This window comes from Nerophis ophidion, linkage group LG20 (genome assembly GCF_033978795.1).
Source record: "Nerophis ophidion isolate RoL-2023_Sa linkage group LG20, RoL_Noph_v1.0, whole genome shotgun sequence".
Lineage (NCBI taxonomy): Eukaryota > Metazoa > Chordata > Actinopteri > Syngnathiformes > Syngnathidae > Nerophis > Nerophis ophidion.
Genome location: NC_084630.1, coordinates 27,475,423 through 27,619,601, shown reverse-complemented (window position 1 = coordinate 27,619,601; position 144,179 = coordinate 27,475,423). Strand labels below are relative to the sequence as shown.

The window sequence follows — 144,179 nt, the reverse complement described above, 5'->3', positions numbered from 1 at the left end:
CCAGGTAGCCCGTAAGGACCAGATGAGTAGCCCGCTGGCCTGTTCTAAAAATAGCTCAAATAGCAGCACTTACCAGTGAGCTGCCTCTATTTTTTTTATTTTTTTTATTTACTAGCAAGCTGGTCTTGCTTTGCTCGACATTTTTAATTCTAAGAGGGACAAAACTCAAATAGAATTTGAAAATCCAAGAAAATATTTTAAAGACTCGGTCTTCACTTGTTTAAATAAATTCATATATTTTTTTACTTTGCTTCTTATAACTTTCAGAAAGACCATTTTAGAGAAAAAATACAACCTTAAAATGATTTTAGGATTTTTAAACACATATACCTTTTTATCTTTTAAATTCCTTCCTCTACTTTCCTGACAATTTAAATGAATGTTCAAGTATTTTTTTTATTGTAAAGACTCACACATACATTTTATGATATACTGGCCCCCAGACATATTTTTTTCTCTAAATGTGGCCCCCGAGTCAAAATAATTGCTCAGTCCTGGATTAATCGATTGTTGAGTGTAAATAATACAAATTGATGAACTTTGGACCGCACGGTGTGCCATCCATTCATCCATTTTCTATTCCACTTATCCTCATTCGGGTCGGGGGTAAGCTGGAGCCTATCCCAGCTGACTTGGGACGAGAGGCAGGGTACAACCTAGACTGGTTTGCCAGCCAATCACACAACAACAGTCATTCAGATTCATATCTATGGACTATTGACAGTCTCCAATCAACCTAACAGGCAAACGCCACACATGTCCAAACTGAGATTCGAACCACGAATAGTCAGATCTTTTTACTGTGTGGCCTAATTTCTAGGCCGCTGTGCAGCATTTAAACACGCGGACAGAGTTTCCGCAGAGACACTTCAATAAAGCGCACATGAGAGCAATAGTATGTGGGTGGCGTAGCCTGGGTTTTTTTTTTACTATTTTTTTTTGTTGGTTAAAAGTACAATTTTATGTTGATGATGTGCATTCTTTATATAAACAAAAAAATGATGGTTATGGCAAGCAGAAACATTTAAATTTTTGTTTAAAATATACTTTCAGGCTAATAAGTGTTTTTTATCTGATTATGTGATTAATAATTGATTAATCAGTGTTCTGAAAATTACTTTAAAAGTAATTAACTATAGTTATTTTTTACTTGATCAAAAAGTAATTGAATTACAACTGAAATACTCTTTAATGAAGGTAATTAATTATTAGGGAAAGAAATTAACGCTTTACTTAAAAAAAAAAGATATCTGGTGTAAGCAGTGGAGAGACATTTCATGAGAGCAGAGTGTGTGTGTGTCTCTTTAAAAGGCAGTGCCTGTTGCCAAGGGGCTGTAACATCAGCGAGAGCGTGCTGAGAGCAGCTGTGTATGTTAGCTCAGCAGCGGCAGTCGGTTGAATAATTTAACTGAATAGTGTCAGCGCTAAGTAGCGCTTGTCAATTTTTTGACAGCTTTCTTGGTAACTTGTCCAAAAACGAGGTATTGTAGGATTGCAAGATTGTCACATCAATCATTTAATTGGTGTTCATTACTCCCTCGTGGTAGTAGAAGGAGTCTGTAAGTGTGATTACTCGTTACAAGGAAATGTAACAACACATTTATTATGCAACAGCCTTTTTTTTTTAATCAAACAAACTATCAGATAAATTACTCAGGTACTAAAATAATCAAGAGCTGCAGCCCTAGACATCTAGTCAGTAAAGATAAGAGGACATCTGTCTCCCCTTGAGGGCTTTTAAATTATTTCAACAACTTTTTGGGGATAGGCCCCAGCTTCTCTGTGACCCCGAATAGTAAAAATAGATAAGACATTTTCCATTTTAAATACCTTTAAACTATTTAGGAATGCTCTTGCTGCGTAGACCGCAATCATCTTCTGCTCTGTGTCCACGTTAGAACGTGGTTAGAAATGATGTCACCAGATTGTGTTCCACGTTTTTCAATACCCCGAATGGTACATCCATCCATCCATCCATCCATCCATTTTTCTACCGCTCATTCCCTTTGGGGTCGCGGGGGGCGCTGGCGCCTATCTCAGCTACAATCGGGCGGAAGGCGGCCGTACACCCTGGACAAGTCGAAGAGCGTTTTCATTTTGGGCTCCAGTACTCTGGAATGCCCTCCCGATAAAAGTTCGAGATGCCACCTCAGTAGAAGCATTTAAGTCTCACCTTAAAACTCATTTGTATACTCTAGCCTTTAAATCAGGGGCGCTCACACTTTTTCTGCAGGCCAGCTTTTTTTCAATTGACCAAGTCGAGGAGATCTACCTCATTCCTATTTATAATTTATATTTATTTATTTATGAAAGAGAAATTTTTGTTAACAAGTTAATGGTGTTTAATGATAATACAAGCATGCTTAATACACATAGATTCCTTTCTTTCATGAAGACAAGAATATAAGTTGGTGTATTTGATTCTGATGACTTGCATTGATTGGAATTAGACAGTGGTGCTGATAACGTCCGCATTTTCAAATGGAGGAAAAAAAAAAGTCCTTTCTGTCCAATACCACATGAAAATAGTTGGATTTGGCATCTCATTTGTCCAACTTGCATACTCGTTTTCAAACACTTTGTTATGAGAGTAGCATATGTGTGTGGCCCTTTAATGTCTGGCAGCAGGTGAGTGACGTCAGTGAGTGTGCGGGTGGGCAAGCAAGTGAGAAAGCGGTCGCTGAGGGCGGGGGAGAAATATATTGGCATCAAACTCCGTAGCTTGCTAGCTTGTGCACGCTAGCTTTCTGATGTTCTTATTTTGTTAGCACAGGCAGGATGAAACAGGTCTTTTATGGTGAAGACAGGAACTGTGCAGTCGGTCTTTAGAGTTTTGACAGTAGGTACGGAGTCTCTAGAAATAAAATGTGTTTCTCTGCGTCCGTCCTGTTAGTGATTTTTTTCTTAAATATGAGCTTGCAGCAGCCAGCGTCATCTCACAAGATCCTCGGGTGCAGAGAATGTCAAACAACTGACGAAAGTGAAGTCTTGGTATGATTGATGATTGCTCATTTTTATGTATATTTTTTAATGCCTGGCTTGAGATCGACTGACACACCCTCCGAGATCGACCAGTCGATCGCGATCGACGTAATGGGCACCCCTGCTTTAAATAGACTCCCTTTTTAGACCAGTTGATCTGCCGTTTCTTTTCTTTTTCTCCTATGTCCCACTCTCCCTTGTGGAGGGGGTCCGGTCCGATCCGGTGGCCATGTACTGCTTGCCTGTGTATCGGCTGGGGACATCTCTGCGCTGCTGATCCGCCTCCGCTAGGGATGTTTTCCTGCTGGCTCTGCTGTGAACGGGACTCTCGCTGCTGTGTTGGATCCGCTTTGGACTGGACTCTTGCGACTGTGTTGAATCCATTATGGATTGAACTTTCACAGTATCATGTTAGACCCGCTCGACATCCATTGCTTTCCTCCTCTCCAAGGTTCTCATAGTCATCATTGTCACCGACGTCCCACTGGGTGTGAGTTTTCCTTGTCCTTATGTGGGCTTACCGAGGATGTCGTAGTGGTTTGTGTTGTGGTTTGTGCAGCCCTTTGAGACACTAGTGATTTAGGGCTATATAAGTAAACATTGATTGATTGATTGATTGATAACATTTGGACTTTTTCTCAGGCAAAATGAAGGGAAGTGAAAGGAGAATAAAACGTAAATTGTCTTCACTCTTGCTCATCATTTTCAATGCATGTAATATTCCTGTGTTAACTAAAATATAGTAAATATTATTGCCACTTTTGGTTATTAAAAAGTTGATTGGTACCCCTGTCATATGATTATTAACCTTAATTTTAGATCATTTAAAACTGCTGAAAACACATGAATTTGCATGAACATTAGACTGAAAATAAGCATATATTGTTTTACCTTGACATTTTTAAACTAGAATGAACTACATTTGCTGCAATGTATTACTGTATGCCGGGGGTGTCAAAGTCATTTTAGTTCAGGGGGCGCGTGGAGCACACGCGGGCCGGACTATTAAAATCATGGCATTAAAACTAAAACATAAAGACAACTTGTGATTGTTTTTTTTGTATTACTTTGGCCAAAAATAGAATAAACACATTGTGAAAATATTACAATAAAAATATAGAAAAAAATACCGGCAGTGGTAAAGTTTACATCCATGAAGGAAAGAAGAAAGTAAATGAATGTTTATAACTGAATACCTTTACACATGCATAAACATTTGTTTTCTTTTGTATAATTTTTTTTTTGTGAATGAAGAAACGTTTATGACTGTCACAACTTGGCTTGGACTTGGATCCTTTCTTCGATGCAGATGAGGATCAGGACGAGCGAGGCGTGGACGTGAGTACATGACATTTATTTAATAAACAAACAAACAACAAATAGCGCTCACAATGGAGGAAGAAACTTGGCTAAACAGTACAAACGTGAAACAAAAACACCTGCTCGATGGCATGAAATGATGGACTTACACTAAAGGACTTTGCACAAAAACAATTGGCTATGAACTATAAACAAAGACTTACTTGGACAAAATGAACAGCGTACCAAGGCATGAAGCAGATAAACGAGGGCGTGAAGGAGGTGCAGCATGGGTAGCGTGTGTGAAGATCCCAGGACGAAGACAAGAAAAAGAGTGACTTAAATAGCTATGATCATTAGTGAAAACAGGTGTGAGGCTGAGAACAGGGACGTGACAGGTGAAAACTAATGAGTTGGCATGGAGATGAAAACAAACCAGGAAGTGCCAAGACAGAACTAAATGTCCAAAATCAAAACATGACAAAACAAAACATGATCCATAGGTGTGACAATGACAACCTTTTTCCAAAACACAAAATATAATGTGAGATGTAATATGATAATGCATATATTTATAATTTGTGTTCAAACTGGTTACAAAAAGTGGCACCCCAAAAATGTACTGTGCGACCCCATTTTTATGACTTGACGGGGTCCACATTCCTGGCGCCAACAATGATGGAGTATTGGTGCGTGCAAAAAACCAGCAGGCGGCTGTGGCTTGCGAGCCGGTTCTAATTTAAAGTTAAAGTACCAATGATTGTCACACACACACTAGGTGTGGCGAAATTATTCTCTGCATTTGACCCATCACCCTTGAACACCCCCTGGGAGGTGAGGGGAGCAGTGAGCAGCAGCGGTGGCTGTGCCCGGGAATCATTTTTGGTGATTTAACCCCCAATTCCAACCCTTGATGCTGAGTGCCAAGCAGGGAGGTAATGGGTCCCATTGTTATAGTCTTTGGTATGATTCGGCCGGGGTTTGAACTCACGACCTACCGATCTCAGGACGGACACTCTAACCATACTAATCAAATATTATCCCGGAGGCCATAGATCATTCATTCGCGGGCCGGATCTGGCCCACAGGCCTTAACTTTGACATTTTAGTACTTTTTTTTCCTTATGTTCCCTGTGGAGCAATTTGCTCAACTTTTTAATGTGTTATATAAATAAAGTTTGAATTTGAATTTGCTCAGATGGCAAAGGATTGTGGGATTAGTTCCGGGTCTGGCATGGTGTAGAATAAATTTGATAAAGGTTGATAGTCGTAATATAAGTGTGAATTGTATTTATATAGCGCTTTTCTCTAGTGACTCAAAGCACTTTTACATAGTTAAACCCAATATCTAAGTTACATTTTTATACTAGTGTGGGTGGCACTGGGAGCAGGTGTGTAAAGTGTCTTGCCCAAGGACGCAACGGCAGGGATGAGGATGGCGGAAGTGGGGATCGAACCTGGAACCCTCAAGTTGCTGGCACGGCCGCTCTACAAACCGACTTATATCACCCCTGGAAAAAACTCACGTAATGATAAATATTCTTGATGGGGAACTGCACTTTTTTTTCCTTAAAGGTAGCCAAGATGCCCTCCAATGAGGGAGGCGACTTGTCCAGGGTGTAGGCTGCCTTCCGCCCGAATGCAGCTGAGATAGGCTCCAGCAACTACAATAGGGACAAGCGGTAAAACATAGATGGATGGATGGTAGACAAGATGACACATGTCTTTCCCCTTTCTGTGCATTTTGAATAGTATTATTATTAGTCTATTTTGATTGACAGGAAACACGGGGGTCAGCAACGTGTGGCTTTCAAGCCACAGGCGGCTCTTTAGTGCAACCCGAGTGGCTCCCTGGAGCCTTTTCCAAAATGTGTGAAAATGGAATAAAGATGAGGAAAAACTATATATTTTTTTGTTTTAATATGGTTTCCGTAGGAGGACAAGATGACACAAACCATCCTAATTGTTAGAAATATTTGTTGTTATGGTGTGTGTGTATAAGGTAAGACATATCATCTGTCATTTTGTTTCACAATATTATGCAAAAGCAACTTTTCTTTCCTTCTAGTACCTGCTGATCTGTATTTGAGATCTGCATAAGTCCTGAAAATTTGTGCGCTTGCGCCTTTGTAGTCGGTGTTGACACCATAGGCGATAAGTTTCTTCTTTTTCTCTATCTTCTTGTTATGGGACATTCATCATCCGCTGTTGCCATTTTTGACATAAAGTAGAATACAGTTCTTATTTATATCCGTAAGTAAACTTGCCATGAAAGCGCTAAAACATAGCGCTGGAGTGAGTTGACATTATTCACCAAAGGAACTTCAGTTACTAGACAGCTCCGGTCTCACGGTTTTTCAAGGGACACATTGTCGTTGCACTAGTGAGCCACGGATGAGGAGATGCTGCTTTCTTATTGATTGAAGTGAGTCTGAATGTCATTAAAACAGTTAGCTCCATCTTTTGACACTTCTTCCACACTCCCGTCCTTGCACGCTACACCGCTACAACAAAGATGACGGGGAGAAGACGCTGCTGAAAGTGAGCCACGTAAATAAGACCCCTCATAATATGACCTCTTTAATGCGCCCTATAATCCGGTGCGCCTTGTGTATGAATATAGACCTGAATAGACCCGCTCATCGGCAGTGCGCCTTATAATCCGGTGCGCCCTATTGTCCGGAAAATAGGGTACACAAAAAAATGAGCTAAGAAGTAAGAAACCCTTTCTACATACCCACAAGTCTGAAAAGTTGCAAATATAGGAAGGAGCCTTTCAAGCAGGGACTGTGTCCAGCTATTGGCTTCTTGGAAGCTCGGCTCAGCTCTCTCATCCAGGCAAGCTACCACACCCCCATCATCATCGGCGGTCACTCGAAGTGAGTATGACAATCCTCCTGGTAGGGGTGTATCCCTTTATGGAGCATGCCTGTGTGTGATTTTGTTTAAGTGGGGAGCCTGGTGCACAGACAGTCACCAAACGATCCTTGATGGATCCGGGTCAGGGTCCTGTGGCGTGGAGTCCAAGACGACTAGGGACCCTTTTTTGCTGCAGCCATCATCCGACATCCCAGCCGTTGTAATGCTCCATAGGTTTAGCCATCATCCCACCACTGAGGTCTTGGGTTGTTATTTCCCTGAAACTGGGCCCACATGGATGTGGGGGTGACTTCTTCCGCCATCGCAGCCGTTGTTGTGGTTCTTATATTTACCGTCTTCCACCTGCTCCGCCTGTTCCGCCGATGAGGTCTTCATCGTATTCCTGGCTAAGGGGCAGTCAGGTACTAGGCCTTTGCCAAGGGCCACCTTGGGTAACAGTCACAAAGGGGTTAACCTCCTAGTGACGCAAGACCCCTTAGAGGAGCCTCCACTACCGGATGCACTTTAACGTCATGCCCAGGACCAAAAGTGGCTCAGAACCAAAAAAAAATGTGCGATGTCTTTGGGACCTGCACTAAAACTAAAACTGATGGCGGCAACAATCAGATGCGAAGGAAACTGGTTAAGTTGTTGGAGAAGAGACGTGAAAAAGCAAATCCCCAAATTCACTTCCTCGGGCTGCAGAAGACCACCCTCCAAACTCTTACCGCCAGATTCCGAGTAGAAATTGGAAGCAGATATGGGAAGGGGACTATTTCCTGAGGGAAATCTCAGACCAGACGTGGTGATATGTGGTTTACAGACCGAGGACCAGCTCTTATGGTCAAGCTCACCATGCCATGAGAAGAGTCTGCAGAGCTAGTCACACAGTGGAAAGAACGTGAGTGGAGTGTGAGGCTGTACTTATTGGGGGTAGGAACCTATCCTTTATACACACGTATACATGCTGGTATACACATTCATCTACACACACGTATACAAACAACGTATACACACACATATACACACACATATACACACACATATATACACGTATACACGCAGGTATACCCATATATTCACACACACGTACACAAACAAAGGTATACACACACACATACACACATGTATACACTCACGTATAAACACATATACACACTTGTACACACACACTTATACACACAGGTATACACACAGAACCTGCAGCATGCAGGCAGATAGATGCGTGAAGACGTGTTTTTCATGCATGTGAGACGTGTGTGCGCTCAGGTTTAATTGACTAGGCGTGTTGCCATGCCAACAAGGGTGTGGCGGGAGCCCGCTGACCCACTTTGCCTGTAGCGTCGTCATGGCAACAGTGCTGCTCGGCGAGCGTTACAGTCATACTAATGCACGCCTTCCTTCCTGCTCGGGCTGCCCGGCGTCTTGCATATTTTGCAGGAAAAATGACAAAACCAGAACGCGGAGGCAAGGAAGGATACGCAACCATTTTGTGCGGTTGGATTATCTCTAGCGTCTTCACGTACACGTCTCTTTGCATAAATGATGACGCTGGTAATTCTCCAGCAGATGGAGAAGATGTTGTGTTGTAAAGGTGTTTATGCTGCATGTTCATACCTGCAAAGGTCTATTGATAAGTCGTGTCAGACCATGAACACACATATATATATATATATATATATATATATATATATATATATATATATATATATATATATATAAACATATATATATATATATAAACATATATATATATATATATATATATATATATATATATATATATATATATATATATGTATGTATGTGTGGGAAAATCACAAGACTACTTCATCTCTACAGAACTGTTTCATGAGGGGTTCCCTCAATCGTCATATTGCTCTCTACCACGGTATCGAGCACTATTCTCTGGATAATCCAATTAAGATATATATATGTGTGTGTGTGTGTGTGTGTGTGTGTGTGTGTGTTGTACATTCCAATCATGTAATCCTCCCCCTACTCCCAGATTTGGCGCTGATACGCGGGCAAGAAGACCCAGTGACCTGGTAAAAACTGGGGCAAGCTAAGCACAAATGGTGATGTACTCTCCGTAAACGTGAGGGGGGGGGGGGTCTTTGTCTCTGAGGAGCTCTGGCGTTGGTATTCACACATTATTGTCAACGTTCATTCCTAAAAATATATATCAGCTTTGATGAAGCTATATATCATGTTTTTATCTTCTTCATTTCTGCCTTTTGTTCATTTTTGTGGTTGTTTTAATTGTTAATAGAGTTGAAAATATTCTACAGGGTGCCCCTCAAGTTTTTGATGTACATTTAATCCATCCATCCATGATCTACCGCTTGATAATATACATGTTTAATATATGTACTGTGTATTATGCAAAAAAAAGATACTTAAATTCATATTTAACTATTAATAAAATGTTATTACACAATTAAGTAATTAGTTAGACATATATATATTAATATAAATACAGTTCGTTTAAATTGATAAATTAAAATAAGACAATTATTCCATATTCCATCCATCCATTTTCTACTGCTTGATAATATACATGTATTATATATGTACTGTATATCATACAAAAAATACTTAAATGTTTATTTAACAATTAATAAAATATTATTACGCAATTAAGTAATTAGTTGGACGTATACAAATTAATTTAAATACAGTTAGTACAATTAATAAATTAGAAGAAGAAAATGATTCCATTTAATCTTGATTTAATTACGTTATCAATATGAAACATTTTTTAAAAGTATGCATTTTTGCCAATTTGTCCAGCCTTTATATATTGTTACTGTACATTATGCAAAAAAAATACTTAAATTTATATTTAACTATTAATAAAATATCCATCCATCCATCCATTTTCTTCCGCTCATACGAGGTTGGGTCGCGGGGGCAGCAGCCTAAGCAGGGATGCCCAGACTTCCCTCTCCCCAGCCACTGCGTCCAGCTCTTCCCGGGGGATCCCGAGGCATTCCCAGGCCAGCCGGGAGATAAAGTCCTCCTAATGTGTCCTGGGTCTTCCCCGTCGCCTCCTACAGGTCGGACGTGCCCAAAACACCTCCCTAGGGAGGCGTTCTGGTGGCATCCTGACCAGATGCCCGAGCCACCTCATCTGGCTCCTCTCGATGTGGAGGACAAGCGGCTTTACTTTGAGCTCCTCCCGGATGGCAGAGCTTCTCACCCTATCTCTAAGGGAGAGCCGCGCCACCCGGCGGAGGAAACTCATTTTGGCCGCTTGTAGCCGTGATCTTGTCCTTTTGGTCATGACCCAAAGCTCCTGACCATGTGTGAGGATGGGAACGTAGATCGACCAGTTAATTGAGATCTTTGCTTTCCGGCTCAGCTCCTTCTTCACCACAACGGATCGATACAGCCTCCGCATTACTGAAGACGCCGCACCGATCGCTTGTCGATCTCACAATCCACTCTTCCCTCACTCGTGAACAAGACTCCGAGGTACTTGAATTCCACCACTTGGGGCAGGGTCTCCTCCCCAACCCGGAAAAGGCACTCCACCCTTTTCCGGGCGAGAACCATGGACTCGGACTTGGAGGTGCTGATTCTCATCCGGGTTGCTTCACACTTGGCTGCGAACCAATCCAGTGAGAGTTGAAAATCTTGGCCAGATGAAGCCATCAGGACCACATCATCTGCAAATAGCAGAGATCTAATCCTGCAGCCACCAAACCGGATCCCCTCAACGCGCTGACTGCGCCTAGAAATTCTGTCCATAAAAGTTATGAACAGAATCAGTGACAAAGGACAGCCTTGGCGGAGTCCAACCCTCACTGGAAACGGGTTCGACTTACTGGCGGCAATGCGGACCAAGCTCTGACACTGATCGTACAGGGAGCGGACCGCCACAATAAGACAGTCCGATACCCCATACTCTCTGAGCCCTCCCCACAGGATTTCCTGAGGGATACGGTCGAATGCCTTCTCCAAGTCCACAAAGCACATGTAGACTGGTTGGGCAAACTCGCATGCACCCTCAAGGACCCTGCCGAGAGTATAGAGTCAGTTCCACGACCAGGACGAAAACCACACCTGTCCTCCTGAATCCGAGGTTCGACTATCCGGCGTAGCCTCCTCTCACCTGAATAAACCTTACCGGGGAGGCTGAGGAGTGTGATCCCACGATAGTTGGAACACACCCTCCGGTTCCCCTTCTTAAAGAGAGGAACCACCACCACGGTCTGCAAATCCAGAGGTACCGATCCCGATGTCCACACGATGTTGCAGAGTCTTGTCAACCAAGACAGCCCCACAGCATCCAGAGCCTTAAGGAACTCCGGGCGGATCTCATCCACCAGCTTTTTAACAACCTCGGCAACCTCAGCTCCAGAAATAGGAGAGCCCACCACAGATTCCCCAGGCACCACTTCCTCATAGGAAAACGTGTCGTTGGGATTGAGGAGGTCTTCGAAGTATTCCCTCCACCGATCCACAACATCCGCAGTCGAAGTCAGCAGAACACCATCCGCACCATACATGGTGTTGACAGTGCACTGCTTCCCATTCCTGAGGCGGCGGATGGTGGTCCAGAATTGCTTCGAAGACGTCCGGAAGTCATTTTCCATGGCTTCCCCGAACTCCTCCCATGTCCGAGTTTTTGCCTCCGTGACCGCTGAAGCCGCACACCACTTGGTCTGTCGGTACCTCCCCACTGCCTCCGGAGTCCTATGAGCCAAAATGACAATTTGTCCAGACATATATTTTTACTGTATATTATGCAAAAAAAAATATTTAAATTTAAATTTGACTATTGATAAAACATTATTACACAATTAAGTAAATAGTTAGATGCATACATATTAATATAAATACAGTTAGTTTAAATTAATAAATTAAAAAAAAACAATTATTCCATATTCCATTTACCCATTTTGTACCACTTGATAATATACATGTTTAATATATGTACCGTATATAATGCAAAAAAAAAAACGTAAATTCATATTTAACTGTTAATACGATATTATTACACATTTAAGTAATCAGTTATCGTATACATATTAATATAAATACAGTTAGTAAAAGTAATAAATTAAAAGAAGAAAATTATTCCATATTATCTTGATTTAATTACGTTATCGATATGAAACATTTTTAATTGATATAATGTATGCATTTTTGACGATTTGTCCAGACATATATTTTTACTGTATATTATGCAAAAAAATACTTAAATTTATATTTAACTATTAATAAAAATATTATTACACAATTAAGTAATTAGTTAGACATATACATATTAATATAAACACAGTTAGTAAAATCAATAAATTAAAAAGACAATTATTACATATTCCATCCATCCATTTCCTACCCCTTGATAATATACATGTATAATATACGTACTGTATATAATGCAAAAAAATACTTAAATTAATATATAACTATTAACACAATATTATTACACATTTAAGTAATTAGTTATCGTATACATATTAATATAAATACAGTTGGTTAAAGAAAATTATTCCATATTATCTTGATTTAATTACGTTATCGATATGAAACATTTTTAATTGATATAACATATGCATTTTTGACAATTTGTCCAGACTTATACTTTTACTGTATATTATGCAAAAAATACTTAAATTTATATTTAACTATTAATAAAATATTATTACACAATTAAGTAATTAGTTAGACATATACATATTAATATAAATACAGTTAGTAAAATTAATACATTAAAAAGACAATTATTCCATTTTCCATCCATCCATTTTCTACCGCTTGATAATATACATGTATAATATACGTACTGTATAGAATGCAAAAAAAGATACTCAAAATAATATTTACTTATGAATAAAATATTATTACACAATTAAGTAATTAGTTAGACGTACAAGTATTCATCTAAATACAGTAGGTAAAATTAATGAATTAAAAAGACAATTATTCCATATTAACTTGATTTATTTATATTGTCTATATCCATCCATCCATCCATTTTCTGCCGCTTATTGCCGTTATTTTTTAAATTATATAATATATGCATTTTTGCCAATTTGTCCAGATTTTATATATTTTTTTCTATGGTAGTAGTTTTTGTAATATAAAGTATTCTTATAATATATTCCATTATTTTAGTACCTTTAGTAAACAGATGCATTCAAACACTGCTTTTTATGTTTACCACAGTGGGTTTAAAGAGGAGGAAACTTCACAACTGTAGTGAATGCCTTGAGGCGGAAAACCCAATTGTTCTTTTATTTTTGCACACACACACACACACGCACACACACGCACATGCACACGCACGCGCACACAAAAGACACACACACTTGCCCTGCTGCCTACTGCAATGATTGTAACTGCCAGTCAGTGTTCATACATTCTCCATTCCTCCATCCATTACTCGCTGCCTGCGATACTGTGCCCCCAAAAAATCCTTCACACCCTTATTTTATTCTTTAAATCAAATGTATGTATCAAATAAACACCATTAAGACAAGACAAATACGTTTAAAATAAAACTGATGTTTTTCAATACATTTAGTAAATTTAAAGATTATTTTAGTTTAAATATTTTTTGGGATTTTTTTTGTTTATTAGTCAACTTATTATATAACTATAACAAATAGGACTATTTCTCAAAACAAAAAAAATACAGTATATAAAATACATATATTTTTTTATTTAATGTATTCAATTATAACAGATGTTTTTCAATAAATTCAGTCAAGGTAAAGATTATTTTAGTTTGATTAATATGTTCAGTTTTTTTTTTGTTTTTTAGTCAATTTATTATTTAACTATAACAAGTAGGACTATTTCTCAAAACAAAAAAACTACAATATATAAAATACATATCATTTTTATTCCAAGGTTCTATGTGGGCCTACCGAGGATGTCGTAGTGGTTTGTGTTGTGGTTTGTGCAGCCCTTTGAGACACTAGTGATTTAGGGCTATATAAGTAAACATTGATTGATTGATTGATTTAATAAATTCAACTATAACAGATGTTTTTCGAAAAATTCAGTCAAGTTAAAGATTATTTTAGTTTTATTAATATTTTTTGTTCATTTGTTTATTGTACATTTATAATATTATGACTGTAACAAGTAGGACTATTTCTCAAAACAAAAACAAACTACAATATATAAAATAGTGATTTTTTTTATTTAATGTATTAAACTTTAACATATGTTTTTCAATAAATTCAGTCAAGTTAGAGATAATTTTAGTTTGATTAATATTTTTAGTTGATTTTTTTAATGCTCAATATATAATATTATGACTGTAACAAGTAGAACTATATCTCATAACAAAACAAAATGCAATCTATATAATACACATATTTTCTGTTTAATGTATTGAACTATAACGGATGTTTTTCATTTAATTCAGTCAAGTAAAAATTATTTTAGTTTGATAAATGTTTTTAGTTTATTTGTTTATTAGTCAATTTATAATATTATGACTAAAACAAGTAGGACTATTTCTAAAAAAACAACGAAAAATTACAAAACATAAAATACACATATTTTTTATTTAATGTATTAAACTATATGTATGTATATATATGTCCCTTAGAACACAAGTAGAGTTGCTTATGGCATGACCACAGGATTTAGAGACAGAAGGTGGTGTGCAGGTATATATATATATATATATATATATATATATATATATATATATATATATATATATATATATATATATATATATATTAGGGCTGGGCAACGATTAAAAATCTTAATCTAAGTTAATCGCACTATTTTTCTGATTAATCGCGATTAACTGCATTGTATACGCAAAGCCCAATAATGAATTCAAAAGTAGTGTGTAGTGCACCTTTATTGGAATATTCCCCCACATGAACAAAAGCGCCAAAACATTTGTTGTGCAAACACAATTTAAATCAGTCCTTGTTAAACAGTAGCAGTTAAATAGCATATTTTATGAAAATCAACTAAAAAAATGTAAATACAAACATTTGAGCTTATTGCCACTGCCAGGGTATTTAAGTTATCCTGTTTGTTATGGAAAATAAATATAATCTACATACAAATCTCTGAGCCACAATCATAACATCCGAACAGGCAATTTCTGAGGTAACAGCAGAAAAAATTTTTTTATCAGGGATCTTATGTTTAAAAAACCTATATTATAGGTAGTGGGCTGTTTTAGGGAATTTTGATCAAATTATCCGTAGTAGCAATATTAATAATGTTGTGTTTATTCTGCGTAGTGCACTTAAAATAATTATGACCATATCTAGGAATTGATATGATGGGAATTTTCCGATTGTTTGCTTGGTGCTTTGATAAACTGAACGCATATACATGGTACTATATTGTGATGTTATGAGCCAGGGAATAAAATAACTACCCTACCCAGCATGCAACAGGAGTGACGAGCATGTGCGGTAGCCCGGTATAGGTTGTGTCGCCATGACGGCATCTTGTATGTTGTGATATGCACGCTCTGAAAGTAAACGTTAAGAACTCAGCCAACACTCCTCGTCTGCATTATTCATAAATAGACAGACAACACATATACTCCGCTGCTTCACAAGCCGCTGGATGTAGCCGGCAAAGTATTCCCATGCTAGCTAGCCGGTCTAGCAAGCACGCGTCATTCAGTCCAAAACGGCCCGATCTATCCACATCCAGAATTGTCTGGCGGTCGTAAGTGATCCCGGAGTGATCACGCTGTAAGCCAGCCATGAAATTTGCCGAATTGTCCGGTATTTTTGCCAAATGTTCGTTCCATCTTTACCAAGAGCCCCTCGACGCCGGGCGACGCCACCTTGTTAAGAAAAGGCGTTAACAAAATAAAAGCATGTAAACAACATACGCAAATGTGCGATAAAATAATTGTCGGCATTAATAGATTGATGAGTTAACTCATAATTAACGCACTAATTTGCCCACCCCTAATATATATATAAAAATGTAAATGATGCAAAATGTTGTCCAAACAGCCAAACGCTAACACGCTGCACACAATACTCTATTCATTATCAGATTAAGAACCCTCCGGATTTGCAATCAGGGACAAGCGGTCCTTAAAACCAGCATTTAGGGGAAGATGCAGACCAAACATGAAACACAGACGGTATATCTTTGAAAATAAAAGTGCAGACAGGAAATACATATAAAATAAATACATTACGAATCATGATACCAAACACATTTGCTGATAACGAGTTAGTTAGTTTAGTCTTTATTTGAAGGGACAATGCACAGGGACATTAAGGTCAAAAAGAGATATGTTCAGTACCAGATTATAGCTAAAAAGCTCATTTCCATCCGCAGCTCCTGGTTACTTAAATTAAAATGATACAAAAAAACATAAATTAAAATTATATTATAGCATGTAAATAAAAATAAAATGCCCTTTCATTGACACATACTTACACATTACAACAGCACCTATCCTTTACATCATAACACAGACAATACATGCCCTTGTTCACATCCGTTACTGTACATGTGTCATATCTGTAGTCCATCACAGTCCACCTCCTCAGTCGGTGAGAACACGACACTCATAAAAGTAATCAACCGATGGAAATCCATTCAAACTGTATGTACCGATATGCTTATTCAATCCCATTCAAAATCACATATTTTTCTTGAGTATTCCCTTTCCACTAAGCATCGCTCACCCGCAGCAAAGTGTGCTAAGTCAATTTATATCGACGTCTTCTTCTCTCCATTAAGTTGCTCTCCATTAGTGGTCACAATGATGAAATGGCTACAAAAGTATATACTGGACACTTACCACAAGTTATCAATAAAGCTCCACATTACTTACACAAACCGGAGTAGTTGCATCATTAATACCCACAAATGACTTCTTGTATTGACCACTAAAATGAATCTGTTCCGTGTCCTGGAGAAGTTTATCATTAGTCAATAAACTGTAATTATTGCTAATGTCTTAATCAGACAGCAGTGCCTCGGTCTTCATTAATAATTCATTCCAAAAGGTCCAATAAAAAACCGAATGTAATGATTTGTCTGTGGTGAACTCTAAGATGCAGATGGCAGGCGTGTTGCAGGAAAACATGACTTTAATGTCGAAAAGGAAATGCAGGGAAGACAGGAGACAGCAAACAATCCTCGAGCCCTGAATGGAGGGCGAGGCAGGCATAAATAGCAGCCGGCTGATTGACGCAAGGTGTGGCCAGGCTACCTGTCAGCCGCAAGGTGAGGGGAAACAGCGCTCGAGGAGACAATCGGGAAATGGAACCAAAATAAGAGCGCTGACAGGAAACAAACACCAAACCCAAGAAACAACCCAAGGTGAATGTGACGGATTGTCACACCGAATCTTGCAAAAACTGAGAACATTTTCCTTGTACGAAATAATGTAAATCCAATTAATCCATTCCCCAAACCAAAACATATGAGCAAAAACACATTTAACAAAGAATAAGTATAGTTTTACATGCAGATTACATTGCAAAATAATAATGCTGTCAAAATATTTGTTTTCCAATCAGATAAATTACACCCCACGACCCCGGAAGTAAATGGATAGCTCCATCTATCCGTCCATCTTCTTCCGCTTATCCTAGGTCTGGTCGCGGGGGCAGCAGCCTGAGCAGGGAAGCCCCGACTTTTCTCTCCCCAGCCACTTCGTCCAGCTCTTCCCGGGGGATCCCGAGGCGTTCCCAGGCCAGCCGGGAGACATAGTCTTCCCAATGTGTCCTGGGTCTTCCCCGTGGCCTCCTACCGGTCGGACGTGCCCTAAACACCTCCCTAGGGAGGCGTTCGGGTGGCATCCTGACCAGATGCTCGAACCACCTCATCTGGCTCCTCTCGATGTGAAGGAGCAGCGGCTTTACTTTGAGTTCCTCCCGGATGGCAGAGCTTCTCACCCTATCTCTAAGGGAGAGCCCCGCCACCCGGCGGAGGAAACTTATTTCGGCGGCTTGCACCCGTGATCTTGTCCTTTCGGTCATAACCCAAAGCTGATGACCATAGGTGAAGATGGGAACGCAGATCAACCGGTAAATTGAGAGCTTTGCCTTCCGGCTCAGCTCCTTCTTCAACACAACGGATCGATACAGCGTCCGCATTACTGAAGATGCCGCACCGATCCGCCTGTCCATCTCACGATCCACTCTTCCCTTACTCGTGAACAAGATTCCCAGGTACTTGAACTCCTCCACTTGGGGCAGGGTTTCCTCCCCAACCCGGAGATGGCACTCCACCCTTTTCCGGGCGAGAACCATGGACTGCGAACCGATCCAGTGAGAGCTGAAGAGCCCGGCCAGATGAAGCCATCAGGACCACATCATCTGCAAAAAGCAGAGACCTAATCCTGCAGCCACCAAACCAGATACCCTCAACGCCTTGACTGCACCCAGAAATTCTGTCCATAAAAGTTATGAACAGAATGGGTGACAAAGGGCACCCATGGCGGACTCCAACGCTCACTGGAAACGTGTCCGACTTACTGCCGGCAATGCGGACAGAGCTCTGACACTGATCATACAGGGAGCGGACCGCCACAATAAGACAGTCCGGTACCCCATACTCTCTGAGCACTCCCCACAGGACTTCCCGGGGGACACGGTCGAATGCCTTCTCCAAGTTCACAAAGCACATGTAGACTGGTTGGGCAGACTCCTATGCACCCTCAAGGACCCTGCCGAGAGTATGGAGCTGGTCCACAGTTCCACGACCAGGACAAAAACCACACTGTTCCTCCTGAATCCGAGGTTCGGCTGTCCAGCGTAGCCTCCTCTCCAGCACAAATGAATAGACCTTACGGGGAAGGCTGAGGAGTATAATAATAATGCCATACAATAGATAATATAATTATAATAAAAATAATATACATAAGTACAAACTCCGTTTCCATATGAGTTGGGAAATTGTGTTAGATGTAAATATAAACGGAATACAATGATTTGCAAATCATTTTCAACCCATATTCAGTTGAATATGCTACAAAAACAACATATTTGATGTTCAAACTGATAAACTTTTTTTTTGCAAATAATCATTAACGTTAGAATTTGATGCCAGCAACACGTGACAAAGAAGTTGGGAAAGGTGGCAATAAATACTGATAAAGTTGAGGAATACTCATCAAACACTTATTTGGAACATCCTATAGGTGTGCAGGCTAATTGGGAACAGGTGGGTGCTATCGCAAGGAATTTAGGGATTTTACCATCTACGGTCCGTAAAATCTTCAAAAAGTTCAGAGAATCTGGAGAAATCACTGCACGTAAGCGCCGATGATACGGAGCTTTGATCTCTCAGGCGGCACTGCATTAAAAAACGATATCAATGTGTAAAGGATATCACCACATGGGCTCAGGAACACTTCATAAAACCACTGTCAGTAACTACAGTTGGTCGCTACATCTGTAAATGCAAGTTAAATCTCTACTATACAAAGCAAAACCCATTTATCAACTACACCCAAAAACGCTGCCGGCTTGGCTGGGCCCGAGCTCATCTAAGATGGACTGATGCAAAGTGGAAAAGTGTTCTGTGGTCTGACGAGTCCACATTTCAAATTATATTTGGAAACTGTGGACATGGTGTCCTCTGGGACAAAGAGGAAAATAACCATCCGGATTGTTATAGGCGCAAATTTCAAAAGCCAGCATCTGTGATGGTATGGGGGTGTATTAGTGTCCAAGGCATGGGTAACTTACACATATGTGAAGGCACCATTAATGCTGAAGGGTCCATACAGGTTTTGGAGCAACATATGTTGTCATCCAAGCAACGTTATCATGGACGCCCCTGCTTATTTCAGCAAGACAATGCCAAGCCACGTGTTACAACAGCGTTGCTTCGAAATAAACAGAGTGCTGGTACTTTCCTGGCCTGCCTGCAGTCCAGACCTTTCTCCCATGGAAAATGTGTGGCGCATTATGACCGTAAAATACGACAGCGGAGACCCCGGACTGTTGAACTACTGAAGCTCTACATAAAACAAGAATGGGAAATAATTCCACTCTCAAAGCTTCAACAATTAGTTTCCTCAAATACCAAACGTTTATTGAGTGTTGTTAAAAGAAAAGGTGATGTAACACAGTGGTGAGCATGCCCTTTCCCAACTACTTTGGCAGGTGTTGCAGCCATGAAATTCTAAGTTAATTATTATTTGCAAAAGAAAAAAAAAGTTTATGAGTTTGAACATCAAATATCTTGTCTTTGTAGTGCATTCAATTGAATATGGGTTGAAAAGGATTTGTAAATCATTGTATTCTGTTTATATTTACATCTAACACAATTTCCCAACTCATATGGAAACGGGGTATATATATATATATATATATATATATATATATATATATATATATATATATATATATATATATATATATATATATATATATATATATATATATGCATATATATGTGTATATACATATCCATACACCGGTATACATAATCTGTCTCATTGCAGTTTAGACAAACTGCCTTTTCCTTGCACTGAACAAAAAGAGTCATATGTCACTGATGCTTAAAGACCCGCAGTTAACATTTACAATTTTGTCATTTTCATTTTTTTTAGACTGAGTGTGATAACGTCATGTTATTGATGGGAAAATGCATTTTTAGACAATAAGATTTGTCTGAGCGGCTAGTAGAACCCGAGAGTAACAAGCGGTAAGCAATGGCTTGATGGATGGGCTAGAAAGGTCATATTTAAAAAACAAAAACAAAAACAAAACATTGAATTATTTGTTCATGTTTTTTACTCGGAACTACCACGGGCCAGCCCCAGCCCACCAGCATCCAAAATCCGGCCCGTGGGCCATAGTTTGGGGACCCCTGTTGTAAAGTGTAGGAAAACGAATAAGGAAACCAGACAAGCAAGATGCCAGAAACCAACCACTTCAATGTGGTATTGGACATAAGGATGACTTCTTTTTCTCCTCCACAATGTAAATTCCAAAATTTAGAAGTTGTCAGTCAGCACTACTGGGAATCTCGTCTGATTCCAATAAATGCGAGTCATCAGAACCAGGTAATACACCTACTCATATTCTTGTCTGCATGAAAGAAAGGAATCTGTATGTTGTATTTTTAAACCTTCAACATGTGAACAAAAATGACAAAAAATAGTATATATATATATATAAACACATATATATATATATATATATATATATATATATATACGCACACATACACATACATACATACATATATATATGAGGTACATAACCTTGACTTGCTATATATATTATATTATATTATATATATATATATATATATACATATATATATATATATATATATATATATATATATATATATATATATATATATATGTACATATATATATATATATACACATATATATATACATATACATATATATATACATATATATATACATACATATATATATATATATATATATATTTATATATATATATATATATATATATATATATATATATATATATATATATATATATATATATATATATACTTGCTCATTTAAAAAGGAGCTCGCCTGCTGAAAAAGTGTGGGCACCCCTTTTGTACATGCACACAAAAATCATCATTTATTTTGGATTTTTGTTCTTTTTTTTCCCAGCACAGGTCTCTCAGGCGCAGGTTTTAAGAGAGGTTGACTTCTAAATTTCTGCTATTCTGAACACCCACATGCTTTTTTTCCCTCTTTGCAGCTTCCTGTTTTCACAGCAAGAAGGAGATGGGATGAAGTTGAGTCAATATGTGTGATCAGTGGATGTAAACTGCCACGTTGTCACGAGAGATTAGCACCCATAGAAGAAGAAGTAACTAATGTCTGGTAAGTAACTAGGTCGTAGAGTACTGACCAACACCAGGCTTTGGAGTTGGGGGGAAAATGGAAACGCATGTTCTGCCTCTCACAATTCCCTTGAAGATGGATAATAGAATATAAAAGAATGGACTTTATTGTCATTATATTTGCATATAACGACATTAAGGACTCCAACTTAACGTGCAGTAGTGGGAACAAATATGGGATGAAAAAAAAAATTACACAAGAGGTAATAAAGATAAAACTAAGAATTGAAATAAACAGACTACTATCCGATAAAAAATAATAAGCAATCCTGTACAATATACAAAACACTATACAAAATACTGTACAATATACAGAGCAAGAATATACAAGCATGTGTGGATTTTACAAGCTGCTGCACTTTGTACACCACCTGTAACTCACGTCTGTGATGTCACTGGCACTCCCAGGAAAAATGTCATGGTTGCTCATCCATCATATATCTTCCACAAAGATTTTACTAGAGAATGATGGTTGTGTGTGAGTGTAATATCTGTGCAGTAGGAGGCCAATTCTTCTTTAACCCATAAAAGCTTTTTCAATGTGTTAAAATGTGTCCTACACAACATTGTGTCATATGGGCAATATTTTGGAGCGACTGTCGTGTGACAGTCATGTGACTATTACACACTAAAACATGCTGGGTTAAAAAATAACCCAATTTTAACCCAACTGCTGGTTCAGAAGAAGGACGAACCCCTTATTTGAGTTATTACAACTCAACATTTTGGGTTAATTTTTCATCCCGACTTTGGCGTTGAATTATTTAACCAAAAAGTTGAATTAAAATAACTTAATGTTGGGTTACTCCCAACCAAACTATTGAGTTGAAATATTTAACCCAAAAGTTGAGTCAATGTTGGTTGATTCATAACCCAACTATTGGGTTAAATGTATTCAACACAAAACCTGAGTTATGCAATGGTAAATGGGTTATACTTGTATAGCGCTTTTCTACCTTTAAGGTACTCAAAGCGCTTTGACACTATATCCACATTCACCCATTCACACACACATTCACACACTGATGGTGGGAGCTGTCATGCAAGGCCCACACCACCACCCATCAGGAGCAAGGGTGACGTGTCTTGCTCAAGGACTCAACGGACGTGACTAGGCTGTAGAAGGTGGGGATTGAACCAGGAACTCTCAGGTTGATGGCACGGCCACTCTCTCAACCGCATCACGCCGTCCCCTATGCTCACTACAATGTTGGGTTATTCCCAACCCAACTATTGGGTTGCGCAATTTAGTGCTCTTTGACCCAGTTAAAAATTATACATTTTATCCCTGGTTTATCGTACTCCTTCCCAACTACTGATTCAAATTATTTTTATTCCATTAAAATATACTTAAAAGCAAGATATGAGGAACATTTTTGTTTACAAGAATTGCCGTGTATGGTTTTTCATTGCAAGTTTTGCGTTGAATTATTTAACCAAAAAGTTGAGTTATTCCCAACCAAACTATTGGGTTGAATTATTTAACCCATAAATTGAGTTATGCTAACTCAATGTTGGTTGAGTCATTCCCCAACCATTGGGTTTAATTTATTTCACACAAAAGCTGAGTTATCCTCACTACTATGTTGGGTTATTTCCAACCCAAATTATTGGGTTTATTTATTTAACCCAGAAGTTGAGTTATGCTCACTACTATGTTGGGTTATTCCCAACCCAACTATTGGGTTGCGCTTTTGACCCAATAGTTGGTTAAAAATTATAAATGTTACTGCTGGTTAGTTCTTCTCCTTCCCAACTACTGATCAAAATTATTTTTATTCCATAAAATATACCCAAAAGCAAGATATGAGTGACATTTTTGTTTACAAGAATTGCCGTGTATGGTTTTTCAACCCAAGTTTTGCATTGAATTATTTAACCAAAAAGTTGAGTTATCTTAACTTAAAGTTGGGTTATTCCCAACCAAACTATTGGGTTGAATTATTTAACCCAGAAGTTGAGTTATGCTAACTTAATGTTGGTTGATTCATAACCCAACTTTTGGGTTGAATATATTCAACCCAAAAGCTGAGTTATGCTCACTACTATGTTGGGTTATTTCCAACCCAACTATTGGGTTGCGCAATTTAGCGCTTTTGACCTAATAGTTGGTTAAAAATGATAAATGTTACTGCTGGTTTGTCTTACTCCTTCCCAACTACTGATCAAAATGATTTTTATTCCATTAACATATACTCAAAAGCAACATGAGTGACATTTTTTTTTTTTCACAAGAACTGTGTGTATGGTCAAATATGCTCATGTACAAAAGATGTGTGATTGTAAATAATGCTAATGAGATTAATCCTTAATAAGATTCCCTTCAGGAAAAAAAGCTATCTTTTTTTTTTTTTTTTTCATAAAGAAAGCCTTTTACCCACAAAAGTTTTACTCATTGAACAACAACCCAAAAATGCTTCATAGTTTTGAAAACCCAGAAATTGAGTTCAAATAATACCCTCCATCCATCCATTTTCTACCGCTTGTCCCTTTTGAGGTCGCTGGAGCCTATCTCAGCTGCATTCGGGCGGAAAGCGGGGTACACCCTGGACAAGTCGCCGCCTCATCGCAGTAAAATAATACCCTTATAACCCAAAAAACGGATTACTCTTCAGAAAAATTTAACCCAACACTCGCAACCCATAAATTGGGTTATCAAAATAACCCAGCATTTTTTTGTGTGTGTATTGTGATGGAGGAAAAAAAAAGTTGCAATTATTTTGGGGGCAAAAAGGCATTAAATACATATATTTTGCTTGGATTGAAATTAATGTTGTGTTGTTGTTTTTTGGTCTGGATCCTGCTTGAATTAAGTTGTGTGTTTTGTGTGTGTGTGTGTGTGTTGGGGGGTGGGGGTGGGGGGTGGTACCAAAGTGGGCGTAGTCCACGCCTGATAAATATGAAATGTTCCTCTTCTGACACCAAAATAAAGAAGCTGGAGAACAGAAGACGCAGAGTGACAAAAAATGCCAAGATCAACAACAGGGGAAAAAAACAACATGTTGACGTCCAGAAATCTCATTGGCTGCACCACAGTCCTCCCATGAACACATGAATAATTAACTAATCCACCCATATTTCCATGAAATCCTCACTAATCAACCCAATATTGCAAATATCGGTTTATTATTGTTTTTGAGGGTTTTCTTGGTCATCATCGGTGGGTTTTATATGCTTATGTTCACGTCAAGAACATGGACACGCCCATTCCCACGGACGACAACAACAAAAATAATAAATAAAAAAACAGGGGGTTATGTAAAAAAAAAAAAAAATAGAGAGATTTGGTAGATACACACATAATGAAGATGAGCCCGATGATGCAAGAGTAGAAATATTGAGAAAATGGATGATAGGAAAGGGTGCAAGGATGACAAAGTGACGGTCGGGAGCAGAATTGGACGTAAAAAAAAAAGGAAACCTGCAGTAGGTGAAGCCAGTAAATGCAGTCAGACATGAAAAACAGAGAGAGAAAATGGAGGGAGACGTGTCGCGAGCGCCAAGAAAAAGGCGCTCAGACAAGCGTGAAGCGCCAACAATGGAGGCTAACAAAGAAAAGCCCAATAGATCCATCAATCACTGCCCCACTTAACCCCCCCTTATTTCCCCCTTCTCTTTTTAGCTTTTATCCCACTGCCACTCCTACATCTCCATCCCACAATCCCATCCATCCATCCATCCATCCATCCATCCATGCATTCATTTCTCCGTCCATCCAGCCTCCCCAAAGCAAAAACAACAGCATCCCACCAGAGTCTGCCATTTCATCTCCTCCTCAATCTGCTTCATTATCCATTCATCAAGAGACACAAGGAGAACATGGCGGGAGGATCTGCAGTCAACAACAACAACAACAACACCAACAACAAAAACAAACAAACAAAAACAAAACAGTGATGACAAGCAAACAAAAAAAAAAATGAAGATTTTCATTGAATTTGTGCATGACAGCTTTTTGCAGGGCTGCAGTCTGGCCACGACACAAAGAGCGGGTCCTCCGAGGATGCGCAGCCAGAACAGAACAATGGTGCTGATGAAAGATGGAGAAATGAAGCGTGGATGAAATGAAGCTCCTACCTTTCTGGCTTTGGGAATCATCCATGTTCTCCTCCATGGTGGCAGGTTAGGGCGCCTTTGTCTGAGTTTGTGGGGAAACGGTTTAAAGCTCCTTGCTGGTGCTCAGCACAGTGTGCATGCATGCGTGTGCGCGCGTGTGTGTGTGTGTGTGTAGGAGGCTGTGTGTGTGTGTGTGAGTGTGTGTGTGTGTGTGCACACGCGTATGTCCTTTTCCCACCCTGCAGATGATGGAGGAACCAGGGAAGTCCGTCTCTCATCTTTCTGTGCAGCTATTCAAATAAACGTACTAATTTGTGTTCCCACACACTAAAAAAAAATAATGCTGGGTTATTTTGACAAGGAGAGATGTCCGATCATGGCTTTTTTTGCCGATATCTGATATAACTCTTAATTACCGGTATATATACACACTGCAAAAACTGAAATCTAAGCAAGATTAAATATGTCAAAGAAGGGTGATATTTCAAACAATCAATCAATGTTTATTTATATAGCCCTGAATCACAAATGTCTCAAAGGGCTGCAAAAACCACTACGACTACGACATCCTCCGAAGAACCCACATAAGGGCAAGGAAAACTCACACCCAGTGGGACGTCGGTGACAACGATGACTATGAGAACCTTGGAGAGGACCACAAAGGACCGAAAGCAATGGATTTCGAGCGGGTCTAACATGATACTGTGAAAGTTCAATCCATAGTGGATCCAACACAGCCGCGAGAGTTCAGTTCAAAGCGGATCCAAGACAGCAGTGAGAGTCCCGTCCACAGGAAACCATCCCAAGCGGAGTCGGATCAGCAGCGTAGAGATGTCCCCAACCGATACACAGGCGAGCGGTCCATCCTGGGTCCCGACGAGCGGTCCATCCTGGGTCCCGACTCTGGACAGCCAGTACTTCATCACAAATGTCTCAAAGAACTGCAAAAACCACTGCGAATACAACATCCTCGGAAGAACCCACATAAGGGCAAGGAAAACTCACACCCAGTGGGACGTCGGTGACAATGATGACTCTGAGAAACCTTGGAGAGGACCTCAAATGTGGGCAACCCCCTCACCCCCTCTAGGGGACCGAAAGCAATGGATGTCGAGCGGGTCTAACATGATACTGTGAAAGTTCAATCCATAGTGGATCCTACACAGCCGCGAGAGTTCAGTTCAAAGCGGATCCAAGACAGCAGCGAGAGTCCCGTCCACAGGAAACCATCCCAAGCGGAGGCGGATCACCATCGTAGAGATGTCCCCAACCGATACACAGGCGAGCGGTCGGTCCATCCTGGGTCCCGACTCTGGACGAGCCATCCTGGGTCCCGACTCTGGACAGCCAGTACTTCATCCATGGTCATTGGACCGGATCCCCTCCACAAGGGAGGGGGGGACAGAGGACAAAAAGAAAAGAAGTGGCAGATCAACTGGTCTAAAAAGGAGGTCTATTTAAAGGCTAGAGTATACAAATGAATTTTAAGGTGAGACTTAAATGCTTCTACTGAGGTAGCATCATATTTGCTTATTTTAAATAAATAAATGGGTTTTACTTGTATAGCACTTTTCTACCTTCAAGGTACTCAAAGCGCTTTGACACTACTTCCACATTTACACACACATTCACACACTGATGGAGGGAGCTGCCATGCAAGGCGCCAACCAGCACCCATCAGGAGCAAGGGTGAAGTGTCTTGCTCAGGACACAACAGACGTGACGAGGTTGGTATTAGGTGGGGATTTGAACCAGTGACCCTTGGGTTGCGCACGGCCCCTCTTCCACTGCGCCACGCCGTCCCTGTCTGATAAGTTAATTGTTCTCACTAAGCAGATTTTATGTTGAGAGTCTTTTACTTGTTTTAAGGGGTTTGGGTCCTCAATGATCTCAGTAAGATATCACAGCTTGTTGCTGAGATTTTATTACCTATTTTGAGTAAAACATGCTTGGACCTGGAATATCAACTGTTGCAAACCTGTGTCATCAACACTCACGGGTATAAAAGTACTTTTTTAAAGTAATAATTTCTTATTTCAAGCTTGGAATAAAAATCATGACTTTGACACAATTGTGTCTCATAATTAAAACAGATGAAGTAGGTAAGTATAGGTAAATAACGGTAAAAAGTAGGTAAACATTGCTAAAAGGTAAAAAAGTAGGTAAAAAAACGGTATAAGGTTGGTAAATATTGATAAAAGAAGGTAAAAAGGAGGTAAGTACAGGTAAATGGAGGTCAAAAGTAGGTAAACATTGATAAAAGGTAAAAAAGTAGGTAAACGTAGGAAAAAAAAAGGTATAAGTTTGGTAAATATTGTTAAAAGAGGGTAAAAAGTACAAACTCCGTTTCCATATGAGTTGGGAAATTGTGTTAGATGTAAATATAAACGGAATACAATGATTTGCAAATCATTTTCAACCCATGTTCAGTTGAATATGCTACAAAGACAACATATTGGATGTTCAAACTGATACACTTTTATTTTTTTTTCAAATAATCATTAACTTTAGAATTTGATGCCAGCAACACGTGACAAAGAAGTTGGGAAAGGTGGCAATAAATACTGATAGAGTTGAGGAATGCTCATCAAATACTTATTTGGAACATCCCAAAGGTGTGCAGGCTAATTGGGAACAGGTGGGTGCCATGATTGGGTATAAAAGCAGCTTCCCCAAAAATGCTCAGTCTTTCACAAGAAAGGATGGGGTGGGGTACACCCCTTTGTCCATAACTGCGTGAGCAAATAGTCAAACGTTTCTCAAAGTGCAAATGCAAGAAATCTAGGGATTTCAACATCTACGGTCCATAATATATTATGTACCTTTCAGCATTAATGGTGCCTTCACAGATGTGTAAGTTACCCATGCCTTGGGCACTAATGCACCCCCATACCATCACAGATGCTGGCTTTTGAACTTTGCGCCTGGATGGTTTGTTTCCCCTTTGGTCACAATGTCGAATATTTCCAAAAACAATTTGAAATGTGGTCTCGTCAGACCACAGAACACGTTTCCACTTTGCATCAGTCCATCTGAGATGATCTCGGGCCCAGAGAAGCTGGCGGCGTTTCTGGATGTTGTTGATAAATGGCTTTCACTTTGCATAGTAGAGCTTTAACTTGCACTTACTGTCAGGCTTGGACTTGGATTTGGTTTACTCCTTCGATGCAGAGAGGATACGGGACGAGCCAAACGAGAGTGTAAGTACATGGTTTATTTGAATACTAAATAAAAAATAATCGAACTAAGGGCACTCACAAAGAGGTAAACAACTTGGCTACAAAAATACAAACAGGAAAACAAAACACCTGCTCGATGGCATGAAAGACGATAAACTATAAACTTAAACTTGCACTGTGGCAGAACTATGAACAGCTAAAACAAAAAACCCTTACTGTGACCGAAACAAGGGGCATGGATAGCAGGGTGCGTAGCAGGTAATCGTGAAGGCATGAAGCAGAATGCAAATAGCAAAGTTCCCAGAATGATGAACAGAAAGCAAATGACTTAAATACTGGCTGTGGTAATAGAAAACAGGTGTGAGAGGCTGAGGATCGGGGCGCGACTTAAGGGGACCAGGTGGAAACTAATAGGTTGGCATGGAAACAAACAAAACCAGGAAGTGCAAAACGTGACTGAATGTCCAAAATCAAAATATAACATGACAAAACAAAACATGATCCATAGGTGTGACACTTACAGATTTACTGTATTTAGTGACAGTGGTTTTCTGAGCACATGTGGTGATATCCTTTAGAGATTGATGTGCCTTTTTGATACAGTGCCGTCTAGGGGGTCGAAGGTCACGGTCATTCAATGCTGGTTTCCGGCCATGCCGCTTTCGTGGAGTGATCTCTCCAGATTCTCTGAACTTATTTATACTGTTTGACTATTTGCTCACGCAGTTGTGGACAAAGGGGTGTACCTCACCCCATCATTTCTTGTGAAAGACTGACAATTTTTTTGGGAAGCTGTTTTTATACCCAATCATGGCACCCACCTGTTCCCAATTAGCCTGCACACCTGTGGGATATTCCAAATAAGTGTTTGATGAGCATTCCTCAACTTTATCAGTATTTATTGCCACCTTTCCCAAATTCTTTGTCACTTGTTGCTGGCATCAAATTCTAAAGTTAATGATCATTTGCCAAAAAAAAAAAAAAGTTTATCAGTTTGAACATCAAATATCTTGTTTATATTCAACTGAATATGGGTTGAAAATGATTTGCAAATCATTGTATTCCGTTTATATTTACATCTAACACAATTTCCCAACTCATATGGAAACGGGGTTTGTACATCTCATTTTTGAATTGTACTTTTAATACATTTGCAAAAATTTCTACATTTATTTTTTCTGTCTAGATGGGGAAATGGAGTGTAAATAAATTAAACTTTTTTTTTATTTCAGCAAATGGCTGCAATGAAACAAGAGTGAAAAATCTAAAGGTGTCATGATCCATTGCTTGGGTCATGTTTAGTTTAGTTTGTCTCCCTTAGTTCTGTTTTCAGTACCCCTGGGTTCGTGTTTTAGTTGCCATGGGGGCTGATTATTTTCACCTGCCTCTGATTAGTGTTCGGGACGCTCACCTGCTCCCGGACACTAATCAGAGAGCTATTAGTTTCTGGTTTTCGCCACACTCAGTCTGGCTGTCTTGTTTGCATCACGCCACAGTTACATCGTTTACCTTTTTGATTCATGTTCTAAGCTCGCCATAGCTTCCAGGCTATCAGCACGATTTCCTGCATTTTTATTTTTATTTTTAAGTGCCAATGATTGTCACACACACACACTTGGTGTGGTGAGATTATATTCTGCATTTGACCCCTCACCCTCATGCCCTGGGAACTGAGGGGAGCAGTGAGCAGTTGGTGTATTCCTCACTGATTTATGGACAATAAATCATTGTCTTACCTGCACGCTGCCTCCGGAGTTCCATCTGCATCCTGGGAAAACGATCCGCGAAATAACATGCCACCTCGCCATGACAAAAAGGGTCGGAATACTTTTACTACCCACTGTATGTAGCATGGGAATCAAAAATAGTGTATAAATTGACAATGAAATTAACGAAAGGCAGCAGAGCACATTAAAATTCATTTTACAGAAAACTAATTCCCAGCTCTCTGTCACCAAAGACAGAAATAAATTGCAAAATTGCTCAACTTTACTGTTAGTTCCTGGTCGCATAATGGTACACATATCTACCTTTTGTGTAACGCCGGTTCGGCATCGTGGTAACGGGTTCGATTCCCTCGTGGATGCGTCAAACGAAGAACACAACAAAGGTAGGATCTAACAAACTTATTAACAAAAGGTGAGCTCTGAACAAAAACACTGGAGCTAATAAAAAGGGACACAAAAGACGCTAGCGTGAAAGCTAGGAAATATAAATAACTAAGACTTGGCATGAAGGCATAAAAAGTAAAAGCAAAGATGATTAGCATGTGAGCTAAAGATGACTAGGTGGCTGAGCTAATGAGCTAGCAAGAAAAGCATACCTGACGTTACGTTGCGTGAAAACAAACTAGAGTCCCAGAAAGAATAAACAGAAGAGGTTGGCTTATAAAGGGAAGGTGATTAGCAGAGAACAGGTGTGCAGGAACCGGGAGTAACAGCTGAAACTAATAAGTAACTATGGTGAAATAAACGGATCAAACGGAGAATGAGAACAAATATGGAAAAATAAACAATAATGTGTGAAGATCGGAGTCACGGATAGCAACATTTTGTTGCTAATGGAGCAGATTCAAGTCCTGGCCACGGTTTTGCAAGGACTGTGATAAGGTGGCGACTTGTCCAGGGTGTACGGCACCTTCTGCCTCAATGCAACTGAGATAGGCTCCAGCACCCCCTGTGAATCCAAAAGTGACAAGCGGTAGAAAATGGATGGATGGATGGGTTTCGCAAGGGCTGTAAAAGTTAACGCATTAAAGCATACAATCAATCACAAAAAAATGATCGCTTTTATGGTGTCTGAATGCAGATTAATCATGCTTTTTATTTTGGCCTACCATGCTCCTTTACCTTAAAGGGGAAGTGCACTTTGTTTTGGGAATTTTGCCTATTGTTAAAGTTAAGTTAAAGTACCAATGATTGTCACACACACACTAGGTGTGGCGAAATTATTCTCTGCATTTCACCCTTGATCACCCCCTGGGATGTGAGGGGAGCAGTGAGCGGCAGCGGAGGCCACGCCCGGGAATATTTTTGGGTGATTTAACCCCCAATTCCAACCCTTGGTCCTGAGTGCCAAGCAGGGAGGTAATGGGTCCCATTTTTTATAGTCTTTGGTATGACTCGGCCGAGGTTTGAACTCACAACCTACCAATCTCAGGGCGGACACTCACAATCATGAGAGACAAAAACGTTTTATGCATTCTTATTCGTAAATAAAAGTTTGTTTGACTAGTCAAAGGGAGGTCCTCTATTCCGCCCTCTAAATAGCCATTCAGAAAGCGGCAACAATATCTACATTTATATTTTTTGACCTGAATGTTAACCAAGTATTAGCAACATTGTTATTATAAGTGCTAACGCAGACAAACAATATTTAGTGGCGCTAGATTGTGCTGCTATATTGACATCATGAGCAGTTTTTCATCACCTCGGGGTTCGTAAAAGTTTACTCTAGATCATTAATAATGCCTCTCACCTGGATACTAGAGTGATGAGGCATCCAATTTAGACCCAAAAAGGCGGGAACGACATGAAAACACGCTTGGTTCCAGCCTTCTTTTTTCTTCGTGAGGATTATGAGTCATTCTTCATCAAAACGGCAATATATCAACATCCTAACAGAGCAGACATTGTACAGTAAGTGTTGTTTTGATTGTTGGCTCTCATGAAGTCTGCAGTGAGTTGTAATCAGTGATGTTGTCGAAGGAAAAAAGCGAATGTTGTGACGCGTTTGTGAATTTATTACGCTGCTGCTTTCACGGCGCGGACTCGAACCCGTTTTTCCTGCCGGGACCTCTGCTGGCAGTGTGCTGGGACTCGCCCCTGCTGGCGCTGAGCGCAGCACGGCCAAGCAGTGACAAACCTGCAGACAATCATCAATCTGCACACCTGGGACTGATGAGGATGAGCGGTATAAGGACCAGTGGACCCTAGAATCCTTGCGGGAACTTAGTTTTCTCTCTGTGTTTCCTCTCCGTGGCTTGATTTGTCCCTCTGTCTTCTCCCTTGTGCCCGCAGTGTTTTCCTTCCCTTGCCCTGGATTTCGACTGCCTCCCTCGAACCTCGACCCCCGCCTGGACACGGGCCTTGTCGCCTCGCTCTCTGCCCCACGGACCTCCCTTGGATCACAGACCCTTTTCGCCGAGCCCCCTTTGGATTCGTCTGCTTCCTCATCCAACATTGCGGTAACACACAACAGTTAATTACACACGTAATTTAACACCATACACATTATTGGATTTTGGTCACACACTCCATTCCTTAGTTTTAGTATAGTTGGTTTGTATTCTTTATTATTATTATATATATAGACGATATATATATAACAAATCATTGAACTTTACTGCCCTCTGGTCTCTGAGCCGTCAACTCCCTCTGTTAAACCATAACAGCTGCATGCTTTAAATCATCAAATTACATAAATAGTACATGTTATTATAAACGTGTGTTTACTACATTATATAAATATACATATATATATATATATATATATATATATATATATATATATATATATACATAATACACTGTACTTTGTGTGTGTAGTCCAATCCAACCGTGTTCGCTTGACATCTCTGTTCCATAGTAAAGCTTGACTGTCATCTTTCGGGAATGTAAACAATGAAACACCGGCTGTGTTTGTGTTGTTAACACCGGCCACAATACACCGCTTCCCACCTACAGCTTTCTTTTTTGATGTATCCATTATTCATTGAACAAATTGCAAAAGATTAACAAACACAGATTCCAGAATACTGTGGAATTTCGGGATTAAAACACATGACTTAATAGCTGGGAACGATAATGGCACTAAATGTCTTCTACAATCCGTGACGTCATGCGCCAGCGTCATCATACAGAGACCTTTTCAGCAGGACTTTTCCGCGCAAAATTTAAAATTGTCCTTTAGTAAGCTAACCCGGCCGTATTGGCATGTGTTGCAATGTTAATATTTCATCATTGATATATAAACTATCAGACTCTCCCCCGCTACCGTGACCACCACTTCCCGAAGACAGCTGGCACTCCACTCGGTGACGGAAAGTTTCTGTGAGTATGGCTTCCTGCGCTTCGTGCACTTTACTCATGGATAAGTTGGCTCTGCTAGAGAGCCGTGTCCGCCAGTTAAGGCAGTGTAATTTCGTAACTTTAGATGTTGCGGACACATCTGCTAGCGTTAGCTGCAGCGAGCTAACTAGCCCAGCTTGTAGCAGCCCTAAGCGGCCTACAAGCTACGGTGTACCGGTTGTGACGCATAATAGATTTAGCCCTTTAGCTAGTCCTACACCCCAGTCTACCGGGCACCACACTTTAGTCATAGGGGACTCCATCACCTGAAACATAAAGCTTAGCAAACCAGCCACAATTAAGTGTATTCCCGGGGGCAGAGCACCTGACATTGAAGCTAATCTTAGGGAGCTAACTCGCAACAGGTCTAGTAAACACGTACGACAGGCTAACCGCACCACTAGTTATGCGAATATAGTAATACACGTTGGCTCCAATGACGTTAGGATGAGACAATCAGAGATTACAAAGAGAAACATAGCCAGGGCTTGTAATCTCGCCAGAAAGATGTCCAGGCATCGAGTAATTGTCTCTGGCCCCCTGCCTGGGAGAGGCAATGATGAGAGATATAGCAGATTAGTCTCTCTTAACAAGTGGCTGGATAGCTTCTGTAGACAACAGGGATTTACATTTATTGATAATTGGCCCTCTTTCTGGGGCAAACTTGGCTTGCTGAGGAGAGACGGCCTTCACCCTAACCAGGAAGGCGCTATCCTCTTGTCTCGGAACATAGATTTCGCATTAAGCCACATTTGACTAACTGCACTAGAGCAAGCCCGGTCACAGGCAATTACAGAGCCTGCTAGCCTGGGTATGGAGTCAGTTAAGTTAGAACTAGCCAGCGCCAGGCTGGATGATCCCTGTACACATAGCAATTTTCGTAGAATAATACACAACTAACAAAATGTTTTTTCTGCTATGACTATGACTACGTCAGAGTTAGACATGCGTTCTACTGAGGTGGAAAATTATGATGCGTTCAGTTTATCGCAGCACCAAGTAGACAATATGAAAATTCCCGTCATATCAATTCCTAGATATGGTCGTAATTATTTTAAGTACACTGTGCATAATAAACGCAACATTATTAATATTGCTACTACGGATAATCTTATCAACAACTCCTTAAAACAGCCCACTACCTATAATGTGGACTTTCTAAACATCAGATCTTTGTCTCCCAAAACGTTATTAGTTAATGAGGTCATTAGAGACAACAACCTTAACGTCATCAGTCTTAGCGAAACCTGGCTTAAACCAGACGACTTTTTTGCGATAAATGAGGCATCCCCTCCTAACTATACGAATGCGCATATTGCCCATTCCCTTAAAAGGGGAGGGGCGGTCGCACTAATATACAACGAAAACTTTAACTTTAGTCCTAACTTAAATAATAAATATAAATCGTTTGAGGTGCTTTCTGTGAAGTCTGCCACGCCGCTGCCTCTGTGCCTGGCCGTTATCTACCGCCCCCCTAGGGCCCTATTCGGACTTTATTAGTGAATTCTCAGAGTTTGTTGCTGATCTAGTGACACACGCCGATAATATAATTATAATGGGGGACTTTAATATCCATATGAATACCCCATTGGACCCACCGTGCGTGGCGCTCCAGACTATAATTGATAGCTGTGGTCTTACACAAATAATAAATGAACCGACGCATCGCAGCGGTAATACGATAGACTTAGTGCTTGTCAGAGGTATCACCGTTTCCAAAGTTATGATACTCCCGTATACTAAAGTAATGTCCGATCATTACCTTATAAAATTCGAAGTTCAGACTCATGTTCGGCAAGCTAATAATTATAATAACTGCTATAGCAGCCGCAACATTAATGCTGCCACAACGACGACTTTTGATGACCTACTGCCCTCGGTAATGGCACCGTTCCCAAAGTATGTGGGCTCTATTGATAACCTCACTAACAACTTTAACAACGCCCTGCGCAAAACCATTGATAGTATAGCACCGCTGAAGTTAAAAAAAGCTCCAAAAAGGCGTACGCCATGGTTTACTGAAGAAACTAGAGCTCAGAAATTATTATGTAGAAAGCTGGAACGCAAATGGCGCACGACTAAACTTGAGGTGCACCATCAAGCATGGAGTGATAGTTTAATAACTTATAAACGCATGCTTACCTTAGCTAAAACTAAATATTACTCAAATCTCATCTGCATTAATAAAAACGATCCAAAATTTTTGTTTAGTACAGTAGCATCGCTAACCCAACAAGGGACTCATTCCAGTAGCTCCACCCATTCGGCAGATGACTTTATGAAGTTCTTTAATAAGAAAATTGAACTTATTAGAAAGGAGATTAAAGACAATGCGTCCCAGCTACAACGGGGTTCTATTAACACTGATACGACTGTATATACGGCGGATACTGCCCTCCAAAATAGTTTCTCTCGTTTTGATGAAATAACATTAGAAGAATTGTTACAACGTGTAAATGGAATAAAACAAACAACATGTTTACTTGACCCACTTCCTGGGAAACTGATCAAGGAACTCTTTGTATTATTAGGTCCATCAGTGCTAAATATTATAAACGTATCATTTTCTTCGGGCACTGTTCCCCTAGCATTCAAAAAAGCGGTTATTCATCCTCTCCTTAAAAGACCTATCCTCGATCCTGACCTCATGGTAAACTACCGACCGGTGTCTCACCTTCCCTTTATTTCGAAAATCCTCGAAAAAATTGTTGCAGAGCAGCTAAATGAACACTTAGCGTTTAACAATCTATGTGAAACCTTTCAATCCGGTTTCAGGGCAAATCACTCTACTGAGACAGCCCTCGCAAAATTGACTTATGATCTATTGCTAACGATGGATTCTGATGCGTCATCTATGTTGCTGCTCCTCGATCTTAGCGCTGCTTTCGATACCGTCGATCATAATATTTTATTAGAACGTATCAAAACACGAAGTGGTATGTCAGACTCAGCCCTGTCTTGGTTTAACTCTTATCTTACTGACAGGGTGCAGTGCGTCTCCCATAACAGTATGACCTCGGACTATGTTAAGGTAATGTGTGGAGTTCCCCAGGGTTCGGTCCTTGGCCCTGTACTCTTCAGCATCTACATGCTGCCGCTGGGTGACGTCATACGCAAATACGGTATTAGCTTTCACTGTTATGCTGATGACACCCAACTCTACATGCCCCTAAAGCTGACCAACACGCCGGACTGCAGTCAGTTGGAAGCGTGTCTTAATGAAATTAAACAATGGATGGCCTCTAATTTTTTGCAACTTAACGCCAAAAAAACGGAAATGCTGATTATCGGTCCTGCTAGACACCGACCTCTATTTAATAATACAACTTTAACATTTGACAACCAAATAATAAAACAAGGTGACTCGGTAAAAAATCTGGGTATTATCTTCGACCCAACTCTCTCCTTTGAGGCACACATTAAAAGCGTTACTAAAACGGCCTTCTTTCATCTCCATAATATTGCTAAAATTCGCTCCATTTTGTCCACTAAAGACGCCGAGATCATTATCCATGCGTTTGTTACGTCTCGTCTCGATTACTGTAACGTATTATTTTCGGGTCTCCCCATGTCTAGCATTAAAAGATTACAGTTGGTACAAAATGCGGCTGCTAGACTTTTGACAAGAACAAGAAAGTTTGATCATATTACGCCTGTACTGGCTCACCTGCACTGGCTTCCTGTGCACTTAAGATGTGACTTTAAGGTTTTACTACTTACGTATAAAATACTACACGGTCTAGCTCCATCCTATCTTGCCGATTGTATTGTACCATATGTCCCGGCAAGAAATCTGCGTTCAAAAGACTCCGGCTTATTAGTGATTCCTAAAGCCCCAAAAAAGTCTGCGGGCTATAGAGCGTTTTCCGTTCAGGCTCCAGTACTCTGGAATGCCCTCCCGGTAACAGTTTGAGATGCTACCTCAGTAGAAGCATTTAAGTCTCACCTTAATACTCATTTGTATACTCTAGCCTTTAAATAGACCTTCTTTTTAGACCAGTTGATCTGCCGCTTCTTTTCTTTTTTCTCCTATGTCCCCCCCTCCCTTGTGGAGGGGGTCTGGTCCGATGACCATGGATGAAGTACTGGCTGTCCAGAGTCGAGACCCAGGATGGACCGCTTGTCGGGACCCAGGATGGACCACTCGCCTGTATCGGTTGGGGACATGTCTACGCTGCTGATCCGCCTCCGCTTGAGAAGGTTTCACAGTATCATGTTAGACCCGCTCGACATCCATTGCTTTTGGTCCCCTAGAGGGGGGGGGGGGTTGCCCACATCTGAGGTCCTCTCCAAGGTTTCTCATAGTCAGTATTGTCACTAGCTTCCCACTGGATGTTAATTCTCCCTGCCCACTGGGTGTGAGTTTTCCTTGCCCTTTTGTGGGTTCTTCCGAGGATGTTGTAGTAGTAATGATTTGTGCAGTCCTTTGAGACATTTGTGATTTGGGGCTATATAAATAAACATTGATTGATTGATTGATTGATTGACTGCGTGGTCGGTAGTTGTTGGTTTCAGTAGGCCTTTAATTAGATAGAAGTTTAGAAGTGTATCTTGAACAAAACATTTTCGAGTCTTTAATAATATCAACATAGGACTGGACAATTCGCTTTGTGCAAATGTTTATTAAACTTTTTTAAACAGCTCAACACAAAAGTAAACACTCTTTTAAGGACACAACACTCCCAATCTCTCTCACAAATGTCAGAGAGATCGTACATGTCATACTCATACCGGTACGGCGTGGCTGAGTTGGTAGAGCGGTTCGATCCCTTGCTTCGCCACCCTAGTGTCCTAGAGCAAGACACTTCACCCTTGCTCCCACCATCAGCGTATGAATGTGTGTGTGAATGTCGAAATAGTTTTAAAGCGCTGAGTACCTTGAAGGTAGAAAAGTGTGTGGTAAATTATACCTTGCACCGTTTTCTTAAATGATTGTGAGCTAGCATATATTTGGATATGGTCAATGAATCCTTTCGAACATTATTCTACTAAGGACATAGATAGCTTCAAAAGTGCACATGTCCATCGCAAGCTCTATAGAGAGTGGTGGCTTTTGCCCCCAGGAAATTGGAATCCTACAGGAATGCAGGTTGGGATTTTAGGAGGAAGTGTAAAGGCATTAGCAACATCTGGTAGGAAGCCCCCACAAGTAGGAGTAGAGGATAGGAATCAAAGGCCACCCAACTCAAACCGATCAGGGGAAATAGATTGACTGGCCAAGCAACAAATTGGGCTTTGTCCAGACTAGTTGGCTCCAAGGTTAGCGTTAAGAAGAGTGGGGATCTTTGTGTAAAAGGTATTTAAGGACAGTGGTCCAAGAGTACAGCAGAAAAGTAATCAGGCGCATACTCTTTCTCCTGGAAGCTGCAGTTCAAGTTTGAGGCTCGCTGAAACAAATAAAGCTTTTTGTTTGACGATTCCAGGTCGGCGTCTTCTTGGCTCATCACCCGTCACAACAAGCGCGCTACAAGTGTAAGCCATTTATCACATTTGTGAGATTGTGTGTGTATACATATCTTCTCACTTTTAAAAAAATCCCTATTATAAATGACAATAATAAACTACCTGCAGTGTGCCAGTAACATCTTCAGCTCTGCTAAGTGTGCCACCATGTTAGCAAAGTGCCTCCTCAGTCTTCATGAGTGTCGAAGCATCCAATTAATTCCGGCAGCCCCATTGTCTTCCACATTATTAATCGGGAAATTTCAACCCATTAAGCGATTGCCTTTGAAAGCATGTTGGTTGTGTAGTTGTCCTGTGGTGAATTATACTGGGTAGCATTTTCTTATATGATTGTGAACTAGCATGTATTTGTATTTGGTCACAGAATCCTTTAGAGCGTGGGTGTCAAACTCTGGCCCGCGGGCCAAATTTGGCCCGCCGTGTAATTTCATTTGGCCCTTGAGGCAATATCAAATTAACATTAGAGCTAGCCCCCGGTATTATACACTGTAACGCCGCATTCACTGCTTATACTCATACTTGCCAACCCTAATGATTGTCCCGGGAGACTCCCAAAGTTCAGTGGCCCTCCCGAAAATCTCCCGGGACAAGCATTCTCCAGAATTTCTCCCTGGACAACAATATTGGGGTCGTGCCTTAAAGGCACTGCCTTTAGCGTTCTCCACAACCTGTCGTTACGTCCGCTTTCCCTCTATACATACAGCGCGCCGGCCAAGTCACATAGTAAATGCCGCTTGTACACACACACACACAAAAGTGAATCCAAGGCATATTTGATCAACAGCCATACAGGTCACACTGAGGGTGGCCGTATAAACAACTTTATCACTGTTACAAATATGCGCCACAATGTGAACCCTCACCAAACAAGAATGACAAACACAATTCGGGAGAACAACCGCACTGAAACACAACATGAACACAACAGAACAAATACCCAGAAACCCTTGCAGCACTAACTCTTGCGGGACGCTACAATATCCACACCCGCTACCACCAAACCCCGCCACCCCCCAACCCCGACCATCTCATTATCTTATTTTCAAATTTATTAGCGAGTGGAAAAAGTTAATGTTGATATTTACTTCAGAAGGCTGCAAATACAAAAGAGGCATTACATTTTTTATTTAAATGTTATTTCTGTGATGTTTTTTCGTTTGTTTTTTGAAAGTTGATTTTGCACTATTAGGTTGTATGAACGTTGTTAAAGCAAATCAGTGTAGCAAACTGAGCAATAATTAACGTTTTATTCAATCACTTTCTCTTGCTACTTCAAGGTTTGAATGTTTGATTCATTCCTTATTGTTATTTTACTTTCAAATTTATTATTAGCCTGTGGAAAAAGTTTATTTTTGCATATTTACCCCAGAAGGCTGCAGATAGAAAAGAGGCATTCAATTCGTATTTAAATTATATTTGATATGCCATTGATATTTTTTTATTATTGTTATTATCATTTGAAACTCGATTTTGCATGTCACTATAAATTTATATAAGCCTTGCTTGTTCAATATTCAATGCAAAACTTGTTTGGGTCCCTATTAAAAGGTTACTTTGTTCCACCTTGGCCCGTGGCTTTGTTCAGTTTTAAATTTTGGCCCACTCTGTATTTGAGTTTGACACCCCTGCTTTAGAGGATTGTCCTATTAAGGAAATATGCCTTTACATTGCTTATGGTGCAGAAGTCCATCACAGCTCGTTCAGGGAGTGGTGGCACTTGCACCCAGGACATTGGGAACTTAAAAGGATAGCAGCAGTTGGATTTTAGGAGGAAGTCTAAACACAATAACGACATCTGGTAGGAAGCCCTCACAAGTAGGAATAGAGGATAAGGGCCGGAGATCACCCGACTCACACTGATCAGGGTTTGAGTCAAGCAACAAATCTGGCTTTGTCCAGACCGGCCGACTCAAAGGCTAGAGTTAAGAGTGGGGGTCTTCATGAAAAAGGTATTTAAGGACAGTGGTCCGAGAGTACATCAGAAGAGAAATCAGGCCCATACTCTTTCTCCTGGAAGCTGCAGTTTCAGTCTGAGGCTCGCTGAAACAAATAAAGCTTTTTGTTCAACGATTCCTCTTTGGCGTCTTCTTGGCTCATCACCCGACCAACAAATATACAACAGTCCATCATAAACTTTCCAGCATGATCAGCCTTTAACGAAGAGTAGGAGGGCCCAGCTAGCCGCTAGCAGTTAAGAAGTGCCTCCATTTACTCTGTTGGTAACTGAACTCACAGCGACAGCGACAGTAGATGGCAATAACTTTGGTCTTGTTAAGAGAGGGACCAGCCAGGGCTTTGAAGCTAAACTTGCCTTTCAATCTGCACTTTTCTTTGTTAATTTCTGCTCGCTATTCATGAATCTGCATCAGTTGGAACGTCACTGCTTTCCCCTGTGCGGTATTGGACTGAGGTTCTAACAGAACGTATGCACGTTGATTGATTGAAACTTTAACCACTAAATGGTAGCACCCAAATAAGTTTTTCAACTTGTTTAAGTCGGGGTCCATGTTAAATGGGAACATTATCACAATTTCAGAAGGGTTAAAACCAATAAAAATCAGTTCCCAGTGGCTTATTTTATTTTTCGAAGTTTTTTTCAAAACTTTACCTGTCCCGGAATATCCCTAAAAAATGCTTTAAAGTGCTTGATTTTCGCCATCTGCGAAGCCACTGTCCATTTCCCTGTGACGTCACATAGCGATTCCAATACAAACAATGGCGAATAGCACAGCAAGATATAGCGACATTAGCTCGGATTCAGACTCTTGATTTCAGCGGTTTAAGCGATTCAACAGATTACGCATGTGTTGAAACAGATGGTTGGAGTATGGAGGCAGATAGTGAAAACGAAATTGAAAAAGAAACTAAAGCTATTGAGCGAATAGCTATTGACGCTATTCGGCCACGCATGTCTGCGTTAGCATCGCCGGTAAAATGTGCGGACCATCCGATCAGGACTTTCGCATTGACACTGGATCAACTTAAATCCGTCGATTTGTAAGTGTTTGTTTCGCATTAAATGTGGGTGGAAGGAAACGCTGGATGTAAATATAGTTTCATATGTACATACAGGGTGGCAGAGGGGTTAGTGCGTCTGCCTCACAATACGAAGTTCCTGCAGTCCTGGGTTCAAATCCAGGCTCGAGATCTTTCCGTGTGGAGTTTGCATGTTCTCCCCGTGAATGCGTGGGTTCCCTCCGGTTACTGCGGCTTCCTCCCACCTCCAAAGACATGCACCTGGGGATAGGTTGATTGGCAACACTAAATGGGCCCTAGTGTGTGCATGTGAGTGTGAATGTTGTCTGTCTATCTGTGCTGGCCCTGCGATGAGGTGGCGACTTCTCCAGGGTGTACACCGCCTTCCGACCGATTGTAGCTGAGATAGGCGCCAGCGCCCCCCGCGACCCCGAAAGGGAATAAGCGGTAGCTAGCCTAAATAGCATGTTAGCATCGATTAGCTGGCAGTCATGCCGCGACCAAATACGTCTGATTAGCACAGAAGTCAATAACATCAACAAAACTCACCTTTATGATTTATTTGACTTTATCGTTAGGAATGCATCTGCTTTGAGTGTTGCAGGATATCCAAACATTCTTGTCATCTGTGCCATCTCTGTCGTAGCATCACGGGTAAAAACCAAACGAGGGACTTCACATCTTTTAAAACTGGAGCAACTTAAATCCGTCGATTGCTAAGTGTTTGTTTGGCATTAAATGTGGGTGGAAGGAAAGGCTGGATGTAAATATAGCTACAAATGAGGCATAATTCTGCAATATGTACAAAGCTAGCCTAAATTGCATGTTAGCATCGATTAGCATGCCGTGCTTATCGATGCACATTCAACGTAAATCAACTTGAATCCGTCCCTGATAGTGTTGTTACACCCTCCGACAACACACCGACGAGGCATGATGTTTCCAAGGTACCGGAAAACAGTCGAAAAAACGGAAAATAACAGAGCTGATTTGACTAGATGCGTGTGATGTGGTAGGGAAACATGGCGTTGAGTAGCGATGTGACGTCACGTTCTGACGTCGTCGCTCAGAGAGGGATAAACAGAAAGGCGTTTAATTCGCCAGTATTCACCCATTTAGAGTTTGGAAATCGGTTAAAAAAATATACGGTCGTTTTTCTGCAACATCAAGGTATATATTGACGCTTACATAGGTCTGGGGATAATGTTCCCCTTTAATCAATTCATTAATCGTTAATCCCGCTATAGTTTTGACAGATCCTTAATATGTGGATGAAACAGTTTGGGTCCTAGAATTGACTTCTCGGCTACACCACAAGATATATTTTGGCATATAAATGTATGCCCAGTAGGCCCATGACAGTGATACAAAGTTGATTATACTGTACATACTTGTCCTCTAAGCTACCATGAATCTTTGTATTTTTATATTGAGACGTTGATGTCTAACGTTGTATCCACGTTGGTTGGGAAATGACCGAGTTTCAATATTTAAATCAGTCACAACCTGACATTAAAGGTAATAAAAAAAAATGTCTTGTAGAATTTTGGTTAAGAGAATGATCAAAAGTCAATTGTCAAGTCAACGTCAGAACCCAACATTGACTAAATGTCAAGAGCATGTTGTTCCAAAGTTAGGTCTGAGTTGCTTAACGTCAGGACCTAACTCAAGAAGTCCCTGCGATGCCTAGTGCCTGCTGGGTGTTCCATTAGCCTCACATATCGCTTGCACTTCGTTAGGTCGCTTTTCACCCAGTTTAAAAACGATATTGGAAGTCCAAAAATAACTTGGGTTAATCTACTGGGGCGGTACAGCTCGGTTGGTGGAGTGGCTGTACCATCAACTTTAGGGTTCCAGGTCCAATTCCTTCTTCCGCCATCCTAGTCAGTGCCATTTTGTCTTTGGGCAAGACACTTTACTAACTAACCTGCTTGCTCCCAGTGCCACCCACACTGGTTTAAATGTAACTAAAATATTGGGTTTCAACATGTAAAAGTGCTTTAAATCACTAGAGAAAAGTGCTATATAAATTCAACAGCGTGGCGCAGTTGGGAGAGTGGCCGTGTGCAACCCGAGGGTCCCTGGTTCAATCCCCACCAAGTGCAAACCTCGTCACGTCCGTTGTGTCCTTGAGCAAGACACTTCACCCTTGCTCCTGATGGGTGCTGGTTAGCGCCTTGCACGGCAGCTCCCTCCATCAGTGTGTGAATGTGTGTGTGAATGGGTAAATGTGGAAGTAGTGTCAAAGCACTTTGAGTACCTTGAAGGTAGAAAAGCGCTATACAAGTACAACCCATTTACCATAATTCACTTCACTTCACTACTGTTGAATTATTTTGGAAAATGTATGTTACTGATGTATGTAAGGGTTGTTTTATTATCTTTTTGACGGAGCTTTACTTATTGATCATGAAGTGAATTGATTAACTATCGTGTTTTGGTACTTCATACCACCAAGTTTAATTAAGTAGTGGTATTTCAGTTTGAGCACATAAGATAAGGACCCTCATTTTGATAGTCCCAGTTGGATTGGATCACATCTCGTAGAAAAAAAGGCTCTATTTGGGACTTCAGAATGAATAAGTTAGAGCCCTATCCTCGAATGGAGACTACCTGTCGAGCTGAAAACCAACATTTGAGTTATGACTTAAAGGCCTATTGAAACCCACACTACCCACCACGCAGTCTGATAGTTTATACATCAATGATGAAATATTAACATTGCAACACATGCCAATACGGCCTTTTTAGTTTACTAAATTGCAATTTTAAATTTCCTTGGAGTTTCTTCTTGAAAACGTTGCGTAATGATGACATGTACGCGTGACGTCATGGACTGTTAGGAAATATGAGCGCTGCGCACACACACAGCTAAAAGTCGTCTGCTTTAACCGCATAATTATATAGTATTTTGTTGCTGAAGCTTTTGCCATTTGTTCAATTAATAATGGAGAAGTCAAAGTATAAAGTTGGAGTTGGGAAACTTTAGCCTTTAGCCACACAAACACATGGTGATTCCTTGTTTAAAATTCCCGGAGGTGAAACTTTACTATGGATCAGAGCGGTCAAGGGAACATGGATCCTACCGAATGTCATCCGGCAGGTTTCAGTGAGAAAATTGTGGTAAAAAGCCGCTTCTTACCGGAGATCAGCTGAGCTTGTGCCGTCCATAAAGCTGCCGTCGACTTCCCTGAGACACTGGCGTCAAGACACCCGTGGAGACACCCTTCCGACTATCAGGTACTATTTAACTCACTAAAACACTAGCAACACAATAGAAAGATAAGGGATTTCCCAGAATTATCCTAGTAAATGTGTCTAAAAACATCGGAATCCGTCCCAATGCAATTTTCTTTTTTCTAGTCCGTCAAACACGAATCTTTCATCCTCGCTCAAATTAATGGGGAAATTGTCGTTTTCTCGGTCCGAATAGCACTTTTTGTTGGAGACTCCAGTCATCAGTCAAGACCATTGAGTGTCTTTATAACTGCCAAATTTTAACCAAATACAATATTTTAAGTTTTACCAATTTTATTTTGTTACATACAAACTGGTTTTTAAATGCTTGGATAACTCTGCTCCCCAATTGCTCTGCAAGGCAATTACAAGACTGCAAAGTGGTACCAGATCTACCACCAGAGCAATGTCAAAAGGCAACTGTTGCGTTCCATTCCGTAGAACATCTTTTGCCCAGACTGTCTTTTCAATAAAAGGACCACAACTATGCAACTCTTTACCTGACACTTTGAAAAGTATATCTGCACTTGTCACTTTCAAAAAACAAACAAAATTATGGCGAGTTGAGCAGCAATCATGTTCCCATGTTTAGTTTTTACTAATTTTTACTAATTGGTTTTTATCTAGTCTGCACTATGTGTTATTATTATTATTGTTTTTTATGAAGTTTCACTTTGTCTATGTTATTTCTATTATCATTATTATAGACTCATTATTGGCTTATTATTTTTATTTCCCTGTTTTAATGATGGATCTGTGTTGTTGGGGACAAGTGTTGTAAATTAGCTTTGGCTACAAACACTATGATGGATACATTGGAAAAGTGTTTCAGATGTCTATGTTTTTTTGTATCTGTCCTTATTTCAAATAAACCTTAATATAAATATAAATATAAATATATATATATATATATATATTTTTTTTTCCCATTCAAAATGAATTGGCTATTTTTCAAACTTTCACAACTCAAACCATTCCACTCATCCTGGACATTCAAACTACCATTTTTTTTCAAGTTAAAAAAAATTCCAAGATTTCTCAGAATTCCCGTTTTTTCAAACCATTTTTTGACCCTTTCTTCGGGCGAAAACTCCCTCTACATTCTTTAACCCACTTCAATCGTTCTACCGTCCAAACATTCTTCTTAATCAGGACAAAAACAAAGTTGTTTTTCGAAGAAAATTCCTGGTTTTCTCGAAATTCTAGGAATTACGTAATACATTTCTCAATTCAACATCTGTATGAATGTTCCAAAGCATTAACAAAATGCCCTGTCTGACCGATTTTAAACATTTCAACACCAACCATTTCAACTTATTCAGACCATTCAAGGTTTTTTGTTTTTTTTAACCATTTAAAAAAAAATAATCCTGCTTTACCCGAAATTCCCAATTTTGGAGAAATTCCCATTGAAATCAATGGGACATTCTTCAAAGTTACACAATTCCACACATTTTTCCATCTGACTCAAACTGTTCGAACTTCAAAATATTCAGCCTTTTCAGCATTGGAGCATTCACACACAATTCCTTCTGGAATTTCTTAATCTAGTTCAGTAATAATTTTCTTTCAATTATTTTTTTATGTTTTACACTTTTTTTTACCACCATAGTGGGTGCTTTTTGTGTCATAAACACAGTTCAATACAATCTTCATTAATTAAATGCAAAACTCCTCATATTTACTGGTGAAACAAAATGTTTGGGCAATTTTTTACCAGTATTTTAACTCAAAGCATTATAATTGTTTAAATGTATCACTCAAGTAAGTATGGTTTGCTTGAGCGAGTACATTTCTAAAACCTTTACTTTTTTTATAACCTCCCTGCTTGGCACTCAGCATCAAGGGTTGGAATTGGGGGTTAAATCACCAAAAATTATTCCCGGGCGCGGCCACCGCTGCTGCTCACTGCTCCCCTCACCTCCCAAGGGGTGAACCAGGGGATGGGTCAAATGCAGAGAACACATTTCACCATACCTAGAGTGTGTGTGACAATAATTGGTGCTTTAACTTTAACACAAGCAGATGAGATGTGTTGTGGACAGGGCCGTTGTATAGCGGGGACAGCTGACAATTCCAAGGGCCCACAGCCGGCTAGGGCCACACACACTTCCCCCAGTATCCTCCATAACAAAATGATTATGCATACACGTAATTATTCATTCATTTGAATCCAATCACGTGTATTACAATCAGTGATAGTGCACAGACTCTATATATAGCTACTAATGTGGACAAACTTTTAATCACATGGTCTAATTAACCGAAAACAAACACAGAACGCTAAATTATGTGATAGAAAAACACACAACTTCATAAAATGTGTGATACAAAAAACAACTTGCTAACTGAACTATGTGGACATTATAAAACATGTCTAATAGTGCCATACACAATTTAAAAATACACCCATTTAACCCATTTGCCAGGGCCATACATGCAAAACACTCTCCACACTTAGTTGGACATGTTTGACACATTTTAGTTGCTTGAGGGGACAATGGGGATGGACGGATGGATATTTCTGATTGAATAAGGGAGCCTGGAAATTATCAGAGAAGTAAAAAAGGTAGGAATGGTTCAGATACTTTTCATTATCAAACTTTTATCCTTTATACTATATAGAAACTTTTTTTTTTGGCGGCCCTCAAGGTTGAGAACCAGGGATAACAAAAACTTTTTAGAAGACTTTTCTCTTCTCAGCAAAGCAGGTTTCATCAGTTCAAGCTCAAACTTAATAGGACAGCTCCCGTCTGAAGGGATACTATAGTGCAGGATCCAAGTATTCCGATGTCCATGTCCAATATATCAAAGTAGACAGGAACACTTTTTTTTTTGTGCTCTGAAATTTGTTGCAACTGATTGAAATGTGCTAATGAGGGTGATCACAACCACATGACATGATGACATTGACCTCACTCCATTGTATTTGCACCATAAATTAGTAAAACCCTTGTTGTTGGGGCATATCTTTTAACCCTGCACAATCCTAGAAACAGAATCAGAGCTATCCTGGTTAGTTTTTGGGAATTAAAGCCTGCTAAGATAAGAGGTTGAACACCTTCTAAGACAATTATTCTCGAACTGTGGTACATGAGGTCCATCTAGTGCAAGGGTGTCAAACTCAAGGCCTGGGCCCAGATCTGGCCCGGGACATCATTTTACCCGGCCTGCAAACACCTGGAAAGGATACGTGTCAATAAAGTACTTTATATTTTCTCACTAAATGTAATGGATTTTTTCATTTTGACAGAAAAAATATATGTACTGTACCTTTAAAACTTTAATTGTATCCAATATTGCAACAAATATTACAGTATACTATCCATCCATCCCATCCATTTTCTACCGCTTATTCCCTTTTGGGGTCGCGGCAGTATACTATCATACTTTCAAAACATGTTTTTGTCTAAATAAAACTACTTAAATTTACAGCAAAAAATATGACAATAAATTTTACTTTGTTCTTTACAGCATATTACAGTAAATTGAAAAAATATACTACTGTTTTTGCATTAAAATTCTGTTAATTGAGCTGCCAGTTTTTGACTGTAAAATCTATGATTGTTGTTTTTAACATTGTATTACTGTAAGACAGTACATTTGTTTTTACGGTACAAAAATTAGCAGCTAAATTGCCAGAATAAAAAAATAACTTGGACTATTTTTCCATTAACAATATAATGTTTTAAAAACCAATGTAAATTTAACACAAAAATTCCGGCATCTAAGCTGCCAGCTTTTTCCGTAACCCCCGCCCAAAAAAAACAGTTGTACTGTTTTTCCATTTACCGTAAAATGCTGTAAAAAATAAAAAAATATTTTACAGTAAAATTTTGTAAATGGAAAGTTTTACTGTAAACTCGACAGTCTACTTAAGACAATATATATAATTAATAATTAAATCCAGAGGCAAATTCATACATTATTCGCTGTTACAAGCGGCCCTCTGATGGCAGCCATAACTGCGATGTGGCCCACAATGAAAACGAGTTGGACATCCCTGATCTATCCATCCATCCATCCATTTCCTACCGCTTTGCAGCCGAGTTGGACATCCCTGATCTATCCATCCATTTTCTACCGCTTTGCAGCACACCCCCGTGATCCCTGATCTAGTGGTACTCAAAAGGCCAAAAATAATAACTATATAGTAGTTAAATAAAACTTGTTTTTCAATGAATATCCAGGCCTACTATGCTACTGCATTTTAATGTTGGTCATAATGGTAGTACTTGGAGAGTCAAGTCTTTTCTGAGGTGGTACTTGGTCAAATAAGTTTGAGATCTACTGTTCTAAGACAATCTGAACAGTTCAATTGCGATCGATTCAACGGTCTTGGAATAAAATGATCCAGATGAATGACAATATGTATTTCAAATGTGAAAAAAGTTTCTGATTGTTTTTGCTCAGCTCACAAGAACGTAACATAAGACCACAGGCAGTTTTCAGTTTAATAAAATAAACGCAATTCCGAAGTTTTTGAAAACAACATTCTTATCTAAAAAGATAATTCTTCTTTTCTTTCGCTTGTATTGACATTGTTTGTAACATAATAACTTTAAGTTTAAAAAGATGTCTCATAATGCTCCAAGTAAAAAGATGGCCTCCTGCCTGTGCTTCAGTTGTAAACACAAACAACTGTGTGAGGAAATTAAACTGGATGCTTTCATAACTAAACATGGAAAACTTGCTGAGTGTCCCCTTTTTTGTGAGCAGAGAAAAACCTGCATCAAATACCTAATCAAATACACATATCCTGTATTCCACTTCAATTCAATGCAATATTTTATGAGTTTTGTATTAATATTATCTTGTTTTGGTAATAAGTCCAACACCATTCATGAGTGTGTGAGAGGTAAAAAATGCATTACCAGTATGCCTGTCATTATACAAAGCCTGGGAGTGAAGTAGGTATTTTCTTTGCTTCTAATAGCTCTTTGTCGTCTCATATTTATCTGGAAAGGAAAGACTGACATATCCACTTCCAACTACAAGCGGCAGTATTCCAGCGTTGGGAACGACATTCCAGGACAGCGTCAGAGTGATGTTCTTGTTGGCCCTGGTGACCCAGAAATCAAAGTAATGTCAGTAACAGAACATGCGAGTCAAAATTACAAATGTCAAAGATCTGTTTTTTTTTTCTGGCGAAGTGACCGTTAAATTTAGGCCCTTTTGCACCACAGGAACTTTTTCAGGAACTTTCCCACAAGTTCCCCCTGTGTTACCATCTAAAACTACCCGGGTAGATTTAGAAGAAACTTTTCGGAGATCCTCTTAGGTAGGACTTTTCGAAGCTACCCTGAATCTTTGGGCACCTCACGATTATAGTTCCATTTGACTCTTAGGGTTAACAATTCGATTCAAATTCGATTCTCGATTAAAAATTAATACTTTTTAAATTACATTGGGTGCCAGTTCTATGATTATATACATGCCTCCATACAATAAACAACCCTGATACATTTGTATATTACTTAATATAAATAATTTAAAAAAAAAAAAAAAATTCTACCCAAACATTTAATACAGTCAAATATAAATAAGGCAAAAAGAGAAATAGCCAACATTTCTCTTTTTTGAAGTGTATCTGTACAGCAGATATGATCATCTACATCATGATTTGGCTGAACAGGACATTTTATATATATATATATGTATATATATATATGTATACATACACATACATACATACATGCATACATACTAGAGATGTGCGGATAGGCAATTATATCATCCGCAACCGCATCACTAAAGTCGTCATCCACCCGAACCAACATCTTATCAAAACTGCAATCGCCCGCCACCCGCCCGTTTTTATATATATCAGGGGTCGGCAACCTTTATCACTCAAAGAGCTATTTTGACCCAATTCACAGAGTAAAGAAGACGATGGGAGCCACAACCATTCTCGCGAATATTTGCTGGTGCTCATCCAGATAACAAGAATAAGAGCGTGCTATGAAGCCATTGCCTTTGACGCATTCTAAAACATGTACAAACTGATTGCCAGTCCAGCAACATGTTGTATGTAGCTTCCGCAGACACACGCACACGACTGCAAGGCATACTGGGTGATACAGAGTACACTGATGGTTGTAATATAAACAACTTTAACACTCTTACTAATATGCGCCACACCGTGAAGCCACACCAAACAAGAATGACAAACACATTTCGGGAGAACATCCTCACAGTAACACAACAAACGCAACACAACAAATACACAGAATCCTTTGCATCCATGACTATTTCTGACTATATTTTACACCCCCGCGCCCCCAACCCCGCCCACCTTACCGACGCACGGGAGGGAAGGGGGGTGGGGGTTTGGTGCTAGCTGGGTGTATAATATAGTCATCAGTGTACTCTGTATCTCCCAGTATGCCTTTCAGTCGTGTGTGTGTGTCTGCGGAAGCCACATACAACATGTTGCTGGACTGGCAGGCAGTTTGTATATGTTGTAGAAGGCAGCACGCCCTTATTCTTGTTATCTGGGTGACCGCCAGCAGATATTCGCGAGAATGTTTGCGGCTCCTCTTGTCTTCTTTACTTTGTGACACGGGTCAAAATGGCTCTTTGAGTGTTAAAGGTTGCCGATCTCTGAACTATGTATATTAAATATTTCCGAATGGTTCAACCGCCACCCGCCCGAATCTATTTAAAATCTATTTTTTCGTCATGTCACCCGCCCGACCCGCGGTTTATCCGCGGACTCTGTGGATGAGACCGCAAACCGCGCATCTCTAATACATACATATACATAGATGTATACATATCTATCCATCCATTTTCTACCGCTTGTCCCGTTTGGGGTCGCTGGAGCCTATCTCAGCTGTATTTGGGCGGAAGGCGGTGTACACACTGGACAAATCACCACCTTATCGCAGGCCCAACACAGATAGACAGACAACATTCACACTCACATTCACACACTAGGGACCATTTAGTGTTGCCAATCAACCTATCCCCAGGTGCATGTCTTTGGAGGTGGGAGGAAGCCGGAGTACCCGGAGGGAACCCACGCAGTCACAGGGAGAACATGCAAACTACACACAGAAAGATCCCGAGCCCGGGATTGAACCCAGGACAACTCAGGACCTTAATTATTATTATAAATACCGTATTTCCTTGAATAGTCGCCGGGAATGTAATATGCGCATGCCCTGAATTACTGCCGGGTCAAACTAACACCCCAAATTTATTAGCACATGCTTACGTTTACCGCCGGGTCAAAGTCGTGACGTCACGAGTGACGCTTCCCCTGTTGTCATTTCCAAAATGGCGGAGGAGTTTTTTTTTTGCTTTTACTCTGTGTACAGAGTAAATACAGATCACACTGATGGTTGTGATATAAAACAACTTGTCTTTAACACTCTTACTAATATGCGCCACACTCTGTCAACCCACACCAAACACATTTCTGGAGAGCATTAGCTCTGTAACACATTATAAACGCAACATAAGAATTACCCAGAATTCCAATGCATCCATGACTCTTGGCTATATTATACACCCAGCTAGCACCAACCACCCCCCCTCCCCCTGCTGTTTGAGGTGGGCGGGGTTGGGGGGAGCGTGTATAATATAGCCAAGAGTCATGGATGCAGTGGAATTCTGAGTAATTCTTATGTTGCGCTTATAATGTGTTACAGAGCCAATGTTCTCCAGATATGTTTGGTGTGGGTTCACAGAGTGTGGCACATATTAGTAAGAGTGTTAAAGTTGTTTATATCACAGAGTGTTAAAGTTGTTTATATCACAACCATCAGTGTAAAAGGTATGGCTGTTGAGCAAGTATGCATGGCAATCTTGTATGAGAAGCAGCGATATGCATGCGTCCAACCGGCATGCAGATAACATGGTGCAAAGGTGGGCGCGATGACATGTTGTGGAGCAGTGGTCCCCACGGCCGCAGAAGAATTTTCTTTCTTAAATTTTTTTTTTTATATCACACTCAATTTTTACTGCATGCCATTGGTAAGCGCAGGGGAGAGAAGAAGTTTTAAAATTATTAGCGCCTTTTTATTTTTACCACAAGCCTTGAATAAGCGCAGGAGTGAGAAGAGGTTTTAAATTAATTAGCGCCCCGGCGGCTATTCGAGGAAATACAGTAGATTTATTATTTTAATTGATTACGAATTGTTACAAATAAGAATTGCAATTAATTAAAAAAGCGATTGTTTTTGACACTGCTACTAGTTACGTCTCTGATCACGGCGCCACTAAGAGTCAAAGCTAACGCTTTGTTAATATGCAGGTTATGACATGTAAATGGTCTCGTTGGCATTTTTTGAATGTTTTTTAGAGGGCTTTATGGGTGCGATATATGAATCCCACTAGCTTCATTGTCAGCCACCTCGTACTTTCCATACTTTACAAATTAGAATGCATAAAAAACAGACGTGTGTTCTTGTCTTATATATGGATTCTAAATGATAGGCAAAATCAAAAAACAAGTACAGCTCATCTTTAAAAAGGTAGGTTTTGCATTAATTAGACACACTATTTGTACAAATATTGGATACAAAGCTGCACACAAGCCAGATTACCTCAGCCCGTTTCCATCATCGAAGAAGAAGTACTTTGACTTGGTGTCTCTGAGGTCCAGTTTGTTGTTTTCACCCCGAAGGACAATCTTATCCCAGAGTACAACCTGATTCAGAGACTGAGACATACACACACATACATACATTTATTCACAGTAGTACATTTGACAGGTGCATGTTTTATCTTGAAAAATGGTCAACATTTTCAGGCGGAGGTTGTTACACTTGCTAAACAAGAGTAGCCTGCTTCTTAGCAATTAACACTGTGTTAGGGACTCTGATCTTCCTACTTATACTTGTATAGCAGCAACATGACATGCTTTACACAACATGTGAAATTGGTAAATGTACCAAAAAAAAACAACATATCATTACACACATAACTTCTGCCAACTCAGCTATTAGGTTATGAGGCAACAATTAATAACAGAAATGATTACAAAACAAAGACTTGTCTCCATACACACAGGTATCAGTACAACAAGACTTACCTAGTTTTAAGACTTTATCAATCTTGAGATTAGTGAAGATATTATTAGCATTTCATCATTGTGAGCTTTGTCGCTCAAGAACAAGTCACACTTCAGATAAGTAATTTCATATTCTGAGGAATTCTCAAGAGGTAAAATAACTTACATTGCTTTTTGTTGTGTACTCCGCTGACAAATACAGAAAGAGCTGTTTAACGTTCCAGTCAAAAATAGGCTGCAAATGTACAAAAGTTAAGGAAAAAGTACAAGTACGGTATTTCTGACAGTATTTCTACAAAAAGACAATATAACGGCTATCAAAAATTAAGTTCACAGATAAAGAATAGGTTATAAATCAATGTATTCCAATTAGCAGGCATTCTCTCTGACCATCCAGAGACTGCTTTCGTTTCAATGAAACAAAAATCTGTCCTGTCCTTTTAAGAAACTATGCCTAATCTTAATTTATGATGCGGTTAAAAGACACCTGTCACAGAAACAGCATCTTCCATTCAAACCGGTCTCATCACCATGGGCAAGATCAAAGAGGTGTCGGAGGACCTCCGGAACAAGATTGTAAACAGGACTGAAATTGACAACAGACTATCAGCAAGACAATTGTTGGGAATAAGACTACTATTCTCCCGTCCAAAGGCAAAACCTAGTAACTCACTTCTAGCTGATTTTGAGAAAACAAAGGAAAACCAATCTATCTCTATGCTGTCTTACAAAGATTTACAAAGTCATCAAACGTATAGATGTTTTCTTGAGCTTTAATTTTCTTGCCGATTGAGCCGTGGATTGAATCTGCTCTCATGAACGTGTGCCCTTTCTCCAGATATTTTATCACAATCTCGGGTGGGCCCCATTCTGCGTTTGCACATTGGGCAAGAGCCGTGTACAGCATCCAGTTTTTATTTTGACCTCCACAGTTATCTGCCCAAGAGTATGCAAGGGGAAGAATCAAGAACAATACATTTAATGAAGGTGCTTGCAACGTCCTGGGCCAATCTTCCAAATATCCCCTCGTGCCATAATATCACATAATCAGGTTGACCGTCGGCCCCCATTCGTGCAAATGTCTCATTAAAGACAATAAGGCGACTGACAAAGAAGCTCCGATTGGTCCCTTGAGATACTAGGTTTTTTTGTTTTATCAACGCGGTTATGTGGTAGTTGCTAGGTCCTGCCATGCGCGTAACAGCTTACTTACGGAACAAATTACAATATCGCATACACTAATGTAAAGCATATCACCTAAGAACTCCAAAATTATTATCAGCTCTGTTTTGCCCAAAATTGAGTTACTGGGTTTTGCCTTCGGACGGGAGTATTAGTGTCATAATTCATAAATAATATTTTGCATTGGGATGGAAGTCTAATACAAAATACGTTCTAGACATAATACCCATTTTCATCAGTCTACTATAATATAACTGAAACATTTAAAACATCCTCATTATACTACATGCTGTGCCAATCTGGAATGGTGCGAGTTTATGACAAAGGATATCAGCTGAGAGGTCAAAATGGATTAAACCCAGATCACTGCGCTCTCTGGGTCCAGTGAAGTCATCAACATTCTTCCTGTGGGACAGAAAAGATTGGCTGCTTAATAACAATTAGGTAGCTGAGATAGGCGCCAGCGCCCCCCGCGACCCCGAAAGGGAATAAGCGGTAGAAAATGGATGGATGGATAACAATTAGGAGAATACGTCAAGCTTTATTGCAGACTCCAACGTCCAAGTAAACCAGTGGTTCTTAACCTTGTTGGAGGTACCGAACCCCACCAGTTTCATATGCGCATTCACCGAACCCTTCTTTATTGAAAAATAAAAAGTTTTTTTTTTTTTTAAATTCTAGACAAAGTTGTATGTTTTTGGTAACACTTGGGTATGGGGAACAATTGTAGACACATAGAATCATCATACTGCTGTGATTATATGCATCAAGTGTTCATTCAAGGCCAAGGCAAAATATCGTAATATATATCGTATATCGCAAAATGGCATAAAAAATATCGCGATATTAATTAAAAGCCAATATCACCCAGCCCAAGTTCTAGGGTTGTAGTTTTTTTTAAATACACTGAGGTTGTTTGTTCAATGTAAAGTGCTTTTACACATAAAACACATTATTACTATGATGATTAACACTTTTGAGTCAATAATCTAAAACACGTTTGGTCAGCTATGATGGGGACATTTTATGTCCAGGTGTTTAGAAAGAAAATCACATTTACTATGAAGTTATTGTGAAGAAATGGAACATTTAGAAAAGGCTTACAGCATGACTTTCGAAACCCGGACGTCCACAGGAACTGTTCTGTCTTTAAACGCCGTGGTGATGAAACATCCAAATGTTAAAGCTGCCATGACGCTGAGAGAAAAGGCGAAAAGGGAGTTCGCTCTCGACAAGACGGTGTTCATCTTTCTGAACCGTTTTCCAGACAAAATGTCAAATAGTCAAACTGGTGAACACAACTGTGAGCGTTTGCAGCGAGTCACTGAACACATGTCAAAATATCACCGCTATTGCAACGTAAACACTTCCTACTAGGTGTTTCAAAATAAAACCAAATACGGTACGTGGGGTTTTCCTCTGCTGTATTGTCAACGTTTCTTAGTTCTTTGAATGTAGCTGTTCTTATTAATACGAACAAAGTTTGCTTTAAGTGGGTATATACCTTCAAATATGTCCAAATTAAAAAGAACAGATCCTTTACTCTGGTGAGGGGTGTGAAACATACTTCCGGTTGTGTACATTAAAATATTATTCCTTGTGCATTTTGAACGATGAGTAAGCGGAAGTCTTTTTTTTGGTCGATCTTTTGTTGCAGGTCTGCCACCATGCGGCGAGGAGGCTTTTAACTAATTCACCACACGGTCTCTTTTATTATAGTCCATCCATCCATTATCTACTGGTTGTCCCTTTAATGTCGCGGGGAGTGCTGGAGCCGATCAGCTATTTGCGGGTGGAGGCGGGGTACACCCTGGACAAGTCACTACCTCATCACGTTGTTATAAAATATTTAAATGTTCTGTGGGATTCATCTACATTTTTTTTAAACATACAACATGCATGTCCAAATCTATGTGTGATAAGAGTTATTTCATATGAATGTTATCGATTGCTGTATTTTTATGCGAAATCAGCGATAAATTTGAATGTAAACGTTACAATTGTTTATTCGTATCAGCGACCACTAGAGGGAGCCAAACAGTGACGTCATTCAATGATTATTTATATAGCCCTAAATCACTAGTGTCTCAAAGGGCTGAGTCGTGACGGTTCTAACAAATATGGTAGAAAATGACTAAAGATAACCGGATTGTTATTCATTTTAATAGGCAACTATTGTATTAGACTTCGACAAACATTATTGATCCACAAGGGAAATTGTTCCACACAGTAGCTCAGTTACAAAGGATGGAAAGGGTAAGGATGGAAAGGACAACAAAGAAAGACTAAAAATGTGCCATAGTAGCAATATAAAAAATATTGACATATGTATACAGTATATAATATATACTGCTATATTATTTTTTCATATAATATACACAATATATGTCACATCCCAATTGCCATGTACAATAGTACAGTATATATAACAGCTGCTGCATAAAAATAGAGAGTAGATCCAGCAGAAAATATATATTATAAACAAAGAGAGGTATCTAACATAGAAGGTGTCAGGTAATAGACAAATATCATCTATTGCTGTATGGCGAGTGATTATACAGCTGGATGGAGTGTGGAATAAAGGAGTTCTTCAATGGAACACTGTGGGAATGAAGCTGAAGGAGCCTGTTGGTGGAGTGGGTGGGCAGGATTGTCCATGATGGTGAGCAGGTTGTCCTGTTGCCTCCTGTTCCTCACTGACACAAACGCCTCCAAGTGCGTGCCAATAGTTTGGCCGGCTTTCCGGATCAGTTTGTCAATCTGGTTTAAGTCCCTTTTGCTGGTGCTGCTCCCCCAACAAAGTACTGCAAAGTACAGGGCACTGGCCACAACAGACTGAAAAAAGATCTCCAACAGCTTGCTGCACATATTAAAGGACATAAGCTTTATCAGGAAAGAGTCTGCTCATGTCCTTCTTGTATACAGCATTGAAGTTGTCCTTGCAGTCCAGTCTGCTGTTCAAGTGGACTCCCAGGTACTTGTACTGCCCCGCTACTGGCACCTCCCAGCCCTGGATGTTGATGGGCTTAAAGACTTAAAGGCCTACTGAAACCCACTACTACGCACCACGCAGTCTGATAGTTTATATATCAATGATGAAATATTAACATTGCAACACATGCCAATACGGCCTTTTTAGTTTACTTAATTGCAATTTTAAATTTCCTGCAAAGTGTCCTGTTGAAAACATCGCGGAATGATGACGTGTACGCGTGACGTCACGGACTGCTGGGAAATAGTAGCGCTGCACACACACACACAGCTAAAAGCAGTCTGCTTTAACCGCATAATTATACAGTATTTTGGACATCTGTGTTGCTGAATCTTTTGCAATTTGTTTGATTAATATTGGAGAAGTCAAAGTAGAAAGATGGAGTTGGGAAGCTTTACCCTTTAGCCACACAAACACACGGTGATTCCTTGTTTAAAATTCCCAGAGGTGAAACTTTACTATGGATCAGAGCGGTCAAGCGAACATGGATCCCGACCACTTGTCAACCAGCAGTTTTCGGGGAGAAAATTGTGGTAAAAAGTCGCCACTTACCGGAGATCAGCTGAGCTTGTGCCGTCCATACAGCTGCCGTCGACTTCCATCAAACACTGGCCTCAAGACACCCGTGGACACACCCTTCCGACTATCAGGTACTATTAAACTCACTAAAACACTAGCAACACAATAGAAAGACAAGGGATCTCCCAGAATTATCCTAGTAAATGTGTCTAAAAACATCTGAATCCGTCCCAATGCAATCGCGTTTTTTTTTTTTTTCTTTTTCTAGTCCGTCGCTATCAATATCCTCAAACACGAATCTTTCATCCTCGCTCAAATTAATGGGGACATTATCGTTTTCTCGGTCCTAATAGCTATTTTTGTTGGAGGCTCCCATTAAAAACAATGTGAGGATGTGAGGAGCCATCAATCGGTGACGTCATCGTCTGCGACTTCCGGTAAAGGCAGGGCTTTTCTGTTAGCGACCAAAAGTTGCGAACTTTATCGTGGATGTTCTCTACTAAATCCTTTCAGCAAAAATATGGCAATATCGCGAAATGATCAAGTATGACACATAGAATGGACCTGCTATCCCCATTTAAATAAGAAAATCTAATTTCAGTAGGCCTTTAAAATATCAATTGATATTCGTATACTTAATGACTACCAATAGGCAACCTTGCTGGAGTCATTAAATGTTTTTTTTTTTTTTATCAGACACCGAGATTAGTAAATAGTGTGAAAAGGCAGAACAAAAGTACAAAACAGGAAATGTAAAAACACAAAAAATAGGATGCAAAACACCTTCAGATACTGTGCTACAATATAGTACTTCCTTTTATTGTAGTTGTGCAATACAATAGCTAAATTAAGTTATAGTTAAAGTACCAATGATTGACACACACACACTAGGTTTGGCCAAATTTGACCTCTGCATTTGACCCATCCCCTTGTACCACCCCCTGGGAGGTGAGGGGAGCAGTGAGCAACAGCGGTGATTTAACCCCCAATTCCAACCCTTGATGCTGAGTGCCAACCAGGGAGGTAACGAGTCCCATTTTTATAGACCTTAGTATGACTTTGATGTATACTTTCCAATAATCAAAAAGCCTTTACAGAATGATTGACATGGATAAGCAGACACACAAGGAGATTATTATTGCAGTTGCAACTAGCATCAATGCAAAAATGCTCGTCACTCTTTCAAATCAGATTATTTTTCTTTAAAACCTTCAGATTACTTGTGTAAAAAAAAAAAAAAAAATCATGGATGGAAAAAACAATTCTTTAAAACCATATTTCTTTGGAAAAATCAACAGTTTCTTAAATATTATCTGTCTATTATTTATACCCCAATTCATTATTTAAAATCATCCATGTGTATATTTTCTATACCGGGTCCTGGGTGAGCCACAAGCATTTATACTTATGGTCAATATGGAGCACAGGTGTCAAACTCAAGGCCCGGGGGCCAGACTTGGCCCGCTACATAATTTCATGTAGCCTGTGAAAGCCTGGAAAACATATGAGTTAATGAAATACTTTATCATTTCTAACTAAAGGTATTTGTTCTTTCCATTTTGATATTTAGAAAACAATATGTCCCGTATTTTTCGGAGTATAAGTTGCTCCGGAGTATAAGTCGCACCTGCCGAAAATGCATAATAAAGAAAGAAAAAAACATATATAAGTCGCACTGGAGTATAAGTCGCATTTCACACAATTTCACACATAAGTCGCACCTGCGACCAAAGTATGAAAAATAACTGCGACTTATAGTCCGAAAAATACGGTACTGCGTGCAATTTCATGTTTTCAACTTTAATTGTATCTAATAATGCAGCAAAATATTGCATTCCTAAAAAAATGTTTGCTAAAATAAAAATACAAACAATATATGCTTGACTTATAATGAAATCGTACACTGTAAAAATGGATAGATTTTAAGGTAAAATTCTGGGGATTGAGCTGCCATTTTTTGTCGCACAAAAAAACTTACGTACCATTTTCCCACATACATTTACACTATAAAAACAACAACAGGGGGACGGCGTGGTACAGTCGGGAGAGTGGCCATGTCAGCAACCTGAGGGATCCAGGTTCAATCCCCACCTTGTACCGACCTCGTCACGTCCGTTGGGTCCTTGAGTGTGACGCTTCCCCCTAGCTCCTGATGGGTCGTGGTTAGGGCCTTGCATGGCAGCTCCCGCCAACAGTGTGTGAATGTGTGAGTGAATGTGGAAATAGTGTCAAAGTTGCGCTGAGACTTAAAGCGAAAGGGAAAACGAGGCTGAGAAAATATCGGATAAAGCAGTTTCAGTGAGCAGAAGGAGATTGAAGACAGCATCCGATGACTTCACCGGTACTGAATGTCGTCTTACATGCAGCGTCGTTTGGTCAATTTGTGAAAGAACACAAGCGCTTGTATAAATGTTTCCTGTTTCAACGTGTAAGTCTAAAAATTTTTCCAAAAATGTAGTGGGAGCGGGTAATATTTTGGTGGTACGTAGTCCAGAAATTGCGGCACTACTACCACAGGGATGATAGTTCCACAACCTGTGCTGTGTCCAGGGCCAAGGTGACAGAATAAGGTACACTAAACAACTTCAGTATGGTCAGACAAGATGTTTGTGGTAAGCAGAGGTAAAAACACACACTTGGGTGAATTCTGCTCTCCAACCCTGCTCTGGGGAACAAAGAATACTCTGATCTCCAGTTTTTACTTCACAGACCCTGTCAAGGAGTTGTTGCTGTGGGTGCTACAGTAGATGTGTGTGTGGGCCCAGCCTACAGGGTGTAGAGATGCATCTAGTGCAGTAGTTAGTGGGAAGATTGCATTTCTACTTCCCACCTGTTTGCTAACCTCTCGCTTTCCCTTGTGGTGAACAGAGAAGCAACCTTGTGCGTCCGTCTTCTCCTGCCAGTACACAGCCTCTCCTTCACCAAGACTCCTGTCAGGCCTCCACGTGGCCACACACGGTAACTAGGGCCCCGCGGCCCAAGGCAAACGTGGCAGTGGATCTCGGAGCGGCAGTGGTCCACAGAGGTGTGATGCGCAGGCCCACATTGTAGACACGCCCTGGCATCACCCAACCACTGCCCCGCTGCCTCGTGGGTTAGTCTGGGAAGACAAAAGGCTAGGTGAGCACACCCCGAGAGCGAGGCGGTCCTCCGACAGACCGGAGCTACGGCAGCCTCATGCAACTGTGAGGAGGTGCCAGTCGTACTGGGTTTCCCTTGCCATCGGATACAGCGACTTTGGACTCTTCACGTCTCCCTCGTCGTACAAACCCCGTTTTCATATGAGTTGGGAAATTGTGTTAGATGTCAATATAAACGGAATACAATGATTTGCAAATCATTTTCAATCCATATTCAGTTGAATATGCTACAAAGAAAACATATTTGATGTTAAAACTGATAAACCTTTTTTTTTTTTTTTGCAAATAATCATTAACTTTAGAATTTGATGCCAGCAACACGTGACAAAGAAGTTGGGAAAGGTGGCAATAAATACTGATAAAGTTGAGGAATGCTCATCAAACACCTATTTGGAACATCCCCCAGGTGTGCAGGCTAATTGGGAACAGGTGGGTGCCATGATTGGGTATAAAAGCAGCTTCCATGAAATGCTAAGTAATTCACAAACAAGGATGGGGCGAGGGTCACTAATTAGTAAGCAAATTGTCGAACAATTTTAGAACAACATTTCTCAACGAGCTATTGCAAGCAATTTAGGGATTTTACCATCTACGCTCTGTAAAATTATCAAAAGGTTCTGAGAATCTGGAGAAATCATTGCACGTAAGCGATGATATTTCAGACCTTTGATCCCTCAGGCGGTTCTGCATCAAAAACTGACATCAGTGTGTAAAGGATATCACCACATGGGCTCAGGAACACTTCAGAAAACCACTGTCAGTAACTACAGTTGGTCGCTACATCTGTAAATGCAAGTTAAAACTTTACTATGCAAAGCGAAACCCATTTATCAACTACACCCGAAAACGCAGACGGCTTCGCTGGGCCCGAGCTCATCTAAGATGCACTGATGTAAAGTGGAAAAGTGTTCTGTGGTCTGACGAGTCCACATTTCAAATTATACTTGGAAACTGTGGACATGTTGTCCTCCGAAACAAAGAGGAAAATAACCATCCGGATTGTTATAGGCGCAAGGTTCAAAAGCCAGCATCTGTGATGGTATGGGGGTGTATTAGTGCCCAAGGCATGGGTAACTTACACATCTGTGAAGGCACCATTAATGCTGAATGGTCCGTACAGGTTTTGGAGCAACATATGTTGTCATCCAAGCAACGTTAATATGGACGCCCCTGCTTATTTCAGCAAAACAATGCCAAGCCACGTGTTACAACAGCGTGGTTTCTTTGTAGAAGAGTGCGGGTACTTTCCTGGCCCGCCTGCAGTCCAGACCTGTCTCCCATCGAAAATGTGTGGCGCAATATGAAGCGTAAAATACGACAACAACTTAAGCTGTACATCAAGCTTCAACAATTGGTTTCCTCAGTTACCAAACATTGAGTGTTGTTAAAAGAAAATGTGATGTAACACAGTGGTGAACATGCCCTTTCCCAACTACTTTGGCACGTGTTGCAGCCATTAAATTCTAAGTTAATTATTATTTGAAAAAAAAAAAAAAAGTTTATGAGTTTGAACATCAAATATCTTGTCTTTGTAGTGCATTCAACTGAATGTGGGTTGAAAAGGATTTGCAAATCATTGTATTTCGTTTATATTTACATAACACATCTTCCCAACTCATATGGAAACGGGGTTTGTAAAAGACCGCGACGGTGGAGTGGGCGCATGATGGTTGCATGGAAGCTCCACAACGGTCAGAAAGTCGGGAGAAGGCAGCAGCAAAGATGGGCCCTAAAATGTCTTGGTCTCCATGCCAATGGACCCTGGCCTTCTCTTTGCCAAGGACAGTGTGGTGGCTGTCTGTGGACCAGTCTCCCCACCTTAAAAAATTCCACGCACATGCGTTCTCCTGAAGGCAGTCCCACCAACAAGAGGACAATCATACTCGCGAGTGATCGCCGACGAAGACGAATGAAGGTAGTACATCTTGTTGGACCCTCCAAAGCCCACCCACAAGCTCAGGTTATTGCCTGGCCAGAGAGGTGCTATTCCATGTCCCGAAAACTTGGTTGGGTGCCCACTCACTAGACCACCCACAAACCCGCTCAACACATTGCATTGGACCACTGTGTTGAGGCACTAGGTCCAAGGGTGGTTATCAAGCCTGGTCACATGCAGCATAAAGCCCTGGTAGACCATGCCCATATCTTCTAAATCAAACCCATTTCTTTTTTAAATCACTTGCATAATAATTTAGCACACAATGATTCCCACTTTAATTACATTTTGTAAAAATGGCATCCAGATAACAGTGTCCCAACTTTTTTCACTACGACCGAGTCTGTGTTGTCCACAGACAAGGACGTTCCAGTCTTTTCCCATGATGCTTTAAAAGCATCTCAGTCTTTCATAGGTTAGATTATCATTACTAGGTACAATATTTGTCTTCTACTTCAGTTCCTTGGAGTGCATGTTGACCTACAAACCTTGCAGTAGTTCTGGGACGCATGTTGGGATGTGTTAGACGAGACACTGGATGAGCCTATCCTCCATCATGCAGTAAACGGCGGCGTGCGACAGGTCAGAGATAAAGGCGTTGCAGGCTTGCATGCTGATGCTTGTGCAGCCTCTCAAGTCCAGAAGAGTCAAAGAGGACAGTTTCTTCAGGTACGACATACATCCATCTGTCAGCTGACAGCAACCTGATCAGACAAATCATTGTTTTGGTCATTACTCACATTTAAATCAACATATACACATCAACCATATGGAGCTACAAAGTATTGAAAGCATTCACTTTTCATTCAGTTGGCAGTTAGTTATAATAAAAGTGTCTGTGTTCAATAAATCCATGAAAAAAAAAGACTTTGCTCGTTAACACATTATGACGAGACTGTCTGTATATGTTGCTCGTTCCACCAACTCCGTTGAGTAGATGGCATCGTAATTACGCTTCGTTTGTACCTGGGGCCTCATGTAACGAGAGTTGCGTGGCGTTCCTCCTAAAATAATAGACATACGTTCAAATCCAGAAAACTACTCACGCCAGTAAAAAATTCAGATGTATTCAAAGCCAAGCCCTTTTTTTTTTTTTTTTTTTACCTCGCAATTAATGTGGATTTGATTTTAGGAGTTGGCTTGAAATGGCATGCCCAGACTACACCCCTTTTTAAAAACACAACTCATATGGCTTAAGTGCTGCACGTTTTAAGTAATCTTGCAGTCGTTTTAATGTAAACATGCCAGCATTAGGGCTAGGCAATACACCAAATTTGTAAGATATATCGATATACGAGCTTCACGGTGGCAGAGGGGTTAGTGCGTCTGCCTCACAATACGAAGTTCCTGCAGTCCTGAGTTCAAATCCAGGCTCAGGATCTTTCTGTGTGGAGTTTGCATGTTCTCCCCGTGAATGCGTGGGTTCCCTCCGGGTACTCCGGCTTCCTCCCACTTCCAAAGACATGCACCTGGGGATAGGTTGATTGGCTACACTAAATTGGCCCTAGTGTGTGAATGTGAGTGTGAATGTTGTCTGTCTATCTGTGTTGGCCCTGCGATGAGGTGGCGACTTGTCCAGGGTGTACGCCGCCTTCCGCCCGATTGTAGCTGAGATAGGCGTCGGCGCCCCCCGCGACCCAAAAGGGAATAAGCGGTAGAAAATGGATATCGATATACTTTTAAACAAGATATGAATGAAGAAAATATCGTAATATCGTTATAATTTATTTAATGTTAAAACGACCAAAAATCCGCCATTTTGTTGTGTTCCTTGTTCTCCCCCGCTTCTGTATTTTCTGAGGCTGAGGAAAATAGATCTGGCTAATAACCTGCTCCGGTCCTTCTAACGCTGCTCTTTTGAGTCAATACTGACCTACGGCCTCTCCGTGTGGTAGAGATGCGCGGTTTGCGGTCTCATCCGCGGGTAAACCGCGGGTCGGGCGGTTGACATGACGTAAAAATAGATTTTAATTAGATTCGGGCGGGTGGCGGTTAAACCTTTGATATACATGGCTCTGGGATCGGTATCCTTTGCCATTCAAAGAGCCATTTAAGACCCGTGTCATAAAGCGAAGAAGTCAATAGGAGACGCTATTATTTTCTTGAATGACTGCTCGCAGTCACACGGATGTTAATTATTAGTGCGTGCTATGAAGCCATTGGCTTTGTCGCCCTCTACAACATGTCCGAACTGCTAGTCAGTTCAGCATCATGTGTGTGGCTTCCGCGGCAACACGCACACGACTGCAAGGCATACTGGGTTACACAGAGTACACTAATGGTTGTGATATAAACAATTTTAACACTCTTAGTAATATGCGCCACGCTTTGAAGCCACACCAATTAAGCACGACAAACACATTTCGGGAGAACATCCTCACAGTAACACAACATAAACGCAACAAAACAAATACCCATAATCCTTTGTATTCATGACAATCCTGACTATTTTATATGTATTTTAAACCCCGGGGTTGGAGGCGCGGGGGGTTTAAAATATATTCAGGAATTGTCATGAATACAAAGGATTATGGGTATTAACTGTGTTGCGTTTATGTTGTGTTACTGTGAGGATGTTAGCGCGAAATGTGTTTGTCAATCTTGTATTGTGTGGCTTCATAGCGTGGCGCATATTAGTAAGTGTTAAAGTTGTTTATATCACAACCATCAGTGTACTCTGTATCACCCAGTATGCCTTTCAATCTCATACATGTGATTGCGAGAGCAGCACACAACATGTTACTGGACCAACAATCAGTTCGTACATGTTGTTGAAGGTGTCTAAGATATTGGCTTCACAGCACGCCCATATTCTTGTCATCAGGATGAACGCTATTGAATAGTCGCGAGAACATTAGCGGCTCCAATTGACTACATTTCTCTATGAAACAGTTTTAAATACCTCTGTGAGTGGTAAAGGTGGCCAACCTCTGATGTAATTCAGCGGGCGGTTGGCGGGCGCGTACGGTCCCGATTAAATGTTGGTTCGGGCGGACGGCGGGTGGATGACGATTTTGGTGACGCGGATAATATAATTGCCTATCCGCGCATCTCTACCGTGTGGTTTTCTAGCTGCATGGTGGCAGAGAGAAAGAGATTACAGGGGGTCCTAAACGCGACCCAGAAGATCATTGCATGTCCTCTTACATCTCTGGAGGAGCTGTATAAGAGACACTGCAACAGGAGAGCAAACAGCATCCTCAGGGACTCATCCCACCCTGGTTACCACTGGGTTGAACTCTTGCCCTCAGGGAGGCGGTATAAGACCATCAAAGCAAGGACAAATAGATTGAAAGACAGTTTCTATCCTAGAGCTGTTATCGCCCTAAACTCTGCGCATACCTGAACACTCACCACTTTGTTAACTTGCTTACCCCTGATAGAGATCTACTGTGCAATATGTTTGTATATTTTTAAATTTTTTTAATGTTTTTAAATTGTTTTATTATTGTTTGTTGTCTTAAGACTATTTTATGTAGGTTGTTTTAAAAGCACTGAGCTGGAATGCTGTCCAATTTTGTTGTTTCCATACAATGACAATAAAGGTATTCTGATTCTGATTTCCACTCCCTCTAAACCCCTACTCTTCCTCTTTCCAAGACGTCCTTGCAGGTATAAGAACATCCATGATTGGTTGGTTGTTTACTATGATGAGTCACGATTGGTTGACATTAGAGCAAAACATTAGGGACAGGCCAATCAGAGTCAAAATAGGGCGGGTCATTGGACTAGGAAGGGAAATCACAACAGACATCTCAAATGACGACGAGATAGTCGTAGAAGAGAAGAGAGAATATTCAAGCGGGCGATTTATATATTAAAACAAATAATGGAAGATGGCGGAGGGACTATCTTCTTTAGAGTTTTCTTTTAGTGATGTAAGACCACATCCAGGAAACGCACAATGTGTCTACTCGGCCACATTTGGACAAATGTATGCCTCTGGATAAAACATTCATTTGAGTTGTTTACCATGTAAGCCCAAATCAAACTGTTGTCCAGTTGCCAAGCCGGGCATATTTCGCACAAGAAATGCTGACAAAAATGTATGCCGAAGTAAGGAAGATCATAGCCGCACAATTAACTCAAGTCACTTACTTGGCGCTGACCAGAGACGTACATGTGTGACAGTCCATTACATCGACTGGGAATTTAAAAAATGCCTGACTGAAAATGTATTTTCATATAAGTTTGATACATTTGTATTATTTTTTTTACGTAGAAATACTATTTTCCGTGCTACTTAAAAAGTTTATTTTCTGTGCTGTTAATACTCATCTTGAATAAAAGTGCCGCTGACTGTTTACAGTACAGCTGTCACTCACATTAATTTCACTGAATCGCGCTCAAAAATGAATATACGTTCACCCGAAAATATATTGAGAAATATATCAAATATCGAGTTTAAGTAAAAATATATCAAGATATACTTTTTCGTCCATATCACCCTGCACTAGCCATCATATCACAAAGGGTAGGAAATACTTTGACTCTAGTTGGTAGCAGCTATATGTGTGACATCCTCCTTGGTCTCCGGTGCAAGTGTGCGGCGACCACCCGCAGGAACCTGTTTCGACAGCAATAGGTGGCAAAATGATCGCCTAGATAATTCACCATATGTCTTTACAAATATGAATATGAAGCATTGAATGCATTTGCTAAAAAGTGAATTTTATGTCCATGACAAGTGGTAGGAAAATGGATGGATGCCTCAACCTTTTTGACATACATTTTGGCAAAGTTTGAACGACCGCCTCTGTGTGTCAGTAAAGTATCAACAGCCTGTAGAAATGTGCGTATGGTAGCCATGAAGTTGGCGTGAGGCAGCGCACATTTTCACAGCAAAGTCAGTCTTGATACATCGCATCTATGCCTTGGAATAGGGGCATACACCAAGTTTTTGTGCAGAAGCGAGCTTGTTAAATGAGGCCCCTGGTCTGACAAAAAATCAAAAAACAATAATGGTTTCCCTCCTTAAGGGAATTAAACATTTGATTCACAGACTTTTAAAAAGATGTGCAAATTATGATTGTGCCGTATTGATCATATAATTGATTGGGCAGACAATAAAAGATTTTAATGCTATTGCTACATCAAATTTGACAGCGACAAGCTCACAGACACGTTCTCAACGCACTGTAGCATTCTCGCTAGCAAGCTACTAACGCCCCTCTACAGTGCAACTTCTAAATCACTCATCTTCGCTGCCAAAGCAGCAAATAAACAGTGTTTCTTACATCACCGGAGGACTAGGAATAGATAAACAAGCTAAACTACACACCGTGGAAGGATATACAAAAAAAGGTAGCAAACCGTTAAGGTAGTGCTCTTGAATTTAAACGGGGTGGGCGCATATGCAAATATTGACAGTCTGATATTTTTAATCACAAAATATTTTTTTGTCCTTATTATTTACAAATTCAGGAAAAAAGAGCTAATAGTGGTTTTCGTTTTGTTATTTCGCACTATTGATTTTAAAATAAATGCTGCCATCTAGTATTTTTTTCGGATTATAGTCGTGATCAAAATTGTAATAATTTAATGATACTGAAAACATTTGAAGCATCAGCATTGGTATGACCAATACTGCCCTTGTAACTACTTAGTATTTGACAGATCCATACTCAAATTTGTAGTATGGCCCAAAACTAATGTAAAAGTATTAAAACAACGTAAGAATAAGTGTGTATTAACTTTTAACAGAAGTGTGGATGGAATTATGTCAAAAGAGAAGGTAAGCAGACATTAACAGTAAATTAAACAGTAGATTAATAATAGTTTTGAGAAAACTATAAACTGGAAATGATGCAATATGTTACCGCGTACGTCAGCAGCAAAATTAAGAGCCTGTGCAACCCTTTTGAAATGCTTCTATTATCATTTACATAACAATGTATGTAATATGTATTGTTATCACAAGAGGCTGCAATATATCAAGATTTATAATGAACTGGTTCAGTAGAGTGGTGACGGAGTAGGACTATGAAAAAATAAGGCACCTGATAGAGTGAGTTCACTAAGGTTGTTGCGTGTTTGAGTGCCCCCCGCAGCCAGCAGTGCTACAGAGGAATCTGTTATGTCCTTGCAGTGAGCCAGGTCGAGCTTCTCCAGGTGTGGCATATGACGCTGTAGCAGCTTCACGGTGGACTCGCTGATCTCCAGACCGGAAAGGTGCAATGTCAGCATGTTCTTCAGTCTGCAGCGAGCAGACTCTGAGACAAAACAAAACACGGTGTGAAGAGAAAAAACCTTTGAGAACCTTCTGTTGGAACTCACCATGTTGGCTGAGGAGCTCTTTGATTTGAGCATCTTTAATTCCTTCACACCAGCGCAGGTCTAGCAGTCGAAGGTGGGGCGTGGTGGGGGAGGCTAGAGCTGACAGGCACGACCACGACAATCCAGCAAGCCTTAATTCACGAAGACCTAGAGTACCAGACAGAGGGGTTAGGCAGCAGGATCTGTAACATGCATGTTCGTTACTTACTCCAGGATTTCACCATGTCACAATCGCGCCAATTCACGCAAATTCAACCTATCCCTGCAAATTATGTGAAGCCTCGCAACTTTGTACAAGGGCCTCAACTTCCGCACACATTTTTGCCACTCTATTTTTTCTCTTTGCAGCGCTCAAGGGCACATGTCAACTGTCTATTTGTATGTAACAATATATAATGATAAATGGGTTGTACTTGTATAGCGCTTTTCTACCTTGAAGGTACTCAAAGCGCTTTGACATTACTTCCACATTTACCCATTCACACACTGATGGAGGGAGCTGCCATGCAAGGCGCTAACCAGCACCCATCAGGAGCAAGGGTGAAGTGTCTTGCTCAGGACACAACGGACGTGACGAGGTTGGTACTAGGTGGGACTTGAACCCGGGTCCCTCGGGTTGCGCACGGCCACTCTCCCACTGCGCTACGCCGTCCCTATCAACTCTTTATTGCCTAAACGGCTCAAACCTACTACCTGTTCCAGTTTGCAGCGCTGAACCTTCTGGTGTAGCATTCAACACATTTAGCAACAACCTAACTTCCTAGTTAACATGTATTTGTATATGTATTTAACCTTTATTTATTCAGGGTGAAACAATTAGAAACATCATTTGCAGAGGCAGCATTAACATGACAGAAATATTAAAGTGTGATGATAATCTCCACCACTATAGGATGCTGTCAACGGTTTACAAAAGATATTATGGTGCGAGGGTAAATGTGTTTGAACATAAATGTTTAAGACGGACAGATACTTTTCAAGCGTAAAACATATGCAAAGAATGTCTGCAACTTGTGAATGACAGAATAGATGACAATAAGGAAACCTTTGATGGTGTTTCTTTCTGTAATTATGATTTTTTTTAAATGTGAAAACAATACAGTAATCTGATAATGATCGATTAGTATGTGCTTTTACTGTCTCATACTTTTCAGTCTTTGGGGTACAAAACGAGTAAAACATCAATAGCTGGAACCTACAGTCAAATCTGGGCATTATCAGGTTTCAGGCGAAGTCTCAGTCCCTTTAGGCTACTGTTTATTTACCTGAATCAGTGCAGATTTGGGCGTATTTTGAAAGGTTTAGATGCAAATACATAAGCGATTATGAAAAAAATATTTAAAATGGGATAGAGCGGATTTATATAGTTTTAATCATTTAAACCAAAAATATCCCCAAGGAGGTTACTGCTCACTTCAACCTCACTTCATTAGACACTTATGGTATTTAGAGAAGAAAATATTTGAGGCACATCATGTATATACACTATATTGCCAAAAGTATTTGGCCACCCATCCAAATGATCAGAATTAGATGTCCTAATCACTAGGCCCGGCCATTGGTGTATACCAGGGGTCTCAACTCAATTTACCTGGGGGCCACTGGATGCAGAAACTGAGTGAGGCTGGGCCGCAAGAAAAGATTTCTTAAAAAATCTAACATGCACTTTTTAATGAATTCACCTTATATGAATGGCTTTTCCGCCCTAGCAACATACTTGCCAATCCTCACGATTTTTCCGTGAGACTCCTGAATTTCAGTGCACCTCCCGACAATCTACTGAATTTTTTCCAATTTTCACCCAACCAACATTATTAAGGGCTGCCGTGACTGCACTGCCTTTAACGTCCTCTACAACAGTGGTTCTCAACCTTTTTTCAGTGATGTACCCACTGTGAACATTTTTTCAAGTACCCCCTAATCAGAGCAAAGCATTTAAATAAGTAAATCAGTCTCTGATTTATTAAATTGTATAACAGTGCAAAATATTGCTCATTTGTAGTGGTCTTTCTTTTACTATTTGGGAAAAAAGATATAAAAATAACTAAAAAACTTGTTGAAAAATAAACATGTGATTCAGTTATAAATAAAGATTTCTACACATAGAAGTAATCATCAACTTAAAGTGCCCTCTTTGGAGATTGTAATAGAGATCCATCTGGATTCATCAACTTAATTCTAAACATTTCTTCACAAAAAAATAAATTTTTAACATCAATATTTATGGAACATGTCCACAAAAAGTCTAGCTGTCAACACTGAATGTTGGATTGTTGTATTATTTTTCCACAGTTTATGAACTTACATTCATACTTCATTGAAGTATTATTAAATAAACATATGTCTAAAGTATTTATGAATTGCTGCTGTTTTTTTAGAATGTTTATAATGAATCTCACTTGTCCCATGGCATACCTTCAAGTACCTCCAGGGGTCCGCGCAACCCCAAAAGAAGACTACTGCTCCACTACATGTCATTACGCACGCTTTTATATCACACAACCAATGTGCTGGCTCTGTAACATGTTGTGTGAGACTTGTGCAGAAAAACGTCAGTGACTGCAAGACGTACTTGATCAACAGCCATACAGGTCACAGTGAGGGTGCCGTATAAACAACTTTAACACTGTTACAAATATACGCCACACTGTGAACCCACACCAAACAAGAATGACAAACCCTTTTTGGGAGAATTGCCGCACCCTAACACAACTTAAACACAAGAAAACAAATACCCAGAACACCTTGCAGGGCTACAATATACAACACCTCAACCGACGCAAGTAGGGAGGGTGGGGGCGGGGTTGGTGGTAGCAGGGGTGTGTATATTGTAGCCCGGAAGAGTCAGGTCCGCCTGGGATTCTGGGTAATTGTTCTGGTGTGTTTATGTTGTATTACGGTGCGGATGTTCTCCCGAAATTTGTTTGTCATTCTTATTTGGTGTGGGTTCACAGTCTGGCACATATTTGTAACAGTGTTAAAAGTTTTTTTTATGGCCACCTTTAGCGTGACGTGTGTAGCTGTTGATCAAATATATCTTGCAATAACACACGTGCGTCTCTCATGGCCAAATGCAACACACAACTGGGCTTGCACACTGTCAGTTCAGGATGTAGGGGGCACTAAAGGCAGTGCCATTATGGCACTCCCTGAATATTGTTAATCTGGTAAAAATTAACAGGGGCTTTGAGAGAATTGGTGCCCTGAAATTCAGGGATCTTCTGGGAGAATTGGGGACGTGGGCAAGTATGACCAATCCAGCGCCGTTCATATTAAACTTACGGGCCGCACCACCATTAAATTGTCATATCAAAGCGTGGGCCGCATAATAACGTCTCGTGGGCAGCAATTGGCCCACGGGCCGCATGTTTGATACCCCTGGTGAATACAATCAAGCATTTAGGCATGGAGAATGTTTCTACAAATGTTTGTGAAAGAATGGGCCGCTCTCAGGAGCTCAGTGATTTCCAGCATGGAACTATCATAGGATGCCACCTGTGCAACAACTCCAGACGCAAAATTTCTTTGCTCATAAATATTTCAAAGTCAACTGTCAGCTTTATTATGAGAAAACGGAAGAGTTTGGGAACAAGAGCAACTCAGCCAAGAAGTGGTAGGCCACGTAAACTGACACAGAAGGGTCAGCGGATGCTGAAGCGCATAGTGCAAAGAGGTCGCCGACTTTCTACACAGTCAGTTGCTACAGAGCTCCAAACTTCATGTGACCTTCCAGTTAGCCCACGTACAGTATGTAGAGAATTTCATGTAATGAGTTTCAATGGCCGATCAGCAGTATCTAAGCCATATATCACCAAGTCCAATGCAAAACGTAGGATGCAGTGGTGTTAAGCACGTCACCACTGGACACTAGAGCAGTGGAGATGCCTTTTCTGGAGTGATGAATCACGCTTTTTCATCTGGCAACCTGATGGACGTGTCTGTGTTTGGAGGTTGCCAAGAGAATGGTACATTTGGGACAGCATTGTGCCGAGTGTGAAATTTGGTGGAGGAGGAATTAAGGTGTCGGGTTGTTTTTCAGGAGTTGGGCTTGGCCCCTTAGTTGCAGTGAAAGGAACTTTGAATACGTCAGGATACCAAAACATTTTGGATAATTCCATGCTCTCAACCTTGTGGGAACAGTTTGGAGCGGGCCTCTTCCTCTTCCAACATGACTGTGCACCAGTGCAACAAAGCAAGGTCCATAAAGACATGGATGACAGAGCGTGGTGTGGATAAACTTGACTGGCCTGCACAGAGTTCTGACCTAAACCCGATAGAACACCTTTGGGATGAATTACATTGGAGACTGAGAGCCAGGCCTTCTCGACCAACATCAGTGTGTGACCTCACTAATGCGCTTTTGGAAGAATAGTCGAAAATTCCTATAAACACACTCCGTAACCTTGTGGACAGCCTTCCCAGAAGAGTTGAAACTGTAATAGCTGCAAAACTTGGACTGACATCATATTGAACCCTATGGGTTAGGAATGGGATGGCACTTCAAGGACATATGTGAGTCAAGGCAGGTGGCCAAATACTTTTAGCAATACAGTGTACATCTGGAAGGTTCCAAAAATTAAGTATTCATCCGTAAAAGACTTACCCGTGCATCGCTAAGTAACATATTTGATTGACATGAGTGCCGTGCAGCTGTGATCGTGATGCTAATGAAAAAAGGATACGTTTGTTTGCAGTTGATTTCCTGCTACAAATATTAGTATTTTCTACAATTCATGTCTGTAGTTGTTTTTATGGTGTGAAGTTCATATATTGTCTCATTATTTAGCTGCAAATGTCACTTTTAAGCAATTTTTGTTTGCAATATTGAAATTCAGTATATGCTGTTGAGCCTACAAGATATTTATTTATATAGTTTTAATTATACTATTTAGGATATTTTCTTGATGTACTGCTAACGAATATCGCCAAATATGTTATAATGTGGTCACCCGTGTCGAATAAAGCACTTGGCTTTCCTGTAAAACAAAAACCACTATACTTTTACTTTCTCTTATGAAAATCAACAACAAAAATAGGGTGGATTGGACCAACAATTACAATATTTATTACTGGGACTTAACATGACGTTAGTATATTTGCACAACCAGGTCTTTGTAGTTACATATAGACATAGCAAACAGAAAAGAACACAAACTAAAGTTAAACTTAAAGTACCACTGATAGTCACACACACACTAGGTGTGGTTAAATTACCCACTGAATTTGAACCATCCCCTTGTTCCACCACCTGGGAGGTGAGGGGAGCAGTGAGCAGCAGCGGTGGCAGCACTCAAAAATTATTTTGGTGATTTAACCCACAATTCCAACCCTTGATGCTGAGTGCCAAGCAGGGAGGTAATGGGTCCCATTTTTATAGTCTTTGGTATGACTCGGTCGGGGTTTGAACTCACGACCTACCGATCTCAGGGCGGACACTCTAACCACGCGATCTCTTGTTCTTTTCTTACATCTAATTCTGCTATCAAACACTGCTAACGGAGTCGAGAATAAACTTGATTGTATCACAGAAAGTTTCTCAAACAACTCAAATGTTCAGACAAACATTTTACAAAGTGATTGCTGCAGACACAAGCATGGTCCGATTATATTCCACAATTCCAGATGATGAAAGGTATATTTCTAAGAGCCATTTCCTTACACGCACTTTCGTTTTTTACCCTGAGTTTAATACTTTTATGAACCACTTCTTTCCTCCGCCCAAGAACAGAACAGCAATTTGGCATTTTCTGGTGCACTCATGTAACCGTTTTGTAAATTAAGCCGTGAAGAAGAAAAACGGATATGACGTCGTATGCAACCCAGCTATACGGTATTTGTTTCCCAAATGTTGTTGAAATTATGTGCTATTTGAAGTTAATGCTACAAGGAACACTTAAAACTTGGAAACAAATTCATCCATCCATCCATCCACCCATCATCTTCCGCTTATCCGAGGTCGGGTCGCGGGGGCAACAGCCTAAGCAGGGAAACCCAGACTTCCCTCTCCCCAGCTACTTCGTCTAGCTCTTCCCGGGGGATACAGAGGCGTTCCCAGGCCAGCCGGGAGACATAGTCTTCCCAACGTGTCCTGGGTCTTCCCCGTGGCCTCCTACCGGTTGGACGTGCCCTAAACACCTCCCTAGGGAGGCGTTCCGGTGGCATCCTGACCAGATGCCCGAACCACCTCATCTGGCTCCTCTCGATGTGAAGGAGCAGCGGCTTTAATTTGAGTTCCTCCCGGATGGCAGAGCTTCTCACCCTATCTCTAAGGGAGAGCCCTGCCACACGACGGAGGAAACTCATTTCGGCCGCTTGTACCCGTGATCTTATCCTTTCGGTCATGACCCAAAGCTAGTGACCATAGGTGAGGATGGGAACGTAGATCGACCGGTAAATTGAGAGCTTTGCCTTCCGGCTCAGCTCTTTCTTTACCACAACGGATCGGTACAACGTCCGCATTACTGAAACAAATTCATGAACTCAACAAATTGATTCATCCATTTTCCACCGCTTGTCCCTTTTGGGTCTGCTGGGGGGCTACAGTTGGGCGGAAAGCAGGGGAAAAACGCTGGACAAGTCACCACCTCATTGCAGGGCCAACACAGATAGACAGACAGACATTCCCACTCACATTCACAGTGTTATTAAAAACATAAGCCTTAAAACAGCTTTCTGAAAAAGTTGCCAAGAATGCAAGCGTTTTAGGCCGCAACAGTCACAAAGAAAGCCAGCAAAATACTGGAAACACTGGTTAGTGAGCGCTGTACCTGGAAGTCTGCTGAGAAGACAAGTGAGCTGTCTTTTGGCCAAAGGGGTCCATGAGAGGTCCAAGATGGTGGGCCGGTGTTTTATGATGCCTGCCAATGCTTTGTTACTCAGAGGGCTGCAGCGACTCAAATCCATACGACTCCAAAGATGCTTATCAAACGTCCTGCGGCAGGCATGAATGTGAGATTCAAGAAATTCAACATAAAAGCAAGATTGAGGACGTACCACTTGTACCAGGCTTTGCACACAGTCATGCACTTCAGCAACTCGGCTCTGTTCAGGTACTTAAACACAGACACCCACACGTCCTTCTCGCCTCCACTGTCACCCACGTCCTTAAAGGAAGTGAACGGCAGGGATGGAAGTGTGGGAGAGACGGGCAGGTCCTCTTCCTCGGAGGACACAGCGGTGCCCCGAGTGACGTAGTTACTGCGGAGACCTGACCTGCAAGATGATAATATTTTAGTTTCTTGTTTATGTTTTCATTTAGTAGAAACAGGTACAGTACGTGCCGAAGGTTGGACACACCTTCGTTTTTCAATGTGTTTTCTTTATTTTTATGACTATTAACTTTGTAGATTGTCACTGAAAGCTTCAAAACTATGAAACTTTTGAAGTGAAAATAATTTCAGGTGACTAACTCTTGAAGCTCGTCGAGAGAATGCCAAGATTGTGCAAGGCAGTAATCAGAGCAAAGTGTGGATATTTTGAAGAAACTACAATATAAAACATGTTTTAGTTATTCCATGAAAATAAAATACATGCATTGAATGAGAAAGTGTGTCCAAACTTTTGGGCTGTACTGTACACCGTCTAAAAAGATGAGCTTAAGTAAAGATTCTACTTTGATGGTTACTGTAAAGGACAATATCTTTACAACTGGATACAAATAAAGCTGCTTGGTCAGTGAGTTTTTGCAGTAGATGAATGACATACTGTACTGTTGGAAATCAGAAAGGCTAAGTGTTAGCTTTCCAGTTTGTTAAGAGTTTTGTTTGATTAAATTATTAATTGCATAAGCTGGTCTCGGACTTCTTGCTTGGTTTCCATATTTTAAGTGCTTTGGTCTGACTGGTCTTCTGTTTTTCTAAAATTGGTTTGGTTGAGCCTTTCGCTGATGTTTATGCGTGTATATTAAAAACAAGCTTGGAGTAGCAGTTACCAAAGTAACTCAAATGCATCTTTGCACTGACGTCTGCATTAACCTAAACACTGATCGTATAACAAGCTGATGCAGCATTCAGGTAACCTTTGTTGTTAAGGTAAAGGAGCATGTGAGGTCAAAGTAGATTGTGCAGGTATCTGTGTTTCCATATGATTAATGAAGGGAAGCGAAATATATGGCGCACGACTAAACTTGAGGTGCACCATCAAGCATTTAGTGATGGTTTAATAACTTATAAACGCATGCTTACCTTAGCTAAAGCCAAATATTACTCAAATCTCATCCACCGTAATAAAAACGATCCTAAATTTTTGTTTAGTACGGTAGCATCGCTAACCAAACAAGGGACTCCTTCCAGTAGCTCAACCCACTCAGCTGATGACTTTATGCAATTCTTTAGTAAGAAAATTGAAGTCATTAGAAAGGAGATTAAAGACAATGTGTCCCAGCTACAACGGGGTTCTATTAACACTGACACGATTGTATATACGGCGGATACTGCCCTCCAAAATACTTTCTCTCGTTTTGAGGAAATAACATTAGAGGAATTGTTACAACGTGTAAATGGAATAAAACAGACAACATGTTTACTTGACCCTCTTCCTGGGAAACTGATCAAGGAGCTCTTTGTATTATTAGGTCCATCAGTGCTAAATATTATAAACTTATCACTCTCCTCGGGCACTGTTCCCCTAGCATTCAAAAAAGCGGTTATTCATCCTCTTCTTAAAAGACCTAACCTCGATCCTGACCTCATGGTAAACTACCGACCGGTGTCTCACCTTCCCTTTATTTCAAAAATCCTTGAAAAAATTGTTGCGGAGCAGTTAAATGAACACTTAGCGTCTAACAATCTATGTGAAACCTTTCAATCCGGTTTCAGGGCAAATCACTCCACGGAGACAGCCCTCGCAAAAATGACTAATGATCTATTGCTAACGATGGATTCTGATGCGTCATCTATGTTGCTGCTCCTCGATCTTAGCGCTGCTTTCGATACCGTCGATCATAATATTTTATTAGAACGTATCAAAACACGAATTGGTATGTCGGACTTAGCCCTGTCTTGGTTTAACTCTTATCTTACTGATAGGATGCAGTGTGTCTCCCATAACAATGTGACCTCGGACTACGTTAAGGTAACGTGTGGAGTTCCCCAGGGTTCGGTCCTTGGCCCTGTACTCTTCAGCATCTACATGCTGCCGCTAGGTGACATCATACGCAAATACGGTATTAGCTTTCACTGTTATGCTGATGACACCCAACTCTACATGCCCCTAAAGCTGACCAACACGCCGGATTGTAGTCAGCTGGAGGCGTGTCTTAATGAAATTAAACAATGGATGTCCGCTAACTTTTTGCAACTCAACGCCAAAAAAACGGAAATGCTGATTATCGGTCCTGCTAGACACCGAACTCTATTTAATAATACAACTCTAACATTTGACAACCAAACAATTAAACAAGGCGACACGGTAAAGAATCTGGGTGTTATCTTCGACCCAACTCTCTCCTTTGAGGCACACATTAAAAGCGTTACTAAAACGGCCTTCTTTCATCTCCGTAATATCGCTAAAATTCGCTCCATTCTGTCCACTAAAGACGCTGAGATCATTATCCATGCGTTTGTTACGTCTCGCCTCGACTACTGTAACGTATTATTTTCGGGTCTCCCCATGTCTAGCATTAAAAGATTACAGTTGGTACAAAATGTGGCTGCTAGACTTTTGACAAGAACAAGAAAGTTTGATCACATTACGCCTGTACTGGCTCACCTGCACTGGCTTCCTGTGCACTTAAGATGTGACTTTAAGGTTTTACTACTTTCGTATAAAATACTACACGGTCTAGCTCCATCTTATCTTGCCGATTGTATTGTACCATATGTCCCGGCAAGAAATCTGCGTTCAAAGGACTCCGGCTTATTAGTGATTCCCAAAGCCCAAAAAAAGTCTGCGGGCTATAGAGCATTTTCCGTTCGGGCTCCAGTACTCTGGAATGCCCTCCCGGTAACAGTTCGCGATGCCACCTCAGTAGAAGCATTTAAGTCTCACCTTAAAACTCATTTGTATACTCTAGCCTTTAAATAGACTCCCTTTTTAGACCAGTTGATCTGCCGTTTCTTTTCTTTTTCTTCTATGTCCCACTCTCCCGTGTGGAGGGGGTCCGGTCCGATCCGGTGGCCATGTACTGCTCGCCTGTGTATCGGCTGGGGACATCTCTGCGCTGCTGGTCCGCCTACGCTTGGGATGGTTTCCTGCTGGCTCCGCTGTGAACGGGACTCTCGCTGCTGTGTCTTGGATCCTCTTTGGACTGGACTCTCGCGACTGTGTTGTATCCATTGTGGATTGAACTTTCACAGTATCATGTTAGATCCGCTCGACATCCATTGCTTTCCTCCTCTCTAAGGTTCTCATAGTCATCATTGTCACCGACGTCCCACTGGGTCATTATTGTCACCAATGTCCCACTGGGTGTGAGTTTTCCTACCGAGGATGTCGTGGTGGTTTGTGCAGCCCTTTGAGACACTAGTGATTTAGGGCTATATAAGTAAACATTGATTGATTGATTGATTGATTGATTGATTTATATAGCACTTTTTCTTAGTGACTCAAAGTGCTTTACATTCTGAAACCGATAATCTACATCTAGAGCAATCTCCCAACAGTAAAGGATGCTTTAAATATACTGTTTCCAGACGGTGATCCGGATCCCCCACTAAATTACTTGTTCCTTATCCCATTTCTGACATTTCCTGACAGGAAATTGTTTATGTGTCCTGTTAAGCACTAGGTCAACTTCAGTTGTTTTAATGTGCTGTATAAATAATGTTTGACTTCACTTAAGAACAAATAGGCTTAAATTATTGAGATTTCTTGGTTATTAGCTATTGTCTTGTGACCGTATAAACAACACTACTTTGAGTTTTATAGCTCTTTTTTTCACTTTGGCAAAGGTGTGTGCTCTTTTATAGTGGTACAATATAATTAAATGTATGAAAAGTCCAACCTTCCTGGTCCTTGTTGACTTTGTCCATCACGTTTGTTGTCACTGCTCTTGAAGCGTGAAGGTTTGGACAAAGTGGACTTTTTGTTCAAGCCCGGATGCCCACCTGCATTTAGTGTCTTAAAACCCATCGCGGCTTCCAGTTTGGGAACTATAGAACCTGTGTCAGTCAGAAAAAGGGCAAAAAGTGAAGCAACAATCTTCAAATATACTTTTGATCAAGTGTGACAAGTTTATCTTGTGAATGTAAATTCAGTAATTGTTTGTGGGTTTGGACTCAGAGATGTGTTTGGTTATTTTCATGGATATTAGCCATCCATCCATTTTCTACCGCTTATTCCCTATGGGGTCGCGGGGGGCGCTGGTGCCTATCTCAGCTACAATCGGGCGGAAGGCGGCGTACACCCTTGAAAAGTCTCCACCTCATCGCAGGGCCAACACAGATAGACAGACAACATTCACACTCACATTCACACACTAGGGCCAATTTAGTGTTGCCAATCAACTTATCCTCAGGTGCAGGTCTGTGGAACTGGGAAGAAGCCGGAGTACCCGGAGGGAACCCACGCAGTCACGGGGAGTACATGCAAACTCCACACAGAAAGTACAGAGCCCGGGATTGAACCCAGGACTACTCAGGACCTTCGTATTGTGAGGCAGACGCACTAACCCCTCCTCTACCGTGCTGCCTGGACATCAGCCATTACATTGCATATTAGTTTCTCTGCAGGTTCAGCATACAGTGAAGTGGTTAATATAACTAATGTGATATGACATCTACATAAGAAACTATACAACAAAAGCACTTGAACAACATCCACTGTGACAACCTTGAATTGTTTCCCCACACCCTTTACAGGTAAGTGACAAAACAATTTACTAAATATGAAACAATATTTAAAACCCAAGATTTCAAGACATGCAGTCAGACTTTGATTTGATGTGTTTCACTGTGTCGCATATTGGTTGTCGATATATTGGAGTGTGGCCCCTTAGATGAAGCATTGTACTGTGTTGAAGGATATTGAATTCATGGGAAATGTCATAGGTTGATAAAAACAACGTTATGTGCTGCATTAGGAGAATGGAGACGATGACTATTCAACACAGCGAGATAAAATGTGTCCATTTGCAATTGATAATAGGAATAGACAAGAACAGACAAAATCAATTGTATGTGATTGACGCTGATAATGTCAACATGTTTTTGTTTCCATCTTTTGAAAAAAAATACATGAGGGCAATGGCACAGAACCTGTGCCATTTGGACCTCCAGGAGATAAAATACATAAATAAATGCGCAATAAATAAACTGCAATTTGTTTTAAAAGATTAATTCTAACTAACTAAAGATAATCTAAATCCTTTATTTTTTTTTTAGTAGCTATTTGTAAACATACTACCTACTGTATCCCAACTATATTATCATATATTGCCATTAAAGGCGTATTGTATTTCTTCTTTGTAAAGCAAATATTACCACATTAGTCGTGACCCCCTCTGAAAAAGTTTGAATATTCCGCAAGTCACAGCCTTTGAAAATACGAATATTTATTTTTCTGTATATGCATTTATATTTCAACCACAATTCAATGTGGTGGGTTTGTTTGTAATATCTATTTACAGTAATATATAACATTTTTACAACATTTTGTTGACTGTAATGTGCTTAGTGTCAACATTCTATTAGCATAAATGCCTTGTTCAGTTCAGTTTCAGTTTATTTGGAACATGCATACGATACAATGTAATGCATCACATATTTCCAGTTGTTTCATTACAGCACATCGGAAAAGAAATAGGAAGAAGCAGAGCTTATGTAATCCTACCCTTTTTCATATCATAGCAGTTTTATACCATTTCCGTGTTTTCTGTTAGTAACAGCTCTGGTAACACTGTATTGCCCCATTGTCGACTTCTTGCCGTGGTCATGGTTGCTCGGCAGAAAAGTGAAACTGTTGGTGTTGGCGGCAAGCGGTGGCTCTAAGGTGTTTTTTTCATGTACTTTGCACTGACCAGAGCTGTGTCAGCTTTTGTTGTACAAAAGGGAATAAGCGGTAGAAAATGGATGGATGGATGGATGTTAAGTGCAATACAAAGAACATCTATTTTTATTATTATAATTATCATTACATCACTTGGGTGGTCAGAAGTGTTTAAAATACTCTTTCGGTTTTGTTGTTTGGCTTTGGGTTGCTAGGCAATGGCTTCGAGCTAGCATTTAGCTAGTTAGCCCCCGGCTTTTCGGCACCTTCGATTCGCATACTTTAGCGAATCTGTGCCTCCCGTAGGGAAGAGTTGAAATGGAATATATTAGCAAGATGTCCTGTCGCTGTGATCACAATCAGTGGTCAGGAAAGAACAGTTTTTAGTGGTCTTGTTCTATGTATTTGCTAATTATATTTTGGCAACACTAAATTGGCCCTAGTGTGTGAATGTGAGTGTGAATGTTGTCTATTTGTGTTGGCCCTGTAATGAAATGGCGACTTGTCCAGGGTGTACGCTGCTTTCCGCTGCTTTTTTATCACTTTTATGCAGATGACTGCCAAATTTATATGCCGATTTCAAAAAGCCACGGCCCCCTTACACCCCATCTTAACTGTCTATGCGACGTCAAGGCTTGGTTAGCCCAGAATTGTTTAATAATGAATGAGGGAAAAACGGAAATTTTAGTTTTTGGTCCGGCCCTCACTGACTTGGGACCATTGCAAAATGATGTGCGTCCCAAAGTCACCAGTCTTGGCGTCACTATAGACAGCGATTTTAAACTAGACAAACAAGTCAATGCCGTTTTAAAATCGTGTTTTTATCACCTTCGTCTTTTAGTAAAGGTTAAACCGTTTTTATCTTTTAACCTTTTTTAACAAGTCGTGCATGCTTTTATTTCAAGTCGCCTGGACTACTGCAATGCACTTTATGCTGGCATTAGCCAAAAAGCTCTCTCCCGGTTGCAGTTAGTCCAGAACGGGGCAGCACGACTTTTAACAGGGGCCAGGAAACGCCAGCATATAACCCCAATTCTTCAGAGTTTGCACTGGCTCCCTGTTCATTTTAGAATTGATTTTAAAACATTGCTGTTTGTTTTTAAATCTTTACATGGACTGGCACCTCAATATATCTCGGACCTCATCCAAATTTACATCCCTGCGCGCGCTCTGAGGTCCGAGAGCCAGTTCCAGCTCGTGGTGCCCAAGACCAGACTTAAGACCAGGGGAGACAGGGCCTTCTCTGTGGTCGGCCCTAAGCTCTGGAACACTCTGCCGCTACCCTTTAAAATTGTTTTTAATCATATTTGTTTTTATATGTTTTTATATTGTTTTTATTGGTTTTAGTTTTAGTTTTATTCAGTTATTGGTGGAGCATAATATTGTTTTTAACATGGCTGTGCAGCACTTTGGAAATGTTATTGTTGTTTAAATGTGCTATATAAATAAAGTGGATTGGATTGGATTCCGCCCGAACGCAGCCGAGATAGGCTCCGACAACCCCCGCCTAACCAAAAGGGACAAGCGGTAGAAAATGGATTGATGAATGGATTTTTAATTTTCTAATTCTATGCTAAAAACTAACTCCACTATGTGACTTGTACTTACCAGGTCTGGAAGTCTTGTTGGGACTTTGCAGAGTCACAGTCAGGTAGGATCCGCACAGGATGTCATCATTCAGATCAGACACCAGCAGCACTGGAGGTTCTGGGTCAGAATCCCAGAACTCTTCCTGCCCATCTTCATCTTCAAAATTGTCCATTTCCTCTTCGTCAAGGTCAAACTCCTGTCTCTCACTGTCCTCATCTTCCTCATCTTCAGTCTTGAACCTCCTACTAGGCTGATAAGGAGGCTGATCTTGGTCTCCATTTTCACTACCGTCATCTTCCTCCTCTTCATCGTCATAATCGGACTCCTCAGTTGAATGTCCTCTTTGCTGGATCCTAGAGCCCCCCCTCAACCTCACCCCTCTCCTCCGCCTGCCATTCATGCCACTTCCAGCCTTCATCTTCATGAGGGAAGGACTTTCCCGGCTTCCTCTCAGGGCCAACCCTCCTTTGAGGAGTCCCCGCCGGTTGCTACCAAACCCTCTTCTGGAAGAAGAATGCCCCCCTCGATGAAGCCGCATCCTTTTTCTCTGAGTGGCTGTAGACACCATCACAATAAAATGTGTGAGAAGAGTGAAAATATCAAAGTTCAAACAACAACAAGGTGGTTGAAATGATCAATTCGTGTGACTGATGAAGCATTTGAAGTGCACCACAGTTAAAATTTACCAGTTGATCACATAATTGATCGTGAGCACAATATATATATCGTATTTCCTTGAATTGGCGCCGGGGCGCTAATTAATTTAAAATCTCTTCTCACTCCTGCGCTTACCAAAGGCATGCGGTAAAAGTAAGCATGCGCTAATTATTTTAAAACCTCTTCTCACTCCAGCACCTACCAAAGGCATGCAGTAAAAATATGAGTGTGATGTAAGCTTTGACCTTAAATCCCACTGAATAGCTCTTGATTTTCTTCCCTTTATGCGATTTCAAATTACCGGTATTGAAACTAACCTCCTCTATTTTGAAAATGATGACACGGGAAGTGTCACTCGTGACGTCACGAGTTTGACCAGGCGGTAATACTAAGCATGCGCTAATTATTTTGTGAAGCTAGTTTAACCTGGCAGTAATTCAAGGCAGGCGCATACTATATACCCTGCGGCAATTCAAGGAAATACGGTATATATAAATAAAAACACACACACATACCTGTATATGTATATATAAATATATATGTACACACACACACGTGTGTGTATATATATATATATATATATATATATATATACATACAGTATATTATACTGTATATATATATATATATATGTATATATACATACATACATGTAAATATGTATATACATGTATGCATATATACACAAAAATATGTACATATACATATAAATATATATATTTAAATATACATTATATATATATACACAGACATATATACATATGTATATACAGTGGGGCAAAAAAGTATTTAGTCACCCACTGATTGTGCAAGTTCTCCCACTTAAAATGATGACAGAGGTCTGTAATTTTCATCATAGATACACTTCAACTGTGAGAAACATAATGTGAAAAAAAAATCCAGGAATTCACATTGTAGGTATTTAAAAAATTGCATTTGTAAATTATGGTGGAAAATAAGTATTTGGTCAACCAGTCAAAGCTCTCACTGATGGAAGGAGTTTTTGGCTCAAAATCTCATGATACATGGCCCCATTCATTCTTTCCTTAACACGGATCAGTCGTCGTGTCCCCTTAGCAGAAAAACAGCCCCAAAGCATGATGTTTCCACCCCCATGCTTCACAGTAGGTCTGGTGTTCTTGGGATGCAACTCAGTATTCTTCTTCCTCCAAACATGATGAGTTGAGTTTATACCAAAAAGTTCTATTTTGGTTTCATCTGACCACATCACATTCTCCTATGGCCTCTCTGGCAAACTTCAGACGGGCCTGGACATGCACTGGCTTAAGCAGGGGGACACGTCTGGCACTGCAGGATTTGATTACCTGTTGGCGTAGTGTGTTACTGATGGTAACCTTTGTTACTTTGGTCCCAGCTCTCTGCAGGTCATTCACCAGGTCCCCCGATGTGGTTCTGGGATTTTTGCTCACCGTTCTCATGATCATTTTGACCTCACAGGATGAGATCTTGCGTGGAGCCCCAGATCGAGGGAGATTATCAGTGGTCTTGTATGTCTTCCATTTTCTGATAATTGCTCCCACAGTTGATTTTTTCACACCAAGCTGCTTGCCTATTGTAGATTCACTCTTCCCAGTCTGGTGGAGGTCTACAATTATTTTCCTGGTGTCCTTCGACAGCTCTTTGGTCTTGGCCACAGTGGAGTTTGGAGTCTGACTGTTTAAAGGCTGTGGACAGGTGTCTTTTATACATATAACGAGTTCAAACAGGTTCCATTAATACAGGTAACGAGTGGAGGACAGAAGAGCTTCTTAAAGAAGAAGTTACAGGTCTGTGAGAGCCAGAGATCTTCCTTGTTTGAAGTGACCAAATACTTATTTTACACCATCATTTATAAATAAATTATTTGAAATTCCTACAATTTGAATTCCTGGATTTTTTTTCCACATTCTGTCTTTTACAGTTGAAGTGTACCTATGACGAAAATTACAGACCTCTGTCATCATTTTAAGTGGGAGAACTTGCACAATCGGTGGCTGACTTAATACTTTTTTGCCCCACTGTATATACATACATATACACACATTTATTTAAATATATATATACACACACATATATACACATATATACACATTTATTTAAATATATATATATATATATATATACACACACACACACATTATATATATATATATACATATACATATATATATATATATACACAAATATACATATATATACATATAAATATATATACATATATATATATATATATATATATATATATATATATATATATATATATATATATACACACACACACACACACACATACTGTATACATACATACATACACACACACATGCATACATATATATATACAAAAAACATTCATGAAGTTTGGTTCTTTTATGAATCTATTATGGGTTTACTGAAAATGTGACCAAATCTGCTGGGTCAAAAGTATATGTTAATATTTGGTTACATGTCCCTTGGCAAGTTTTACTGCAATAGGGTGCTCTTGGTAGCAATCCAAAAGCTTCTGGCAAGAATTTTTGACCACCCTTCTTGACAAAATTGGTGTAATCAACATTAAGAGATTTTACACTATTGACAACATTTCATGTGTATTTTGGTACAACCAAGAACTGTTTAGACTTCTAATGAGAGATTACAATCAATATAATAAATGTAATATAAATAAAAATTAAAGCCTGGCACGGGACGACAAACTAACCTTCATCCTCGTCGTCACTGGAATCTCCATCACGGTTGTGTCTTTGTTGTCGGAAGATCTTTGCCATGCGGGCATCCAGCAGAGTAGACGATTTCCGTTTCTGGAAAGAAAAAGGAAAAAGAAAGTGATGAAGTAAGTATGTCAAGTAAATCTGGGCTGTTCACGGTTTTCAGTTGCATACCTCAGAGTCATTGAGCCCTTCAATACACTTTGGACATTCCCAACAACTCGGTAGGTCTTTATTGATAACTCCTTCACCCTGAACCTTTGACAGAAGAACAAACAACAATCTCAAAAAAACATTAATGACTTGGCATAATGAAATATTTTGATTAAATTGATTTGCCTTAATGCACCTCCAGTGCACTTCAAGCCAAAGAGCTAAATGTTGGTGTCATGTAATCACATCCCCTTCGCAAGCCTTGTTGGAGTCTTTTAGGAGTTCATTAACAAATTTCAGACCGGCCTGTACATGGGTCTTCTTAAGACCTTGTGGACACTGCAGGGTCTCACTCCATTACATCAAAAGTGTGTTACTTATACATGATCATGCCGATGGTCACTTAAGGAGCTGATCATCATTGTTGTCACGCTCTGAAAGTGTTTGCCTGTTCTACTTTAATAGAATTAATGACCTCATAAATAAAATTGTACTTTATTCTGCTTTTGTTCTACTTTAATAGAATTAATGACCTCATAAATAAAATTGTACTTTATTCTGCTAAACATTTGAGTCAACTTGTCCGTTACACTAGTTTAAGTTTGGTTTAGCGGCTCCCCGGTCGAGTCAATTCAAAAGCCCGTAAAGATAGTTGCAAACTTAGCAAAACTTGGAACGCTGTCATCGTGACAGATTTATGGCCGTATTTATGAAACAACCGTACTATTTAGGTTTATATTGTAGAAACACCTTTTTGCTAAAGGAATAATGTCGGAAGAACATTTGTCTTTTCATTGTTTTTGCCCATTTATTGGGCTTTGTGTACTTTTTCAATAATGCCAAAGTGGTAGAGCAGTTTTGAATTCTGAACTATTTTCCCCCCATTGGGCCCATCAACCTGTTTTTCTAACCTTTCATAAAAATGTTGGACATTATCTGGAATATAAGCGCATGACTATTGCACATGGTAGATTGAAATGAACTGCAGTTGTCAATGTAGTTTTTTATATATTGTTATAATGTGATTACTTACAGTAATTATGACTAATTATGACTAATTATGACTGCATTTGTGTTGGTTGTGTCTTTTATGCGAACGCTCAGTCAAATGAACTTTTGTTTGCTAATACAGTAATATACAGTTAACCGTTGTTTATCGCTGTTAATTGACCATGATAAACTTAGCAAAACTTGGAACGCTGTCATCGTGACAGATTTATGGCCGTATTTATGAAACAACCGTACTATTTAGGTTTATATTGTAGAAACACCTTTTTGCTAAAGGAATAATGTCGGAAGAACATTTGTCTTTTCATTGTTTTTGCCCATTTATTGGGCTTTGTGTACTTTTTCAATAATGCCAAAGTGGTAGAGCAGTTTTGAATTCTGAACTATTTTCCCCCCATTGGGCCCATCAACCTGTTTTTCTAACCTTTCATAAAAATGTTGGACATTATCTGGAATATAAGCGCATGACTATTGTACATGGTAGATTGAAATGAACTGCAGTTGTCAATGTAGTTTTTTATATATTGTTATAATGTGATTACTTACAGTAAACACAAATTATTTGTTAAATATCTAATTATGACTGCATTTGTGTTGGTTGTGTCTTTTATGCGAACGCTCAGTCAAATGAACTTTTGTTTGCTAATACAGTAATATACAGTTAACCGTTGTTTATCGCTGTTAATTGACCATGATAAATTAATTTCTGTATAGTAAAAAATTAATAATCACACATGGTATATTTTTATATCTAGAGCATAAAAACCCTGTTTATGACTTTTTAATATGGTCACAAGGCGCACACTTTGAAGCAAGATGTGGCAATGGACGACTGTATTAGGATTAGAGATAGGGAAAAAATCTATTTTTTGATACCTCGCAATTCGTACAAGGACGATTATAAAATTGCTTAGTGTACATCAATAATCAATAATCGATTTTTTTATTGTAATTAAAGCTATGCAGACAGATGTAAAATTTAGCTGACTGCAATGAACCACCTCACCGAGAGATCCGACCAGCTTCTTTATTTTAGGGCACTTATGTTCCAGTTTTGCACACATTTCCATTAATTTAATTAATGTGGGAATTAATTAAACTGTTTATTATTTTAGAGTTGCAAGTGATAAACGCTTATTTAGTGAAATGAAAAGAAATGGAAAACTGCTTTAAAAAATATATATAAATTAAAAGGAGCATCAATAATTTATTTTCAATTGAATTGTAGCTCCTGAATTGTAATCATAATTGAATTGTGAGGTGCCCAAGGATTCCTACCTCTAACTACATTACTCACAACGTTGCAGTCAGCTCATAGTATTTTTTAAGAGTAATATTAAAAACCGAAATGGGGCTACAAACTAAATCTTAATTAGCTCAAAAGCTTGGCTTTATCCTTCAATCACTAACAACAAACTGGACACAATAACCACACATCCCTCCTTGTGTCGGCCCCAGTGTTACAATGATTCAAGGCCAACATCAGTCATCGCTTGTTTGGCCTACGTCTGCACTTTAAGACTTTTAGGGTTGGTTTCAGTGCAGTAGAACACGGTTTAAGAATTGTGGGCATAGTCTTCCATCGGAAGACTTTCACGGTGAGACTACAGATTTCATCTAATGCAACAGCACAGTATTATGACACAAGGTAAGCAAAAAGATGTTCATATTCACGCAAAATATGTTAAGATGTAATATAAAATAATTCATTTGAAATCAGTTATAAAATAAATTTTTTAATACCGTGAGGCAAGCAGGGTGGACGATCTGTGCACAGTTGGAACATTCCATCAGAGAATAGAAGCCATCTCCAGTTTCCTCGTGATTGGGCTCCTTGCATATTTCACAAACTGCTGACAGTGGAAGTCCAGGCTGGAAAAGAAAAATAAGATGAATCAAACTTTTACTTACCTTGAAATCTCTGAGCTATTGCATCACCCTTTTTTGTTTCCAGACTATTACTGCATGTATATTGATTTACAAAACCTTATTTTCTAAACTACGCTTTAGGTTGAAGCAAAACAACATTTGAATTCCAACCTGGTGTGACTGGCTAAAACCCCCCCCCCAAAAAAACAGTATACAGCAAAGTGATATTAGACAAGAAGATTTGACAAAGACATTTGCTGCACAGGATGATGGTTCCAAAACTGAAAGTGAACAGAAGAACACAATTAATATTAGTAGTAAAGGGTACTGCACTTTTTTGGAGGGGAATTTTGCCTATCGTTTACAATCATTATGAAAGACATGACGACGGATGTATTTTATTTGAGTAGTCCTATGAGTTCAATCCCGGGCTCGGGATCTTTCTGTGTTGAGTTTGCATGTTCTCCCCGTGACTGTGTGAGTTCCCTTCAGGTACTCCGGCTTACTCCCCCCTCCAAAAACATGCACCTGGGGATAGGTTGATTGGCAACACTAAATGGTCCCTAGTGTGTGAATGTGAGTGTGAATGTTGTCTGTCTATCTGTGTTGGCCCTGCGATGAGGTGGTGACTTGTCCAGGGTGTACACCGCCTTCCGCCCGTATGCAGCTAAGATAAGCTCCAGCACCCCCCGCAACCCCAAAAGGGGCAAGCTGTAGAAGATGGATGGATGGATGCATTCTAAATATTAAATAAATGCTTACAATGGAGCCCATTGGAGCCGCTCTTTCTGTATTTACATCCCCTAAAAACATCCAAACACCTATGTATGTAATGCAGTATTGGGCACATTTATAATCACATTTAGTTACATATTTTGCTCATTTTAAGCATACACAGTGCATTAATTTCAAAAGCGCATCACAAGTTCGCTTTTTTTAACATCACTGATTATTACTCACTGCAGATTTCATGACAGACAACATACATAATAAAACATCACTTACTGTGCAAGGTCTGCCGTCATTAAAACGCAGACTGCTAGGATGTTCATTTATTCCCATTTAGATGAAGAATGAGTCATAGTCCTCGCGAAGAAAAGGGGGGTGGAACTAAGCGTCTTTTCGTGTCGTTTCCGACATTGCCGGGTCTAGATTGGCTGTCAAAGTGTATCAACATGTCGGAATAGTCTTCGTTCTTCTACTATCAAGGTAAGAGGCATGAGTTATGATCTAAAATAAAGTTTTACGTGCAAGGAAGCAGCTGATCAGAGGATGATGTAAACATTGGCACACAAGCTCGTGATTACAGCGCTGCGATAAATAGTTTGTCTGCTTTAGCGCTTATAACAATATCACTAAAACTTGATTATTATTCAAATCCCGAAAAAAATTTTGGGATGTTTTTTTATTAGGTTTTATGGGCGGAATAGAGGACTTCCCATTATTAATTAAGCAATAATGATAATATTGCTATGTTATTTTATTCATAAAATTAGTTGAGAATAATAGTCTCTTAAAAGAGACAACTGATTTGTGTTTCATGGACACAGAACAGGTCTGTAGTGGTCAAAATGCTCGTTGGGTGAGTTACTAATTAATTCATAACATTTATTTAGTGCTATTTTCTCATTTGTATCTATTGCTTTCTTTTACAATAAAAGTAATATGAAAAAAGACTTGTTATAAATATGTATGGATGGATTAGATTGTGTCTAGATAGGTTGGTGTCTGGGGCCTACTTGAAAACACGCAGAATGTCTATTTTATTTTCAAAAATGTTTGAAAATCATTCACCAAACCAAAATGAAAAGGTGAAAAGGGTTTCTTACCGAGAGACACTGGCGCAGCACACACGTTTGCTTGAGCTTTCCAGGTCCTCCAAACTTCTTCATGTCTCTGCAGAAATTGCAGTCTCCACATTCAGTTCTGACACATGCGTCACAGCGCTTACATCTGTTCAGAAGGAGAAGAAAATCAAATGCTCATTGAATCACTTATTATCTTTGTAAGTTAAAAAAGTTTGTGACTCCAGGGTTTCCAACCGCCACACCTTAAAAATAAGGTTTTTTTATATTTAAAACAAATTAAAGTAATGCAATGTATAAAATAGAAATGAATATGTTTTTTTTAGGGCCGGTACCGATTCCAATTATTAGTAGTCACGAAGACCAACACCCGATATTTGAAGCAGATATTAATTTGCAGTACAATTTTGCTAAACATGAATAGTATACGTCAGTAAACAGGTGGACAACACTTCAAGGTTGTTTTTTTTCAACATTATTTTTGGGGGGAAACGTCAAACCAGTAGTGACATAACGTTTTATACGGTGCTAAAATTGTGTTTAATTTAGCACCAAACAACATCAGGAGATATCACACACAACTTTATTACATGTGTCTGAGAGGAGAATCAACATTTGCATTTCAAAATATGGGAAATCTCCTTGGAAAATTGGTAAAAATATATGGGCTTTTTTTTACAACATAACACCATATACTCAATTGTATATCATTTTATGGATGTATTACATTGTAAGGTTTTCTCCTGAGGAACCCTGAAATTTTGGTTGAAGTTTATTTTTAACATGTATGGTATACAGCTCGAATATGAGACATCACATATTTTACATAATTTCATTTCTCTTTACTTGTCCGAGAAAGAAATCTTATTTAATCCTACCCCTTTCCATTTCAAAGAATGTACTATGTTTACTTCCTGTACTCAATTTGTAACATAATTTACATCAATGATTTCTAAAAGGTATGACTCATATGAAATATATGATTTCTAAATACGGTAAACATTTAAATAAAACTATTTCTGGCATCCTTCATGTAGCCTATCCCAGAAATGAACTGCTGCCTGCTCTTCTTTAAATACTATATTCATCTCCTTTTTGTCAATTTAAAGTTTTCATCTTCTTGTCATCCATTTGTCACGTTATTTGATTAAATCACGGAACATAAAAACTCGCCGCGTTCCTTATAATGAGCCCATGCATGCTGGGAGTGTTGTGGAAACAGGCTTGTCGTGCAATCGCTGCTGTAGCGAAAACACAAAACGGGTGGAAGAAGGAAAGAAGAAACACCAGGCAAGAAGGCCGAAAATCGTAATTTCCAGAAAAAAATGGGAGTTCTGACAAGTTATTGCTGAATTTCCCCTGGGGATCCATAAAGTACTTTCTACTCTATTCTATTATTGTAAGCAGAGAAAAGATCCTGACCGCAACAGCACCCCAAGAAGGACAAGAGTGGGTGGCTGTGTGCAGGGAATGTCATCTGAGACGCAGTTTAGCTATAAGGAGCACTGGTTATTACTACTAACTTACTCTATACTTATCACTATTTAAAAATAATGTAATACTAAATTACTGGTGTCATGTGTGCAAATACTGATAATCTGTTGACCCCCAGTATAAATTAATATATAAGTATATACTAGGGGTGTGCAAATACTGATAATCTGTTGACCCCCAGTATAAATTAATATATAAGTATATACTAGGGGTGTAACGGTACGTGTATTTGTATTGAACCGATTCGGTACGGGGGTTTCGGTTCGGTTCGGAGGTGTACGAACGACACGGAGTAAGTAGCGCACGTTTTGGAAACAATGCACACCGAGGCACTAGTGGTGCAACGGATCAACATTGATCCGTGATCCGTTTGGATCAATATCTTTGGTTCGGCACACACGTGATCCGCGATGTGATTTCTGGAAAAAAAAAAAATAAAAAAAAGTTGTTCGCACAGCGTGGTAATGGCGAGCGGAGTAACGGGGGAACTTGAACGCCCCGTGCCATTTAATCGGTGTGTTTATAGGTGCAGACTCAGTTGTGCAAAACGAGGGTTTTAAACACATGCTGAAAGTGCTTCAGCCACATTACGACATCCCGTCGCGCACCAACTTCAACGATAAGATTGTGCCAGATTTTTATGAGCAAGAGAAGAAAAAAGTTGTGGGCGAACTATCCCGAGCGTCATTTGTTGCGCTCACGACAGAAAGGGGGAGGTCCAGGGGAACTATGTGACCATAAGTGCAAGGGTGGAGGTCCAGTGGAACTATGTGACCATAAGCGCTCATTTCATCACAGCAGAGTGGGAGATGAGAAGACACGCCCCCTCTATGAGAGTCACCTTGCGCAGGTACTGACACAAGCAGTGGAGGAAAGGAGAAATCCCTTTTTACGTGGCACTGTTTTTCATTAATTATGTTAAAAAGAAGATATTATGCCTTGTGCACATTGTAACTAGATTTTATATATTTTAATTTAATAATTTAAAAGTTTTAGAAAACAAAACGGCAAAACTTCTGTTTATTTGTCTTGTCTTTTTTTTTTTTTTTTGCTGATCCAAAAAAAAAAATATCCAATCCGTGAATTTTTTGATCCGTTGCACCCCTACGAGGCACCATAAATTGATTTACGTGGACCCCGACTTAAAACAGGTTGAAATACTTATTGGGGTGTTACCATTTAGTGGTCAATTGTACGGAATATGTACTGTACCGTGCAATCTACTAATAAAAGTTTCAATCAATCAAAAAACAACAACACACGGCATGCTAGCAACGACTGGGCTATGATAGACTGACCATACCTCCTCTTTTCACCGGACATGTCCTCTTTTGCGGGGCTGTCCGGGTGGAGTTTCTTAAATGCCTCAAATGTCCGGCATTTTAAGTTAGGGTTGCGTGTATTTTCAATGTAGGTTCAAGGTTAAGAAGGGGTTCAAAACAAGACAATCTGTGCACACAGCAGCATTAGTGAGGGAGGGACTTAGAGACAGAGCGAGAGAGTTATGATAAACATGCATGCGTCACCAGGCTCTGATTTAGTTTTTTTGATATCTATAGCAGGGGTGTCAAAAGTGTGCCCCGGAGGCCATTTGCGGCACACACCTAATGTTTTAAAGGCCCAAAAAAGCTTAAAGGCTAAATGTAATTTAGAAAAAGTTGCAATGTTGTCTAATTGAAACAAAGCTGTTTTTTTTTTCAAACTGTCATTGCTCAAAACATAATATTGAATCAAAATCATTGTTATTATGAATTATTGACCTATCCAAGTTTCTGATTACTTCACATCATAATATTTTAGGCGGAAGATTTAGCAAATTTTTAAAATAAATAATCAAAAAATGTTTTCTTACTGTACCGAAAATTAACCGAACCATGACCTCTGAACCGAGGTACGTACCGAACCGAAATTTTTGTGTACCGTTACACCCCTAGTATATACATAAAGTACAGTCCAAAAGTTTGGACACACCTTCTCATTTCAATGTGTTTTCTTTATTTTCATGCCTATTTACATTGTAGATTGTCACTGAAGGCATCAAAATTATGACACCTGTGAGGTGAAAACCCTTTCAGGTGACTACCTCTTGAAGCTCATCGAGAGAATGCCAAGGGTGTGCAAAGCCCAAGTACATAACTCCAAGTGTGTTCATTCATAGTTTTGATACCTTTAGTGAAAATCTAAGATGTCCATAATAGTCACAATAGTCATGAAAATAAAGAAAACACATTGACTGAGAAGGTGTGTCCAAACTTTATGAAACCAATTATTTGTGCACCAATGACTAGTGACGCAACGAAAATGTGGCCGCCAAAAAAAGACTTAGCCGAAACCGAATGTTGTAAGCAATTTGCACGGGATTGTCTGGAGCGGAGGCAGCATGTCAACGATATGGACGTACTTTAATATACCCTAGATCAGGGGTGACCAACCTTTTTGAAACCAAGAGCTACTACTTGTGTACTGATTAATGCGAAGGGCTACCACTTTGATACACACTTAAATAAATTGCCAGAAATAGCCAATTTGCTCAATTTACCTTCAACTCTATGTTATTATTAATAATTAATAATATTTATCTTTGTGGAAACACTGATCATCTTAGTGATTTCTCACAATAAATATATATAGAAACGGATAAATATCAATATGCAACACTTTATTTTTATATTTTCTCTAAGTGCACATCTTTCAAATTAAACATTTTTAAATGATCACTTCTAAGACAGTCTTGTGAAATCACAATATCCCATTTTAATTAGCTAGCCACTAACATTTTTTAACAAATCATGAACTGCTTTTCACCATGTTTGTACAAATAATAACTCATGTAAAATACAAAAGTCAACTGTCAAATTTTTAAATAAATCATGTCACACTTTGAACTGGACACCAAATCTGTTATCTGTTTCTTTGTCAGTTAGTGGGAAGCCTGGCATTGCTGTTAACTAGTGTGTTGTACTCTGGTGTGTAACTTGACATTGCAACTCTGAGTGAGTCTTGCAGATGTGCAACAGTGAGGCGTGTTCTGTGTTTGTTCTTGATGAAGTTCATGTCAGAAAAGGCTGATTCACAAAGATAAGTTGAACAAAACTGGCTTGCAACCTTCATAGCTGCTGCACATACACCACTGTACTTTTCTGTGTCAACAAGGCACCAAAAGTTTGGTGCAACCTGGTGGGCTTTAAATTTTAAATTGTCAGGAAAGAAGAGGAAGGAATTTAAAAGGTAAAAATGTATATGTGTTTAAAAATCCTAAAATCATTTTTAAGGTTGTATTTTCCTCTAAAATTGTCTTTCTGAAAGTTATAAGAAGCAAAGTAAAAAAATTAATGAATTTATTTAAACAAGTTGAACAAATTGAGTTTTGTCTCTCTTAGAATTAAAAATGTAAAGCAAAGGGAGACCAGCTTGCTAGTAAATAAATACAATTTAAAAAATAGAGGCAGCTCACTGGTAAGTGCTGCTATTTGAGCTATTTTTGGAACAGGCCAGCGGGCTACTCATCTGGTTCTTACGGGCTACCCGCGGGCACCACGTTGGTGACCCCTGCCCTTGATATACCCACGCACAGTGATCTACAAAATGTGCAATTTGCAAGAGAGGACAATGGCAGCTTTAAAGGAGAGAAAATGCAGTTGCAGCAACAGCAACGCAAAACAAGTGTGACGTCAGGCTTGTTGCAGCTCTCACTGTGCTTCGCCGACATGGAGAGACAGAAGTAAAGAGTCTCTAAACACGAGTATGGTCTCCAATAACACCAGAAAAAGATGTTAAATTTGTTGCTAATTGTTTTTAGTAAATACAAAGTCACTGAAAGGATTAGAGAAGTTTCCCAAACAACATTTGAAAAAGAGAGCAAAACTATATATTATAAGAAAAAAATATATGTTTATACAAATTAATAATAACACATTTATGTATTTTTATGTATGTATGTACGGGCTGTACCCTCCCTTCCGCCCAAAGACAACTGGGATAGGGTCCAAGCCCCCCCGTGATTCCAAGAGGGACAAATGGTAGAAAAAGGATTGATCATCAGCATTACTATTAGATGTTCCAGTAACTAAAAGTCCCTTCAAAAAATGTTTATAGTCCATTGAATACCTGACTCTACGCCTTCTCAGAACAGACATGGAAGAGGCAGGCTTCTGTGTGCGTTGGATTCCAGGAGCATTGGTGGGTTTAGAACGAAGATGAGGTTGTGGTGGAGGAGGTGGATGATAAGTTATCGTCTGAAGAAAAACACACGAATGAACAAGTTATTTAAATTTGCATAGGCCAATGTACATACATGGTTTCTGCTTCAGGGTCCATATTGCTGCTATATTTGTTTTGTACAAAAACCTTCAGTAAAAATAATGGTAAACTAATAGTAGTGCATACATTTCATCGAAACTACACAAAAATTTAATTGCATTGCATTTTAGTTATTGCTAAAAGTAAAATAAAATCCATTCATCGAGAAAGATAAACAACCAAATGTGCCTGTATCAATGCATTCCCTCAATATATAATGTGTAAGATTGACACTTACCCTCTTTGGCCACCTGACAATAGGTTTTCCGTTATAAGCTTGTTTGGGATTGTCGTTAGCGTGCTCCTTTAGTATTGCCTGCAAGACACTTGTTACTGTTAGAACAGGCTTAGGAGTTTAATGACAAGAGACAATACTAGGATGAAATGATAGACTCCAAATTCTACACACAAACTAATGAGTACAAGCCATAAAGTTCCTTGAATTATTTACAACATAAGTATTAAACTCTGAGGTAATTCATCCAACCTGCGGGACCATATGAAAATCAACACACAGCAGGCCCTCAAGGCGATTCAAATTATTGAAGGACTCCAGTTCAAACAACAAATACTACCTCCTTAATATACATAGTTAGTTATTGCCAATGATTCTACTATGGTCATAGAGGGATCAATATGATGCCTTGCACTAACCATTCTAATTAAGGGTGTCAGATTACCATCAAAAGGGGCAATAATGAAATGGTACACGGCTAAAAACGAGACTATTTTTAATTTTAAACAATATCTTTAATTACTTTTTAAAAATGTCTGTAATGATAATGTCAATGAGGGATTTTTAATCACTGCTATGTTGAAATTGTTGTTAATATTGATACTGTTGTTGATAATATTCATTTGTGTCTGACTAGTTTTGGATTGTTTTGTGTCATGTTTTTGTGTCCTCTCAATTGCTCTGTTTATTGCTATTCTGAATGTTGCTGGGGCGTGTTTTGTTTTGGAATTGGAATTGCATTATCAAGGTATTGTTGTGTATTGTTTTGTTGGATTGATTAATAATCCATCAATCAATCCATCCATCCATCTTCTTTCGCTTATCCGAGGTCAGGTCGCGGGGGCAGCAGCCTAAGCAGAGAAGCCCAAACTTCCCTTTCTCCAGCCATTCGTCCAGCTCCTCCCGAGGGATCCCAAGGCGTTCCCAGGCCAGCCAGGAGACATAAGTCTTCCCAATGTGTCCTGGGTCTTCCCCGTGGCCTCCTACCGGTCGGACGTGCCCGAAACACCTACTGAGGGAGGCGTTCGAGTGGCATCCTGACCAGATGCCTTAACCACCTCATCTGGCTCCTCTTGATGTGGAAGAGAAGCAGCTTTAGTTTGAATTCCTCCCGGAGAGCCCCGCCACCCGGTGGAGGAAGCTCATTTCGGCCGCATGTACCCGTGACCTCGTCCTTTCGGTCATAACCCAAAGTTCATGTCCATAGGTGAGGATGGGAACGTAGCTCGACCAGTAAATTGAGAGCTTTGCCTTCCAGCTCAGCTCCTTCTTCACCACAACGGATCTATACACCACTTATTACTAAAGACGCCGCACCGATCCGCCTGTCGATCTCACGGTCCACTCTTCCCTCACTCGTGAACAAGACTCCGAGGTACTTCAACTCCTCCACTTGGGGCTAAATCTCCTCCCCAACCCAGAGATGGCACTCCACCTTTTTCCGGGTGAGAACCATGGACTCGGACTAGGAGGTGCAGATTCCCATCCCAGTGCTTCACACTCGGCTGCCAACCGATCCAGTGAGAGCTGAAGATCTTGGTCAAATGAAGCAATCAGGACCACATCATCTGCAAAAAGCAGAGACCTAGTCCTGCAGCCACCAAACCAGATGTCCTCAACGCCCTGACTGCACCTAGAAATTCTGTCCATAAAAGTTATGAACAGAATCGGGGACAGAGGGCAGCCTTGGTGGAGTCCAACCCTCACTGGAAACGGGTCTGACTTACTGCCGGCAATGCGGACCAAGCTCCGACACTGATCATACAGGGAGTGGAGTGCCACAATCAGACAGTCCGTTACCCCATACTCTCTTAGCACTCCTCACAGGACTTGGTACACGGTCGAATGCCTTCTTCAAGTCCACAAAGCACATGTAGACTGGTTGGGCAAACTCCCATGCACCCCCAAGGACCCTGCCGAGAGCGTAGAGCTGGTCCACAGTTCCACGACCAGGACGAAAACCACAGTGTTCCTCTTAAATCCGAAATGGTTACTACTATTGTTGATTTGGGATCTGCATAAGTCCAGAAAATTTGCTAAATATGCACGCGTCCGCCATTGTAGTCTGCGCCATAGTCAATAGGCTCCTTCTTTTTCTCTTTCCACTTATTGTGGCGTATTCATCCACTGCTGTTGCCATTTTTAATACAAAGTAGTGTTTAGTTCTAACTTATATCTTTCAGTAGACTACGTATGGATGCGCTGACAGCTGCAACAAAAGATGTCAGGGAGAAGACACAATCGAAGTAGGGCGATGTAAATAAGACCCGCCCACCAAACAGAGCATCCTGAAGATGGTCTGGTCTGTAAAACAATCTATGCAACATTTTGGCCCAATAACCTCTTAAATTTTATGTGGACCACAATGAAGTGAAAGTGTAAAAAAAAACTATGATATTACCCGACTTGTAACGGACACAGACACGAATAGACGAGCTCATTGACAGTGCAGTGCGCCTTATGGTCCAAAAAATACAGTAATCTATAATTCCGACTGTGCAGAAATTTGTTAACCTCAGTCAGGACCTGCAATTAACAGCGATGAACGAGAGTTTACTGTACTGTTAAATGATAAACGTTTATAATGGTGAAATGGTGTCTGCAAACACACATGATGCTGTATGTTACCTTAATATGTGTGATGAGTGCCTGGTAATTGTGTATCCCTGCAGGGACACACTTCTTATTGGATGGCAGTGACTCAAGTTTCCCCACCAAGGTCCACAACCCTTCCAGTTCCAACGGAGTAAAAAGAACTGGTCTCTCAGACAGCTGCTCTGAATCATCTTCTTCAGGTGCACTTGTATCTTCTTCTTTCATTCGTTCACAAGCTGGATCTGCGCCAGACACAAGTTGTTCATTAGACACATAAAATCAAGTTTTTTGTATGTTTTTATACACAACAAAAAAACAATGTTATGCCTTTGTCCTCATACCGATGCCTAGAGACCACTTCTGGAAATCTGGCGTAAGATAAGACGTCTTGGTCAGACTGTAGACATATCGCTCCAACACATACCAGCACATTTCATAAAAGAATGGGTGACGGAACTTCACTGGAACCTGTGAAAGGTAAAAGAGGATAACTGGCCAGTTGAAAATGTGTTTCTTCATGTTGTCTGTACCTACCCTTGTGCGGTCCTCAATATTGCAGATGTTTAATTGCATAGGAATGTTAAAGCTATTGAGAAAATTTCCTCCAAACACAATGGAATCCACGGGTGTGTAGACAGCATGAATCCAACCTAGGAAACAGAACATGTTAGTATGTGCATACATCAAATACTGCAACATTTATGTCAACAGTCACCTGACGGTATGATGAAGGTACACCCTTGCAGAAGTTCTATCCGCTGGCATTCAGATGCTCGATCACCCAGAAAAATATCACCCTGTTTTCCAGACAGCACCCAGTTTTCATACAACTCTAAGTTCTCAGTAGTTGGAGGGATCAACCAGAAAACCTGAAAAAACACATAATTGTTGATGTGCTGCATCTTAGCTTTCACTAAACTACATTGTTAGTGTTTCCCAGTCATTTATTTCTTTGTTGTAACCCGCCAACAATGAATTTTGACCACTATAAATGGATTTGTCGCTACCTGTGTACAATTTTCCATGCTGACTCTTATTTTGAAACAGGAATGCACAATTCTCCCTCCCACCCCATGATGATAATTTGTGTTTGTGTTAGCTTTTTCTTCACTGCTGGTTTTGGAGCAGCTTCTTTAGCAGCGCAGGCGTCTTCTTTTTAATTCAAATTGTTTTTGGAAACTGGGGACGTCGGGCCCTCTGGACCAAAAGAGGAAAAGAACCATCTGGAATGTTATAGGCGCAAAATTCAAAAGCCATTATCTGTGACGGTATGGGGGTGTATTAGTGCCCAAGGCATGGGTAACTTACACATCTGTGAAGGCACCATTAATGCTGAAAGGTACATGCAGCTTTTGGAGCTGCATATGTTGCTATCCAAGCAACGTCTTTTTCATGGACGCCCCTGCTTATTTCAGCAAGACAATGCCAAGCCACATTCTGCACGTGTTGCTTTGTAGAAAAAGATTGCGGGTACTAGATTAGGCTGCCTGTAGTCCAGACCTGTCTCCCAGTGAAAACGTGTGGCGTATTGTGAAGCATAAAAAACGGAGACCGCGGACTGTTGAAGAACTTAAGCTGTACACCAAGCAAAAATGGGAAAAGCTTCAAAAATGGGTCTCCTCAGTTCTCAAACGTTTACTGAGTTTTGTTAAAAGGAAAGGCCATGTAAAACAGTGGTAAACATGCCTCTGTGCCAACTTTTTTGCAATGTGTTGCTGCCATTAATATCTAAATTAATGATTATTTGCAAAAAAAAAATGTTTTCTTGTCTTTGCAGTGTATTATAAGTGAATATAAGTTGAAAATAATTCGCAAATCATTGTATTCTCTTTTTATTTGTGAAGTACACAACATGCCAACTTGACTGGTTTTGGGTTTTGTACATACACACGCACCTTGCTGCCTCTCAGAACATGATACCACACAGATGTGCCTCCAAAGTCGATGTGAAAGTCTGTATAGCATCCATCCACACTCATCAGACAGTATCTGTGCAAAAAAAAAAACAGCAAAACTGTCAATGAATAAAAGTGTTTGTCTGACTAAATGAACAGAATAAATTTTACTTTTGCACTTTGGGATACTGCATGTCACTGATTGAGTTGGTCGAGTCCCGCTGCCTCTCTTTCAAGTGACGAGGCCACATGTTGTCAACCCAGTCGATAAGATCTAGCTGAGAGGGTCGAGAGAAAGAGAGAATAGAAATTTTTGGTGAGTTTGTAAAAATCTACACAGTCAGGCCTTAACAGTACATTTCCCTTTTCTGCAAATTGCGTAAGTCAAGTCAATTGTATTTATACAGCGCCAATTAACAACAGAAGCTGTTTCAAGGCACTAAATGGCCTACTAAACCCCACATAAGCAAGCACTTGGAGATGGAAGCAAAGAAAAACTCCTTCCGAAGGAAAAAAAAACAATAGAAACCAGACTATGTGAAGCAGCCGTCTGTCTCGACGAGTTGTGATGAGACTAACAGTGTTTCCCACACAACTGCAATCTATCTGACCGCCCACAGAGTCAGTGGTGCCTGTTCTGGGCTGGAAGCTGTTTATCTTATTTGGGTTTTACTTTTAAATATCGTAGCAGATAAAAATAAAACGATAACTGATCAAAAGCGTTGATCAAGACGATAACACAATTAACTGACATGTTCGTCAACATACAGTTGTGGTCAAAAGTTTATATACACTTGTAAATAACATAATATCATGGCTTTCTTGAGTTTCCAATAATTTCGACAACTCTTGTTTTATGTGATAGAGTGATTGGAGCACACACTTGTTGGTCACAAAAAACATTCATGAAGTTTGGTTCTTTAATGGATATATTATGGGTCTACTGAAAATGTGAGCAAATCTGCTGGGTCAAAAGTACACATACAGCAATGTTAATATTTGGTTACATGTCCCTTGGCAAGTTTCACTGCAATAAACGCTTTTGGTAGCCATCCACAAGCTTCTGGTTGAATTTTTGACCACTCCTCTTGACAAAATTGTTGCAGTTCAACTAAATGTTTTCTGACATGGACTTGTTTCTTCAGCATTGTCCACACGTTTAAGTCAGGACTTTGGGAAAGCTGTTCTAAAAACGTAATTCTAGCCTGATTTACCACTTTTAACATGTGTTTGGGGCAAATATGTCCAATAACGGCTTTTTTGTCGATATCCGAAATTGTCCAACTCTTAATTACTGATACCGATATCAACCGATACTGATATATACAGTCGTGGAAAGAACAAATTATTATGCCTAATTTTGTTGTGATGCCCCGCTGGGTGCATTAAACAATGTAACAATGTTTTACAAAATAAATCAACTCTAATTATGGAGAGAAAAAAAATGCCAACATGTTAGTGCTGCAAGGGGTTCTGGGTATTGGTTCTGTTGTGTTCCGGTGCGGATGTTCTCTCAAAATGTGTTTGTCATTCTTGTTTGGTGTGGGTTCACAGTGTGGTGCATATTTGTAACGGTGTTAATAATAATAATAACTTAGATTTATATCGCGCTTTGCTAAACACTCAAAGCGCTCACAGAGAAGTGGGACTCAACATTCATTCACACCTGGTGGTGGTAAGCTACATCAGTAGCCACAGCTGCCCTGGGGTAGGCTGACGGAAGCGTGGCTGCCAGTTTGCGCCTATGGCCCCTCCGACTACCACCTATCATTAATTCATCATTCATTCACCAGTGTGAGCGGCACTGGGAGCAAAAGGTGAAGTGTCCTGCCCAAGGACACAATGGCAGCGATTTTTTGGATGTCAATAGGTGGGAAGCGAACCTGCAACCCTCAGGTTTCTGGCTGGTCGCTCTACCCACTACGCCATGCTGCCCCAAAAATCAGTGTTAAAGTTGTTTATACGGCCACCCTCAGTGTGACCTGTATGACTGTTGACCAAGTATGCATGGCATTCACTTGTGTGTGTGAAAAGCCGTAGATATTATGTGACTGGGGCGGCACGCAAAAGCAGCACCTTTAAGGTTTATTGGAACTCTGTTCTTCTCCCTCCGTGTACACAGAGCCGTTTTAAAAAGTCATAAATTGTACTTATTTTAAAACCGATACCGATAATTTTGAAACCGTTACCGATAATTTCCGATATTACATTTTAAAGCATTTATCAGCTGATTATATCGGCAGGCCGATATTATCGGACATCTCCAGTTTGGGGTGATTGTCCTGTTGGAACACCCAACTGTGCCCAAAGACCCTTCTGTGGTCAGAACACACATAATAAAATCATAAAAGAACCAAACTTCATGAATGTTTTTTGTGACCAACAAGTATGTGCTCCAATCACTCTATCACAAAAAAATAAGAGTAGTAGAAATTATCGGAAACTCAAGACAGCCATGACATTATGTGCTCCACAAGTGTATGTCAACTTTTGACCATGACTGTATAACTTTGAGACGAAAATTTTGACAGAAATCCAATCATATTACATTTTGTCTTGTACATGTGTGGAACAAGTTTGGATTAGATCCAATCACATCTCTTGAACTGCGTACTGAAAAAGAGGGGTGTGGGTTGTCATATATAAGAACCAACCAAATGCTTTAAATTGGGAGATGAGAAAGTTTGTCACCGCCAAAAGTGAAGAGGACACATTATTTTTACAGCTATGATTCAATCAGGAGACGAGTCGTTGATCGTGATAACTACACAACTGTAAGTTAAATTTAATATTTGCTGCTTCTATTGTTGTGCCGAAAACTGATTGCCTGCCAAAAATCTACTCCCACAGTGGGAGTGTGCACCGCTTTGTAAAAAACTGCATTGCTTGGGCTTTGCCTGCCCACAACTGATTACTACATGTAAGACAAACACTCATATTTGTGGTTATCGTAAAAATATGTGTTTGAAATTATTCAAGCATTTACCACGTCTGATAAATGAAAGAGTTGTCCATTTCTACGTAATTAATGAGATTTTAAAGTAATGTTATTGATCCGATATTGATGTACTAAAACGTTTTTTCTTGTTTTAAAGCTACATACAATATTAACTGTTATTTGTTCATGCACATAATATATTGGTAAAGTGTTTGGATGTAGTCAATAAATCAATGTATTCTTGGTTGCCAAAAAGTGATTCAATGTAATATTTTCATATTGATTGAACAGTACAAATACTTGTGTCAATAGCTGTAATTATGGTGAATTGCAGTAGAAAATGGATGGATGGATGGATGCATTATAGTAGGACTCTTGCTGACTAGTTACTCCTGCTACTAAAAATAACAAGTGCCATTCATAGACCTTGATATCCCCCTAGTGGAGTTGCATGAGGGGGCTTGTGACTCGCTACAACTTCCAACAGGAAACTGATACAGTTGGAAGAGATTGTATTCATTAATGTGTACAAATTGATTTACAGTTTTGTAGAATCCCAGGACCATGTTTTACTTTTCCAGTACTTCAGTCCATCCAACATTTTTCTTGTCGCATTATTGCCTTATTGGTTATTTCATTTTGCCTTTCCAAACAACTTGACTTGCATTTCTTCATTGAAACCCTTGAGCAAAACGGTATTTTTAAGTGTCTTATGTAATAGATTTTTCAGTTTGAAGATTAGCGGAATAAAATCTAACGTGGTCTTTTTAAACAACATATCTTTAAAATTGCATTGTGTTTATGATTGCACTGTTGGTCAAAAATTAGAATAAAATATAGTATACACACTTAATTTAAAGATTTATTTCGGTCCGATTGACTTCTATTATAACTGCTATTTTTAAAAGACTAAAATATTGGTATATTACTATGCTTTCTACATTAAAACCAAATTAATTCTGATCAACCCCGAGAGGGAGAATCGGTAGAAAATGTTTGGATGGATGAAAAACAAGAGAAATATTATTTTGGTGAATTGCGCCCCTAGACCACTAGATGGCAATAGAGGACAATGATGAATAATTCTTGCGTGGCTTTGGCAAGCATAAATATATGACATTGCACAACTAAAATTCAATGAAAAGTATCTTGAAATGGAGAATATGTATAAAAGATTTGTTTCAACATTATCAAAAACACATCGTGTAAGTTTTATAGAATTTTTGTCTGGGAAGTTTGCATAGAAAAAGCTAAAAAAAAAATTGCATAAAAGGTGCACATTTTGCAAGTTCAAATTAAATTTTTATGTTACTTAATGCTTATATTATTATTGTTGTTTCGTATGTGTCCAAAGATGGATGTAATGCATGCAATTGTCTGTGTTGACAAAAAAAACCCATAAAAAATAATAAAAACGTTGTATCAATAGATAGAGCTGAAGTTGTTAAAAGGTTTTAGGCAATGAAAGTAAAAAAACAATCATAATCTTCTGTTGACTTATAACTCTTTTATGGGTGAGACACAGTTTGGTCCCATGGTTGTGTAGTCAATCTTAAGGTTGCACAAAGGTTAAGTAAATTTACAGGCTAACTAACCAAAACTATTAGCTGCATACAAAAAACTAAACAAACATGAAATAATCATTAGTTCTTTACACAAACATACTGTATCAAAAGCTTATTTGCCAATAATTTCAAATATAAAACAATTATGTACAGTGTATGATACAAAGTTAATTTCATGTAATATACAAACCCCGTTTCCATATGAGTTGGGAAATTGTGTTAGATGTAAATATAAACGGAATACAATGATTTGCAAATCCTTTTCAACCCATATTCAATTGAATGCACTACAAAGACAACATATTTGATGTTCAAACTTATAAACATTTTTTTTTTAGCAAATAATAATTAACTTTAGAATTTGATGCCAGCAACACATGACAAAAAAGTTGGGAAAGGTGGCAATAAATACTAATAAAGTTAAGGAATGAACATCAACCACTTATTTGGAAAACTTATGTGTGCAGGCTAATTGGGAACAGGTGGGTGCCATGATTGGGTATAAAAACAGCTTCCCAAAAAATGCTCAGTCTTTCACAAGAAAGGATGGGGCGAAATACACCCCTTTGTCCACAACTGCGTGAGCAAATAGTCAAAACAATTTAAGAACAAACTTTTTCAAAGTGCAATTGCAAGAAATTTAGGGATTTCAATATCTACGGTCCATAATGTCATCAAAAGGTTCAGAGAATCGGGAGAAATCACTCCATGTAAGCGGCATGGCCGGAAACCATCATTGAATGACCGTGACCTCCAATCCCTCATATCGCACTGTATCAAAAACCGACATCAATTTCTAAAGGATATCACCACATGGGCTCAGGAACACTTCAGAAAACCACTGTCACGAAATACAGTTGGTCGCTACATCTGTAAGCGCAAGTTAAAGCTCCACTATGCAAAGCGAAAGCCATTTATCAACAATATCCAGAAACGCCGCTGGCTTCTCTGGGACCGAGATCATCTAAGATGGACTGATGCAAAGTGGAAACGTGTTCTGTGGTCTGACGAGACCACATTTCAAATTGTTTTTGGAAATATGCGACATCGTGTCATCTGGACCAAAGGGGAAGCAAACTATCCAGACAGTTATCGACGCAAAGTTCAAAAGCCAGCATCTGTGATGGTATGGGGGTGCATTAGTGCCCAAGGCATGGGTAACTTACACATTTGTGAAGGCACCATTAATGCTGAAAAGTACATACAGGTTTTGGAACAACATATGCTGCCATCTAAGCACCATCTTTTTCATGGACGAACCTGCTTATTTCAGCAAGACAATGCAAAGCCACATTCAGCATGTGTTACAACAGCGTGGCTTCGTATAAAAAGAGTGCAGGTACTTTCCTGGCCCGCCTGCAGTCCCGACCTGTCTCCCATCGAAAATTAGTGGCGCGTTATGAAGCATAAAATACAACAGCGGAGACCCCGGTGAGTTGAACGACTGAATCTCTACATAAAACATGAATGGGAAAGAATTCCACTTTCAAAGCTTCAACAATTAGTTTCCTCAGTTCCCAAACGTTTATTGAGTGTTGTTAAAAGAAAAGGTGATGTAACATAGTGGTGAACATGCCCTTTCCCAACTACTTTGGCAACTGTTGCAGCCATAAAATTCTAACTTAATTATTATTTGCAAAAAAAAAAAAAGTTTGTGAGTTCTAACATCAAATATCTTGTCTTTGTAGCATATTCAACTGAATATGGGTTGAAAATGATTTGCAAATCATTGTATTCCGTTTATATTTACATCTAACACAATTTCCCAACTCAAGCCCTTTAAGACACTAGTGATTTAGGGCTATATAAATAATCATTGATTGATTGATTGATAAGGAAACAGGGTTTGTACACTTGACAGATACAAGCCTTTTATTTATGTATTGATTAATCATTGACATGAAAAATAAGTGCATGTATGAACATACCGTGGAAGGTCTCTTGACCAAAGTTTCCATCTTTGTGTGGCTGAATTCCAGACTGATGACATTGTAGAGTTTCTCCCTCTGAGACGGACAACTCTCATAGTAACGTGTCCACTGGGCCATGGACATCTCTGTTCCCTTCTGAGTGCTAACATCCATGACATCAATCATACGTCTGCTACCTAAGTGGAGAATGGCAAGATAAAAACACAAATTACAACATCTTAAAATATTAAACTCCTTATTTATTTACATTATTTTCTGCAGTTTTCAAATTTATACATTTTGGAATTTTTTTAAAAGATGCATTTAGTAAAATATATTGTAGTATGTAGAGATGTCCGATAATATCAGACTGCCGTTATTATGGCCAATAAATGTTTTAAATTGTGATATCGGAAATAATCGGTATTCATTTCAAAAAGTAAAATGTATGACTTTTTAAAACGCCGCTGTACAGAGTGGTACACGGACGTAGGGAGAAGTACCGACTAGAGCGCCAGTAAACCTTAAAGGCACTGCCTTTGTGTGTCGGACCAATCACATAATATCTCCGGCTTTTCACACACACACACAAGTGAATGCCATGTATACGTGGTCAACAGCCATACAGGTCACACTGAGGGTGGCCGTATAAACAACTTTAACACTGTTACAAATATGCGCCACACTGTGAACCCACACCAAACACGAATGACAAACACATTTTGGGAGAACATCCGCACCGTAACACAACATAAACAAAACAGAACAAATACCCAGAATCCCTTGCAGCACTAACTCTTCCGGGACGCTACAATATACATCCCCGTTAACCCCCCCAGCCCCAGCCCCACACACACACCTCAACCTCCAACCCCGCTCACCTCAACCTCCTCAAGCTCTCTTAGGGAGAGCATGTCCCAAATTCCAAGCTGCTGTTTTGAGGCATGTTAAAAAAATGATGCACTTTGTGACTTCAATAATAAATATGGAAGTGCCATGTTGGCATTTTTTTTCCATAACTTGAGTTGATTTATTTTGGAAAACCTTGTTACATTGTTTAATGCATCCAGTGGGGCATCACAACAAAATTAGGCATAATAATGTGTGAATTCCACGACTGTATATATAGGTATCGGTAGATATCGGAATATCGGCAAAAAAGCCATTATTGGACATCTCTAATAGTATGTATTTTACATTCTGTTATATGTCTAAGTCATATATACCCACTAATAAAAAAGAAAAGGTACTATAATATACTGTAATTACAGTATTACCATTATTTTATGAATGCAATTGCATGCAGCTTTTGCATTACGACGCTTAGTGGCCGAGCTGAGTAGTGTTTACAATACAAACTAGCTGAAATTAAAGATAAAGGGCTGTCTAAGTGACAGATTTTATTCAATACACACAAACACCTTTTTGGGGGGGGGAAAATGGCCACAAACAGAACACTACACATAACATGTACAGTATACAAAAACAATTATTGTATTTTACATGGTACTATAGGATCTAAACTGCCTTTATAATGGTATTGTTCCACAATATTTTTACTTTTTAACCTACTTTTGTTTGTCATTTGTGACTATAAAAAAACACCTTATTTTTTTTTAGAATTTTCCCTATTATTCACAATCCCTTTGTGAGACAAGAACACACATCTTTCTTTTTTATACAATCAAATTTGTAATATACAGCAAGTATGAGGTGGCTTACAATGCAGATAGTAGGAGTCCTCTATTCGGTTTATAAAGCACTCAAAAAATAAACATCCAAAAACCGCAAACAATACTCCATTTACATGCCTTGATGTGAATGTTAACCAAGTATTAGCTGCATTCTTATTATAAGAGCTAACACAGAGGAACTACTTTTAGCGACGCCGCAATCACAGGGAGGTAGGCAGCTATTGACATACTGGGCCAGTGAGCTGCTGCATTGCCTCTGAATCGGTCAAAGTTAATTCGAGACAAACATTTTTAGTCTACTTTACACCTTTTGTTTTCCCCCTCTTTTTGTGCCCTTGTGTGCATCATTCTTTCTATTCTCTATAACTGAGCTACTGTGTGGAACATTTTCGCTTGTGGATCATTAAAGTTTGTCTAAGTCTAAGTCTATAAAGACACTCTTTTGCATGTACCTTTTTTTTTTTTTTACCTGCGTGAGGATTATGATTAACTCTTCATTTAAAGGCGACGATATAAACATCCTATCAGTCGGCATTCTAGTTATTGTACATTAAGTGATTGTTTTATTATGTTTATATCTTATATTTATTGTTTAGCACTTAGCAAAAGTGCTACTTGCATACTTGCCAACCTTGAGACGAATTCTGGAGATGATGGGGGGAGGGTGTTGAAGTGTGTGTGTGGGGGCAGTAGCGGGGGGTGTATATATTTTCAAGTGTTTCTTATATATATATATATATATATATATGTATATATATATATATATTAGGGGTGGGCAAATTAATGCGTTAATTACGAGTTAATTCAGCAATCTATTAACGCCGACAATTATTTTAACGCGCATTTGCGTATGTTGTTTACATGCTTTTATTTTGTTAACGCCTTTACTTAACAAGATGGCGTCGCCCGGACGGGCTTCGGCATCGAGGAGCTCTTGGTAAAGATGGAACATTTGGCAAAAATACCGGACAATTCTGCAAATTTCATGGCTGGCTTACAGCGTTGTCACTCCGGGATCACTTATGACCGCCAGACAATTCCGGATGTGGAGAGATCGGGACGTTTTGGACTGAATGACGCGTGCTTGCTAGACCGGCTAGCTAGCATGGGAATACTTTGCCGGCTACATCCAGCGGCCTGTGAAGCAGCGGAGTATATGTGTTGTCTGTCTATTTATGAATAATGCAGACGAGGCGTATTGGCTGAGTTCTCAACGTTTACTTTCAGAGCGTGCATATCACAACATACAAGATGCCGTCATGGCGACACACAACCTTTACCGGGCTACCGCGCATGCTCGTCACTCCTGTTGCATGCTGGGTAGGGTAGTTCTTTATTTCCCTGGCTCATAACATCACAATATAGTACCATGTATATGATGCGTTCAGTTTATCAAAGCACCAAGCAAACAATCGGAAAATTCCCATCATATCAATTCCTAGATATGGTCATAATTATTTTAAGTGCACTACGCAAAATAAACACAACATTATTAATATTGCTACTCCAGATAATTTGATCAAAAATTCCCTAAAACAGCCCACTACCTATAATATAGTTTTTTTAAACATAAGATCCCTGATAAAAAAAATGTTTCTGCTGTTACCTCAGAAATTGCCTGTTCAGATGTTATGATTGTGGTTCAAAGATTTGTATGTAGATTATATTTATTTTCCATAACAAACACAATAACGTAAATACCCTGGCAGTGGCAATAAGCTTAAATGTTTGTATTTACATTTTTTGAGTAAATTGGCCCTAGTGTGTGAATGTGAGTGTGAATGTTGTCTGTCTATCTGTGTTGGCCCTGCGATGAGGTGGCGACTTGTCCAGGGTGTACCCTGCCTTCCGCCCGATTTGTAGCTGAGATAGGCGCCAGCGCCCCCCGCGACCCCGAAAGGGAATAAGCGGTAGAAAATGGATCGATGGATGGATGGAGTTGATTTTCATAAAATATGCTATTTAACTGCTACTGTTTAACAAGGACAGATTTAAATTGTGTTTGCACAACTAATGTTTTGGTGCTTTTGTTCATGTGAGAGAATATTCCAATAAAGGTGCACTACACACTACTTTTGAATTCATTATTGGGCTTTGCGCATACAATGCAGTTAATCGCGATTAATCTGAGAAATAGTGCGATTAACTTCCATTAAAATTTTTAATCGTTGCACAGCCCTAATAGGAGAGGGAAGTCTGGGTTTCCCTGCTTAGGCTGTTGCCCCCGCGACCCGACCTCGGATAAGCGGAAGATGATGGATGGATGATGGATGGATATATATATATATATATATATATCGAATCTTTGGGTGTCCCACGATTCGATTCAATATCGATTCTTGGGGTCGCGATTCGGTTATATATCGATTTTTTCGATTCAACGCGATTCTCGATTCAAAAACAATATTTTTCTGATTCAAAACGATTCTGTATTCATTCAATACATAGGATTTCAGCAGGATCTACCCCAGTCTGCTGACATGCTAGCAGAGTAGATTTTTTTTTAAAAGCTTTTATAATTATAAAGGACAATCTTTTATCAACTAATTGCAATAATGTAAATTTGTTTTAACTATTAAACGAACCAAAAATACGACCTACACCCTGGACAAGTCGCCACCTCATCACAGGGCCAACACAGATAGACAGACAACATTCACACTTACATTCAGACACTAGGGCCAATTTAGTGTTGCCAATCAACCTATCCCCAGGTGCATGTCTTTGGAAGTGGGAGGAACCAATGCATTCACGGGGAGAACATGCAAACTCCACACATAAAGATCCCGAGCCTGAGATTGAACCCAGGACTGCAAGACCTTCATATTGTGAGGCAGACGCACTAACCCCTCTTCCACCGTGAAGCCCTATACATATATATATATATATATATATATATATATATATATATATATATATATACATATATATATATATATATATATACATATATATACATATATATATATATATATACATATATATACATATACATATATATATATATATATATATACATATATATACATATATATATATATATATATACATATATATACATATATACATATATATATATATATATACATATATACATATATATACATATATATATATACATATATATACATATATATATATACATATATATACATATATATATATATACATATATATATACATATACATATACATATATATACATATATACATATATATATACATATACATATATATACATATATACATATATATATATGTATATATATGTATATGTATATATATATATATACATATATATACATATATATATATATACATATATATATACATATACATATACATATATACATATACATATACATACATATATACATATATATATATATATATATACATATATACATATATATATATATATATACATATATACATATATATATATATATATATACATACATATATATATATATATACATATATACATATATATATATATATATATACATACATATATATATATATATACATATATACATATATATATATATATATATATATATATATATATATATATATATACATACATATATATATATATATATATATATATATATATATATATATATATATATATATATATATATATATATATATATATATATATATATCCATTATGGATTTAACTTTCACAGTATCATGTTAGACCCGCTCGACATCCATTGCTTTCCTCCTCTCCAAGGTTCTCATAGTCATCATTGTCACCGACATCCCACTGGGTCATTATTGTCACCGATGTCCAACTGGGTGTGAGTTTTCCTTGCCCTTATGTGGGCCTACCGAGGATGTCGTAGTGGTTTGTGCAGCCCTTTGAGACACTAGTGATTTAGGGCTATATAAGTAAACATTGATTGATTGATTGACATATATATATATATATATATATATATATATACACATATATACATATATAGATATAGATAATTCGTTCATGAATGAGTATATTTTTTCGGCCAGGCAGCATACCCCTTCACCTTCGAGCTGTCCTGGATGAATTGAAATTATTTTTTCCAATCATTTTGGAACTTGCAACCGTACTTCTTACTCATCTTCGCCATATTTCTTCTTCGTTCTTTTGCTTCGCCATGTCTCTTCTTTGTTCTTTTGCTGCGTCTCGGTTATGTTTTTGGACATTACTATTTGCCGTATTTTTGAAGCAATGCATGATGGGAATCCGGATGTTGTGCGTCAGTGTATTAATGTGCCGGCTGGAATAAACACATGCTGAGAAATAGCTCCGTGCCTGCCTACTTTATGGGTTACAGATAAAGCTATGGATAACAGAGACATATATAATAGTCTCCTTTTCAGGTGAGAGAGGACGCTAAAGGCAGTGCCTTTAAGGCACACACTCAATATTGTTGTCCGGGTGGAAATCGGGAGAAATTTAGGAGAATGGTTGCCACGGGAGATTTTCGGTAGGGTCACTAAAATTCGGGAGTCTCCCGGGAATATCAGGAAGTTTGGCAAGAATAGCTACTTGCTGGATCTGCTTATCACTCAGCTTCTAAAACTTGCAGCTCATCTTCTGTATATTCTGGTTCAAAAGCATAAGGTTCTGGATTATCATTTGTCCCAAAGTAGTTGTCGTTGTTTCTTGTGAAGTCTCGTCCATGATTAGCAGTAGTTGTTGGGTGAAAGAAAAAAATGTTGTGAACCATCTGTGAAATTAATGCGATACCATATACAAACAAAAATAGGCAAATATTACATGTTATTAAGAATGTGTCTGTTACTACATTACATGTACATTTATAACATGTACTGTGTAGAAAACATGGATGGATGTTTTAGAGCGCTTTATTGGCGGAATAGATCTTATCCCATTACCCCCATTGTTAGCTTGACTTTTGCTAACATCTATTTATAAGTTAAAATGCATTAAAAGGAAGAAAAACATGTGTGCTTGCCTCACAAAGATTGTCAATGATAGATAAAATAAATAAAAAAACGCGGTTGCTTTTAAGCCAATGTGTCGACCAGATGCACCTTAACTGATTAAGTCAATATTTCACAACATTTACTGAGCCAATGTGCATATTTTACATAAGAACAATTGCATGGCACACCACCAAGATGGCACCATTACTGTGTTGTTTAGAAAGCAGTTGGATACATTACATAGGTTAATTATGTACCTTCTGCTCTCTAGTGGATGAGCATTAAATAGTTCTGCCTGTAATGATACAATGCTGTTGAAGTGGAGCCACATAAATAAGACCGCCCACAAAACGGCACAAACTTTAAGAGACGGTCAGAAAGCGTCTTGAAAATGGTCTGAAAAACATAATCCACGCATAATTTTGGACAAAAACCCAACCATTACATGTTATATAGACCAGTGGTTGTCAACCTTTTTTTATTTTTACCAAGTACCACCTCAGAAAAAACTTGGTTTTCTAACTACTACCGTTTTGACCAAAAATAAAGTACAGTAGCGTAGTAGGCCTACGTATTCAAACAAAAAAGGCAGAAGTTTTATTTGACAAATATATTTAATAATTTTTGGCCACTGTAACATTACACGCAGTTTGAATAGTAACACTGTTAGAACATCGGAAAACAAAACACGGAACAGGGACAGGCCCGCTAACAGGTTTTATCCTGCCCCCGGGATGAGTTTGTCAAATATAAAATTAACCTGAAATTTTGAATGGAAGAAACAGCTGTTCTAAATGTGTCCACTAAATGTCGTAATAGCAATTATTTGTATCTTTGTACATGCTACATATGTACAAAATAAACCACATGATGTCAGTACATCAGTCGAGGAAAATGATCAAACTACATGAATAACATCCTGTAATTAGATTTTGATATAATTTTTTTATCTTGATAGATTGAAAATTAACACCCATGAGTTGACTGGTGAACCTTATTACATAATTTTTTCGGAAAATATAAATAACGACAAATAAAGTATATATACTACTAACCGCAACAGGCAATTGTAAAAAACAACAACAACATAATGACTTGCACAATTTCAGAATCTGCTTGTTCTATTTTTAAGTCTAAGAAAACAATCGGAAGTTGTCCTTATTTTTAGTTATCTTGCAGTCCCCACTTGGGAGTAGATTTTTTTCCATGTGGCCCCCCATCTAAAATGAGTTTGACAACCCTGCAGTAGATGAATCCTGCATACACATATTACAGATAGAGAATGATGTAGACCACAAGGAAGTGTTTTAAATGTATAAGCAATCATAATATGACCTCTATAAAAGATTAAATCTGCACTTTAATTCCATCTTGTTTGATTTCAAATTCATTGTAGTAGCATATAAAGGTAAAATCCTTAAACCTCTAGCTCTGTCTGGTACCTAACTGGGCATATATGTGATGTCAGAATAAATATAGCTGCACATTGTGGATTAGTGAAGTAATACAAAAAGACAAGTCTTACCAACAAACATCTTGACATCAGTGACACTGAAATCTGGATCAGGCATCCTATAAAATTTAAAAAACAAAAGTGTTCATCTTTTTTGATCATTATGAGGGGAAGAAAAGTGAAGGAAAAATATGTACTTTATCCCCAGGCCATCAGTTTCCTCAAAGAGGAGTGGGTCTTTCATGCCACCTCTTTGGATGAACTCATAAGTAAAATCTGAAAGACAGAAATTCAAACATTAAAATGGGACTTGTTAAGGTGGAACTCCGACCCTCATAGAAATAACCGGTGATACTGCATACAAAATGTCCACCTACTGTATAGACTTATTCTTATTTGGGTGCAAGGGCTCGTAAAAAATATAAGCAGCTACTTACCTTTTTGTTTGTTGTGTCACTTTCACAAGCAAATTAACAAAATATACAGGAACATTTTACTCCTCCAGTAGGCCTGGGCGATATGCCTTAAAAATTAAATCTCAGACTTTTTTCACAGAAAATTAAATTTACAATTGTATCTAATTTTTTCACTACTTTAATAAAAATTAATAAAAAAATGAATACATATAATGGAGATAATGTAAAAGAGTTGCTTTTATATGACCAAAAAATGTGTCAACTGGATGCGTAACAGCGGCGGATTCTTTTCGTTTACATTCTAGTAGACATGTCAGTTTCCACCGTCGGCGGACCACATGCGCATTGTACCGCCATGCTGGTGTCATACCGCAGACGTGCAGTAAATATAGGCAGAGCTTCTATTTTTGCAGGTCGCCGCAACATTGTGGTTTAATATTAGCTAAAATTTGCTTGTGTTGGACAGGACGTCATTGACAAACAAAATAAATCATCTTGTTTACTTTTAAAATAAAATATTTAGGGTTCAAGCTGGAATTGATGCTGTAGCGCATTTGCTTACATGTGAGTTGAAAAATAAAGCTCCCGTAGATCCGTGCTGATGTCCGCGTGTCCTCTACTTAACAGCCATTAAAAAAGTAAAACCTTCCCAAATATATTAAACTATATACAGTACATCCACTCGTACATTATATTACTTTCATTGACTGTCATGTAAAAAAAAAAAAAAAAAAAAAAAAAAAACATTTTTAAGATGTTGTGACTGTCATTTGTTCCACAAAACCAAACCGTTGACAACACTATTCTTTTCTTTGGAACAAAGGTCTCGCTCTGGTTTTTCTGTTAACATTAGCCATTTGTGCAATGTGTGTGTAAATCTCCATCATGAGAGTTCCCTCAGGAAGAATAAATTTAATAATGGTAAGAGGGAGAGCACAAGCTACGGAAGTTCCTTGGGGCAAAAAATATGCCGCGGCCGGCAAGAGGGAGAACTGATTTTTTAAATCATTTGTAACAAAAAACTCAAATTTATTGATAAAATCGATTTATCGCTCAGGCTTACCCTCCATCATTCTAAAGATGGATATACACTATATTGCCAAAAGTGTTTGGCCACCCATCCAAATGATCGGAATCAGGTGTCGTAATCATTTGGCCCAGCCAAATGTGTATAAAATCAAGCAATTAGGCATGGAGACTGTTTCTACAAACATTTGTGAAAGAATTGTCCGCTTTCAGGAGCTCAGTGATTTCCAGCGTGGAACTGTCATAGAATGCCACCTGTTCAACAAATTCAGCGGGTGGTGAAGCGCATAGTGCAAAGAGGTCGCCGACTTTCTGCAGTCAGCTGCTACAGAGCTCCAAACTTCATGTGACCTTCCAATTAGCCCACGTACAGTACACAGAGAGCTTAACAGAATGGGTTTCCTTGGCCGAGCAGCTGCATATAAGTCATACCAAGTCCAATGCAGTGGTGTAAAGCACGGCGACACTGGACTCTAGAACAGTGGAGACGCGTTCACTGGAGTGTTTAATCACGCTTTTCCATCTGGCAATCTGATGGACGAGTCTGGGTTTGGAGGTTGCCAGGAGAACGGTACATTGTGCCGAGTGTGAAATTTGGTGGAGGAGGAATTATGGTGTGTGGTGGTTTTTCAGGAGTTGGGCTTGGCCCCTTACTTCCAGTGAAAGGAACTTTGAATGCTCCAGGATATCAAAACATTTTAGACAATTCTATACTCCCAACATTGTGGGAACAGTTTGGAGCGGGCCCCTTGGATGACAAAGTCTGGTGTGAATGAACTTGACTGGCCTGCACAGAGTCCTGACCTGACCACGTTAGAACACCTTTGGGATGAATTAGAACGGAAACTGAGAGCCAGGCCTTCTTGACCAACATCAGTGTGTGACCTCACCAATGCACTTTTGGAAGAATGGTGGAAAATTCCTACTAACACACTCCACAACTTTGTGTACAGCCTTCCCAGAAGAGTTGAAGCTGTAATAGCTGCAAAAGGTAGACCGACATCATATTGAGCCCTATGGGTTAGGAATGGGATGGCACTTAATTTCATATGTGAGTCAAGGCAGTTGGCCGAAAACTTTTGGCAATATAGTGTAGTTTGGCCAGAGAATGAATTATCCCAAAAGGCTCTAGAATGGGGGCGTGGCAAAAAAAGATGAGCCAAACCATATTGACCATTACTGAATTTTTAATAATTAGCAGATGCACGTGTCAATAAATGTACTTTTCTACCTTTTCCTTGCATGCGAATGATCCGATCAGAAGGGAATCTTTGGCTGTTGACCTTTTCTTCCAGATCAAACATTCTCTTGCCATCAATCTCCTCATCTGAGATGCCATCCTCATGATAACGCCTCCGAGTACTGGACCGCTGGAAAAGCAAAAGGAAGTCTTTGTTAAAAACAACCCACTGCCATTTGATCACTTCTCTACAAAAGGTTTTCCCCAGATTGCCTGTATAGATGTGGCGTTTGGGGCAGGGCTAGTGTGTGGTGAGGGCATAGTCAATAGGACATAATCATATTTATGACATCATGATTAATATAATCGGATATGATGCATTTTCTTTAAAAATATTAATCAAATATTTTACCTATATTTAAAAATAAATGTGTTTAATCAAGATCTGTGATAATTTTTCTTATATCGATTTTCTCCTTTTTTCAATTGTTGCAGCTCATTGTAAAATGTAACACAGGCTACAATATACTCTGCCCTCCTTGAATGTTGGAATTTAGTTTGACAAATATGTAGATAGTCTTTTGAATTAGAGATGGAAAACAACTTGAGGTAGTTTATTGATAATCTGCACAATGAAGTCACTGTAAAACTAAGCACACTAAGGCAAGTACATCAATATACACATATTGATGTACTTGTGCACACACATGTAGGAATTGTGTTAGATTAATAACAGTTTGGAACACACGGAAAAAAGCAATACAATTATACAGGATGAAGGTTAGCTTTAATGCTGCTAGCTCAATGCTAACGTCTAATGAGGAAACTCATTGACAAGCTAATGAAAATTAGAAGGGCCAATCGCAGGGCACATGCATAGACAAAACAATGTTTCAGGCTCACATTCATACCTGCGGAACTATTTAGACCATCCAACAAACTTAGCGTGCAAAGTTTAGGAATGTGGGTGGCGTGTGAGCATTACTGTCGCTAGCAAAATGTAAAAAATTAAGGTAGTTTTCATAGGCTTGAACAATAAATGTATGAATTAACTTGCAAAATCTTGAACATTTTCTGCTGACTATAATTTTGCCGAGTGCCAACACAGTTCCAGTGCAGATTAGGTGTGGAACCAGCTGTGGCACTTATACTGACAGGCGATTTGGATGCACGTTTTTTTTAAATAAAGCATAGAGGAAATTTTTTATGATATTCAGGATGTTTTTGAAACTACTTATGTCCAATAGTGGATAAATGATATTCTATGTAAAGTATATCCATTCAAATTATATATTACTTTTGGTTAGTTATTCATACTTTAATCAAATGATGTGTTCAGTATCTAATACATTTTTAAATGTATTATGTTTGCAGATGATACAAAAGTATATTGTTCAGGAGAAGCCTTGAAGGAAGTGTTGAGGATAATAGTGGTCAAGTTTCTTCAGCTAAAAAATGGTTTGATATTAATAAGTTATCATTAAATGATAAGAAAACGAAATTGATGGTGTTTAGGACAAATTGTGAAACAAAATTAAAATTAAATCAAGTGGAAATTGAAACTACCGTACATGAAACTAAGTTCTTGGGAATAATAATTGATCATAATTTATGTTGGAAACCGCAGATTGAAAATATAAAAGGGAAACATATCCAAATCCATTGACATTATTTATAAAGTAAGACATGCTAAATAAGAAATTACTGAATATGTCATATCATAATTTTACTTTTCCATATCTAACATATTGTGTTGAACTTTGGGGAAATGTTTATAAAACAAACCCAATATTTTAACTTCAAGAAATACTAGTTAGAACAATACACAAAGCGTGCTACTATGAACCAACTAATCCATTATTTATGAGTTCTAGTGTGTTAACATTTTCAGATATTGTGTTTTTAAAAACAATGAAAATTGTGTTTCGGGTAAAGAACAACAGCCTTTAAGCTTGTATTCTTTGGTTATTTAAATTAAGAGGAGAAAACCACAATATACAGGGGAAATTAATTTTTTAAATATATAAAGTAAGAACGGGTCTAAAATACAAATATATTTTAGTTTAAGAGTTGAAGACATGGAGTTCTTTGTTAAGTTTTAAGAAAGCCTTGAAAGGTGAAATAATGGAAAATTATAAAATATAGCTACAATTACTTTCATCCCATTGATTTTTTGATTGTTAATGTTCCAGGCAATCTAATTTTCAGTAAATGTATAGGATAGCCAAATATAAGCCTTGGTTTCAGCCTATTCCTTTTTTGGTCATTCTTTTTGTTTTTTGTATGATTGTTCATATGTATAATCTCTACAGGTAAATTAGTTACACAAAATGGTGCATTATATGACTGAAATAAACTACCATAATTTCATTTTCATGTAAAGACAAAACTTCATTTTTAAGGGGTGCCATCTTTCATTTCGCCGAGGGGAAACCCTGTCACTTAATGTGCACTCTTGCACATACACAGCATGACTTCTTTACCGAACCAACTGTCATTTGTCACTGTCACACCAAGCCATGACTTAAGTGCCTTTATTGACCCTTGGAATTTACAAACAGTAGCATTAATAATATTACATACTAACCTGTAATGATCACAACCCAGTTTGTTACAAAACCTGACCTTTTCTTGGCAATGACTTTGGTAACCGAATCATAACAAATTGAAAATCATAACATTGTGTTTAAATCTGCAATTACAGAGGAGAGGGTAAGCTAGGAACAGTTTGCCACCTGCTGACTTTAATAGTTGTGTCCACTTTGCATGCTTCGACCAATGTAGCTGTGTTAATAGACTTAGACAAACGTCATTGATCCAGGGAAATTGTTCCAAACAGTAGCTCAGTAACAAAAGATGGAAAGGCTAAGAATGGAAAGGATAATGCACACATGGGCACAAAAAGAGGGCAAAAAAGTATAACCTTTTAAGGCCCAAGCTGTTTGTCCACATGCTTTTTTTTATTTCTCTTTGCTATTTGGGCTCATTGGAGCCTAAATAGAATAAAAACTAAAAAACATATTTTTATATGATGTACTTAGTCCATAAGTACACAAACATGTACTTCATCTGTAGTGACATGCTAATTTTTATTTTTACACTTTTTTTTTTCAAAATTCCATTCCATATACTCTTCTGAGACCACCAGATAGCAGTATAAGTGTCGATATGTCATAGGACCCCAATTTAGTAGTGTATACAATTTTGGAAATAAGAGCTAAAAGGTGCTGTCAACGCATGTGGCCACTAAGGCCTTTAAAGGTTTAAAGTAGACTAAAAATGACAACAAATGTACCATAGTAGCAATATGTGATCTGTAATATTTACATATTACATAACATAATACTATAATGCATATGGAATTTAATCTCCTACATTGTTTTTAAAATGTTTGTATTCAGGTACTTATGTACATTAAGTTAAAGTTAAATAATAGACAACTGCAGATAAAATTACAGACAACTGTTGGCGTTTTACCTTATGACAGTAATATTTCTTGTGAGGAGAGAATGTTGATTTCTTTACTGCAATTTATTCCTGAACACCTACATGGGGCAAGCACCCCATATTTTAAATCCCAATGACGTCATAAAAGAAAGGCAATAAAAACGCATTTGATGGGACTCAAATGTCCCGCATTCCTCACTTTGAACACGCTTACAATAACAAAAGCATTTGACACAATCAATCATTATATCTTAATAAATAAATTACAAATGTAGGGAATCAGAGGGTTGGTCTTAAACTGGTTAAGAAGCTACTTAACCAACAGGAAGCAATGTGTTAAAAAAGGCGAACACACTCTGATACAGCTAAAGATGTTTTGTGGCGTACCTCAGGGATCAATACTTGGACCAAAATTGTTCAATCCTTATATAAATGACATTTGTAAAGTTACAAAGGACTTAAAGTTAGTATTATTTGCATGTAAAACAACTGTGTTTGGTTCAGGAGAGAACACACAGAAGATAATGCAAATAAAAACAGAAGAAATGTACAAATTAAAAAGATGGTTTGACAAACATACACTAACTTTACAAAGAATATTTCTAAAGTTACAAAGGACTTAAAGTTAGTATTATTTGCAGATTAAACAACTGTGTTTTGTTCAAGAGAGAACACAGAAGATAATACAAATAATAACAGAAGAAATGCATAAATTAAAAAGACAAAAACAGACTATCTTTGAATATTAGTAAAACTAAAATACTGCTATATGGTAATAGTAAAAGAGAAAGTCAAACACAATTACAAATAGACGGAGTAAATATTGAAAGAGTAAAAAAAAAAAACATTTTTGGGTGTATTAATAGATGATAAAATGAACTGGAAACTTCATATAAAAAAATATACAACATAAAGTAGCAATAAACACGTCAATAATGAATAAAGCAAAATATGATCTGGACCAAAAATCACTTCTTATTCTTTACTACTCGCTAGTGTTACCATATCTGAGTTATTGTGTAGAAATATGGGGAAATAACTACAAAAGTTTGTGTCATTCACTAACCGTGTTACAAAAGAGATCAGTTATAATAATACATAATGTTGGATATAGAGAACATACAAACCCTTTATTTATTAAATCCCAAATATTGAAATTCAACGATTTGGTACATTTGCAAACAGCTAAAATAGTGCGGTGTTTTTCAACTACTGTGCCGCAGCACACAAGTGTGCCGTGAGATACAGTCTGGTGTGCCATGGGAGATTACATAATTTCACCTAATGGGATTAAAAATATTTTTTTGCAAACCAGTAATTTTAATCCGCAAAAAATGTGCCGTTTTGAGTGTCAGTGCTGTCCAGAGCTCGGCAGAGTAACCGTGTTATACTCTTCCATACCAGTAGGTGGCAGCAGGTAGCTCTTTGCTTTGTAGATTTCGTGAACATGGTTTGTCTTGATCACAACATGCAGACTACAGCGGGAGGCAGTGTGCAGGTAAAAAGGTGTCTAACACTTCAACCAAAAATAAACAAAAGACGAGTGCCGCTAAGAAAGGGCATTGAAACTTAGAGGAAGGATATGCAAAACTAAACTGAAACTGAACTGGCTGCCAAGTAAACAAAAACAGAATGCTGGACGACGGCAAAGACTTGCAGCATGTGGAGCTGAGACGGCGTCCACAAAGTACATTCAAATATGACATGACAATCAACAATGTCCACACAAAGAAGGATAGTAAAAACTTAAATAGTCTCGATTTAAAAAACAAAGGGTATAGCGCTCAAAGGAAGACATGAAACTGCGATAGGAAATGCCACCAAAATAGGAGCTAAAACACTACACACAGGACAACAGCAAAAAACTCCAAATAAGTCACGGACTGATGTGACAGATCGTGACAGTACACATACTTTGAGACAGGAGCTATAGAGAAGCATGTTTACTTATGGTTTGAATTTATATACAGCACTTACGAGAACAATTTTTTTTACCGTCAATATCGGCTGCTGAGTTTCATTTTTTTATGTTTTCTGTTGGTGGTGTATCTCTGGATTTTTACAGTGAAAAAAATGTGCCTTGGCTCAAAAAAGGTTTAAAAACACTAAAATTATGTACAAAGCCCTCTATAATCTGCGACCCAAGAATGTACAACAATTCTTCTCAACAAAAGAGGAGAAATATAACCTTAGAGCAGGGGTCACCAACCTTTTTGAAACCAAGAGCTACTTCTTGGGTACTGATTAATGCGAAGGGCTACCAGTTTGATACACACTTAAATAAATTGCCAGAAATAGCCAATTTGCTCAATTTACCTTTAATAAATACATCTGTGTATATATATATATATATATATATATATATATATATATATATATATATATATATATATATATATATATAAATGGGTATTTCTGTCTGTCATTCCATCGTACATTTTTTTCCTTTTACGGAAGGTTTTTTGTAGAGAATAAACGATGAAAAAAAACACTTAATTGAACGGTTTAAAAGAGTACATAGTTTATCTTCAATTTCGACTCTCTAAAATTCAAAATTCACCCGAAAAAAAGAAGAGAAAAACTAGCTAATTCGAATCTTTTTTAAAAAATGTTTAAAATAATTTATGGAACATCATTAGTCATTTTTCCTGATTAAGATTAATTTTAGAATTTTGATGACATGTTTTAATTAGGTTAAAATCCAATTTGCAATTTGTTAGAATATATAACAAATTGGACCAAGCTATATTTCTAACAAAGAGAAATCATTATTTTTTCTAGATTTTCCAGAACAACATTTTTTTAAGAAATTCAAGACTTTGAAATAAGACTTAAATTTGATTCTAAAGATTTTCTAGATTTGCTAGAATAATGTTTTAAAATTTTAATCATAATACAAATATTTTTCATTGAAAAAACAGAAGCTAAAGTTAAGAATTAAATTACAATTTATTTATTATTCTTTACAATAAAAAAGATGAATTTACTTTAACATTGATTTAAATTGTCAGGAAAGAAGAGGAAGGAATTTAAAAGGTAAAAAGGTATATGTGTTTAAAAATCCTACAATCATTTTTAAGGTTGTATTTTTTTTCAAAAATTGTCTTTCTGAAAGTTATAAGAAGCTAAGTAAAAAAATAAATGAATTTATTTAAACAAGTGTGAAGACCAAGTCTTTAAAATATTTTCTTGGATTTTCAAATTCTATTTGAGTTTTGTCTCTCTTAGAATTAAAAATGTCGAGCAAAGCGAGACCAGCTTGCTAGGGAATAAATAAAATGAAAAAAATAGAGGCAGCTCACTGGTAAGTGCTGCTATTTGAGCTATTTTTAGAACAGGCCAGCGGGCTACTCATCTGGTCCTTACGGGCTACCTGGTGCCCGCGGGCACCGCGTTGGTGACCCCTGCCTTAGAGGAAAATCTAATTGAAAAAATTCGTATGCACGTACAAAACTTAAAACCTTTAGCATATCAGTGTGTGGAATTAAATTACGGAATGGATTAACCAAAGACATCAAACAAAGCACTTAACATGATTCCTTTTAAGAGTCGGTTCAAACTACAAGTGTTCACAAAGTATAAAGAAGAACGAGTATGATTAGTCTTTTTAGATAATGATTATTTATGTATTTAATATTAGTTTATTTACTAGGGTATATTATTTATTTATTCACTGTATGTCACAGAGAACAAGAAAATGGGATATAATTGCTGTAGTATGAAAAGGGGTAGGATTAAATATGCTCTGCTTCTTCCGACTTCTTTTCGGGCGTGCTGTAATGAAACAACTGGAAATATATGATGAAGTGAAGTGAAGTGAATTATATTTATATAGCGCTTTTCTCTAGTGACTTTACATAGTGAAACCTAATATCTAAGTTACATTTAAACCAGTGTGGGTGGCACTGGGAGCAGGTGGGTAAAGTGTCTTACCCGAGGACACAACGGCACTGACTAGGATGGCGGGAGCGGGAATCGAACCTGGAACACTCAAGTTGCTGGCACGGCTAGTGTACCAATGCATCATTAAATTGTATCATATGCATGTTCCAAATAAACGGAAACTGAACTGACTTCTCACTGAATAAACAACACACTGTTGACGAACGAAAATTTGATTTGATGAATAAATTAAAGTAGGCGATCACTCAATATTTGATACCATCCAATACGTGTATGACGAGTTTAAATAAATCCATCCATCCATCCATTTTCTACCGCTTATTCCCTTTGGGTTAGCGGGGGGCGCTGGTGCCTATCTCAGCTACAATCGGGCGGAATGCGGGGTACACTCTGGACAAGTTGCCACCTCATCGCAGGGCCAACACAGATAGACGGACAACAATCACACTCACATTCACACACTATTGACCAGGGGTCACCAACACGGTGCCCGCGGGCACCAGGTAGCCCGTAAGGACCAGATGAGTAACCCGCTGGCCTGTTCTAAAAATAGCTCAAATAGCATAACTTACCAGTGAGCTGCCTCTATTTTTTGAATTGTATTTATTTACTAGCAAGCTGGTCTCGCTTTGCTCGACATTTCAAATTCCAAGAGAGACAAAACTTAAATAGAATTTGAAAATCCAAGAAAATATGTTAAAGACTTGGTCTTCACTTGTTTAAATAAATTCATTAATTTTTTTACGTTGCTTCTTATAACTTTCAGAAAGACAATTTTAGAGAAAAAATACAACTTTAAAACTGATTTTAGGATTTTTAAACACATACACCTTTTTACCTTTTAAATTCCTTCCTCTTCTTTCCTGACAATTTAAATCAATGTTCAAATAAATGTATTTTTTTGTTGTAAAGAATAATAAATACATTTTAATTTTATTCTTCATTTTAGCTTCTGTTTTTTCGATGAAGACTATTTGAGAAATATTTTTTCAAACTTTTAATGATTAAAATCCCAAAAAATAATTCTGGCAAATCTAGAAAATCTTTAGAATCAAATTTAAATGTCATTTCAAAGTCTTTTGAATTCCTTTTAAAATTTTTGTTCTGGAAAATCTAGAAGAAATAATGATTTGCCTTTGTTAGAAATATAGCTTGGTCCAATTTGTTATATATTCTAACAAAGTGCAGATTGGATTTTAACCTATTTAAAAAATGTCATCAAAAATCTGAAATTAATCTTAATCAGGAAAAATTACTAATGATAATAAATTATTTTTTGTATTTTTAAAAAAATATTCGAATTAGCTAGTTTTTCTCATCTTTGTTTCGGTTGAATTTTGAAGATAAACTATGTTTCAAAATTAAATTGTCTTTTTTTTTTCGTGTTTTCTCCTCTTTTAAACCGTTTAATTAAGGGTTTTTTTCATCATTTATTCTCTACAAAAAACCTTCCGTAAAAAGAAAAAAAATGTACGGCGGAATGATGGACAGAAATACCCATTTTTTAATATATGTATAGATTTATCTTTTAAAGGTAAATTGAGCAAATTGGCTATTTCTGGCAATTTATTTAAGTGTGTATCAAACTGGTAGCCCTTCGCATTAATCAGTACCCAAGAAGTAGCTCTTGGTTTCAAAAAGGTTGGTGACCCCTGCATTACATTGTGTCGTATGCATGTTCCAAATAAACGGAAACTGAACTGAATTTATTTCTCACTGAATAGACGACACACTGTTGACGAACGAATATTTGATTTGATGAATAAATTAAAGTAGGATGTATTTCAGTCAGTGTGGCGAACGGCGATCACCCAATATTTGATACCATCCAATACATGTATGACAAGTTTAAATAAATCCATGCATCCATCCATTTTCTACCGCTTTTGGGGTCGCGGGGGGCGCTGGTGCCTATCTCAGCTACAATCGGGCGGAAGGCGGCGTACACCCTGGACAAATCGCCACCTCATCGCAGGGCCAACACAGATAGACAGACAATATTCACACTCACAATCACACACTAGGGACCATTTAGTGTTGCCAATCAAGTGCATGTATTTGGAAGTGGGAGGAAGCTGGAGGGAACCCACGCAGTCACGGGGAGAACATGCAAACTCCACACAGAAAGATCCCGAGCCTGGGATTGAACCCAGACTATTCAGGACCTTCGTGTTGTGAGGCAGACGCAGTAACCCCTCTTCCCCACCGTGCTGCTAGTTCAAATAAATAATAAACAAAATAAGACTATTTGTGTACATGGTTAGAAAGCGTAAGTGTTGATTTATATAAAGAAAAAGTGTTTGTCTTGATTAAAAAAAAACAAAGGGTTTCAAAGAATGAGTAGTTTGATGAAAATGAGTTAGTTCAGACATAACATCAAGAAAGTGGTTAATCACGCAATACACCATGCAATAGATGTCACCGTTTAGATAATTGTCTACCAAACACAACTTCGAGCGATTAAAGATATAGTTGATATATTTACCCCCATTTTTAGACCAAAAGAGATGTCGCTGTCTTAGCTTTCTGCCATCTCGTTTGTTGTATTCTTCCTCTCTTTCCGTCTTCATCGTCTTCTTTGACTGTTAACGGCGGTTGGCAAGCCACCTTTTTTGCGCATGTGCGCCACTCCATGGCGCGGAGTGTAGTCACCGCCCCCAAAACAAACAGAACAACGATAATAATGATAATAACGATAATAATACTAATAATTGTTATATATATATATAGTAACAATATTTTTTATATAAATGTATGAATAATAATACATACACATGATACTAATAATATTTTATATATATATATATATATATATATATAAATATAAATAAATGATAAATGGGTTGTACTTGTATAGCGCTTTTCTACCTTCAAGGTACTCAAAGCGCTTTGACACTACTTCCACATTTACACATTCACACACACATTCACACACTGATGGAGGGAACTGCCATGCAAGGCGCCAACCAGCACCCATCAGGAGCAAGGGTGAATTGTCTTGCTCAGGACACAACGGACGTGACGAGGTTGGTTCTAGGTGGGATTTGAACCAGTGACCCTCGGGTTGCGCTCGGCCACTCTCCCACTGTGCCACACCGTCCCTATAGTATAAATATATGAATAATAAAACATACATTTGAAGGCCTACTGAAACCCACTAATACCGACCATGCAGTCTGATAGTTTATATATCAACGATGAAATATTAACATTGCAACACATGCCAATACGGCCTTTTTAGTTTACTAAATTGCAATTGCAGTTTCTTGTTGAAAACGTCGCGAAATGATGTCGCGTGCGCGTGACGTCACGGACTGTAAAGGACATATTAGCGCAGCACCATTTGCGGCTAAAGGTCGTCTCTTTTCATCGCGCAATGAAACAGTATTCATGGACATCTGTGTTGCTGAATATTTTGTAATTTGTTCAATTAATAATGGAGAAGTCAAAGTAGAAAGATGGAGTTGGGAAGCTTTAGCCTTTAGCCACACAAACACACGGTGATTCCTTGTTTAAAATTCCCGGAGGTCAAGCATTACTATGGATCAGAGCGGTCAAGCGAACATGGAGCCCGACCACTTGTCAACCGGCAGGTTTCGGTGAGAAAATTGTGGTAAAAAGTCGCCTCTTACCGGAGATCAGCTGAGGTTCCACCGTTCATGCAGCTGCCGTCGACTTCCCTTAGAGACTGGCCTCAAAACACCCGTGGACACACCCTCCGACTATCAGGTACTATTTAATCTCACTAAAACACTAGCATACACAATAGAAAGATAAGGGATTTCCCAGAATTATCTTAGTAAATGTGACTAAAAACAACTGAATCCGTCCCAATGCAATCGCCTTTTTTTTTTAACTTTATCTGTTATTTTATTTTTTTTTTCTAGTCCTTCGCTATCAATATCATCATCCACGAATGTTTCATCCTCGCTCAAATTAATGGGGAAATTGTCGTTTTCTCGGTCCGAATAGCTCTTGCTGCTGGAGGCTCCCATTAAAAACAATGTGAGGATGTGAGGAGCCAGCAACGGGTGATGTCATCGTCTGCGACTTCCTGTAGAGGCAGGGCTTTTCTGTTAGCGACCAAAAGTTGCGAACTTTATCGTGGATGTTCTCTATTAAATCCTTTCAGCAAAAATATGGCAATATCGCGAAATGATCAAGTATGACACATAGAATGGATCTGCTATCCCCGTTTAAATAAGAAAATCTCATTTCAGTAGGCCTTTAATACTAATAATGTGGGCAGCACAGTGGAACAGAGGTTAGTGCATGTGCCTCAAAATACGAAGGTCCTAAGCAACGTTCCCTCTAAGGTACGCGCCTGAGCAACTGCACATTGCTCACGCGTCCTCTGCGGACGGCAAATCTAAACCGGGCACAAAATCGGATAAAAAGATAAGCGCACAACAGTGTGCACGTCTGCCGTCGCTCACATGTGCGCCACTGAATGCTCAAGTTTTGGCGTTTGCTCACACATATGAAAAATTGGAGGGAAAATTGGTCCTAAGTAGTCCTGAGTTCAATCCCGGGCTCGGGATCTTTCTGTGTGGAGTTTGCATGTCCTCCCCATGACTGCGTGGGTTCCCTCCGGGTACTCCGGCTTCCTCCCACCTCCAAAGACATGCACCTGGGGATAGGTTGATTGGCAACACTAAATTGGCCCTAGTGTGTGAATGTGAGTGTGAATGTTGAATGTCTATCTGTGTTGGCCCTGCGATGAGGTGGCGACTTGTCCAGGGTGTACGCTGCCTTCCGCCCGATTGTAGCTGAGATAAGCTCCAGCGCCCCCCGCGACCCCAAAGGGAATAAGTGATAGAAAATGGATGGATGGATGGATGATGTACTGTAATGATACATAAATCTATACAGTATATGTTTAATGTATGTATCAATGCAATTTAATGAAATTAATAAGTCCAAAAAGTTGGACATTGAAGTTCAACCCTATTTAAAAAGTGCTTATGCCTCACAATACGAAGGTCCTGAGTAGTCCTGGGTTCAATCCCGGGCTCGGGCTCTTTCTGTGTAGAGTTTGCATGTTCTCCCCGTGACTGCGTGGGTTCCCTCCGGGTACTCCGGCTTCCTCCCACCACCAAAAACCTGCTTTTTGATTGATTGAGACTTTTATTAGTGGATTGCACAGTAAAGTACATATTCCGTACAATTGACCACGAAATGGTAACGACAGAATAAGTTTTTCAACTTGTTTAATCAATTCATGGTAACCTGGGGATAGGTTGATTGGCAACACTAAATGGTCCCTAGTGTGTGAATGTGAGTGTGAATGTTGTCTGTCTATCTGTGTTGGCCCTGCGATGAGGTGGCGACTTGTCCAGGGTGTACGCCGCCTTCCGCCCGAATGCAGCTGAGATAGGCTCCAGCACCCCAAAAGGGACAAGCGGTAGAAAATGGATGAATGGAATACTAATAATCATGTACTGTAATTATATATAAATCTATACAGTATATGTATAAGTTATGTATAAATGCAATTTAATGAAATTAATAAAAAAGTTGGAGATTCAAGTTAGACCCCCTTTGAAGAAAAAAAATCAACAATTTAAATGTTTTATGTATAATGAAATATTTTATTTTGTTTCAAATTCAACATATTATTTTTTGGTCTTGTGTTTGCATCATTATACAAATACCGTATTTCTTTGAATTGCCGCCGGGCATATAGTATGCGCCCGCCTTGAATTACTGCCGGGTCAAACTCGCTTCGCAAAATAATTAGCGCATGCTTAGTATTACCGCCTGGTCAAACTCGTGACGTCGAGTTACACTTCCCCCGTCATCATTTTCAAAAGAGAAGGAGGCTGATTTCAATACCGGTAATTTGAAATTGCATTATGGGAAGAAGATTAAGAGCTATTCAGCAGGATTTAAGGTCCAAGCTATTGAATACCGGAATGCTAAAAAGAACAGTAAGCAACTATGTTTTATTAATATACCTGTGGAGCCGACGGTCCGACAGACAGGCAGGGCATGCAGGAGATGGCGGCGAGGAGACGGCGAGCGAGCGGAGAGGAGGAGCGGAAGAGCGACCTGGACTGAGGTTTTATTGAAAAATAAACAAAAGTCAAACTGCTCAAGCCATGTCCTTCCTTGGTGGTCCTGGGAACCCGCAAGACGACGGCTTGAGACCGTCACAATACCGTAGCTGCGTCTGCCAAATATGAGTCATTAAGTGACTCCCGCCTCCTGGTTGTAGAGGGCGCTAGTGATCTTTCTTGCGACTACTCGGCTGCAGAAGAAGTGAAATGAGTGACGTGGTATGTGCTGGAGGAGGTAATTAAGGAAGATCTCCATCGAGACAGAGAAACTTTTAAAACTGAAGAAAGATAAGGAAGACTTCTATAAACTGGTTATTGATGCTTTTGATCAGAAAAGTTGGCATGGACTATATCTATAAGTAAAGTTAAGACCATAATAACATTTTTTTAATTAAATGTGCTTTTTATGATGGTATCCTTACATCACACACATTTTTACTGCATGCCTTTCGTAAGTGCCGGAGTGAGAAGAGATTTTAAAATAATTAGCGCATGCTTACTTTTACCGCATGCCTTTCGTAAGCGCAGGAGTGAGAAGAGGTTTTAAATTAATTAGTGCCCCGGCGGCATTTCAAGGAAATACGGTATATGATGTTTGACATTGTAATAATTTGCATGTCGCTGTCTTTGCTTTCTGCTATGTTGTTTATTACAGTTTTCTTTTTCCATCTTCGTTGTCTTCTTCTCCTGTTTATGGCGGTTGACAAGCCACCGTTTCTGCATTGATTTGCAAATCCTTTTCAACTTATATTCAATTGAATAAATTACAAAGACAATATATTTAATGTTCATACTGAGAAACTTTTTTTTTTGTTGTTGTTACAAATAATCATTAACTTACAATTTGATGGCAGCAAAGTTGGCACAGGGGTATTTTTACCACTTTGTCACATGGCCTTTCCTTTTAACAACACTCAGTAAACGTTTGGGAACTGAGAAGACCAATTTTTGAAACTTTTCAGGTAGAATTATTTTACATTCTTGCTTGATGTACAGCTAAAGTTGTTCAACAGATGTAGCGACTAACTGTAGTTACTGACAGTAGTTTTCTGAAGTATTCCTGAGCCCATGTGGTGATATCCTTTACACACTGATGTCGCTTTTTGATGCAGTACCGCTAGAGGGATTGAAGGCCATGGCTTTGCCGCTTACGGCCAGTAATTTCTCCGGATTCTCTGAACCTTTTGATAATCTTACAGACCTTAGATAGTGAAATCCCTAAATTCCTTGCAATAGTTCCTTGAGAAATGCTGTTGGACAATTTGCTCAGGCATTTGTTCACAAAGTGGTGACCCTCGCCCCATCCTTGTTTGTGAATGACTGAGCATTTCATGGAAGCTGCTTTTATACCCAATCATGGCACCCACCTGTTTTCAATTATCCTGTTCACCTGTGGGATGATCCAAGTAAGTGTTTGATGAGCATTCCTCAACTGTATTTTTTGCCACTTGTGCCAGCTTTTCTGAAACATGTTGCAGACAATAAATTCCAAATGAGCTAATATTTGCAAAAAATAACTAAGTTTACCAGTTTGAATGTTAAATATATTGTCTTTGCAGTCTATTCAATTTCATGTAAATTGAAAAAGGTTTGCAAATCATTGTATTCTGTTTTTATTTATCATTTACACAACGTGCCAACTTCGCTGGTTTTGGGTTTTGTATTTTGCACATTCCAAAATTGTTTTACTTGTAATTCCACCTTTTCCCCGCACAAAAATGTAATTTTTTACATTTCTCAACACATCGACACATTCCAAAAAATTCCTACTTTGCACCAACTTCCTCATTTTCCCTAAAGCGTTTCAGTTTCTGGTCACATTTTCAGCATTCACACACATTTGTGACACAAATTGTCTTCGCTGGTTTCCTTAAATGTCCAAATTAGAGTTAAATTGTCGGAGAAAAACACCAAGAACTGTATTGCTACCAGCTTGCAACAGCTGGAGGAGCACACCGGGTTTTCCTTAATAGTTGACACAGAACATCCAGTAAATGAGTTGTGATCATTTTACGTATTAAGTTTGAGATATTCCAAGTTGTCTTTATTACAGTAAAATAATTTCAGCACCAGGTCAACTTTAATTTATTAGTCCTGGACTTGTTCCTGGTGTCCTCCATGTTAATCCCAATCCAAACACTCAACCCCCTACTGTGTGTGACCCGATCAGTCAGCCCATTAGTTCTGATCATGTCACACACAGCTCTAACAGTGTTTTGCACACACACACACACACACACACACACACACACACACACACACACACACACACGCACACACACACACACACACACACACTGACACAAAAACCCCATAAAAACCAGGACTCCATTAGTGACCGTGTGTGACTGTGTGTCTCGGTGTGTGTGTGACAGTATTACGGCTTTGCATGTGTGTGTTTGTCCACCTTTTACCAAGTTTTATGCGTGTTCCCAGACCTGCTGATCAAAAACATGCACCCACCGACTGGACAGCCTGGTGGTCTGTCGGGTCCCGGGTGGTCTCAGGATTTAAAGCACATCGTGTTCATGTGTGTGTGTGGATGTGTGTGTACTTTGGGGGTAGATGTCACTTAAGTGTGTGGTTGGACAATTTGTATGACTTAACAACCTACCACCACATCTTCAGAAAGGACAACACAAGTGTGTGAGCGGATCAAATTCCTGTTGAAGCTTGCTTTTAGCCAGTACGACATGACCCATACACGGTGCATCCGGAAAGTATTCAATGGGAGACAGCTCTGGACTACAGGCAGACTAGTCTAGTACCAGCACTCTTTTACTATGAAGCCACGCTGTTGTAACACGTGCAGAATGTGGCTTGGCATTGCCTTGTTGAAATAAGCAGGGGCGTCTGTTACTCCCTCCGAGGTCTTAATCAAGGCTCAAGTTGTTCGTTTTTCTCAAACAGACATTTATTTCAGCCACGCCTTCTTCTCCTCCCAAATGATGCTAAAAAATGCCGAACAAATGCCGTCAGAACTAATGAATAAGAAAAACAGAACTTACAATTAGTCTGACATCAAATAAAAGAAAACATAGATTTCACATGCATTATGACAAAGAATCATACCTCATTGGCCTCACAAACTCAGAGGGAATAAAGTTTCTTTCCAAACCGAGACTCCATTAACATCTTCCATCAAATGTTTGCTGTCTCATGCTGCTTCCCTTATTCCGTCACATATTAATTGTCCCCCCAACAATGTGACCAAACTGGAAACAAAATATGTTCCTCTCCAATTTACATGGGTTTTGTAACAAAAATAAAGTTAACAAATACTTGCATAAAATTACTAAATAAAATACATTTTTAATCACATTATATGTGAATATGAACTGAATATTTATACATTGTATTTATTTATTATAACCAACTATGAAATTATATAACATATATACAATGTGCTTCTGTCAGCAGCTACAGCGTCCATGCAAAAGATGTTGCTTGGATAGCAACATGCACTATATTGCCAATAGTATTTGGCCACCCATTCAAATGATCAGAATCAGGTGTCCTAATCACTTGGCCCGGTCACAGGTGTATTAAATCAAGCACTTATGCATGGTGACTGTTTCTACAAACATTTGTGAAAGAATGGGCCGATCTCAGTGATTTCCAGCGTGAACTGTCATAGGAAACCGCCTGTGCAACAAATCCAGTCGTGAAATGTCCTCACTCCTAAATGTTTCAAAGTCAACTGTTGACTTTATTTGAAGAAAATGGAAGAGTTTAGGAACAACAGCAACTCAGCCACAAAGTGGTAGGCCACATAAACTGACAGAAAGAGGTGAGCGGATGCTGAAGCGCATAGTCAGTTGCTACAGAGCTCCAAACTTCATGTGACTTTCCAATTAGCCCACGCAAAGTACACAGAGCGCTTCATGGGATGGGTTTCCATGGCCAAGCAGCCGCATCTAAGCCATACATCACCAAGTCCAATGCAAAGCGTGGGTCGCAGTGGTGTAAAGGACGTCGCCACTGGACCCTAGAGCAGTGTAAACGCCTTCTCTGGACTGATGAATCCCACTTTTCCATCTGGAAATCTGATGGACGAGTTTGGGTTTGGAGGTTGCCAGGAGAACGGTATATTTCGGACGGCTTTGTGCTGAGTGTGAAATTTGTTGTAGGAGGATTTATGGTGTGGGGTTGGTTTTCAGGAGTTGGGCTTGGGCCCTTAGTTCCAGACCGACATCATATTAAACCCTAAGGATTAGGAATGGGATGGCACTTCAAGTTCATATGTGAGTCAAGGCAGGTGGCCAAATACTTTTGGCAATATAGTGTATGTTGTTTCAAAATCTGTATGTACCTTTCAGTATTAATGGTGCCTTCACAGATGTGTAAGTTACCCATGGCACTAATATACCCCCATACCATCACAGATGCTGGCTTTTGAACTTTGCTCCTAGAACAGACCGGATGGTTCTTTTCCTCTTTGATCCGGAGGACACAACGTCCACAGTTTCCAAAAACAATTTGAAATGTGGACTCATCAGACCACAGAACACTTTTCCACTTTGCATCAGTCCATCTTATGAGCTCAGGTCTAGCAAAGCCGGACACGTTTCTGGGTGTTGTTGATAAATGGCTTTCACTTAGTAGAGTTTGCACTTACAGATGTAGGGACAAACTGTAGTTACTGACAGTAGTTTTCTGAAGTGTTCCTGAGCCCATGTGGTGATATCCTTTACACCCTAATGTTGCTTTTTGATGCAGTACCACATGAGGGCTCCAAGGTCAAGGGCATTCAATGTTGGTTTACAGCCTTACCGCTTATGTGCAGTGATTTCTCCACATTCTCTGAACATTTTGATGATATTATAGAACGTAGATGGTTAAATCACTAAATTCCTTGCAATAGCTCGTTGAGAAATGTTGTTCTTAAACTGTTCGACAATTTGCTCACGCATTTGTTCACAAAGTGGTGACCCTCGCCCCATCCTTGTTTGTGAATGACTGAGAATTTCATGGAAGCTGCTATTAAACCCAATCATGGCACCCACCTGTTCCCAATTAGCCTGTTCACCTGTGGGATGTTCCATATAAGTATTTGATATTTGAATACTTTCCGGATGCACTGTAAAAAAATTTAAATTACATCAAATTGCAAATTTTTGGGTAATTGCGAAAGTACTATGGAGAAGGAGAAGGCACTGAGACAGGGGCGTCGATAGTATGAGACGTGTTTATTAAACATAAGGAATTTGAGTCTGTAATTAATCCAAATTAGTACGATGTGACTATGTTTAACTGACTGTTACCGGGAGTTGTTGAAGGTGCGTGTTGAGTGAGATGCAGAAGTCCAGGGAGGTCAAAGGCAGGAGCGAGGCGTCAAGGTCCGTGTTCAGGCGAGAGGTCGAGATCCGGGAAGGCAGTCAGGGAGCCAGAGGGAACTCGGGGGAGACGAGACACACAACTCGAAACCAGGAAATGGAGGAATGCCGCAGGATGACGACGCAGGACACAAGACGATAAGCACAGAGGAGGGGATACACAGAGAGAGCAAATGCGCGTAGGGAGAGAGCTAGAGACGTGTAGGCTTACATTACTGAGAAAGGTAGCTACGTTCTGGCACTGGAACGTATGATGCGCTGGGTTATGAAACGAGTGGAGTCCTCATCAGCATCAGGTGTGTTGATTTCAGATTGCCTGCAGCCGCCAGGAGACATGTCCAGAGGCGCGCAAAAATGAATGAGAGGCGGCAGGAGCATGAAACATAACAGTTCTTTTTGTAACTGTATTATTTTTATGTTGTGTCATTTGTGATTGAGTTTTATTTGGTGAATGGATGGATGGATGGTCTGATAAGTCAAGCTTGCAACTTGACAACTAAAACCTTCACCTCACATTTCTCTGAAAGTAGGAGTGAAACATTTTGGATACAGTAAGAGAACAAAATGAAAAACATAAAATTGCTGAGTAAATAACTGCATACCGTTGACAGGTCATTCTTACGGCAAGTAAATTTCAGTGTTTCTCATGAATTCATTTATCTGTGGTGGACCACCACCTATACATTTTGGCAGCCACAACTCAATTTTTAAAAAAAGTTTTTCTAGGCTTCGAATTTACAGTAAGGTATCACTTCAACTCCCAGGTTATATACTGTATGTGCTGCCCTGTATTTACTGTTTTATGTCAACTTTGGTATAAATCATTGTTGTTTGGCGACAGATGATTAGATAACAAGGCCCACCTGGGCCATCCACTTACCTGTCGCTGTCTACGAGGCCGGTCCTTGCAAACCCCGTTCCGCGTCAGGCCCGCAGGCAACGCCCTCCTCCGCAGTGACATGATTATTTTGATTTGCCATGATGCATATATTTTCTTTAAAAAGGCTACACAAAATGTTTATGTATATTTAAAAATAAATATTAGTGTTATTAGTTATCAATAATACCATTAATAATATCAATACGAACATTTTATTCTTATATCATCCGAATCAGAATCCCAATCAGCTTTTACACTCAATCATTCAATCAAAGTTTCCTTATTTAGCCCTAAATCACAGGTGTCTCAAAGAGCTGCACAAGCCACAACGACATCCTCGGCTCAGATCCCACATCAGGGTAAGAAAAAACTCAATGGGATACAATGAGAAACCTTGGAGGGGATCATTGATGGGGGGACCCTGTGGAACGCCGCACGTTACCTTAACATAGTCCTTGGTCACATTGTTATGGCAGACACACTGCATCCTGTCAATAAGATACTGTAAGAGTTAAACCAAGCAGAGGTTAAGTCTGACATACCACTACGTGTTTGGATATGTTCTAATAAAACGTTATGATCGACGGTATCGAAAGCAGAGCTAAGATCAAGAAGCAGCTGATGAAGATGAATCATCAGAATCCATGGTTAGCAATAGATCATTAGTCAGTTTTGCAAGGGCTGTCTCCGTAGAGTGATTTGCCCTGAAACCGGATTGAAAGTGTTCCCAGAGATTGTTAGACGCTAAGTGTTCATCTAGCTCAGACCTGGGCAAATTAAGGCGCGGCGGCTACATGCGGCCCGTTAAGCTTTTCAATCTGGCCCGCTGTACATTCCCAAATATTTTTTTCAGATCTTTAAAATGGTAACTGTAGATGCCATTATGATGTGCAGTGGTGTTTTTTTTTTGTTTACCCTTCGCGTTCATATTTTGCTGATTGTTGCATTTTTGTTGCATTTCGCTTGATTGTAAAATATTTTGATCGAAAGGAGGTGTGATATTCATATGTTGTCAATATCCCGTGTTTTATCGTTCATAGTTAATATTGTAAATCACACATTCTTTATTTTCATGTGCATTCTGGGTGTCTCATTCAGTTCTTTTTTTAAGGGGGTCTGTCATAACCTTTTTAGTGTCACGCCTGTGCTTTTTTGGCCATTCAGTTCTTGCCTTTTGCACTTCCTGGTTTGTTTTGTTTCCATAGTTACTCATTAGTTTCCACCTGGTCTCCTGGTCACGCCCCTGTCCTCAGCAACACACCGGTTAGTAATCATCATCATAGTAATTATTTAAACCATTCTGTTTCTGTCGTCGTCCTGGCAACTTTGAACTGTACGTACCAACCTACCCTCAACCACGCACCTACCTGTTCGTCATCTACTTTCATACCTTGCCACGCTGTTTGTTATTCGGTCTATACCATGTTAGTTTTTGGTTTGTTTTGTAACACAGCTAGTATCTTTTGTTTGTTTGTATATAGTAATGCCATTGTGCTGTTTTGTTTGAGAATAGTCTAGTTTGTTATCTGCCATTGTGCGCACCCTTTGTTTTCTTGTTTTTGTATTATAGTGTTTAAATAAATCAAATATGTACTTACATTCACGTCTGGCTCGTGCCAATAATCCTTTGCGTGGAAGAAGCAAAACAAATCCAAGTCCATGTATGACAGAAGTTGCTGGCAGAAGTTTCTTCGTAGGAAGTTTGGAAAAGGTATTCCTTTTGGACAAGGATAAGCAGGAGATCTTCCTGAAGCTCATCGCGGATGCTGAGCCATGGGAGTACGAGGACAAAGCGGAGTTGGCGGATGAGGATCTTCCTCCCAACGCTATGTTGGTATGGGGCAGCTTCTAGCCAAGAGTGGCAGACGCAGAAGACCGCTTTCGCCCCCACTCGCAAGCCAGCCGGACGTCCTCCTCAGCGCCTTGCCCATCGCGCAGTGACGTCAAACCACCTGGGACGCAAGCGCTCCGGCGGCAGCCTGACGCAGTGAATGAGCATGCGCAGAAGAAAGGCAGGACTTTTCCCCCAGCTTCGACTGCCAGGCTCTTCCCATGCAGCTTCTCCTCCCCGTCACCTACTGGCAATTGTCCAGAAGGGCGCGAGCGGCGTACACACAGGCCAGCTTTCAGGCTTCCGAGAGACCACCAGCCCCCCCCCCCCCCCGACTCAAGGCCACCGCCACCAAGTCCACGGCTAGCACCAAGTCCACGGCTAGCACTAAGTCCAAGTCCATGGCTAGCATCAAGACCCACTCCAGTTCCAAGTCCAAGTCCAAGTCCAGCTCTAAGTCCAAGTCCGGCTCCAAGTCCAGCTTCAAGTCCAAGTCCAGGTCCAAGTCCAAGTCCAATTCCAGCTCCAAGTCCAAGTCCAACTCCAGCACCAAGTCCAAGTCCGAGGCTAGCACCAAGTCCACGGCTAGCACCAAGACCAAGCCCAGCTCCAAGTCCAAGTCCAGCTCCAAGTCCAACTCCAAGTCCAAGTCTAGCTTCAAGTCCAAGACCAGCTCCAAGTCCAAGTCCAGCTCCAAGTCCAAGTCCAGCACCAAGTCCAAGTCCAAGGCTAGCACCAAGTCAAGATCCACAGCTAGTACCAGTGCCTGCACCACGTCGGGCCCCAGTGCCTGCACAATGCCAAGCTCCAGTGCCTGCACCACGCCAAGCTCCAGTGCCTGCACCACGCCAAGCTCCAGTGCCTGCACCACACCGGGTACCAGTGCCTGCACCATGCCAAGCTCCATTGCCTGCACCACGCCGGGTACCAGTGCCTGCACCACTACAGGTACCAGTGCAGGCTCCACGCCAAGCTTCAGTGCCTGCACCACACCAAGCTCCAGTGCCGCCAGTAGCAGCACCACGCCAAACTTCGCCGCCTGCCACGATGACGACGTGTCCACCTTATTGTCGGCCACGGATGTGGCTTCTACGTGGTCGTCCGCTACGCCAAGGGCGCTGACCTCCTCGTCGGTCACGGATGTGGCTACTACGTGGTCGTCCGCTACGCCAAGCCGTCGACCTCCTTGTCGGTCACAGATGTGGCCACTACGTGGTTGGACATTCATTCTTGCGTTTTGCACTTCCCGGTTTGTTTTGTTTCCATAGTTACTCATTAGTTTCCACCTGGTCTCCTAGTCACGCCCCTGTCCTCAGCCTCACACCTGTTAGTAATCATCATCATTGTCATTATTTAAACCATTCTGTTTTTGTCCTCGT

General features: G+C 39.5%; 3 protein-coding genes across 3 annotated transcripts in view; all 3 read right to left on the bottom strand.

The window, feature by feature from the left end:
* Positions 1-26,204, bottom strand: part of gpm6ab (glycoprotein M6Ab) — a 72,274-nt gene extending 46,070 nt beyond the window's left edge. The window contains exon 1 of the mRNA XM_061880882.1: positions 26,029-26,204. Within this exon, the coding sequence (XP_061736866.1) occupies positions 26,029-26,065 (37 nt within the window). The 5' untranslated portion in view covers positions 26,066-26,204. The remainder of the gene's footprint in view (positions 1-26,028) is intronic.
* Positions 26,205-50,289: 24,085 nt separating this feature from the next.
* Positions 50,290-57,483, bottom strand: spcs3 (signal peptidase complex subunit 3). Its single transcript, XM_061880881.1, has 5 exons — positions 57,237-57,483; positions 56,464-56,537; positions 55,117-55,193; positions 54,484-54,599; positions 50,290-50,993 (listed from the first exon to the last, which is right to left on the bottom strand). Exons 1-5 carry the CDS (start codon positions 57,377-57,379, stop codon positions 50,861-50,863), a joined length of 543 nt encoding a protein of 180 aa, XP_061736865.1. The 5' UTR covers positions 57,380-57,483; the 3' UTR covers positions 50,290-50,860.
* A 7,490-nt stretch (positions 57,484-64,973) lies between these two features.
* On the bottom strand, positions 64,974-131,332 carry LOC133538938 (lysine-specific demethylase 2A-like). Its single transcript, XM_061880880.1, has 24 exons — positions 131,180-131,332; positions 121,396-121,534; positions 118,920-118,998; positions 118,795-118,841; positions 110,653-110,831; positions 104,393-104,499; positions 104,222-104,315; positions 103,042-103,195; positions 102,861-102,976; positions 102,668-102,794; positions 102,360-102,568; positions 99,735-99,812; positions 99,305-99,432; positions 93,728-93,851; positions 91,773-91,901; positions 89,043-89,126; positions 88,862-88,961; positions 85,528-86,064; positions 81,938-82,094; positions 77,989-78,207; positions 77,763-77,926; positions 70,996-71,142; positions 70,719-70,931; positions 64,974-65,423 (listed from the first exon to the last, which is right to left on the bottom strand). Exons 1-24 carry the CDS (start codon positions 131,183-131,185, stop codon positions 65,242-65,244), a joined length of 3,519 nt encoding a protein of 1,172 aa, XP_061736864.1. The 5' UTR covers positions 131,186-131,332; the 3' UTR covers positions 64,974-65,241.
* Between the last annotated feature and the right edge of the window lie 12,847 nt (positions 131,333-144,179).

What these genes read in the sequence shown, in the direction of transcription:
- spcs3 (XM_061880881.1), bottom strand. Translation starts at nt 57,379, where the DNA reads ATGAACACCGTCTTGTCGAGAGCGAACTCCCTTTTCGCCTTTTCTCTC. An exon ending in CCATTTTGACCTCTCAGCTG is followed by an intron (nt 55,194 to 56,463) that starts ATATCCTTTGTC and finishes TAACTTTTGTAC; the next exon opens with ATTTGCAGCCTATTTTTGAC. An exon ending in AGTACACAACAAAAAGCAAT is followed by an intron (nt 54,600 to 55,116) that starts GTAAGTTATTTT and finishes TGTATGTCTCAG; the next exon opens with TCTCTGAATCAGGTTGTACT.
- LOC133538938 (XM_061880880.1), bottom strand. An exon ending in ATGTTCTGAGAGGCAGCAAG is followed by an intron (nt 103,196 to 104,221) that starts GTGCGTGTGTAT and finishes GTGTTTTTTCAG; the next exon opens with GTTTTCTGGTTGATCCCTCC. An exon ending in AAGGGCTCAATGACTCTGAG is followed by an intron (nt 88,962 to 89,042) that starts GTATGCAACTGA and finishes TTTTCTTTCCAG; the next exon opens with AAACGGAAATCGTCTACTCT.